The 111,473-nt window shown below is 49.4% G+C and overlaps 1 protein-coding gene across 3 annotated transcripts; it reads right to left on the minus strand.

Annotated features, from left to right (window-relative positions):
• Window positions 1–3,380: 3,380 nt before the first annotated feature.
• Window positions 3,381–92,802, minus strand: Rcan1 (regulator of calcineurin 1). Of its 3 annotated transcripts, none has more exons than XM_075960453.1 (4): window positions 92,403–92,802; window positions 9,232–9,405; window positions 7,649–7,808; window positions 3,381–5,014 (listed from the first exon to the last, which is right to left on the minus strand). In XM_075960453.1, the coding sequence occupies exons 1-4, from the start codon at window positions 92,643–92,645 to the stop codon at window positions 4,842–4,844; spliced, it is 750 nt and encodes a 249-aa protein (XP_075816568.1). In that variant the 5' UTR covers window positions 92,646–92,802; the 3' UTR covers window positions 3,381–4,841. The 3 variants fall into 3 exon arrangements, with proteins under 3 accessions (XP_075816568.1, XP_075816585.1, XP_075816577.1); XM_075960470.1 differs by lacking the exon at window positions 92,403–92,802 and adding an exon at window positions 62,689–62,767; XM_075960462.1 differs by lacking the exon at window positions 92,403–92,802 and adding an exon at window positions 12,405–12,719.
• Window positions 92,803–111,473: the final 18,671 nt, after the last annotated feature.

A 111,473-nucleotide genomic window follows, 5' to 3' on the forward strand; every position in this document is an offset into this window, starting at 1 on the left:
TGAAGCCAATCTCTTTCTTAGAGGAAACAATTTTGAACAAGCTCTTCTGCTCAGTGACTCCCCAGCACCAGCGTGCCTGCTAATCCCTGCCTTTAATTTTCTGCTGCATCGGCAGCTGCCTGGCAATTTGCTGGATTAAAGGTGTGAGCTGCTTACGGGCTGGGCTGGCTGACCAGAGAGGCAGGAACAGGCCTCATTGTTTTTCCACTCTCTCTGTCAGCAGCAGCTCAGTTTTCATTCTTCAAAACCTCCATTATCATCTATCTACCCAGCCACTCATCATCCATCCGTCAATCCACCAACCCCCATCCCTACCCCAAACACCCAAGCACCCCATCCAGTTTACCTGTTCAACCACATATCTGTTCCCATCCATCCATTCACCCCCTGCTCATCCTCCACCAACTGATCTATCATCCATTGATTCACTGATCCACCGTTCTATTCAATTTAGTTTTCATCAAGTATGTTTGGTGTCTACTATAACCTTTAGCTAGGTACCCCAAATCTACTTTCCAACCATTTTATGTTGGAATAAGGAAGGCAAACAATTATGTGGAAAAGAAGATACATACTACAAGGAAGAATGGGGCAGAATGAGAGACCCCAGCAAGGGTAGCTAGCACTGATACTCTAGGGAAGAGGCATTAATGACGGAGATTTGTAGGACAATATTGAGTAGACTAATTATTCATTAGTATTTGTAGAGAACTGTGGGCCAGGCGCTGTGCTAACTGTCCATGTCTGGGCACAGAGGGGCAGGACAGACACAGGGCTGTTCTCACGGGGCAGACAACAATGCCGGGTTGGGACACTGGGTGGTATTCTAAATGAAGAGCATGTGGGGCATGGTGCAGATATTAAAGCATGGTTGAAAGCCAGCAGTGTCGGGCCAGAGGCTCAACATCTGCCTGGCATTCCCTTCCCATGAAGAACAGTGGTCAAAGCCCCGTGAGAATCTCGAGAGGGAAAGGAAATGCCAACTGTGGGCACTACAACCCCATCACTTGCTGACAATCTCCCTGTCTTTTATACACACGGCCACGATGAAATGACCTTTCACGAACAGCAGGGAAGGCCTCCTGGAGAAAATGGGGCATGTGGGAAGAAAATCTGCCTACCCAATGGCCACGGGACTCTGATGAGTCAGAGAGCATTTGCAGTGCGGATTGCCGATTGTCTACAGAATACTGCAAAGAAAATCTTCCATGTCCTCTTTCAGAGCAGAAGCCCAGAGACAGGGGAAGGGAGAGCATCTGAAGCTCAGAGGGTCTTCTTCCTAAGTAACTCTGAGGTAGACTGTGTAGCTCCCACCTGAGCTGCTGGCTTTCCATGACTGTTGCCGACACACACCTATAAAATGGAGGCAAGCCTTCTGCAAGAGGTGGGATGTATCCCTGCTGCCTGTTCAGTTTTGCCCACAACTGTTGCATTTAATTCTTTGTAATTTAGCATTTTATAAATCCTATTTACCTCCTGGAGAGTTCTGTTGCTTTACTTAGACATGAAAGCACTCTGCACACCCAGATTTCCTGTGGGCACTAATCCCAGGACGTTCTGTGAATGTCTTCTCTACATGCGGCGATTGCTGACTGCAGATGCTGTCTGCAACCCTGACCTTACCAGCGTCGAGAACAACCACATTCTGCTCACCGTCTGCCACCACTGTCCGGTTGGTTTAGCATTCACGTCAAGGAGCTTTGTGTCCTGGATGATCCCAAATCACTCACCATCATGTTGGTAAGACAGCCATGAAACCTCTAGTTTAAATACCAGACGTTTTCTACACGCCAAGTGTTGAAGGCTTTGTCCTCTCCACATCGCCTCAGTTAGTGGCGCTATGTTGGGAGGTATAACCAGGGGAGCGGGTCACAGGCTGGGGGCTGCAGTGTGTGTGTGTGTGCTTGTGCGTACCTCTGAACTAATACTTGGTTCCTAGCCCCTTCCCCTTTCTCTGCCTCCTGGCAGCGAGGAGGTGAGTAATCTTGCCTCACCATGCTCTTGCACCAGGAACAACAGAGTCAGCCAGCACGGGATGAACCTCGGAACCACGGGCTAAATCTTCCTCCTCGAAACTGTTGCAGTGGTGCCAGGCACGCACTGTTCAGGAACAACATTCAACCGACAGCAAAGTCCGTCACGACCTGGCCACTGGGCCCCTGCCTTTCTCACTTTACGGAGCCCCTCTCAGACAGAGGCACCTTGTCATTTGGAGGCCTGCAGACCCAGGTGATTTTTTCAAACTTTGAGCTGGGACCACCGCTCACGTTCGCCATGGAACTACTCACAAGGGGTCTCCCACAGGGGCGTTAGATGACCTTCTATTCTAGGGTCAGTGTCCTCAGCAGCGACAGTGCCACCTTCCACACCAGCTGTGTGGGGACTGCTCCCAGTCAGGTACCGAGCAGCACCACAGCCCTCGTCTAGGGCTATTTATGAACTACCCGGGGCCGGAATACCCTCAGTCTCAGAGCCACCCAGAACAGTGAAGGGGAACGCCGTGCTGTATTCCTGCCTGGAAAAGCATCTCGCCTACCGCCAGTCAGTGAAGCTGTTCATTACTTAGCTCTGAGCACCTGGATTAAAATGTGGACCTCCCGGTAGGCTTCAATCTTGACCATACATGGCTTTAAAAAAAGAGTAGCATGTAAGTTCCCATGGAGGAATATTTTATGTTAATCTCAACCAAGATTATTTCCCTATATCAGCAAATAAATATTTATTGAGGCCTTTGCAGGCTGGCCAGTAGCTTCACAACTCCCTTTCCAGGGAAGAGGTGACCAGAGGTTCAGGTCTTCTGAACAGGCTGGCCTTTAGGTGGCTTAGCAGGTACAAGTTCTTGCGGCCAAGGCTCGTGGAACTGAGGTCCGTCCCCAGGAACACATGGTGCAGGGAAGGCCAGACTACCGCCAGCCAACTACCGCCAGCCGTCGTCTGACCTTCGCACATGCCGCGCGGGGCCCGACCACACACATACATCTCTACAAAGGTAACATTTAAAAAACAGCTTGACTTCTGTGGATATTCCTTTTAGTAGAGAACCCCTCAAATTAACACGCATCACTAGAGTGGGGTTGGGGGTGACTCAGGGGTAAAAGTGTCTGCTTGGCAAGTATGAGGCCTCGGGTCTAATTCCCAGCTCCACGCAGGAATCACAGGGATGCACGTGTGAACGTGCCGTGCCGGGCAGCAGGGCTGACGTCACAATGCCTTTCGCCCACCTCCACAGAGGAGGTGTTCAGAGCTTGAATTTGTCTGTTTGGCCCTTTCCCGAGTGGCGTGTGCTTGACATTCTGTATGTGGCATGGCAGCAGGCGGTGACAAATGAACGCATGTCCCCGTGACTCGTCCCAGAAAGAAAGTGACAAGCAACGCTTCCAGAAGAGCAGACTGTGCTGATTTATTACAGAACGCAGTTAAAAAAAATATCTTTGAGGTTAGCCTCTCTGGCTCAAAAGCACTGAACTAGAAACACTGGGCAGCGATGCGACGGTCTCTCCCTTGCTGGCTTCCTACCCCGAGCACTGTGGACAGGGCTTGGAGAACATTCGATCCATGTCTCGTCGTAGACTGATGGAGACTGAATGCCAGCAATCTGCTCCCCAGAGGAGACCGCTTTCTGAACTCCCAAAGCATGCATTGTTAAATGGCATTAGGTTATTTCAGAGTGACAAACTTGGTAATGGTATTGTAAGACCAAAACAGAACACCTATTTACCAGACACACACACACGGCAACTAGAAAAGAGAAAGTCCCAAATGTTCACCGAGTGTCACGGCCCATCTGGAAGGAAAGGGGAAAGGCACTGTGTCCCTCTAGCAACACACGGCTACGACTTCACATGCTCCAAATTCAGCCCGTTAGACATGACATTGATTTCTACCACACACAAGTCACAGGGAGCTTGGGACCCCTCTGCCCTCTATCCTCACCCAGGTACGCGACAGGAATTCAGAAATGCTCTCTGCTTTATTTACAAGTTTGTCTTCCTGTTTCAGTGGGGTGAAAAACCGTCTCGACCAACAGTTCCCAAAGGGGTTTTCGGCTGAAATTCACGCACAAACCACTTACATAAAAGAAACAATGAGAATCAATGTCTGAACCCGAAAGCCACACCTAAACTTCCCACCCACCGGCAGCTGGCAGTGAAGCTGCTCTTCTCTCCACTCCCGCTAAATTCTACACAGGAACTTAGGGTCACCCTCTTCTGTGAGAAAGCACAAGCGACTGGGTGACCCCTCCAGGTGTGACCCCATGTGTGGGTGCTGCTGCAGAGAGAGCCGGGGCCAGGAGAGGCCACAGGTTTCCGTCTCCCCGGCGGAACTCAACACGAACAAAGGTTAGTCTTGGAACCCAGTAGTACACATGCACGGACATCAGAACATGGCGGCAGGAAGGAGGAGCCTTTCTGCACTGGACACGCGGTGACTTGTGGGGGCCTCTGCCTGCCAGTGGGGTTGGACCCTGAACGCTGGCTGGAAACAGAAATCTCACCTTGGGCCACCAGTCAACCTGTCCTTGGCAAAAACAGAACCTAGAAAAGAGCGAGGACAAGACACCACCATTATCAGTTTCTCGAGATGTCCCCAGATTTCCTTGTGCGATTACCACAGACTCAATGAATGGCCCAAGACATTCCCGGGTGCCACGGACATGGACTGAGGTGCGATATCAGAACAAGGAGACAAAGCCTTGATTCTCTTCTGAGCAACATGAACTGGAATTTCTGCCACAGTGGTCATGGCTGTCACCTCCAAAGCTATGACCAGCCACCTGCACAGTAAAAGACTCTTCCCCATGAGCAGGGTTCAGAACGTGTCGTCGCGGTCTGTGAGCCGGTTCAGCTGAGGTGAATAGGCGTGTATTCTGGCCTCCTTGTCTGGATGATTTTTGGCTTGGGTCTCTTCATCCTCTCCATCTCCTCCTCCTCTTGGTTCTCTTGGTCACTCTCACACACGTGGACCACCACGCTGGGAGTGGTGTCTGTTGCTGCGTGGAGCTCATACTTCTCGCCTAGGGAAGGAAAGCACCACATGGTAACAGGGCAAGTCCTTGAGCATGACATGTAGGTACCGGGACTGGCACCAGGGCAGGGAGGGAGAGCAGGAGGAACGGAATGTGTGTTGTTAGCTAACCCTTCCCAGGTCTACCCAGAGCATAATCCAGGGGAGGTGTGGGAAGCTGACTCAGTTCAGAGAAAGGACGGGCAAAAACCACTCTGTGAACAAATGTCCTGAGTCTGTTGTAAGGCTTTCAGCTGGGGTCCAGAGCACAGCAGGGAGGAGGTGTGGAGAGGCCCTATGTGTACACACACACACACACACACACACACACACACACACACACACACACACACACGCCTACCTTGTATCTGTCCAACTGTCTCATCCTTCCCTTAGTTTGGAAGCAGGTTTGACAGAGTACAGGCTGGCCTCAGTTCCCTAAGTAGCTGAGGCGGACCTTAACTTCTATCCCTCTTCCTCTACCTTCTAGACGCAGAGGCCTCACACCACTGTGCTCGTTTATGAGGCACTGGGGGCCAAACCCAGGGGTTCATACATGCTAAGCAGGTACTCCACCACCTGAGCGACATCCTCAGCCACAGCACCAATGATTCGTTCGTTCGTTCGTTCGTTCATTCATTCATTCATTCTTGTGCCAGCTATTAGCTGGAGCGGAGTGCTCCCTCGTTGCTGTTCTGGGCTAGCCTAGGCTTGCCCAGACTCCATCACGTTCACACCACTCTGCTGCAGCAAGGTCAGGGAGCCTTCTGTTATTGACACACTGTGGCTGGAAAGCAGGGGTCTGGGACACCCCTTGAGGGAGTCAGCATGGCAGAGTGGCTGTCGTATGGACGAGAGTGCCAGCACTAGGACCTGGACACAGTGGGCATGCAGGCCACTTCATTCCTCTGTGCCCTTTGCCCCTTCTCTAAAATGGGGCAACCAAGGCGGCGATGAGGCCAGTTCCACCAGAGAGCATTCAAGACACCCAGCAGCAGGCTCACGACACGCTGCCTTGACCAATGCCACCCAGCTCTATGTTTTAAAAAAGTAGGGTGCTGGGACGTGATCAAACATGGGGTACTTGCCAGCAGATGCAAGGTCCCAGGTCTGAACCCCACTGCTGAACTGGTCGAGTTCTGAGGGCCGCCAGCTCTCTAGTGTGCACCTCAGATGTGGAGGCACGGCACCAGGACCAAACATGGCACATGGCCTGGCCTCTGCCCCACCAGTGAGGCTAAAATGTTGCCCTAACTGTCTGCTAATGTGAAGGAGCCTCAGCTCTCCCAGTGCTGAGGGTTGCTGGGAAAGATGAAAATGGAGGCTTTCCACAGAAGTATCTACCATCGTCCCAAGTAAGAAGGCTCGGGACTCGAGGCTGTATTGTGAGACCTCTGTAGTCCAAGGCACAGTTGAAACAAAAAATAAAATACACACACACACACACACACACACACACAAAACCAAGCAAAATCCATTAACTTCACTGCTAAATAGATGAAGGGCAAACCGCTCTGAGAAAGTCCCTTTTGTAAGAACCTTCTCGTCAGTCCTGAAGGTGTATTCGACTCTGGGGCGTGAGAATTCCCTCGGGGCCCTGGGGGGCACTCTGCTACTCCAGTATACAGTGCAGACTTCCCAAAGGGATGCTTCGGCCCATTCATCCCCGGTCTGGGTTCTCAGAGACGGAAGGCTCGTCTCACTTCCTGCCCTGGGACAGTTTGGCTCCTTGCCTCAGATGGAGATGCCCTCTGCTTCCATGTGTGACACCCTGATGCCAGACCCTCGGCTTCACTAATGATGCTAGCTAGCAACTGCCATGGCCAGCCATCTACTTGCTCACACAGGTCATTTCCAGTCTTGACCTTCAGGCCCCAATTAGCACTAGTAACGTGATTCTTGCTTTGTTCCGCAGGAGGAATTTCCGCTTAGGCTGTGTTCTCAGAAGTGTAATCTTTCAGCATGAAACTGCTGATGGGCCATGAAAATAAAACCCTTCCCCAAAGGAACATCAGGTAGCTGCTCAAGGAGAAACAAGAAGCTGATGGACAGTCATTGCCGTGTGGTGGGCAGGAGTGACCCTCACATCTCTGCACCCTAACGAGCCCTGGTACACTACTCCTAAAAACCACATCCCGAGCACTGAGCTGCCCACGGCCAGGCACCATGCACAGTGATGATTTTCTCGATGGCTCACAGTTCCACGAGTGACATCCATTCTGGGCTCTGTCCTCACCAGGACCTGGGACTCTCCTCCCACCCACTAGGAAAGCCAGGTAGGGACAGTGACTGCAGAGGCACTAACTCCTGAGAAGGGTGGTCTGTTTGCCCTTTCCAAAACAAAAGCCAGCTGCTCACCCCACCTGGAACAACTTGTTCTGTGGCCGGGGAGTGTGCCACACAGGCATGCCTGATGGGGCTACAGATTTAGGGGACACTTCGGGGATGGTGGTGTAGAAACCCACAGGCTGCTATAGTCTCTCCTGCAACCCTTCCAGGGGGCACACTCTGAGCACCAGTGGCAGCAATGGGGAAGAATGCAGGGTTCACACAACACATTTGCATGGGGTCATGGGGGGCGTCTTGTGTCAGGACACCCTCCCCTCCCCTCCCAGCCCCTTGACCACATGAGGGCGCTGCTTACCTGGCCCCAGCTTGGAGATAGCATATAAAAGGTCGTAATTTATGACTGGGGTAGCGTCTTCCACCTGTTTCCAACCGACGGGCGGAGAGGCGGGAGGGGAGATGAGAAACTGCTTGTCTGGATTAGGCGGAGCCAGGTGTGAACTTCCTATGTGTAACGTCTACGGAGAGAAAGCAGCTCATCAGTGCGCTGAGAGAGAAGAGCAGCGGTAAACGGTTCACAGAGGTTCCCGGACGCCTGTGGGAGGCAAGCACAGCCAGCAGCACCCCAACGGCCAGGGAGGGCACCCGCTCCTATTCCAAGAGCTGTGAAGATGTCTGTACGGAGGTGAAAGGAGGTGTCTGGTGAGGCAAACTTTTCTAGTGGCTATGACAACACTGGATGAAAACAGCAGAAGGGAGACAGGGCTTGTCCTGGCCCACAGTTTGAGAGGGTGTAGTCAGCATGGTGGGGGCATGACGGAGTTCACAGTGAAGTCACCGTGGCGGGGACATGGCAGAGCTTGCAGTGGCTAGGACCTGTAGGAGCACGTGGCCTCTTGTTACACGGTGCTAACCAGGAAGCAAAGAGGGCTTCAACAGGAAGGGGGGGCTGGGCTCTAACCCCTCAATGTCCACCCCTGAAGGATCCCATTCCTTTAGCTAGGTCATCACCTCTTAAAGGTTCAGTAACTCTCCAGAGTGGCATCACCGAGGACCCAAGTATTCAAACACATGAGCCCACGAGGGGCATTTCATATTCAAACCCTAACAGCGCCAGTACGGTGGGAGCCCCCCAGGGCTGCTAGCCTCACACTGCACTGATTGTGCCTGCCCTAAATGACAGTGACGAACACAGACGATTTTAGAATAAATGAAGCCACTGTTGCTGAGGGCAGAGGGATCTCAGAATCAATTTCTGGGAGACCCAAAGGCTAAGTAACAATTCTGGGGGTGGAGGTGGGGTGAGGAAAAGGCTCAGGACCTGACAAGGACTGACTTTACATTGGGAGTAGCGTTCTAGAACCTCTTTTCTCTTTCCTTGGCAATCTACCAGTTCCTGTTACAATATCACAGAAGTGGGAGCTGCCTTGAAGGTTCACCTGGTGTTGGCAGGACAAAGGGCAAACCTACCCATAGTTCCCCACCTCTGCCCCTCAGCTGAGAGAGGTCTCAACCATGTGGTAAGCATTCTCCCACCTCGAGATTGGCAACGCTGTACTGATCTGCATTCAGGTTCCTCACAAAGCCAGGGTGCTGCTGTAAGCGCAGAGAACCCGCACCAGATCCCTGAGAAACCTCGCACAGACCCAGTGTACCCGAGTAGCCTGCAGTGACACCCCTGCAAGCTGCCTGTGTGAACCACGAGGGCTTCTTTCCCTCATTCCCCATCCAGCCTAGGAAGCTACAGGGTAACCATCTCTGAGGTGGTTCTCACGCTCACCTGCTTCCTTCTCAGATCAGGTGAGACTCAGAATTCAGGGTAGGGCTCCTCTTCTCTTGGGATGCGCACTAGTTTTCCAGTGTCTCTCATAGCCAGCACATGGGGCGCTTTGCTGGGACGTGATGGGAGGGAGGACCCTGCTTCGCAACAGACACACTTACCTGAGCAAAATATAACTTCATTTCCTTCCCCAGAAACTCAGTCTTATGCAGCTGCAGCCTGGCGTCGGCGGCAGATAAGGGGTTGCTGAAGTTTATTCGGACGCGTTTGAAGCTCTTAAAATACTGGAAGGTGATGTCCTTGTCATACGTCCTGAAGAGGGATTCAAATTTGGCCTGAAAAACAATACCAATAAAAGAGTTTAAAATTCACCTGTTTAGCCGGGCGGTGCTTTAATCCCAGGACTCGGGAGGCAGAGGCAGGCGGATCTCTGTGAGTTCGAGACCAGCCTGATCTACAGAGCTAGTTCCAGGACAGGCTCTAAAGCCACAGAGAAACCCTGTCTCGAAAAAACCAAAAAAAAAAAAAATTCACCTGCTTGAGGGAGCCCTACTCATTACCTTCCTTGGTGAAGAAATGAGTATCAGCTATTTCCAGGACTCCAAGTGTGTGTGTGTGTGTGTGTGTGTGAGAGAGAGAGAGAGAGAGAGAGAGAGAGACTAAGCACACGCGCCACCATTAGACTAACTCAGGTGATCCTCTAAGAAGGGAAGTAGACAGAGTTTATTATGCCAAATTCATTTAACCAGCAGAACAATTAGCATTCCTTTTAAAAGTGGGATAAGCATTTTCTAGGGAGGTAGCGTCAGGTCGCTCCTTATCCCAGCCTGATACTCCCATGACCCTCTGCTGTCTAGCCAGCTCATCCAGAGTAGACTTTGTGTTCTTCAAATATTTCTTTAGGGCTCAAGGTCCTGCAAGCAAATCTGAAGGGGTGAGGGGAGAACCTTTCTGAAAACTGAAGAACAAAGGCACAATGACCTTAAAAAGAAAGTCTGATCATTCCTTAAAGGAAGCTCTTTGTGAACTCCCACTGTGGTTTATCTCTGTCTGTTACTTTTTAACTTTTTAAAGGCTTAAAATTGAATGTGGCGCAAGCCACTGGCGGGTGGGTGGGCGATGCTTTCCTGCAGGTACACGCCTTGCCCTGCTGTTGTAAGGGCTGCTGAGAATTAGGAAACAGTGAGAGCTGTGAGCGTGGAAAGCCCAGATTCTGGGATTACTAACTTGGCTCTTGGCTTCTGGAAAAAGCTCATCAGTCTCCTGGGAAAGGCTGGGGGCCCCACCCTCTCCTGCAGCAGGATGCGGGATGGGGAATGCACCTCCTAGGGACTCCAGAAGATTCTAGGGGCTTTTTAGATGCCAGGTGTTTTTGGACTTCCTTCCTTCCTTCCTTCCTTCCTTCCTTCCTTCCTTCCTTCCTTCCTTCCTTCCTTCCTTCCTTTCTCTTTCTTTTCCTTCCTTCTTTCTTTTTTTATTCTTTTTGTTTGTTTGTTTTTCAAGACAAGGTTTCTCTGTAGCTTTAGGAGTCTGCTCACTCCGTTGTAGACCAGGCTGGCCTTGGACTCACAGAGAACCACCTGTTCTACCTCCTGAGAGTTGGGATTAAAAGTGTGCACCACCACCGCCCAGCTTTTTGAGTTCTTTTCTACAGGCTAAAACACACAGAACAAGCTGGGCAGTGGTGGTGGACACCTTTAATCCCAGCAGAGGCAGGCGGATCTCCATGAGTTCAAGGCCAGCAGAGTGTATAGAGCGAGTTCCAGGATTGGCTCCATAGCTGTTGGGAAACCCTGTCTGGAACAATCAATCAACCAACCAACCAAACCCAAAACAAACAAACAAACAACAAAAACCAAGAACACTCAGGCCAGTTTGCAGGGACTTCTGGGGGTGGGTGGTGAGAGGCAGCTGGATCCTGGATCCTGAGCCGTGGTCTCACTCCTGCACAGGTGGACAACTGAGGCAGAAACTTACAAACCTATCCTGGAAACACTGAGGGAAGTGTAGATAGGGCAGGGAATTCTGAGTCAGCCATCTCTGGGACTAAAAACCTAGAGGCTCTGCGCCTGCTCCAGGTGGAGCGCAGCACAACCACGTGCGCATGCATGCGGGCTCTTCTCTGAGGCAGGTGGCTGGGGAGCCCAGATACAGGTGTGGAGCAGAGCAGAGCTGACCTCTGACCTGGATGTCACCAGCTGGGCAGCTGGGCGATCCTCTCCTGCAGCTGTGAGGGGCTGGGCAGGTTTCTGGCAGAAGAGTGTCTTGGTAAGGCTGGGATTTCACATGATCTCATCAATAGGCACTGTGACTAACTAGAGTTTTGAAGTTATGATTCAGAAATTGGGAGAGATGACTTGGTGAATATTTTTAGAATGTAAGATAGGGCTCAGAAGCAGAGCACCAGAGAACACACATTATTCCTAAGTGCGCACACTTAGGAAATAATCTTATTTGTTCTAATAGTAGATACCCAGTTACACTTGTTGTATAGGATCTCTACTTAATAAGAAACAGTTGAATGAGTTCACTTATTGGGCTAATATTCAGCACATCAAGTTTGTAGCCTGTCTGTGAATAGACTGTGTTTACAATCAAGTTAAAAAGCTACTGTCCAGTCTCTCAAACGTTATAACATTTAGCTATGACTAAACTCTTTACACATCCCAATGGGCTTGAATAGAAAGCATTCCAAACACCATCCCCACAAACGGGACATATTCAATATCCTTTCATATGATTCTTAGTAAAGATCAATTAGTTACTATTACTATTAATGCTTGATAGTAACTGATGGGAAAAACCTCTTAATGCTTTTCCCAAATGGAGAAGAAAAGCAAAGTGATAAAGACAACTAATTATCTCTGTGATGGCTGCTATCTCATCCCACGCTGAGTTTTAATATTTGCTATGCCTGCATTTTTCTCTAGTTGGAAGGATCTGGAAGCTGAAGGCAGACACTTGCCAGCACTGCAAACACACAGTCTTCTCACAGTATTTCCCACGAGGAAATCGGGTCATTTGGAACTCCAGGGGCAAGAGCTGGCAGCAGCCTCCCTCCAGAGTTCACAGGAGCCAAGTGTGGCCACACACAATGTCCGCACCTCCCGCGCACACAGGGAACCCGGAGCGTTCAAAGCAGCAGCTCTACCCAATTCCCATCCCAATTAATTCTTCAGGCAACAGCGTCTGATTTTCAAGACTCTAACTACTTTGGGGGTTACTTGATAAACCCCACAAGACAGCCACCCGCCTCTGAGATTTTGGCTAACTGTCCCAATTAGCGGCGTTCTTGGAAAATGCTCTGAGATCACGGGACGCCAGAAAACCTTACCCTGGTTTCGCTTTCGCTGAAGACATCACGGTTTGCCACACAAGCAATCAGGGAGCTAAAATTGTAGTTAAAGTCCCTAAAATGCATTCTGCTTTCCTACGGGTCAGACGCTAACGACTCAGGCAGGCAAGCACCAAGCTGGAGCGGTTCCTTGGCAAGACAGATACCACGGGTCCTTTCTCCAGCCGGGTTTATAAAGCTCCTCTGAGGGCCAGCCCCCTGGGGGTGGGGAGGGCTCGGCTTCCAGAGCATCCTGTTTGGACAGCAAATTCCTGAGTCAAGTCCGGCGTGCTTGCAGGCGGACAGGGACAAAGTGTAAGTTTCTACTGGAAAGAGGTGACGTCAACACCTTAGTCATTTTCCCTATGCTAATTATCTCTGCTCAGAGGGTGGAAAGGCCGCTGAGGTTTGCTGAGCTTCGAAGCTTCACCACCCCTCTTGCGGCATAGTTCCCACTGGTAGTAATTCCACTCGGCCGCCCAGACAACACGCTTCTGGGGCTGAACGGGGCGGGCCCTGCTTAAGATGGAAAATGTTACAGAATGAGAAGGGACGAAGGTCTGCGGGGTAAACAGCAATTATTCTCCAGGGAGTCTTTAGGCTTTGAAAGACCTAGAAATCCAAGTCGTGGGGAGTTGCTAGCCCTGACAAACCTCAATGTTTCTTGCTGGGCATCAGAGAAACATTTTGCAATCGGTCTTGGTCAGTGAGTTTTGTTTTTTAAGAAAAAAGTAGGGTTTGTTGTGAAATGCAGTGTTTTTACCCCCTCCCCAATTGTACTTTACTAGGCAAAGGTCCCACTTCCCAGTGGGATGGTGGGAAGGGCACTCAGGATTCTCCTTTGGAAAATCTCCTGAGTTGGAGGGTCAGGATGGGCAACATACGCATGTTTCCTGGAGGCTCAAAGAATTCAAGCGAAGACTGTCCCAGCGGAATGAGGTTGGCAGAATCACGCCATCAAGGTGATGCCCGTGTCACAGAAACAACAGTGGGACAGGGAAGCGGGCTCTGTCCAACAACCACACTTTCTCTTTTTATCAAAAATGGGGGCAGATGTGGAAAGACTCAGGTTCTACAGACAAGCATGTCTCACCAGCCTCTGTGCCCGCACGGTGTGGGGTGCTTGCTGCAGACCGCGGGTCTCCAGAGGACCCTAGTTCCTACTTCCAACTACCAGTCTCGGACAATCTGTCCTTCCCGCTTTTCCCAACCTCATTAAAGCATTCACAGTATCGACACCTTCCTAAGGTGATGCAGAGTGAGCCTCCAAACGTCTAGAAGTCAAGCCATACCTCCACACTGAAAACTTTATTCAAGGCACCATTAGAGTCGCCCAGGAATCACAAAGAACACATGCAAGTGGAACAAACAGCGCATTTATCCCTACACACACACACACACACACACACACACACACACACACATGCACGCACACACACACGCGCGCGCACACACACGCACACATACACACACACGCACACACACACACTCACACACACACACACATACACACACACACAAAGGCAAGGCTCCTGAGATGAGTGAGTGTTGCTTAATTTCAAAGCCTGGCGCCTTGCTGCCAACTCTGGGGTTATGTAAGAAACCAGTTATGGTGTTTGCTTTGCCAAATCACCCAGGGCTGCCAGCCCCAAAAGACTTAAATGCATTTATTCTAAAAATGTTTTGAACACTGAGCGGTAGGTGTGCGTCAAACAAAGCAGCCTTTCCTTAGGTGATGATGTCTCTTATGGTCGTTACTGGTTTCCAGCCTATACTCACTGTTAGCTGACTGTGAGGAGGGGATTCACCAGTTGTAAAATTCCTATTTGCTCTTCAAAGCCCATCACAATGGTCTCTTCTGACCAACTAAATGTTCTCTCTCTGCTTTACCCTCGCCACTTCCTGGGACTGGAGTTACAGACTGTTGTGAGCCGCCATGTGGGTGCTGGGAGTCAAACCTGGGACTTCTGCAAGAGCAGCCAGTGCTTAACCATCCAGCCACCTCCTCAGCCCCTTGGGTCAGTTTTGGGAGCAATCAGAGAACGGGGCGCAGTTATGACATGTGGACTCAGGATTCATTGTTCACATGTGGTCTCACTGGTAAAAATGTGCTTGGTCAAAGGGAAGACACTGTTCTGCATTGGGGCTGATATAGGAATTCTAACGACTGTTTATGCCAGCGCCAAGAGTGACGGCTGCGGCTGCGCTGTGTCCATCCTGTCAAGGGGAAGTGCTAAGCACCGGCTTTAGTGGAGGGAAGTTTATGGACAATCCAAGCTGAAAGTGAACATGAGAATTCTAACCAGAAGAAAATTCTAACGAGGAGAAGGAAGAGGAGGGAGAAGAAAGAAAGGGAGGAAGGGAGGGGGGAGAAGGCAAGGGAGGAAGGGGGGAGAAAGAGGAAGGAGAAGATGGCAGGGAAGATGAAGGGGAGGAGGGGGAGGAGGAGAGATCGCCAGTCTCAACCCTCAAGCGTGGAGAAAGACCACACTTTTCTTCCTAAAGTGGAATCTGATTAGCGTCTGTTTCCTTATTACCACGATCTTTCCCGGGCACATAAAGATCACCTTCCTTCTATTACTTCTCGGAAAAGCACAGTCTGCAAAGTTTAAGATGAAGAAACAGCCTCGGGCAAATCAGAGCGGCCCTAACCACCTGGCCACCATCACCCAGGACCAAGGGAGGCAGCATTGATTTAGGGATTGCAAGGCCGGAGCTGCTGCCATTACTCATTCCGGCTTGGCTCTTTTTGGTCTGTTCTTCCTGGATCACTTGCTTTAACGACCACTTTTAACTTCAGCTCTGATGTAGTCCTCACCCAGAGACGTACGCTGGCACTTCCTGCAAAACCTGGGCTGCTGCCTGTGGGGTCTGGCCACGCCCCGCCCCCCATCACTTAGCTTTGCTGTCTTCCTCCAGGTGCCAAACAGCTTTCACAAAGCTCTGCTCAATCTTTCCAACAAGTCTGTCCCTTCACCTCTGAAGCAAGATCCCCACTTTCTGGGGTGCCACTCCTGAGAGCCCTGTCTTTCCCAGGCAGACACTCATCCCCCTCCTCATTAGGGCTGAGCAAACCTTCTCAGTTTTCTCCAGGGAGCTGGCAGACATGGCTCTGTGGCCTAGTGAGGAAGGCCACTCAGAGGGGGACAAGGGGAGCTGCTCCTAGAGAGGGAGAAGGCAAGGTTGGAGTCTGTGACTCTCCAGCATCGGATGGAAAGGCCAGCTCCACGGATGGGGTGCAGCTCAGCTGGTAAAATGTTTGCCTCCTGTGCAGGAAGCTCTGGGATTGGTCCTCAGTACTACATATGCCAGCACGACGCATGCCTGTAATCCCAGCACTCGGGATTTGGAGGCTGAGGGATAGGAAATTCAAGGTAAGGCTGAAGAGATGGCTCAGCGTTTAAGAGCACTGGCTGCTCTTCCAGAGGACCGGGACTCAATTCCCAGCACCCACATGGCAGCTCACGACTGTCTATAACTCTGATTCCGGGGGATCGAGAACCCTCACACGGACCAACATGTAGGCAAAACACCAATGCACATTTTTTTAAACAAGTTTGGCGGTGTGTAAATGGTAGCATATGACAAAGACCCCACTAAAACTTGGGGTTCCTTAGGAAATTCAGGGGGCTCCCATTGAGTTACAGGGGGAAGTTAATCTTCATGTGCCAGAGAATTGGGCTCACACCCTTGTGCTAGAATGTGGAAGACCCAAAACATCCTCTTTTCCCCAAGACAATGGCCTGGTTAGTTGCCCTGAGAATGGTAGTCACCCCACAACATGAAGAAAACAGCTGCCAACCTTTATAGACTGGGAGTTCTCTTACAGAAGCTGAACTTCCGATTTCTCTGGGGGGTGGGAGAAGACGCACGGCCATGAGCCCTGTGTGCTTTGGACACTGATATTCTCCAATGTCCCAGTGTCATTGCCACTGTCTCACTAAAGCCCCTTCACCGAGGATCAACCCCAAAGGCACATGAAGTTACAGCATCTGATTTAACTTAGAGAGTCATCTGCTAGAGCCAGGCGCTGGGTGGGGTGCTGGGGGCCTCGCCGAGGCTTTCGCTGTGGTGTCTGCACAGTGCGTGCCCCCCCCCCCCCGCCTCCGACAGCACTTCCTCAAATGTATTGATTTTCCATAGGCTACTCACAGGCTGCCACTCTCTGAGGTGACTTGCCGGCACTTGGATAATGTTCTCTCGCTCCTGAAATCTGTCAGCTCGTGGGAATTATGAGACTGATATAGTTATGGGATGGCCTCGACCACACGCTGGTGCACAGAAACCACTGTTGCTTTCAACAAAGAAATTATTTTGCCATTTGAAGGTGAAATGTCCCCCACAGGCTCATGTGTGGCACTGTTCTGGGGGGCTAAAAACCATTAGGAGGTGAGATGAACCCTTTGGGGCTTATAGACCCTCTTTCTCCTTCAGGTCTAGCTCTCTGCTTCCTATGACACAGAATGAGCCTGTTGTCCACCCACCATGCTTTCTCTGACACAATGGACTTTGTTCTCTAATCCCCAAGCCCCACCTCCTGCCCTCATCCTTCCTGTTGTTTCTGTCAGGCATTCCATTCAGCAGTGAGAAAAGGCGTGAACAATGGCCATAACGGGGGGGGGGGGGGGGGGGGGCTCTGGCTGAGAGTCAGAACCTCAGCACTCACAGCCCCTTCAGAATTAGCTTGTGATAAACGGAACATCTGGGGGAGGGCTGGAGGTGGTTCTAGGATGAGATTTTTTTAAAGATTTTAAGTGGATGACTCTTTTATCTCTGAACACTCCACTACATATGTGCCCAGTGTTCACGGCGGCCGGAGAAGGCATCCCCGGGAAGTGGAGTACTGTGGAACCTGGATCCTCTCTAAGAGCAAGTGCTCTTCGCTGCTGAGCCACCTCTCCAATCCAATCCCCAAGGATTTTTAAAGATACTTAAAAAAAAAAAAGATGATCTTGGGAAGACAGCATTTTAAACTGTTTATGTGAAGATGTAGGACTTACTTGATCAATCATCTTATGTTGAAAAAACTATAAAAACCATTCAACCTGGTTTTATCTTTTAAGAAACATCCCTTAGGACCAGCCAAACTTCTGAGAAGCAGTTGTGGAGGCTCCTCGCCCACGATGAGGGGAACCCATAGTGATCAACTTAGCTCAACCAACCAGTTGTCTGGACACCTGATTTCCCCACAGAAGAGGCTCTGTGTAAAGGGCTATGGGCAAGCGGTGTGGGGAGCAGGCCAAGGTGGATGGAGAGAGCTGCGCTGTCCTGGTCCCCGTGGACACCTTTCTGAACCTGCAGGAGGGGTGGGCCTTGCTACCCCATGTTGTTCAGAAGGGAGTCCAGGGGTTCCCCTCCACACGAGTGATCCCCAGAGAGGACAAGCAGCCGGGGGTCGATCTCCATTCCTGAAGGGTCTATGTCCCTGGTCCCAAGCAACCAAACAAGGCACGAGCTCAAGGAGACAAGAGAGTTCCATCAGGAATCACCTGGAAGTCGTGACACTTAACTTCAAGACAGCAGCCAGTATTCAGGGACATTAGCTCATCTACTTAGGTGAATAACTTGATCGGAAGTGGATGAAGGAGGTCTGAACTTAGAGGAGTGTTTACTGAAACCCTCGGATAACAACCCACTCCTGGGAACTCAGTAAAGAAATCATTCATGGCAGAGGACGGAGATAGAAATGTGCCCTTTGGGGCCATTGAATATCCAACTAATGACCAGACAATAAAAATAAAAAAATGTTAAAATATATTAAAAATTAAAGATCCTAAATCCACTGAATAGAGAATAAAGATACTTAAGAAGTGAAAATGTTTACTATAAAAGGATGCTATTTGCTGTAAAGTCATTAGTGTTGGCAATAATGAGCAATAGTGCAATGGTGACAATTCGGGTGAAGAAGAGTGACACAGTAAACAGAATAGCAGGGAAGACTGCTGTGTTTCTCTCTGGGCTCACGCTGGCCACAAAATTTCCACAATGCACTGGTTGCTTTTTGAATAAAATAAAGCCCCCTTGCCCCCCCCCTTGCCACGCTATATCTTGATGGTCAAGGTTAACAGATACGCTACATAAAATTCACGGTTAGAAGACTGATTTGGGCTGGGCGGTGATGGCACACAGCTTTAACCCCAGCACAGGAGAAAGAGGCAGGTGGAACTCTGAGTTCGAGGCCAGCCTGGTCTACAGAGTGAGTTCTTGGACAGCCAGGACTGTTTCACAGAGAAACCCTGTCTCGGAAAATCAAACACACACACACACACACACACACACACTCAACTAAAAAAAACCCACCTCCCAAAACAAACAAAGAAAAAAACCAACCCCCGCCCCCCCAAAAAAGAAGACTGATTTAAAATATAAAATAATTTATATTTTATTTTTTAGTCAAATTCCTCAGCTTGGTGATTTTTTCGTTCTTGTATGTGTGCACATGGTGCACATGTGTGTACATGCATGTGCAGGTCAGAAAATAATCCCAGCTGGGTTAGTTCCTCAGGAGTGTTTTCTACCATGTTTTCAGGAGCAAGGTCTCTCTCACTGACCTGTGGTTTACTTGGCGCTGGCCAGAGTGCCCAGGAATCCACCTGTCTCCGCCCGCCCAGTGCTAGGATTGCAAGCACACACCTCCATGCCCAGCTTTCTATATGTGTTTTCCGGGAGGGTGTGTGTCCAACTCAGGTCCTCAGGCTTGCAAGGCAAGTACTCCACTGACTGAACTATGACCCCAGCCCGAGCCTGGTGTTTTCAGTATATTGATAGCATGTACTGTCAGTCAGTGACTTTTTTTAAACCCCTTTTTTAAAACCAAAATTTTACCAGAACTACTTATTTGACTTAAAAAAAAAACACCAAAAAACAAAACCAAAAACTGTTCTGCAAACCATCTTTAGTGAAATACCCCAGTATTTCACTAAATTGAGCTGTGTTGGACGAGGTGTTTACAGTTTAATCAGAGGCATCATGTGTGAGGGAACAGTCATTTGATTGTCTGTGATGTGCTGCGGGAGGCTGGGCCAACCTCTGCGTTGGTACAATCAGACCTCAGAGTACAGAGCATTCTGCCAACTGGACTGCAGTGTGAGGCTGGCAGGGAGAACCCAACACCCACTGGAGGTCTACTGTGCGGACTCCTCGCTTGAATTCTTGCTCACCTGTTCCCACCTCCCTAGCGCTCTGTGATCACGCAGGCACGCCCCGCCCACAATGGCCCCTTCCTTGGAATCAGCCTTCTAACAAGACTGGAATGTTACTCAACAAACTTTCCCCATTACAGCACTAGAGATAACAGGTGTTTAATGTGCAAGGCCTTCTAAGAGAATTGGTATTTAATCAGCAAATTCTCGAGATCAAAGTCTCAACTCCAGTGGAATGTATTGCTAGAGGGAAAATTCCAGGCAAGCACTCAGTTACAGGGGAAAACTCCCAGGACCTACACCAGTCAGGCTTCCAAGTCTCAAGACAAATGATGAGTTTGTCCATCCAGCCATCACTTATTATAGACTTGTTGTGTGTTCTAGTTTATTTTTTTGTTGCTGAGATAAATACCACAACCAAAAGCAACTTGGGGAGGAAAGGGTTTATTCCAGCTCAAAATCCATCACTGAGGGTGGTTAAGACAGGAACTCAGGCAGAAACCGAGGCAGAAATCATGGAGGAGTGTTGCTGGCCAGCTCCCGCTCAGCTAGGTAGCTTATGAAGCCCAGGCTCACTTCCACAGGGATGGTGCCGCGCCCACAGTGGGCTGAGCTCCCCCATCAACTATTAATCAAGGCAGTCTTCAGCAGGTATGACTACAGGCCAAGCTCGTTGATACAGTCCCTCAGTGAGGGTCCCTCTTCCCAGGTGACTCTGGGTTGTGTTAAGTTAATACTAAAACCTAGGGTGCACACCATGCTTGGGCCAAAGGACCCCATCAAACACCTTGTAAAGGAACCCCGGATTCTTAGCTCTCACCATCAGGACTGTTTTCCTCCACTAAACTAAGGGCAGACCAAATTACATATCCCAAAACACGAAAACTCCTTCGTAAGCATTTGCTCAAGGGCACATAGCACCTAGCACATGGAGATTCCTGTGAGAGGTAGGCAGTTGCTCCTCCCAAAATCTCCTTGCCAAATCAGTCAAAAAACAAAAACAAAAGCCAAAACAAAACTCAGCCACAAAACTCAGTACAGTACTGGGAAATACCTCACTTAGGTCCTGGATATGTTAGGACATCCATCCTGTCTCTGCATACTTCATTTTCAAAAAGAATCCACACATGTAGCCACATTTAAAAATACTTTGGTAAGAACATTAACACAAATAAATGAGTTTATTAGATAAAATCTTTCACTGGGCCTGGAGAGCAGTGTATGGGAGATGGGGTGGGCATAGAGCTGCAGGCCGCTGCGATAAAGATTATCTCTGCAAACAGTTTTCAAAGACGGCTACGGCACCATCCCTCATCCACACGGTCCTGTGGACCATGAGGTAGGGTGTCCCCTGCCCTAGAATGGGGAGGGCTTGTGTGCGTGCTTCAGTGGACACCGCATGGGCTCTGGAAAGTTTAGCCACATGCACCTACCTGAGCCTCACGACCTTTCCTCTTAGGCTTGCTGTGTGCAGCATCTTGAATGGAGGCTCTGGGCCAAGCAAGGCTGAGCAGACTCCACAGACAGACAGATGCCTCCGCAGAAATGGAAGCTCAGGACCAACAGTCAGTGCTTCCTCTTGAAGCTGTGAAGTTTCACCATTCTGCAGCAACAGTGAAGGGAACATGTCCCAGATGTGCTCAGGGCAAGACTTGCAGCTAGTCAGACAGGAAAGCGAGCATCCAGGGCCAGTCGTCAACTGCTTTCCACAGGAGCGCGTGCAAGAGCAGGCTTTGCCACAGTTGATGTGTGAGCGGCTCCTCAAGAACCCCTTAAAAGCTTGGTCCCAGACTGGAGCTACCGGAAGGCAGTGAAACCTTTAGGGGCTGCGCCCCTAGGGAGAGCCTAAGGTCAGGTGACTGTAGGATTCTGCCACTTCCTCTCTGTTTCTTTAAGTTTCACTGTCTATATTCAGTGCATACGGCAATGTGTTAGTAAGGGTATTCTCCTGCAGGGCGTTCAGTGCTCAGTGCGCCCCAGCCCTGCTTCTCCTCACCGCCCCGCTGCCCATCCCTTATTCCCTGGACAGTGTGGCATCTACACACACACACACATGCACACACACACACATGCACACACACATGCACACACACACACATGCACGCACACACATACACACACATGCACACACACATACACACGCACATGCACACACACATACACACACACATACACACACACACACTGCTACCCTTCACCATCTGCCCCCACTCCCCCATCCCTTATTCCCTGGACAGTTTGGCACCTACACACATACACACACAGAGACATAAACAGACAGACAGACAGACACACACACACACACACACCTGATACTGTGTATTATGTGAAATCTAGGATCCACACATAAGAGAAAGCATACAAGACTTTTCATTCTGAGACTGGCTTAATTCACTCAGTACCATTATTTATAGTATCAATTTTCTTAAAAATGATAAAACTTGATTTCTCTTTATGGTTGAAAACAAGTTTCACTGTACATATCAATCACTGCATATGTCAATCACTGCATATGTCAATCACTGAATATGCTATCATTGCATATGTCTATTACTGCATATGCCAATCACTGCATATGCCAATCACTGCGTATGCCAATCACTGTATATGTCAATCACTGTATATGTCAATCACTGCATATGTCAATCACTGCATATGTCTATCACCGCATATGCCAACCACTGCATGTCCATCACTGCATATGCCAATCACTGCATATGTCTATCACCGCATATGCCAACCACTGCATGTCCATCACTGCATATGCCAATCACTGCATGTCCATCACTGCATATGCCAATCACTGCATGTCCATCACTGCATATGCCAATCACTGCATATGTCCATCACTGCATATGCCAATCACTGCATATGCCAATCTTTGCATATGCTAATCACTATATATGTCAATCACTGCATATACCAATCACTGTATATGTCTATCACTGCATATGCCAATCTTTGCATATGTCAATCACTGTATATGTCTATCACTGCATATGCCAATCACTGTATATATCAATAACTTTTTCTTCCAGGCACTGACACCTTGCTTTCCCATGTACTTCCACGAAGTGCCACATCACCTTCCTATCTTCACGGGATGAAACCTCCAAAACTGTGAGTCAAAATAACTTTTGCTTTTTGTTTTTAAAGAATTAAATGACCTTAGGCATTTTGTTACTTTCAGAAATGTGATGAGCACAGGATCATGAATGGGAACAAGGTGGGGTATAACGTCTTTATACAACAGAGAGCATCTTACCATGTATACACAGGGGTGGCAGGGCTGTGTGAGGTACACAACAGAGTGGTCATGGCAAGGACCTCAAGGACACAGCAGGGCAGGAACCTTGACAGGCGCCGTGGAACCTTACCTACTGTATGGTTACTATATAGTTATATAACAGTGGCTGTTAGCATGCACATCAGTGTGTCCTCTGATCCCAGAACTGTGAGCATCCTATGGGGCAAGGAGAACTATGCACGCAGGGCCAGTACACTGAGTTTGAGACTGAGAGATGGTGGATTACCAGGGTGGGCACAATAGAATCACAGCATCTTATGACCGGAGATCAGAGGGCAGAGGCAAAGGGTGCGGTGATGGGGAAACAGGAACTAGGATGGCCTGCTTCTACTCTGTGATTAGATTAAGTCACTCAGGGAGACTGAGCAGGGGAGCCCCTCAAAGGGACTGGACTCTTCCTGAGATCAGAGACTCAATGTGAGTGAGGCCTTTTAGCCAAGTATGGTGGCATGGACCTGTAATCCCAACCACTCTGGAGACCGAGATCGGGAGTTCCGAGTTCGAGACAAGCTTGGGCTACATAGTGAGTTCAAGGTCAGCCTGGGCAACTAAGTGAGTCTGTGTCTAAAAGAAGACGTGAAGCAGTCTCTGATGCTGACTCTGAAGATGGAGGAGTCAGGGGTAAGGAATGCAGGTGCCATAGGGGGGTGGCGGGAAGCCCTTCATAAGGAGGATTTGACCATGCTGGGAGGCAGAGTCCGCTCCACAAATTCTGACAGAAGTGCAGGCCATCCACAACCCTGCCTCTAGCCTCTAGAACAGAGTGCAGACAGCCACAACCCCGCCTCTAGCTCTCAGAACCAGTGCCCCATGAGCATGCCTGGTCCCTACCTCCAGTCCTGCCAGACACCTGTGGTGCAAAACGCGTCTCTGTTGTCATTTGTTCCACAGCAACAGAAAACAGACACACACACATTTACTGACTGGGAGTCTGTTTAACAACCTGCCATCTGACTAGGATTGTGCAAGCCTGAACACCACTGGTGTGAATAATGGGCCCACCTGGAGTAGTTCTGGCCCAACCGGATTGGTTTGCTCACATAGACACCCTGAAAACAGCAGACTAGCCTCTCTGAACCATCCCAAACATCGTGAGAAGTGACGGCCTAGCGATGCTTTCCATGTGCGTTCAGGAGAAAACCCAGTCTCTGGACTGTGAGTCACTCCAGTTCCTCTCAGCTCGAGTCCTGTCTCACCTGTGTCCAGTTCCACTCTGTCCTGGATCACAAGGCTCCCCAAGGCTGGCTCCATGTCTGGCGCCCTGAATCCAAAGCTCCTCCCTTGTCTTTTCCTGGCTCATCCTACTTTAATAGAAAGTAAACAGCTCAACTCTTCTTGGAAAGCCTGCCCCAGTGTCTCATGGGTTGGCCCTCTTTCTTCCAGCCTCAGAAGAAAATGATAATGGGTCCAGGTTTATCTTTTAAACAACCCAGGCTGTCCATGAGACTGCCCAAGGACTGGAAAACAAACACCCACGCTTCACACCTCGTCCAGTTTGGGAGGCCAGGAGATGGCTCACTGACTATTTGTTGACAGAATACCTGGATGGATGATCAGTCCAGGTAGCTGTAAACTAAATACTGACCTAAAAAGAAGAACTGGGTTTTAAAAGACAATTGGTACCATACAACTAAACACACTGGAAATGGCTAAGATAGAAAACGTTGCATTATATATCCTTCACCACATTTTTGAAGTTAAAAGGGCAATCCCTGACTTTTTTTTTTTTGACTGTAGTGGGTTCTGATGCTAGTATATAAGTTTCTTCCATCTGTGTTTTTGAGTCTCTTCCTTGTGGGAGGGGCCTGCTGACGCCGAGAGGGCAGTAAGGGAAAGTGAGGCACCCACTTCAGCTGGAGTTGCAGTCTACATGGGGAGCCACCCCTTAAGTCGATGAGGACAGTAAGCAGCTGGAGTGGTGGGGAAAAGGTGTCAAAAGTAGGCAGAAGAGGGGAGCGCCCTGGATGGCCCACAGGGGATATGAACATAAGGTCTGTCCTGAAGACCAGGAAGTTGGTCAGTGAGGACTTTTGTTGTGTGACATTTGAGTCTTTCGTGACACCCTTGGGTGCAGGCTGGATAGGTGATGTGGGAGGTCCTTCTGAATATGTGTTGCTCTTATTGGTTAATGAATAAAGCTGGTTTGACCTATGGCAGGACAGAATATAGTCAGACTGAAAGAGATATATACAGAGAGTAGGTGGAGTCAAGGAGATACCACGTTGCTGTGGAAGGAGAAAGATGCCACAGACACCTTCCTGGTAGGCCACATCCTCGTGGTGATACATAGATTAATAGAAATGGCTTAATTTAAGGTGTAAGAGTTAGTTAATAAGAAGCCTGAGCTAATAGGCCAAACAGTGTTGTAGTTTTTTTAAAAAATATTTATTTATTTATTTATTATGTATACAACTGTCTGTGTGTATGCCTGCAGGCCAGAAGAGGGCACCAGACAGATGGTTGTGAGCCACCATGTGGTTGCTGGGAACTCAGGACCTTTGGAAGAGCAGGCAATGCTCTTAACCTCTGAGCCATCTCTTCTGCCCCAGTGTTGTAGTTAATATAGTTTCTGTGTTATTATTAGAGTCTGGGTGTCTGGGAAATGAAGGAGCATCTCCATTGACAAATGGCACCCACCTTCTGGGGCACGGATCCACATAAGACCTAAAAAAGCTTAAGAAGAAAAAAGGCTTCTAGATCCACATAAATGGAAGCCAAATACAGCTGCTTGGTAGCTATATTGTTTTTAGATAGGCTGTTTGCTGGTGGCAAGTAGAGGTGCAGCTCCTGTAAGAGAAGGCTTCCTGACTCAGCGTTAGCCGCAAAAACTGTGTGGCTTCATTGAGAGATATCTTCCTGGTTTGTGCTGGCAGCACAAACTCTGGCTCTTTCAGAGGTCCCACACTTAAATGGGGTTTGTAAGCAGTGTGATACTAATTGCTTAATGGTGACACAGACTTGATGAGTTCCTGGAGTTGGGGCAGTGAGCATGGCTTGCAGAGGCGGTGAACATACCTCTACCATGTTGGACGGGGTGGAGCCAACAGGCAGGGCTGTGGAGTTGGTCCTAGCCATGCCCACTTAGCATAAAAAAAGGCACTTTGGGTCAGAAAATGATTACAAATATGCAATAAAGACAGATTCAGATAAAAATAAACCTCTCAACAGGTCACAGTATGTTTAAAAAATGTACATAGGCTTGGGAGAAAGAGGAAAAAGAGTATAGACTGTTATAAAAAGAAGTAAATAGTTTTAAATAAAAAAATACATAGGTTAAAGGAGTAACAATAATATGAAAAAGTAATAGGAAAAAAGTCATGTAAAGATGAAAAATACACAAAGAGTCTGGATTATGTATACTATTGTGTTTTCTTTAAATTTTTGACTGTGAATGAGCCAACTACAGAGAGACATTTCATTGTACAGACTGCTAACCAACACATATATTTTAAACGTATCTTGACTTCAAATTTGAGTCTAAGGATAATGTTACACTGGAAAGGAGGTTTTGCTTTTGTTTCCACAGAAGATGAGGACCTGAGGATTCCTTCCAGACTAATGTGATTTAATGGAATAAGAATCCCTGAAAGTTCTCCATGAACCCTAAAAATACTTCACCCAACAAACAGCAGGAAGCAGTTTAGAGAAAACAATACCCCAATTCCCAAAATGATTGTTTATAAGTGTTCATTTTCATTTAAAGGGAAATATGATACAGAGATGAATACTTTTCATTGGCATGAATCTTGGTCTACTGATACAAATTTAAGGTCGATTTTGTTACACTGTGTATATATATTTCTGATTGTTTAAGGTACTGTGTTTGTGCAGTTCATTTAAAAATGTAATATATACTTAAGAAATACAGATTAATAGAGAGTCATCTATAATAGTCAAACTTGTGGTCATGTTAGTTAGGTTTTCTAGATGAACAGAAATATATTTCAGATAAACAGGTATTCTTCAAATCTTTCAAAGACCTATAGAATATGGCATTTAAAATGTTTTAAGAACCTAGACTTTTCTTGACAGTGAAACATGTCTGCTTCTGGCAGCACCAATTACTTCAGAGAGGATAATGGGCATTGAAGAAACTCATTATGGAATTTGCCTTCAATGTAATGAGGTTAGCCATTTGAGCAAGTAACTGCTCTTGCCTGTACTTCTTGATGGTATGCTGTATAAACTGGACATACAGGACTCACAGAAAAATGAACTTGCCTAAAGAAGGTGAGACAGTCCTTCAGTGTTCCTGCTTCATGAAAGAGTCTGCCAGACATTCTGCAGGACACAGAAGAAAGTTACTGACAAACAGCCAATATAGGCAAAACAGTCTTTCAAATTTCCTGCTTCGTGGAAAAGTCTGCCAGATACTATGGGCCTGTAGGCTGGAGATTGGATGCCCCAATGTTACAGAAAAACTTTGGGTGACTGTCCAGGCAGCAAGACATCTCTATCAATTTTAGAGTTTTGGGAGTTGCTTACAATGCACTTCCTGTTAACTTAGGTAATATTATATACTTCTGGGGTCTTTGAAGAGTTTAAGACAGATAGTTATAGTTTTCCTTAGTTATGATAAAAGATAAATTAGATATAAAACTTTAGACTCACAAAGATAAGATAGATGATAGGGTATTTTTCTTAACTTACCAAATGTAAATGGACCAAATATTGTAACTATACTTCTTCTTGACGACTGTTTGTTACATGCAATTTTACTATGTTATTTAGACTACTAAATAAATTTTACTATACTATTTGTACTATATTTATTTAGACAGAAAAGGGGAGATGATGTGGGATTCCCCTCTGTATGCTGTGAATATGTTTTATTACCAATGGTTAATAAAGAAGTTGCTTTGGCCTATAGTAGGGCAGACTAAAGCCAGGCAGGAAATCCGAACAGAGATATAGAGAAAGAGTAGGTAGAGTCAAGGAGACACCATATAGCTGCCAAAGGAGAAGGACCTGGAACCTTTCTGGTAAGCCATAGCTTTGTGGCAATACACAGATGAATAGAAATGGGTTAGTTCAAGATGTAAGAACTAGCTAGAAACAGGCCTAACACATTGGCAGAACAGTGTTGTAATTAATATAGTTTCTGTGTGATTATTTGGGTCTGGGCGGCCAGGAAATGAATGAGCAATCTCTGTTTACAGATAGGCATTCTATACAGTTCAGCACCACACAGGCTTCCAGTGGGTGCATCCCCATGGCAAACTAAAGCAAAGTGCAAAATCAAGGCCAAGTCACAAAGCCTGGGGCAGGCTCCCTTCCCCACTCCCAGAGTTAGTACCACCTCATGTTTGTTTCTCGCTCTAGTGGGGGGATCAGGGCTGAGCTGAGCGGTCTGTTCTGGAGGGTCTGGCACGTTGTTTCTCACAGCTCAGTCAGAGGACACCCTGAAAACCTAACATCCTTCTGGACAGTGGTGGTGCACGCCTTTAATCCCAGCATTTGGGAGGCAAAGGCAGGTGGGTCTCTGTGAGTTTGAGGCCAGCCTGGTCTACAGAGTGAGTTCCAGGACAGCCAGGGATAAACAGTGAAACCGTCTCGACCTCTCCTCCCTCAATGCCCCAGACAAAAACCCAAGGTCTGCTGATGTAAGGTAGACTGGCCCCGTACTAAGAAGGCCACTTCAGAGAGTGGACAGTGTATGAAGGGTTCTGCCCTGGAAGGGGCGGGTAGCGAGCATACGTGGTGTGTGTGCTTGAGGAGGAGAGAGCTCATGGGGTAGGAAGGCCCAGTGTCCTAATATTCTGAACCCCGTTTTCGCTCAGCGTTTTTCAACAGAGACACCTGAGTTGAAACAATCTCTCCTGTGGCCCTGTCACTTGCCTTCTAGCGCCGTCTCCCCGCACCCCTGCACACCCCCCCCCCCGTCCCTTCTTCTGATTGTCCTGTAGGCCAGTCGCTGTCCTCTATTTGTTCCTGCAACTGTGAAGCCTCCCAGAGACTGCCAGATGTCCCTGGGAGGGCAGCCTAGAGAATAATAGCGCTGGGATCTAAAATTAAGCAGGTTGTCCTAACATGCCAAGAATAGCCCCAGCACACCAAACACACTCATTTAATTTCTTATTCAGCAGGAAAGAATGACCTCTTTTAATATAGAACACCTTTGAAATGTGTCGTTTCATACACGGCCCAGGCAGAGCCTCATATTGTACACAACTCAAAAGTGGGGTGACGCATGCAGCAGACATGCTGAAAGGCGCGGTTGCTCCCCAGTGAATCGCCCCACACATGCAGCACGCTCTCTGGCCAAGTGAGGGATTTACGAAGTAAAAAGGAGCCAGAGAAAACATTTTAGTGATTCAGAAAATGATCCAAGGGCTGGGGATGGCCTGGCAGGAGGGCCAGCTCAAGGCCAACCTCAGCTACAAAGGGGTTCAAGGCTAGCCTAGGATAGTAAGGCCCTGTCTCAAAAACAAACAAAACAACGTAAGATTTAAAACTGACTCAGGCCAAATGGGTTTTGCTGTTGTTGTCTCCCTCATTAAATAAAACTCCACTTCACAACATCTTTCTGCTCCTGCCCATTCCTAAGCCAAAAACCCGTTACACACAGGCTCTAAGAGGAAATGACGTTTAAAAGTTGATCTGTGGTATGATGATAGTTTGTTTCTTCCTTATTTAAAAAAAAATAAGGAAGTTAAAAAAACCCGTAGAAACTTTGTTTCAAACTAAATAGGCTCTGACATTTACTGCTATAATAAATTACTTGAAAAAAAACCCCCAAACGCTAGAGTATCAACATTCTAGAACTCAATGGAAAAATCAAGAGCTACCAAGAAGACCTTCTGCAATTCAAAAGTCAACCACCCTTATCTTTGCAGCCTGCTAACAAATGCAGCCTTCTCTGGTACCATTACGTACACAGTTAACTGCAGTTCAGAGTGTGGAAGCTGGAAGCCACAGAACGGCCTGCAGACCAGGAACTCAATAGGAGGAAGCAGGTTTAGAATAGCAATGACCCCCCCCCCCACCGTCCCGATATATATTTCACAAGAAATGTTTGATTTCCATTTCAGATGTGGAAAGAGAACATGTTTTCCCCACCAAGACGGGAAACAGGAAAGGTCAGGGGTCCTGACCTATTACCATGCTCTGTCTATAGAACAGAAAACTGAAGCCGTGAAAAGTCACGAAGGCACGATGTAGGCTGAGCAATGGGGACGTACCCGATGAGGAAACACAGCTCGAATACTACTTGGGGGTCTATATGTAGGAAAGAGTCACACAGTCTACAAGACAGGGCTTTTGTAGGGCTGCTTCCCCTCAAAGCGAGCCAGGGAGCTCCCACCCAGCAGCTGCCACCACCAGCAGGGCCATGAAACTGAGGAACTGGTTGGGAACTCCTACCACACAGGCTTTGACGGGGACCTCTTCTCCCAGAACAAGGGTCTCCCCCAGAGCCAGATCCTCCCTTTGGCCTCGCTCCTCTCACCTGCTGTCTAGGACTACACCGTAGAGTCAGCCTATGGTGTAGAGGGTAGGAAACTAAGACACATTAGTTTCCCCACTGCGGTGGCCTGAACTCTGTCATTATGGCCTCTGGGGGAAGGCTTGAGGAAGGGACTGGGTCAGATGAGGTCCTGGGATGGGAATGGCTCCTCATATGAAGAGACCAGAGAACCTGCCCGCCTGCTCTCCCTCCCTCCCTCCCTCTCTCCCTCCCTCCTTCCTTCTCTCCCTCCCTTCTTACCTCTCTCCCTCCCCCCTCTCTCTGCCATCTGAGTACCAAGCAAAAAGACTGCTGTCTGCAGACCAGGGCAAGGCCCTCCCCAGGAACCAGCTGTGCCACTGGCCAGTCTCCCAGAGTGACAGGAAATGCAAGTCCTCTGTGTTAAGCCACTCAGTCCATGGTAGTTAGTGATAGCCTGAGCTAAGATGCCCTTACCAATCTGTAGCAGTTCATGATAGTCTGAGCTAAGATGCCCTCACCAGTCTGTGGCAGTCATGATAACCTGAGCTAAGATGCCCTCACCACTCAGCTTTAGAACCAGGTTTGAACAGTCTATGGGTTCCAAGTCCAGGTTCTTGACTTACTGAGAGACAATGAATTAAGACAGTCAATGTTGTCTTTTGATTACAGAACACATTTTGCTTTCAAGGCAACATATGAATCTGACTTGCAAAGCTGGCTACATCCTGGGTGAGGGAGGATCTTGTTCCCCTAGTCAAACGAATCCTCTTCCACATCTTTCTCACCTGAGAGTGCTAAGGGACTTCTTGTTTCTCCCCTCGGGGAGAACAGCGTGAAGGCAGCTGTGAACAGGATAAAAGGTTTCTAAAATACAAGCATGGTATTCTTAACAGCTTTCCTGAGTTAAAACACATATGATGTTATAGTACAGTCAACATCTTCATCCACCGAATACAACTGACCTATTGCTTGAGATCATAAAAAAGTTTTTATAGTTGTTGTTTTTGCGTGGTATGTGTGTGTGTGGTGTAGTGTGGATTCACACCTGTGCACACACATATGAGGCCAGAGAACAACATGTGTCATTTCCCACCGTATTCCCTTGAGACAGCGTATCTCAATGAGCGGGAAGCTAAAGCTGTTTTGCTTGGCTGCCAGGGGGCTCCAGGATCCATCTGCAGCCACAGCACAATGTTGGGGTCACAGCATCGGCAGCCATGCCCAGCATTTTCCTTAGGGCAAGGGTTCTAACCCACAGCTCCACCTCCCCAGCCCAGAAGCATTTTTTAATTAAAACAATATTATTCATGAAAAATGTAAAGGCTGTTAACTCCCAGCTACCCACAAATTTCCTTAAATTCCATCTAAAACAGGTCAGAAACATGTTAAATTCTCCAAAGGTGCCAACTAAAGGAAACCTTGTTTTTTTCAGGCTGAAGAGCACTCGCTGCTCTTGCAGAGGAGCTGGTGTTCAGTTCCCAGCACCCAAATGCATAACCCCAGTTCCAGAGGACCCAGTACCCTCTTCTGGCCTTGTATGGCCCTGCACACACGGTGCACATAAGTTCACACAGGCACACACATTTACACATAATAAATATATACATATATAAAACCTTATGCTTCCAAGTTCTCCCTGTAAACACAGGCAGAGGACTGTTGTGAGAACATGAAGCAATGGCAAAGCGATGCATGTGTTTCCTCCGTGTGCTTGCTTTGCGCATGCCCTGCTCATCTGCGCAGGTTTGATGGTCATGCTGTTTTGTTATATGTAATTTTACTATGTTAAAGTTAAAGCCTTTCTTTTTTGTTTAAACAGAAAAAGGGGAAATGATGTGGGAGTGTTCTTTCTATCTGTTGCTTTCATTGGTTAATTAATAAAGAAAACTGCTTTGCCTAATAGGGCAGATTTTAGATAGGTGGAGTAGACAGAACAGAATGCTGGGGAGAAGGGAAGTGAGCCAGACACCATAGCTCTCCTCTCTGAGATGGATGCAAGTTAAGAATCTTCCTCGTAAGCCACCATCTCGTGGTGCTATACACATTAATAGAAACGGGTTAATCAAGATATGAGAGTTAGCCAGTAAGAGGCTAGAGCTAATGGGCCAAGCAGTGTTTAAAAGAATACAGTTACCGTGTAATTATTTCAGGGCATAAGCTAGCCAGGCAGCCAGGAGCCGGGCAGCAGGAACGCAGCCCACTGCTCCTTCTACAAGCTGGCTTGTGGTCAAACTCCAGGAAAGAAGTGCATTGGCTTCAGCCGCTAGGTGCTGGGCTATGAACAAAGCCTCTCGCCACCCCTGTCCTGTGGAGGTCAGCCTTTGGCCCATGACTAAGGTGCTGTGCCCGCACATGCTTGGCCTGAGTGCTGGTGGCTCTCTGAGGGCGAAAGGGGATTCAGACAGTAAGAACCACACTTTGGTCAGCATGAGGTCAAAGATGTGAACTCCTCATGGGGGCGCCGTCCAGGACTTAACCTATGATTTGATCTAAATATTGTTTTTATATCTTTACTAATTGTCCACTTCCTAACCTGGTGGTAAGGTGATGGTCTATCATAATCTGGGGTTTAAAAACACATCTGCCAACTGATTCACTGTGGTTGCTCAAAGCTAGTATTAGTGGTGAGAACTCAAGACCCCAAGATGACAAATCACGGAGGACAACTTAGAAGATGGATGCTCACAGCCAGGGTAACCCTGCTGACCCTCCAACCCCGGTTCAAACAGGGCTGCAGGGTGCCTGACTTATTTCTAATACGTAACACAAAGGAGGGCTTAGCTCTACTGGTAACACACAGTAGAGACCCTTACAAGGATGAAAAAGCAGAAGTCATCAACCTAGACCAGACGTTCTCCCATGGCTGCCTTCCTTGTTCTGCAGGGCTCCAGCAGTGGGGTGGGAGTGATCTCCCAGACTACCTGTTCTTTCAGTTGCTCACTGAACCATCCGCTTGTTCACCAAACACCAGCCATGGTTGGGGCGATGACTAGGCCAAATCTTGGGGTCCAGATACAACTATATCATCATTCCTTGAGCTGATGGTTCCATGGGGCACATGTGACCACCCCAAAAGACTGTGGGGGTCACTGAGGGTAGGCCAAGTGTGATCTTGAGGCTCCACCCAGTATTATTGGTGGTTTTGTGGCTTTAAAGCAGCCCAAGGAGGTAAGGATGAGAATCGCCACCCAGGCCTGGTTTTGATCAGAGTTATCTGGAATTGAATGCAGGGTCTCACAATAGGCAAGAGCTCTAGCACCCAGCGGTATCACTAACCCCTTTTTACTTTGTATTTTGAGTCAAAGGCTCACTAAGTTGCTCAGACTGGCCTTGAACTCATTCTGCAACCCAGGCAGGTTTTGAATTTGTGATCCTCCCGCCTCAGGCCCCTGAGTAGCTGGGATTAGAGGCCTGTGTCACAGGTCCAGCTATGACTCACACAAGTCAGTGGCCCAGGTCCACGCATGGATTCTCAAGAAATCTTCTTATGGAGTCAGGGCTTCCCCGGTGGCCTGGAGTATGATTTGCGGAGGATGGCAGTTCTCACTGGGGGCGGAGGATGGCAGTGTTCACTGGGGTGGAGGATGGCAGTTCTCACTGGGGGTGGAGGATGGCAGTTCTCACTGGGGGTGGAGGATGGCAGTGTTCACTGGGGGTGGAGGATGGCAGTTCTCACTGGGGGCGGAGGATGGCAGTTCTCACTGGGGTGGAGGATGGCAGTGTTCACTGGGGTGGAGGATGGCAGTGTTCACTGGGGTGGAGGATGGCAGTGTTCACTGGGGCGGAGGATGGCAGTGTTCACTGGGGGTGGAGGATGGCAGTGTTCACTGGGGTGGAGGATGGCAGTGTTCACTGGGGCGGAGGATGGCAGTGTTCACTGGGGTGGAGGATGGCAGTGTTCACTGGGGTGGAGGATGGCAGTTCTCACTGGGGTGGAGGATGGCAGTGTTCACTGGGGGTGGAGGATGGCAGTGTTCACTGGGGTGGAGGATGGCAGTGTTCACTGGGGTGGAGGATGGCAGTTCTCACTGGGGTGGAGGATGGCAGTGTTCACTGGGGGTGGAGGATGGCAGTGTTCACTGGGGTGGAGGATGGCAGTTCTCACTGGGGTGGAGGATGGCAGTGTTCACTGGGGGTGGAGGATGGCAGTGTTCACTGGGGGTGGAGGATGGCAGTGTTCACTGGGGTGGAGGATGGCAGTGTTCACTGGGGTGGAGGATGGCAGTGTTCACTCGGGGCGGAGGATGGCAGTGTTCACTGGGGGTGGAGGATGGCAGTGTTCACTGGGGTGGAGGATGGCAGTGTTCACTGGGGGTGGAGGATGGCAGTGTTCACTGGGGGTGGAGGATGGCAGTGTTCACTGGGGGTGGAGGATGGCAGTTCTCACTGGGGTGGAGGATGGCAGTTCTCACTGGGGTGGAGGATGGCAGTGTTCACTGGGGTGGAGGATGGCAGTTCTCACTGGGGTGGAGGATGGCAGTTCTCACTGGGGTGGAGGATGGCAGTGTTCACTGGGGTGGAGGATGGCAGTTCTCACTGGGGGTGGAGGATGGCAGTGTTCACTGGGGGTGGAGGATGGCAGTGTTCACTGGGGTGGAGGATGGCAGTGTTCACTGGGGGTGGAGGATGGCAGTGTTCACTGGGGGTGGAGGATGGCAGTGTTCACTGGGGTGGAGGATGGCAGTGTTCACTGGGGCGGAGGATGGCAGTGTTCACTGGGGTGGAGGATGGCAGTTCTCACTGGGGGTGGAGGATGGCAGTGTTCACTGGAGGTGGAGGATGGCAGTGTTCACTGGGGTGGAGGATGGCAGTTCTCACTGGGGGTGGAGGATGGCAGTTCTCACTGGGGTGGAGGATGGCAGTGTTCACTGGGGTGGAGGATGGCAGTTCTCACTGGGGTGGAGGATGGCAGTGTTCACTGGGGTGGAGGATGGCAGTGTTCACTGGGGTGGAGGATGGCAGTTCTCACTGGGGTGGAGGATGGCAGTTCTCACTGGGGTGGAGGATGGCAGTGTTCACTGGGGTGGAGGATGGCAGTTCTCACTGGGGGTGGAGGATGGCAGTTCTCACTGGGGGTGGAGGATGGCAGTGTTCACTGGGGGTGGAGGATGGCAGTTCTCACTGGGGGCGGAGGATGGCAGTGTTCACTGGGGTGGAGGATGGCAGTGTTCACTGGGGTGGAGGATGGCAGTGTTCACTGGGGTGGAGGATGGCAGTTCTCACTGGGGTGGAGGATGGCAGTGTTCACTGGGGTGGAGGATGGCAGTGTTCACTGGGGGTGGAGGATGGCAGTTCTCACTGGGGTGGAGGATGGCAGTGTTCACTGGGGTGGAGGATGGCAGTTCTCACTGGGGGTGGAGGATGGCAGTTCTCACTGGGGTGGAGGATGGCAGTGTTCACTGGGGGTGGAGGATGGCAGTGTTCACTGGGGTGGAGGATGGCAGTGTTCACTGGGGGTGGAGGATGGCAGTGTTCACTGGGGTGGAGGATGGCAGTGTTCACTCGGGGTGGAGGATGGCAGTGTTCACTGGGGGTGGAGGATGGCAGTGTTCACTGGAGGTGGAGGATGGCAGTTCTCACTGGGGGCGGAGGATGGCAGTGTTCACTGGGGTGGAGGATGGCAGTGTTCACTGGGGCGGAGGATGGCAGTTCTCACTGGGGGTGGAGGATGGCAGTGTTCACTGGAGGTGGAGGATGGCAGTGTTCACTGGGGGCGGAGGATGGCAGTGTTCACTGGGGGCGGAGGATGGCAGTTCTCACTGGGGCGGAGGATGGCAGTTCTCACTTGGGGTGCGATTCCAGCCTGCCACATGCCCACTAAGACAGAGGCAGAACAACCTCAAGAAGGAAGCACCAGGTAACCCAACTCAAGGAAGAACTCTGTGATTCACCATGGAGTCCAGGACCTTTGCTATGGGCCGAATGGCACCCCCAAACACACACACCAAGAGTCTACTATCCAGCACTTTCCACATGACTGCACCTAAAGGGAGGACTTTTCAAATTTGGTTATGGTAAAGAGGCCAGCCATTAGCGTGAGCACTAATTCAGCTGCCTAGTGTGATTATGTCAGACTCGGAGCTGCAAAGGCCGTGAGACAGAGGAACCTTCTAAGGAGACAGACAGTTCCATCCCCACCCACGTGGTGATCTTGAACTTCTGGCCTTCAGGACTGGAGGGGGAACGCAGCTGTTTTCGAACACTCAGTCTGTGACCTGTGTTGGGCACTGCTAATAAACTGTATAATCGCAGCGTCCGAGGTGGCGACAGTATAACGTACACCCACCTTGAAGAACATCTGTGCCCCACACAAAAGCTCCTACCTACAGCTTCTGTTTCCAAGGGGAAACAGCGAATGTGCTGATGGCTGCAGGGCACTAGCTACCTTCAGGCCTGGTTAGAGGGGTACGTGACTCTATTGTGGAGCTGAGGGCAGTCAAACTCTGCCATCCAACACAGGCTGCAATTCACTCACAAGTGAGAGCCCAGAGAATCGCCAAGGAGATACAGGGGGACAGGCAACTCTTTGAGTCATGAAGCTCCTTCCCAAACCACCTTCCTGGCAGTCCCCTCCCCTAATGAACTCAAGGGGAGTGGCACCAAGGCTTTGAAAGGCTCCCACCACGCCAAGAGAAACAGAGTGGGTCCGTGCCAGTGGTGGCTATCTCCCCCAGCACTGTTCCTGTCCAAGGTCAGGAGGAAGGTCTGCTGGCGGGCTCCAAGGTGGAAACTCATACAGCAATGTATCCTTGTAGAAAATAGCTGTAATTACTTCTCCCCTGGAAAAACAGATGACAAAGCCTGAATCACATTGTCCTGGACTTTAAAATGATGCTGACTTGCCGCTTTCCACCGGAGCAGTCGAGGGGAACTCAGAGGGACCTCTTTCCATCTGGTCACAAGCTCGCATTCTGACAACGGGCAAGCGCGGCACTGTTGGCTGAGATCTGCTGCAATGTTCCCCGATGGACACTCTTTCTGCCCTGTTCCCTTCGGTCAGTGTTACAACACTGGAGGGCCTCCTGCACCTTTCCTTACAGGACGCTGGCATCTCCCTCCTGCTCCTGGGCAGCGCTGGAGCTCCCTGACCCTGTAGCTCAGCAGCAAGACCCCTGGAGGGCATCTTGGCCTGACACTGGCACAGAGCCTTAAAAAATACCATGGAAAGAAGCCGTAGATCTCAGCTCACAGGTTGTATGAGAAAGCCAGAATGGCCAAGGTTCTAGGAACACTCTACTAAGCCAAAGTAGGGGGTGACAGCCCCTCACTGTCTGAGGTCTGAGACAGCCGAGTGCTCAGTTAGGATGCAGGCTTGGGATACAGGCAGGAAGCTCTGCCGGGCTTCCTGAAGTTAACACTCACACTGCGTCTCTACTGGACACATTGTGCACGGGCAGGTCCTGTGAGGGAAAGTCTACCATTGTGACATGATCTATGTATCAGATGTGATCCTGTTTGCAGCTCAGGTTTTTGGTGGTGCTACAGACACACTTACTATACAGTCTGGGCCCTCAAGGGATCCTGAGTCTGCAACAGGCTTAGGCAGCAGCCATGCCATGACTGAAAACACAGAATCCTGGGCCCCCAGGTCCCCAGAGGACTCCTCCACATGCTGAGGTATGAGGAGCACGACCCCGTGGAGAGGGACGTGACAACATATGGTAAGAACGTGAAAACGTCAACGTTAACTTCTCTACAAGAACTTGCCAGACTCACAAAGTCCAATGCGGCTTTCAGGACTGCCCAGGGAAAATGTTTAGCACTTGGTCCGTGGTATTAGGATCACCTGGGCTGGGAATGTGGCTGAGGCGCAGAGGCAGGAGGAGGAGAAGTGCAAGGTTATCCTTCAATGCATCATGAGTTCAAGGTCAGCTTGGGGCATGTGAGACCCTGGCTCAACCAGAAAATGAGCACTCAACTCAACCACTTACACACACCCTTCATTCTCAACTGAATCATTCTATTTGATGTGCTGGTTAAAATGTGTGACACGTGCCAACCTGAGATCACGGGGGGGAGGGGGATGCTGTGTGTACCGTCCATAAAGATGGGGATGGGGCTGTCTGCACTGTGCCAACCTGAGATCACGGGGGGGGGCGCTATGTGTACCATCCATAAAGATGGGGATGGGGCTGTCTGCACTGTGCCAACCTGAGATCACGGGGGGGGACGCTGTGTGTACCGTCCATAAAGATGGGGATGGGGCTGTCTGCACTGTGCCAACCTGAGATCACGGGGGGGGACGCTGTGTGTACCATTCATAAAGATGGGGATGGGGCTGTCTGCACTGTGCCAACCTGAGATCACGGGGGGGGGGTGCTGTGTGTACCATTCATAAAGATGGGGATGGGGCTGTCTGCACTGTGCCAACCTGAGATCACGGGGGGGGGGGAACGCTGTGTGTACCGTCCATAAAGATGGGGATGGGGCTGTCTGCACTGTGCCAACCTGAGATCACGGGGGGGGGGACGCTGTGTGTACCGTCCATAAAGATGGGGATGGGGCTGTCTGCACTGTGCCAACCTGAGATCACGGGGGGGGGGGAACGCTGTGTGTACCATTCATAAAGATGGGGATGGGGCTGTCTGCACTGTGCCAACCTGAGATCACGGGGGGGGGGTGCTGTGTGTACCATTCATAAAGATGGGGATGGGGCTGTCTGCACTGTGCCAACCTGAGATCACGGGGGGGGGACGCTGTGTGTACCATCCATAAAGATGGGGATGGGGCTGTCTGCACTGTGCCAACCTGAGATCACGGGGGGGGGTGCTGTGTGTACCATTCATAAAGATGGGGATGGGGCTGTCTGCACTGTGCCAACCTGAGATCACGGGGGGGGGCGCTGTGTGTACCATTCATAAAGATGGGGCTGGGGCTGTCTGCACTGTGCCAACCTGAGATCACGGGGGGGGGGTGCTGTGTGTACCATTCATAAAGATGGGGATGGGGCTGTCTGCACTGTGCCAACCTGAGATCACGGGAGGGGGATGCTGTGTGTACCATTCATAAAGATGGGGATGGGGCTGTCTGCACTGTGCCAACCTGAGATCACGGGGGGGGGGGACGCTGTGTGTACCATTCATAAAGATGGGGATGGGGCTGTCTGCACTGTGCCAACCTGAGATCACGGGGGGGGGACGCTGTGTGTACCGTCCATAAAGATGGGGATGGGGCTGTCTGCACTGTGCCAACCTGAGATCACGGGGGGGGGGAACGCTGTGTGTACCATTCATAAAGATGGGGATGGGGCTGTCTGCACTGTGCCAACCTGAGATCACGGGGGGGGGACGCTGTGTGTACCGTCCATAAAGATGGGGATGGGGCTGTCTGCACTGTGCCAACCTGAGATCACGGGGGGGGGGGTGCTGTGTGTACCATCCATAAAGATGGGGATGGGGCTGTCTGCACTGTGCCAACCTGAGCTCATGGGAAGCTGTGGTACTGTCTATAAAGATGGAGAAGTGTCTGGACTTGATTTTAATTGACTTACATAACCAATAAAACAATAAACGTCTTTCCCTCCATGACCAATTTTAGTGGTTGCCTGTATTTCCAACATTCTCCTCTAGAGACCAATTTTATAGAATTTACATGACTCAAACTTTTAATCTGCCTCATTCCCACAAGTTTTTCTTTTCTTAATGGGATGAGGGAAGACTGGAGTATAATGGCCAGAATATAATATAATTCTGAATTTCAAGCTGCCTGAGACACAACACACGGAACTCTTTTCTAGACCACAGGTGTGACAGCATTAAGGTCCAGGGCTGTGGGAAAGGGGTCAGGCCCAAAAGTTCTGGGACAGCAGCTCTATTCGCTAGCTGCTTCTCAGACGTGACCCAGCAGCCTCCCCTGGGCTCCAGACAGACAGCCTTCCACAGCTGGGGCAGCAGGGCAGAGACCTTTCCCAGTGGGACGGACTCACTGGGCCCAGAAGTCATCGGCAGCCTTTGCTCAACCAGCACCTGCCAATTTTCTCCCCAAATTTAGGATTTTCCAAAAGGAACAGAAAGCCCAGCCAGGTGCCTGGAGCATGCTGCCACATGACTTCCAGGGCACGAGACCATGGAAAGTCACACCACTTCCTGATAGCACACAGCCCGCCACCAGACACTCCTGACTAATTCACTCCCTGCTGCCGTTTCCACACTGACTCACAGCCTTTTCTGCTCCAGAGTGATTCTGTTGAGGAGGATTCCACATTTAAAAAGTCGGGTATATAGAAAACCCGGAAACCCAGGTACATTGGAACTCCTGAGTCTAAGCCCCAAGTAAGGGTTTGGTCAGAAAATCCCAAGACTTTCAGTGTTTTGGGCCCTGGGGCCACATCTTCTCCAGGGGAAGAGGCCTGGGGGTCACATCTGCTCCAGGGGAAGAGGCCTGGGGGCCACATCTACCCCAGGGGAAAGGGCCCGGGGGTCACATCTACCCCAGGGGAAGAGGCCCAGGGGTCACATCTACCCCAGGGGAAGAGGTCCGGGGGTCACATCTACCCCAGGGGAAGAGGTCCGGGGGTCACATCTACCCCAGGGGAAGAGGTCCGGGGGTCACATCTACCCCAGGGGAAGAGGTCCGGGGGTCACATCTACCCCAGGGGAAGAGGCTGGGGGGGGTCACATCTACCCCAGGGGAAAAGGCCCGGGGTTCACATCTACCTCAGGGGAAGAGGCCCGGGGGTCACATCTACCCCAGGGGAAGAGACCCAAGGGGGTCACATCTGCTCCAGGGGAAGAGCTTTTGGCACAGCACAGCCAGCATTTCAGACTCAAACTCCGGGTTCAGCCCCACAATCAGAGCTACTGCCAGAGAGACAAAAGAGCAGAAGGCAGCAGGGAAGCCTGGACTCCAGAGTAGTTAAGATGCAAATGAGCTAAGCCACAACGTGCAGTCCTGCTCGGGCCAAGACAGGCGTTATTAAAGGCCATTTGAATATGTTATCATGTTTTTATTACCAAAATGAACACTCTGCATTAGCTTGCTTGGGCTTGAAGGAGGAGAAGGGATTTAAAATCCCTTCTTTCTAGAACACTGCACATATTTTCAATGGGCAAACCACTCTACCAATCACTTCTGTACTCGCCTTCCTTTGCATCTGCTTCTGTTCTCTTTTGGACACTGTTGGGGATCACTTCCAGGTTCCCAAGGATGCTGTACTCCACCCTTGAGCCCCAACACCTGACTCTGATTTTTATGTTTCTAGCCATCGTCCCTAAAAGCGTCCTTACAGAAAGATGCCACGATGTTGTGAATTACACAATCACTGGGACCTAAAGAGCATTGCTTCAGAAGAATCACTCGGTGTTTAAACACCTATAATTAAATGAATTATTATTTTTAAAAGCAAACTTTCAAATTGATTTAGACACCGGGTGAAGGCGAGGTGCTGGGTTGCTGATGCCTTAGCACTGACAAATTGCAGGGTAGGGGTCAGCAGTGGGCTGCCCAGCCCAGGTCCGGGCTGGCGTGCGATCAAACCAGATACTCAGTCACCGAGCTTTCACCCGTTACTCTGGGAATGAGGACACGTGCTCAGTGCTGCTAACCGGGTGCAACTGCTCTTTCCTTCCATCAGACAAATGAGACCATGCCTTCAAATGCGAATGACTAGGGGTGGAGCCCTGATATTAGGGCACAGAGTAGACAGATCAGCCACACAGAAGGGGCACTGATTTAGATTTGGATTCAAATATGCAAATTTTTAAAAAGGCATTATGAAGCCAATTGGGAAATCTGAGAACAAAGTGGGTATTTGATGATTATATCAAAGTTACTTTATTTTTTATTAAAACAGAATTCTTAGTGGCACACACCTTTAATCCCAGCGCTCGGGAGGCTGGGGCAGTTGGATTTCTGTGAGTTCAAGGCCAGCCTAGTCTACGAAGTGAGTTCCAGGACAGCCAGAGGTACACAGTGAGACCATGTCTCTAAACAAACAAACAAACCCCCAAAACAAACAAAAATACCCAAAGAAAGCCAGAATTCTTATATTTTAGAGTTGTGTAGAATGGAACATGCTGGCAAATGGAGAATCCACGCTGTCCAGTACTGAGGCTGGGATTTCAGGTGTGCGACAGGCTACATCAGAACGCTCTCCTGCCTCTGTATGAGGTTAGAAATCTGCACACTAAAATGTTACTTCAAAATTTTAAAGGAAGTGAAAGAAAGAAGACTTGATAAGAGAGTCAGAACAAGGCTGGTGCTGCCCACACTACCCCGGGCTGAGCCGCCCACACTACCCAGGGCTGAGCCGCCCACACTACCCCGGGCTGAGCCGCCCACACTACCCCGGGCTGAGCCGCCCACACTACCCCGGGCTGAGCCGCCCACACTACCCCGGGCTGAGCCGCCCACACTACCCCGGGCTGGCGCTAACTGGACGTGTGTCTAAGAGTAGAGAGATGGAGGCAGAGTTGAAGAGCGCCATTCGAGTTTTAAGTTTTTTCCAGAGAGTACGCTCTGTTAGGAACAGCTTCTTCGTAAGTCACTATAATCAGTGGCAAAGATGTTCAGATTATATTTTACGATCACTGTACTGCTGTCAGTAAGGGGAAATACTGAGAACAGCGGAAGGCTGGGCACTCAGTGAGCCTTTCAGTGGGGGACAAGAATCAAGGACACAGCTGCTCCTTCCTGTGTCACCGGGGTCTAGCCGACGGCACCATCAGAGAAGTCACTTTTACTGTTCTCTGGTGGACACACCTGGCCTTTCAAAGTGACGAAGATCGAGCCAGAGCCACCAGGTACAGTGAAGTCACCCAGCCAGTTACACCGCCTCTCACTCACGAGGCTCATTCCAGCCACCTGCTTCAGAAAACACTAATTCCCAGCTCCCGTGGCAATCCGACAGAGGTGGATGCTCCATCTGGGAGACAGGCAGGGCAGGAGTCACCGGCCAAAAAGCACCTAGCTTGTGCTACCGGTCCCCTGTAGGCAGCTTTATGACCAGAGAATTGCTGCCGAGCCTGGAGAAATGATAAACTGAATGACACACTCAGATTCATATTAACACGCACCATGAGGTAAGTTTTAAAAACAGTAAACATGGAAACAAATCCCATATGCAAAATACTTGAAAGACGAGCAAGACAGTGCCCACTGCTCACAGAGGATGACCTTGGGGATTCAGCAGCACTAGCGATGACGGGGATACTGGGATAACTGGTACCCACCTCATAAGGGACAGCTGACCACACCTGCCAGGTACCGCAGTGGGCCCCCACTAAGGAAGGGACAACTGACCGCACCTGCCAGGTACCGCAGTGGGCACCCACTAAGGAAGGGACAACTGACCGCACCTGCCAGGTACCGCAGTGGGCACCCACTAAGGGACAGCTGACTGCATCTGCCAGGTACTGTGGTGGGCACCCACTAAGGGACAGCTGACCGCATCTGCCAGGTACCGCAGTATTTCACTTTTCATTCATTCCCGCACCATTCTGAGACAGGCGTGGTTATTTATAGACGGAAGAGACACTGCACGTGGTGCTTAGGTCTCTTGGAGATCTGACTGTAATCAGGATTTAAAGCAACTTAACAATGAAACTGTACCCAGCTTGACACAGATTCTTCAAATAGTGAGGAACGATCCATCAGCCCCGTGACAAACCACGCTGACAAGTTCAAGCTGCCAAGATGGTGCCCGTGGTCCCAGGCACTGCTGCTGCTGGAAAAAGCCCATCATTCTCAACCCTGCAGTGCCCACCCCACAGCTGGCTGCTGGCAGAGGGTGACCTACAGGCGAGGGAGCTCCTATGGAGAAGGCTGCTTCAGACTCTCCTGGATCTCTACAGACAGGCACCGTGCTGCCCTGCAGAGGAGCCCTGCACTCACTACTGGTGTGTGGGAAAGCCGGGGACTTAGCCTAATGGCTAGAACACTTGCTGGCCATGCACAAGGCCCTGGGATTGATTCCTAGCCCTGCAAGAAACAAAAGCCACAGGAATAATAGTTTTCTGAGAACAATCCCAGCACTCCAGAAGCTAGGTCAGGAAGGATAAAAATTTGAGGGTACAGAGTAGAACCCACACTCACACAGTAAAATAAATGCAAGTAAAAGAACAGGATAGGAAGGTTTTCCAGCTCTGTCCCCTTCCCCAGAAAGACAGGCCTTGAACCCAGGAAGTGGGTTCCTGACAGCCCCAACTCTACCTGTGACTGAAACTTGTGAGCGATGGGCAAATAAGACCTTAATAATATTGCCAAGAAAGCGGATAGATGACTGGGCTATCAAGATGGCTCAAGTGACAAGCTTGATGACCTGAGTTCGACCCCAGAGACCGCCTGGCAGACGAGAGTCAGCTCCCACAGGCTGTCCTCTGAGCTCCACATAAGTGGGCCTTCTCCCCCAAAGAATAAATGCAATAATTTCCTTTTTTAAAAAAAGGACAAAATTTCGAGCTACACACAAGAACACAGGGTAGGAGTGTACATGTCCTAGGCCAGTGGTTCTCGACCTTCCTAATGCTGAGACCCTTTAATACAGGTCCTCATGCTGTGCTGACCCCAACCATAAACTATTTTCTCTGCTTCTTCAGAACTGTAGTTTTGCTACTGTTTTGAATTGTGATGTAAATATCTGATTTGCAGATGGTATTAGGTGACCTCTGTGACCCCAAAGGGGTCTCGATCCACAGGCTGACAACTGCTGTCCTACATGGAGCCCAGATGGTCAAACCTGCAGTAATCCACACCCATCCACGGGTGGCGATCTTCAGCTCTACAGCAAAACCAACTGTCCAAAATGACGATTCTTTCTCAAGGAGTTCAGATGGGAGCAGAGTTTGATCCTGCAGAACCATGGTGTCACCTTGGGAGCCCAGAGTTCTGGTTATGGCAGGCTATGTATGTGTTTGTGGGGGCCTGACCCTCTGCGCCCTGCACCGCAGTCTGGTCTATCGCTAAGCTGACGACTGGGACTCCTTTAGCCCTGATCTCAGAGCCCAGGACTCCATAGGGATGCAGTGGAAAGCCGGCACCCTGTTAGGTCAGCTCTGCTAACGGGACCTAGTGTGGGAAAGAAAACGCTAGTAGAGAGCTGTAAAGATGTTTCACCCGAATACCAAAAATAGGCTCCATGTAATCCTAACGGTAATAAAGCCGTAACATTCTGTCAGTTTGGCTGCCCAGAATTCCCATTAGGGTCGCTGGAAACTGTGAGATGGCAAAGGTGGATAAGGCAGTCAGCTCATTCCAGGAAGAGTTGGAAAAGCACAGCAAAGCTGAGTTAGGGGAATAAACAGACAAAAACATGCTTGAGCCATTGGATGGTATCAGGAAGTAATACAGTGTGTTTGATTCCCAGCATGGGATACCTGTAGGAAGAGCCCTGGTCAAACTCCAGACTATCTTGGGCACTGGTATGAATACTGAAGGATTCTTCAGTGTGCCCCAGAGAGGCATCTCAGTAGACACCACTACAGGGTCTCTTTAGTTTTCATAGGCAGGGATGAAGGTAAAAGATAAAGAACGCGGCTCTAAGAGACAAAAGTGCCCCTGATGGCAACAGTCTGGTAAGACTGTGCAGACTGCACTCTGAAACATCTCTTTGTTCAAGTGTGTTAAGTCAGCCGAAATGTCTGGAGCCGGTCCCACAGAAGGGCCTGGCATTCTTCTGGATGTAGCTCACACTTTCCAGTCTATGAGGCAGACTGAGACTGACAACATGTCCAAGTGACACTCAGCTTACACTTTGCCGCTGGCAACAGCCTTTCCCCTGTATTAACACACTCACTGAGAAGCTCTGACATCTGTAGGGAAGTGGATGGAACCGGGGATCATGTCATTCAGCCAAGTGAGCCAGACAAAGATTACATACTCTTTCCTGTATGCAAAATCTACATTTGGGACGTCTATATGTGCGTGCATAGCACACACATGTACAGGTATATGACATGGACGGAGGAGGAGGAGGTTCCACCTTGGGCAGGTGGCCCTGGGTGAGCCATGGGGAACAAGCCTGTAAGCAGCGCTCCTCTGTGGCCTCCCCTTCGGTTTCTGCCTCTGCTGCCTGCCTTCAGTTCCTGTCTTAGTTTCCCTGGATGGTGGGCTGTAACATGTAACCTAAATAAACCCCTTCCTCCCCAAGCTGCTTTTGGCCGTGGGGTTTATCAGATCAACAGAGAGCAAACTAGAACCCTGACAGGTCCTCAGAATGCCCAAAATTACTCCGTGAGAGCAGTGACTGCCCAAGGCCTGAGAAAGGTTCCCACACTAACCCACTAAATGCTGCTCAGGATGGAGGGCACACATCTGAATTCCCTACTGCACACCCGGGACGCCCACAGCTGGGCGGGTCGGTCTAGTGCCAGTGCACACCTGGGGCTATAATGATATATTTGAGACTTGGCAATTTATAAGTAAGTTGATTTAACTCAGGGCTACAAGGGCCTAGAGCCATTGAGAACCTCCTGTTCCTTCAACTCAAGACAACGGATGGGGCCAGCAGGTGTGTGCAGAAGAGTTACAGCACACAAGCGGCCGTGCAGTGATAGTCTGTCCCTTGAGAATTAGCCCAGGCCTTTGAACAGGGCCTTAACGGTTCTGCACACCCCAGTCACCCTACAGTTCCCCCACCTCTCAACACTTTCCCCAGGTAAATCTCTCTCTCTCTCTGTGTTTGGACTTCCCGCCTAGCTTTACACTGCTAAGCCATTGGCTGAAACAACTTTATTCATCAAGCAATAAAAGCAACATACATACAAAAGGACATTCCACATCAGAAAGTGGGACCATCCTTTTCCTTTCTCCAGCTTTTACCCAGAGAACATGGAGGCAGTAGAAAAATGGGAATTAAAATTGAGGAATAAGAGGAGGCACAAAGACTTTTTGTATAGATGTCTTCCTTGGGGCTGTGGGCTTTGGTGGGAAACCACTTCCTGAAAACATCTTTACAAAGATAGCTGTAAATGAGAAAAGCAGGATTTTATAATGGAAACTATTTTGCAATTCTTTAATACTTTTAATGCTTAATAGAATAATCTAGAATGTTCCAGAAGAAATTTTGGTTGAAGTAACAACAAAAAAGAGGACTGTTAGAAGTCAGTGATACTGACATGGCTTCAGAGAGGCACCGCAAGGGCCACTCTGCTGCTGAGGAAGCCGCTGGTGCCTGGGGCGGGGGCAGTGAAGACAATGAGTGGTCAATCAAGAAACAAAAAGTGCCACATCCAGTAAGCCATCTAACTGTGCTGTGAGCCACACTGTGCTGTGAGCCATCTGACTGTGCTGTGAGCCATCTGACTGTGCTGTGCGCCATCTGACTGTGCTGTGAGCCATCTGACTGTGCTGTGCGCCATCTGACTGTGCTGTGAGCCATCTGACTGTGCTGTGAGCCATCTGACTGTGCTGTGAGCCATCTGACTGTGCTGTGAGCCATCTGACTGTGCTGTGAGCCATCTGACTGTGCTGTGAGCCATCTGACTGTGCTGTGAGCCATCTGACTGTGCTGTGCGCCATCTGACTGTGCTGTGTGCCATCTGACTGTGCTGTGAGCCATCTGACTGTGCTGTGAGCCACACTGTGCTGTGAGCCATCTGACTGTGCTGTGAGCCATCTGACTGTGCTGTGAGCCATCTGACTGTGCTGTGAGCCACACTGTGCTGTGAGCCATCTGACTGTGCTGTGAGCCATCTGACTGTGCTGTGAGCCACACTGTGCTGTGAGCCACACTGTGCTGAACTCATGACAGCACAGACAGGGGGAACGGCCCCATCCATGACTACATAGACAGGGGGAACGGCCCCATCCATGACTATATAGACAGAGGGAACGGCCCTATCCATGACTACATAGACAGGGGGAACGGCCCCATCCATGACTACACAGACAGAGGGAACGGCCCCATCCATGACTATATAGACAGAGGGAACGGCCCTATCCATGACTACATAGACAGGGGGAACGGCCCCATCCATGACTACACAGACAGAGGGAACGGCCCCATCCATGACTATATAGACAGAGGGAACGGCCCTATCCATGACTACATAGACAGGGGGAACGGCCCCATCCATGACTACATAGACAGGGGAAACGGCCCCATCTATGACAGCACAGACAGGGGGAACGGCCCCATCCATGACTACACAGACAGAGGGAACAGCCCCATCCATGACTACATAGACAGAGGGAACGGCCCCATCCATGACTACATAGACAGGGGGAACGGCCCCATCCATGACAGCACAGACAGGGGGAACGGCCCCATCCATGACAGCACAGACAGAGGGAACGGCCCCATCTATGACTACATAGACAGAGGGAACGGCCCCATCCATGACTACATAGACAGGAGGAACGGCCCCATCCATGACTACATAGACAGGGGGAACGGCCCCATCCATGACAGCACAGACTGGGGGAACGGCCCCATCCATGACAGCACAGACAGAGGGAACGGCCCCATCTATGACTACATAGACAGAGGGAACGGCCCCATCCATGACTACATAGACAGGGGGAACGGCCCCATCCATGACTACATAGACAGGGGGAACGGCCCCATCCATGACAGCACAGACAGAGGAAACGGCCCCATCCATGACTACATAGACAGAGGGAACGGCCCCATCCATGACTACATAGACAGAGGGAACGGCCCCATCCATGACTACATAGACAGGGGGAACGGCCCCATCCATGACTACATAGACAGAGGGAACGGCCCCATCCATGACAGCACAGACAGAGGGAACAGTTCCAATACTCTTTTCTATGGCACTAGGTTTTTTGTTTTGTTTTGTGTTTGTGGCAAGTGGTTGCTTTAAAACTTTTATTTGTAGTGCCATGAAAAATGATCTCTAAAGTACATTTGTAAGCCATGGTGGGACTATTTCTGAATCCAGAAACAGTGACCTGCCTGCACACCCTGTCTCTATTCAAGTCTATTCTAACACTCTGTGTATGAACACAAAAGCACTCAGAATAGTTAGTTACATCTTCTTACAAGGGATAAAAATATTGAGTAAGTTCTATGTGGCTCAAATACTTTATTTTATTTTTTTAAATTTTGCATGTTTTACCTGCATGCATGTAAATGCACTGGTGTGTACCTGGTCCTTCAGAGGCAAGGACAGGGCGTCAGATGCTCTGGACCTGGAGTTACAGATGTCTGTGAGCCACCAAGTGGGTGCTGGGAACAACTGAGCCTAAGGGCCTCCAGCCCTGTTAAAGCAGAGTTGTAGAAACTGGCAATTTCTGGGAAGTGTTGCTTCTTTCTGGGTTATTATAGGTAAAATCTACCCCAGACATCTGTTTATGAAAAGCAGTCAAACATGAATCCAGAAACAGTTATGAGGAAGTAAACTCCCAACTTTTAGGGCTAGTGTGGTGACTTATGCCTTGGGAGGCTGAGACAGGAGGATTGCTCAATTCCCGGTGAATTTGGGCTGTGCAGTGAATTCTAAGCCAGTCTGGGCTATAGAGTGAGACCTCATTTCAAACAAAACAACAACAACAACAAAAGGCTTAAATTTTAACTTAACTTTACAACATTGGCTCCACATAAACAGACATTAGTCTCGATGTTAGAAACGCTGTGGATTCGGAGCTGGCGACCGCAGACTGCATTCTTCCATAGGCAAAGGACTCGGGGATTTGGTTCCATAAAAGGCTCATAGTCTTACCCATCCAATTCAGGCAGTGACCCAGAAATTCCAGGTCATTTATCATTCTCGTGCCACACTCAACTACATTCTCCTGCATGGAGCTGCATCAGCTTGGGTGCGGCTCTCCCCCATCTGCCCCACAGTTTCTGTGAGTTCATGAAGAGCAAAGCCTCTCAAGTGGGGCCCACTGAGGGCTCCGTGATTTCCAAAACGAGGGTTTGGACCGCAGTTGCTATGTGCCACTCTCTCTAGGACAAACCTTTAAGGCAGAGCTTGGATAAATGTCAGTAAAGTGACATCGATAGCGACATCATTGCTATGTCTTTACACTCCTGGAAATCAAAGTATAGCTGAGCATCTGTGTCCATGGGTACGGCCACATGAATCACAGAGTGCACAGAACAAATTAAGAAAGGACGCTGTGTCTCCATGCACAGACTTCTTATTCCCTTAGCAATACAGTGCGGTGACTGCACAGTGTCTACACTGTACCAGTTACTGTATGCATCCTAGCGATACTTTAGAGCATGCAGGGCGACGTGCTCGGGCTATGTGCAGCTATCCTCTGCATGCATTCCGCTCTCCCCTCGAAGCACTCTGCTTCCTGCAGGCACCAATGCATGGGTGACTACTACATGCCAAATATGCCTCTATTTCCCAGGGCAGCCCAGCATATAGGAGGCGCCCAAGGAAGCCCAGCAACCAATGCTTCTGGGGATGGAGAGGTCCAGAGAGCAGCAGGGTTCTCCCACGTGCTCTGTATTCCAGATAGCACTGTAGACACTGACAAGATGCTTGGGGTAGAGGGGCTTGGTGGTGGAAAACAGCTGTGGCTGGACAGATGTCCCTTGATGACTTCTTTCAGCCCTGCCTGTGTGTGGATTGCAGTGTAAGAGTTATTATCCCAGTGGTCAGAAAGCATGGCTAGCATAAGACGGGGTGGGCATGCCATCCAAGAGACCTAGAATCTCTTAGGGCTCAAAGCCTTTTCTTATACTGCCATTCAGAAAGTCAGCATGAATCCAGTGACCCTCCTGCATGCTCTGCGTAATTTGCAACCTGAAACAAATAAATACCTGGGACTAGTGTCCTAGTCACCGCCAACTGTCAATCTGACCCGGACGAGAATCGAGTGGTCTGAGGACATGCCTATGAGGACTGACTGTTATTGATGCAGGAGGGCCCTAGCCACTGTGGGCGGCACCATCTCCAAACAAGGGTCCTGAACTGTATAAGGAACTGAGATGAGCATGAGCCTGAACAGGCCAGAAAGAGAGCCAGAGAGTTGGTCAGCAAGCAGCATTCTCCCACGGCTCCTGCCTCTGGGTGTCTGCCTTGAGCTCCTGCCTGACTTCCTTCAGCAATAGATTGTGACTTGGGAATTCTGAGGTAAAACTAGGTTGTTTGCTCAGAGTTGCTTTTTATCACAGCAACACAAGGAACTAGAGCCACTGGGGCACACAGATGGTATAGACAGACATGCGCTTCTCTGGATGTGAGGACACAGACCTGTAATCCCATCCACGGGGGAGGAAAAGGCAGGAGGATTATAAGGTCAAGGCCAGCCTTGTCTACAAGCACAGTGGATCTATCTCAAAGCAAAACCAAAAAAGCAAACTAAATAGAAACACAACAAGAGGTGATACTTGATTACTGTGCTTCTGGAGTCTCTTCACTGATGACTGTGTATGCATTGATGGAGCTCCACAGAGGTGGGCACCTCTGTGAGACAGCTCCACCCTGTGTGTGCGCGTGTGAGTGTGTGTACGTCCTGTACGCAGCACTGAATGGGAGACAATGCTAACAGAATGCCCTCTTGATGGAAGGGCACAGGACAGCAATGGCCTTTCTCTCTCCCGACTCTTGCACAGCGAAAGCCGCTCATCACATTGGTCACAGTACTGGAATGTGCTACACAACCTCAGAGGAAAAGGAGGTGATGTGTGCAGGCTGTATGTTTTATTACCATTGGTTAGTAAAGAAGCTCCTTTGGCCTACGGCAGGGCAGAACAGAGCTAGGCAGGAAAGCCAAACTGAATGCAGGGAGAAAGAAGGTGGAGCTGAGTGAGAGGCCAGCATTAGCTGGAGAAGCAAGATGTGAGGTAACAAGACACGAGCCTCGTAGTGAAATATAAACTAATAGAAATGGATTAATTTAGACATAAAGCAAAAATACCAGCCTACAATTCATAATCCCAGAGAACCTAGACAACAAAGAGGTCCCTAAGAGAGACATATATGGATCTAATGTACATGGGAAGTAGAAAAAGTCAAGATCTCCTGAGTAAATTGGGAGCATGGGGATCATGGGAGAGGGTGGAAGGGGAGGGGAGAGGAAGGGAGAGGAGTGGATAAAAATATATAGCTCAATAAAAACAATTTAAAAAAGAGCATTAAAAGAAACGGATTAATTTAAGTTATAAGAGCTGGTTAATAATAAGCCTGAACTAATAGGCCAAACAGTCTGTAATTATTATCAAGCCTCTGAGTAGTTACAGAGGTATTTCTGGCTGAGGGCACAGGAGCACTATTTGAGGACCACATAAAGATGAGAGGGCTGCCTGGGAACTGAAGAGGCTCTTCTGTCATAGCACAGGTATAGGACCAGAGCCAAATGGCTTATGTGTAAGGGGCTCTTGAAGTATATTCCCCGTTCCAGTCTACAGTCTCCCAGTTCCCTTTCCGCTCTCTTCTCAGCACATAAATGTGTGGTGTTTGTATATGTAGTGTGTATGCATGTGTATGTGTGATATGAAAATGTGTGTTTAGTGTGTATGTTGTGTATGTGTCCTGTATATGCATGTGTATATGTGTACAGTGTAAATTTGTGTGAATATATTGTGTGCATGTATATGGTATGTATATGTATATATATGTATGACTATGTTATGTGGTATGTGTAAATACAGAAAGATCGCTAGAAATACTGATAACTCACAAAAATAAAATGTATATATTATTGAAAACCGCAGCTCTGAGGGGCATTCTCTGATACACGGTAACCATAATTATTCAGGGTGATCTCAAGTCAGTTTGGAAGGTTTGAACATCGTCTTTGTGACTGACTGGGAAAACACTCTGCCAGACTTCCCTAAAATTAATTACAGCAGAAGAAAGCCCTACCTATATGGGCTTTGTGATAATCCCTTCTGCCGCCGTTGCTGACATCACGAAACAGTAGCAGACGACTGGGGGGGTGGCGGCAGCCTTAAGATGACTGTTTATATCTTGTTCATTCACGGCTCTATGCTGGAGTAGATCAAATCTTTCCCCGATCTTTCCTGCAGTTGGTCAGGATTCAGCTCTGGAAATGTGGAGGGAACAGACACACCAGGGTGACGGTATACTTCTAGCAGTTTCTATTGGAGTCTTCCTTAAAGGCCATCCCACCAGGAGGAAGGTCAACAGGTTTTCTTGAAAGCAGGCCTCCTGCTGGCTCCAGGGCCCCTTCTCATTAGCCCCCTGCCACCAGAGCTCAGCTGGGAAGGTCAGCCTTCTCTGTGTCTCTGACAGAAGGGAAACTAAAGGTGTTCAGTCTGGGTACAATGCTCGCCTAGCCCAGTGTCTGCCAAAGGGCTTTGCTGTATAATTAGATGAGCCATTAGAACTTGTGTTTTAAGGTTTCAGTTACCTTTGAAAGTTGCACAGCCTGGGGCCTGGAGCCAGGCTGTGCGGCCCCCTGCAGTCTCCTGGCATCTGCCATGGAACTACTGAGGTTTAGATGGAGAAGTGTGTGAAGTCCATGTTCAGTGGTCTCTGCAGAAAGGAGCCTTGTTCCCGAGAGGAAGCATGCTCACAGATGACCGACAGGACCGTCGGCACTGGCGGCAGCTGCCTTTCTGGTACGGAAAAGCGGCCAGAGTACCTACGCCCTGTCACTTCTTCAGGGCTCCCTTCCATTAGCACTTCCCCGTGGGGTTCCAGATAGGCACTAGATCACATCTAGTTGCACTGCTGGCCGCACAGGCGTCTGTGGGAAAGACCTTCCTAACACCAAGCAGGGGCTCTCGGAGTTCTGAAATAATATTTCTGAGCAGGGGGCTCTTGGGGTTCTAGAATAATATTTCTGAGCAGGGGGCTCTCGGGGTTCTGGAATAATATTTCTGAGCAGGGGGCTCTCGGGGTTCTGGAATAATATTTCTGAGCAGGGGGCTCTCGGGGTTCTGGAATAATATTTCTGAGCAGGCGGCTCTCGGGAATTCTTATTATTATTCTGGAATAATATTTCTGACATGGAGGAATGGCTGTGGAGGAGCCATTGTAAGGCCTCGGCAGCTGCTCCATGACCCTTTGCCCAACATGACTGAATACAGTTGAGAGATTGATGGAGGAAGGTCATTGGCTAATAAAGGAACTGCCTTGGCCCATTTTATTGGTTAGAACATAGGTAGGTGGAGTAAAAAGAACGGAGTGCTGGGAGGAAGAGGAAGTGAGCTCAGACTCCACAGCTCTCCTCTCTGGAGCAGATGCCTCAGAGAGACGCCATGCCCCAGCTCCGACCCAGGGTGGACTTAGGCTAGACTCTTCCCGGTAAGACTGGTGCTCACAGATTATTAGAGATGGGTTGATCGGGATATCAGAATTAGTCAGTAAGGGCTAGAGCTAAAGGGCCAAACAGTGATTAAAAGAATACAGTGTCCGTGTAATTATTTCGGGGCATAAGCTAGCCGAGCAGGTGGCTGGGGTGTTGGGGACGCAGCCCCGCCGCTGCCCATATTACTACAAGAGATGGCTCAGTGGGTAACAGCACTTGTTCTTGGAGAGGAACTAGGTCTGGTTCCCAGCGCCCATATAGTGGCTTATCCGTCTGTAACTCCAGTTGCGGGGAACCCAGTGCCCTCTTTTGGCATAGAAATGCATGGAGGCAAACACCCTTACAAATAATAATAATAACAACAACACTGACAATTTGACACCATACCACACTCCTGGTGGCCTCAGACTCTGAAGTGACACAGTGCACACTACCATGCCCTCATGGTCAGCAGGAAGAGGAAGGGGGCTCAGGTGGGAAGCAGCAGAGGCCTCGGTCTGCCCCACACTGAGGATGGTTCTGCCCAGACACTGCTGAGAACATCTGGATGGAATAGGTGTGGGTGGGGATGGAAGGAAGGAAAAGGAGGAAGACTCTAGCAGTTGAGGGGCAGGTGTGCCGCACTGTACCAGGCATTCATGCATACACGTAGACTCTCATCTTGGCTGTGAGGTAGGTGTGGATTCCTGTCTGAGAGAGGAAACCACCTCAAAGAGGCTCTGCCTAGGCCTGGCGTGAATTCCTGCAGATGCGGTCTTTGAACACAAACTGGGACAAGATCTGTCCTATGGGACCTCTGTGGGACTCAGTGAGGGTGAAGAGGATAGAAGGGAAAGATGATGAAGTCAAGTGGGGTCTCCATCACTTATCCTAGAAGCCTGCAGTAGACTGGCCTGGAGAGCAGAATTTTCAGTAAGTACAGCACCACAAAAATGTTTTAAATAGATGTCTTTACATAGTTTTAGTTGTGTATGTGTGCCTGTGCGTGTGTGCGCGCACACACATGAGGGTGCTCACTGAGGCCAGAAAAGGGTGTTGGCACTGAAGCTGGAGTAACAGAGTTGTGAGCCACCCAAAGCAGGTCTTGGGAACCAAGTTCAGGTTCTATACAAGAGCAGTGCCTGCTTCTAACCATGGAGACATCTCTCCAACTCCCTAATGGACCTCAAACAGGGGGAATGTCCTTTCCTTCCTAAATGCGTACATAGACTAAAAAAATGTCACAGGGAAAATATGAGCTAAAGAAAATAAAAGAGAGTCAGGAAAGCAGGGCAGACAGCAAAAGGAAGCCTTCCCTGGCTCCACGAGTCACCCCAGAGGAAGCGTTCTCCTGTACGTCCTCAGCGCCAACCGCAATGCCTGGAGAGAAAGCCTTGCCCTCTACCAGAGCCCGGCACAGCACCGGAACTCAGCCACCTCACTCACAGGCCTTCTGTGGACACAGCTTTCTCTGTCTAGTCTACAACCCTAGCGTCTCAGGAAGGAGAAATGTTTATAAACTCTTTCTGATTACGCGGCTAATATACAGAATTAGGGTTTGACTATTCATAGATGTGTTAAGTGACTCACGCTATACTTGAAGAGCGCCCATTGCTTTGGGTACTGGAGGGGCAGAGGTCCACTAAGTAGGAACGGGTTTTGTATGACATCGCGGCAATCTGAGTTAGACTTAAAGCATCCCGCCCTCCCGAATAAGTTTGCCAACTAAAAGAGGGAGGCAGCCCCTCCCCCTTTTTGGATGAACATTTGAATAAAAACATGATCTATGCAGTCCATGATGAACCCAGCAACATAATTTTGAACTAAAAATAGAAAGTGGCCATCGCCATCTCTGATTCTCACGCACTACTCGGGAAACAGACTTTTAACATAACTGAAGAGGTGTGCCGCCTGCTTTCAGCAGAGAACTTTGCTTAGGACAACGCACACAATGCTGGACTGAGGATTTCTTTTTCTTCCTCTTTTTTCCTCTCCCCGATCACAGATTGCTAGCTGCACACTTCAGCCAAGACCCACAGACACGGGGCAGGGGAGAGCGGGCGAGGAGCTGAGGGCAGCTGCTGGGGCGGCTGCTTTAGAAACACACGGGCTCGCCCAATGTACCACACTGCTATTAGTTTCCTGATGGGGCTGTTAAATTATCCTGAAAACAGAAACAAAAACCAAAAATAACTACTTAAAAACTGGTGAAATATATCCTGTAAAAATCAATGTATCTGTTTAAAAAAGCAGTGCTGTTAGAATATGGAAGTACTGTAAAGAAATTAAATTTCCTTAATATTACCAATTAATTAAATTAGAACTACATAGAGAATACAAATAAGTCTTTAAAAAACACATCAAGTTAATTTACTTAATTTGGTAAATTACAGCAAACTGCTTTTACTTCCTGCCTACCCAAGCCCTAATTTAATAATCACTGACGATAATTTGGAATCAAGAAGAGCTGCTGATCCGTCAAGCGTGAGAAAGCCCTCTTCTGTCCCTGTAGAGGGACGGCTGTCTGTGGCGGGTTAGTTCAGGCCCCCAGACCCTCACACGAAGTAGAGTATTTGTGCAGACTCCACACACACCCTTCTGTGGCTGTCATGCCATCTCTGAGCTACTCAGAATATCTAACAGGCAACTGTGATGCAGATTGTTAGTAAATTGCATTGTTTAGGAAATAATGACCTAGGAAGACGGCTGTGCGCTGAGCTTTCATTTGCTCTCTCTGTGCTATAGCCGGATGACTCCGCAGGGTGAGAACTATGAGCACAGAAGCTGGCCGCACTGGCTCTTCTGAGGTGGTCGCTGTCATTCAGGGCAATAGACTGGAACACAGGCAGAGTTCACCTACATGTTAACTGAGGGACATGGGAAAGGCCGTGAGACAAGAACATGGCTACTAACTCCTCTATGACCAGGAGACGCCACACAACCCCAAAGTAACAAAGCCCTGAACTAAACTCTTGTCCTGAAATTATTCCTCTTGCCTCAACGAGGAGTCGGAATGTCAGACGTCTGAATTCTTGTTGTCCTGGGAGCTGCTGCTTCTTGGGAAAGAACATGGAGGCCAGGTGCAATTCCAACCCCTCTTCCTGGCTTGACTTTCTCAACCAGAAAATAAAGAGACTTTCCAGGCAGCGGAAAGATTCAGTGGGTACGGGAGAGCATTGTAGGGCTCCAAGGTCGACTCTCTACTTCATAGCAGGACAGTTCTGCATTTATGTGTAAGGAGTTGGTAAAATATTTGGAAAACTGTTTCATTTTGAGCAACATCAAAAAATTTAAAGTGAACCTTTCATAATCACTGAGACAGCTGATCAATCTCTAATGCTTCCTCCAGCTTGGTCAATCCCAACACACATGGAAGTGTGTGAGATTGCTCACCTGCTCCCCATACCCAGCAAACATCAGCAGACATTCTGAAGGCAAGACGAATTACTTTCGTGGATGGGGATTTGGTTTTACATCTGAGATCCAAAGATGCTGTCTGAGCTCTGTTTGCTGTTTGGGTGGATACTGACAGATGCTGTCTGAGTGGACACGTATAGATGCCGTCTGAGCGCAGAGTGGACACATATAGATGAGTCTGAGTGGACACGTATAGATGCCGTCTGAGCACTGTCTGAGTGGACACGTATAGATGCCGTCTGAGCGCTGTCTGAGTGGACACGTATAGATGCTGTCTGAACGCTGTCTGAGTGGACACATATAGATGCTGTCTGAATGCTGTCTGAGTGGACACGTATAGATGCCGTCTGAGTGGACACGTATAGATGCTGTCTGAACGCTGTCTGAGTGAACACATATAGATGCTGTCTGAACGCTGTCTGAGTGGACACGTATAGATGCTGTCTGAATGCTGTCTGAGTGGACACGTATAGATGCCGTCTGAGTGGACACGTATAGATGCTGTCTGAATGCTGTCTGAGTGGACACGTATAGATGCCGTCTGAGTGGACACGTATAGATGCTGTCTGAACGCTGTCTGAGTGGACACATATAGATGCTGTCTGAATGCTGTCTGAGTGGACACGTATAGATGCCGTCTGAGTGGACACGTATAGATGCCGTCTGAGTGCTGTTTGCTGTTGGCATGGACATGGAAAGAAGCTGCATGACCACTGTTCCTATGGAGGAGGAAGACACGTGTCTGTGTACTTTGTGCTGTCTGTTTGGGCATGGAAAGATGCCGTGTATTGTGTGGACGGACACTTGTGGCACCAAAGTTTCCAGGTTCCATTTGCTCTTGTTTCTTCTTCGGACAAGCACTGGCATGGAAATGGTGATTCAGAGCAGAGGGAGAACTCAGATGAAGTCACACATTTGGACACAGTTCCGATCCCTTAGCTAGTCTCTGTTGGTAACCCTGAGTGATGGAAACTGCGCCCCATGGAATCCCCTCATCACATTCCATCATCATGATGATTGTGCCAAATTTCAATCCAGCTCTTGGTCATGGGTCTTACACCAGTGCTAGGAACCAGGCTGACTGGTCCTGTGGCAAACACATCCTATGTAACTCCGGATGGGTCTGGGTCAGCATCAGCCAAGGAGATGAGCTCCCTGCATCACAACTCCCAAGGCAACCCTTATACTACACAGCAGTTTTGTCTTGATCTGAGCTTGCTTCTCTTTAGTACATAAGAAGCAACCATTTGTCCCCCCCACCCCCAAAGAGAGAGAAGCCTCCTTTTGTTCCTGCTATCCCTCCTGTCTGCTTCCTCCTCCCTTTGCTCTCCTGTCTCAGGGCCCTGCTCCTCCAAGGTCGTCCTTCAGCCTGCAGTCACTCCCACTTGTACCCTCTGCTGTGGCTGTGGCTGGTACAACCTGTGCGGCTGGCACAGCACACGCTGCTTTCCCAACCGCTAGAAAATGGCTCAAATTACCAGGGTGGCAAAAGCACGCAGAGAGAAAACACGTGTCAGAGATGGGGAGCATTTCTTCAGGAGGCCCAGCATCTCCAGAATCCCACCGAAGAAATAAGGAAGAACATAGGAACACCTGAAGAAGTTCCCCATGGCTGAAGGAGCTAGACACAAGGTGGAGAGATGCCTTAGGCGCAGACCTGCCAGGGACTGGACCTCAGGCTCTGTCAGTCAAACAAAGCAGAAACAAGTAAGCACCTCCAGTCCCACCCCCACCCCCGGAAATCAGTATCCATCAGCAAATAGACAGCTGCCTTAAAGACTGCAAGGGGAACACATACATGCACTTTAAGATGTTTTCAAGAGGAGGTGTGTGGTGGTTTACCCCCATAATCCCAGCATGCAGGCTGAGGCAGGAGGATCATAGGATGTTTGAGGCCAGCCTGGACTACACAGTGAAATACAGCAACAAAATAAAGAAAAACAACCAAGGAAACACATTATTGAGAAACTACATAATTTACTTTCCGTTCTTTCCTGTTTTGGTGTGTGTGTGCGTGCATGTGTGTGTGTGTGTGTGTGCATGTGTGTGTGTGTGTGTGTGCATGTGTGTGTGTGCATGCGTGCATGTGTGTGTGTCTGTGTGTGTGTGTGTGCGTGCATGCATGTGTGTGTGTGTCTGTGTGTGTGTGTATGTGTGCAAGCCCACAACAGAGGAAGAAGACATGTGGTTCAGATGTCAGTTCAGGAGGCTGAGAGGACGCTGTGCTGAGGGCAGTTTGGCCTCAGATCTTCGCACGAGCCAACGCAGAATGTACAACGTGAAGGACAGAGCCCCAGGAGATGCCCACACTCAGGACTGTGGGAACACACATAACGCACACAGAAAGACTTACAGAAATGTCACTCAAGAAAGGCAGGTCCTACAGCAGGCAAAGCAGGATGTGACATAGTTTAAGTCAGTGGTTCTCAACCTTCCTAATGCTGGGACCCTTTAATACAGTTCCTCATGTTATGGTGATCCCCGAACATGAAATTATTTCATTGCTACTTTATAGCTCTGATTTTGTTGTTAAGAATTGTAATACAAGGCAGGTGGTGGTGGCGCACGCCTTTAATCCCAGCACTTGGGAGGCAGAGGCAGGCGGATCTCTGTAAATTCGAGGCCAGCCTGGTCTATAGAATGGGTTCTAGGACAACCAGGATTAAACAGAGAAACCTGTCTCAGAAAACAAAAACAAACAAGAAACAAAAAATTGTAACACAAATATCTGATATGTAGGCTGACAGCCCGCTGCTGTGGAAGGGTTGGTTGTTCAATCCCCCAAAGGGGTTGTGACCCACAGGTTGGTTTAAGTGGTGACTGACGTGTGAAACAGGCACACCCTCATGGTCCTTCCTGCTCAGAGCCATGGCTGCCCCAGTCCCGTAGAGTGTTTGTGTATTTGTTTAGCTACACACACGTAAGCCCTACTCGCTGACTCACAGGTTTCAGTTAACTTAGGAATTAAAATAGGATGGGGCTGGTGCTCTCTGTCAGGAAAGTGCAGTAGCCAGGCCTAGAGCCAGGCTCACCCCTATACCACCCCACGCTGGGGCTGCCCCTTCCCTGAGCTGCTCCTTCCAGCAGCGCTGTGTTGGGGACTGTGGCTCCGGGCAGCCTCCAGAGGCAACTGAAGTACCTGAGAAATGTCCAAGATACGAAAGCCTGCTAGGGGACAGCAAGGACAGCAGGCCTGGAGCCCCACAGAGAGCCACACGAGTCCCCAAGTGACACGACAGGGGTGAGGAAACACGGGTGTCAGGGGCAGAGTCGGGCGACAGCCAGAAAGCATGCCGAGACCTGAGAGCCTGAGACAAGTGCTGTGGAAACGTAAACCTTGCACCACTCTGACCTCGAGCTGCCAGGACACCCCCCCATGCTGCCCAACATGTACCCGAAACATATCATTTGAATAAGTAAATGAAATCATACTGGACTTTGTGGGAACTGCAAAGTGGGGTTGGGCACGATCTGGAAACCACATTCCACTATCTGGTTGAGCAGTGAGCTCAATGTTCAGTCAGAACCTTCAGGAAGAGTTGGGACAGGAGACAGACATTAGCTTGTTCTGGATGTCAGCTTGTCATGTGGGCTGTGTAAGAGGAAATCAAGAATGGCCGTAGACCACAGGCCAGTCAGTCTCTCACTGAGCAGCCATCAGCCAGGTACCCCAGGGAGAGCAAATGACGTCTCCTCTCCTAGGCATGCAGTCACCACAGGCAGCGGATGGAGGGCGAGGTTCTAACCTAAGGTTGAGTGTTGGCATCGACTCTGGCCTCACAGGTACCCTTCTGTGGAGAAGGCTTCAGGGGGCCCCACAGAGAACCCATCCTAAGGTGGTAGTGGGGTACCCTTAACCTCTGCACCTTCATCTGAGAAGAAATGCCTCCTTGGGCTGCACGAGCTCTGCGAGGACTCCAAGTCGGTTACAAAGAGTTAGCAGAAGTGCTGCTTCCTCATCGAGTAACAAGTAATTAGTGGATTTAAAAATAATTATATTTAGTGATGGGTCCCTGAAGGGATTTTTGGCCTGTTGTTTTGGCCCCACATGGAGAGTCTGTTAAAAAAGCAATGGCTGGGGTCAAAAGATTGTTTAGTTAATAAAATGCTTGCCTTGAAAGTATGAGTTTGGTCCTCAGAGTCCATGTCTAAAAAACAAACTAAAATACCACTGGGTGGTGGTGGTGCATGCCTTTAATCCCAGCACTCGGGAGGCAGATCTCTGAGTTCGAGGCTAGCCTGGTTTACAGAGTGAATTCCAGGACAGCCAAGGCTACACTGAGAAACGCTGGCTGGCCAGCCTTGTGATTTACAAGTGAGAGACACCATCTTAAAACCAGAAAAAGTGTATGGCATCTATAGAATGACGCCTAAGGTTGACCTCTGCCCTCCACACGTACACACACAAGTGCACACAAAAGCACACACATAATCTCCCTCTCACTCACGCACGCACACATTCACACTGTGATGAAAGACATAGACTCCACAGGTTTGACAGCATCTGAATTTTGCATGAGCTCTTTATGTGATTCTGACACACAGCCAGACTCTGAGACCACTGGGTAAACTGCCCAGAGTCCATCCCAGTTCTCACGGCACCGGATTCCATGCGTACATTTACCAAGCCCTCAGCACCAACTCTGCCATGATGCCTTACAATCGAACCAGAGGCTGACAGGACCATGATGCACTGGCTTCGTCCACTGAGGCTGCTGGTTGTCGTGAGCCTGAACACTGGAACTGTCATTTCAGAAAGGAGCACACGGCATCGGCTGTCATTCTGACAATCACCACACCACCAGGGCGTCAGGGTTTGAGGGGACGATGTCACACCAGCTCTGACAGACCCCAAATGTCTACAACCACAATTACCTTTGCATCTTAAAAGATAGTGGCCGAGGACTGCCAAGGAGAAAGGAGTGGCTGGCGTTGTGCTCTTGTGGAGAAGGAGAGTCAAGCCGTCTTATCTGTCATCAAGTGTACAGAGGCGAGGCTGCTCGGCAGGGTCAACAGTTGTGACTTCCTGTAGCTAGCTCTGCTGGCACGCAGGCCTGACAGCAAGCAGGGTCAGCATGAATGGAAAGAATGACAGTGTGTCCTTCTACCTTCCTGAGGCCGGGCTGATATGGAAACTGGCTGGCCGGGGGACGATGGAAAGTATGAACACATTCTTGCTTAGGGTTGAGTGACTGGATGAATAAGCAGCCTGGGGCCCGTGCTAAAATATCACTGCAGCTCACTCTGCTGGCTAGGATCCAGTCATGTCCTTGCTGGGGCCCATGGGACAGGATCCCTGGAACTGGAGTCGGGAGCAGTGGGTGTGGCGGCTGCGGGTGTAAATGCCCACAAAGCACCCAGCGGGCAGCATGTACTGTTTCTCCTGCTCCCCACCTTGGTGCCGGTCTCTGGATTGTCAGGGCTCTGCAACTTTGATCCCACTCTAGGGACGAGAGAATGGCTGGCTCAAGACTGCATAAAGCAGGGACGACTCCAGAACCTGCCTAGCTATGGCCTGCAACCGCCCCTGTCAGGCACACACTGGAGAGCCAGCAAAGCACTGGGAGGCAAACACTGCAGGGAAAGCCTGTGAACGGGGCTGGGGAGAGTGGTGGTAGATAAAGCCAGGAGAGCCAGGGAAAACTAGACCTAACGACTGGAAGACACAAGCCAGGCTTGTGTCTCCACAAGGCAAATATCCCTCAGCTGAAGGAAGGACTGACAGCCGAGGGGATGGCAGAAGAGAGAAGAGAGCCCCATTCCCTAAGCTCCTAACTCCTGTCCACTTAGGAAACCAGTTAGAAACAGCAAACAAACCACAAAGATAGGTAGCTGTCACTGCCAGACATCAATGCCATTAACTCTAAGAAAAACAAAAAAACATAAAAAGACAAACAAACAATCAAACAAGAAAACCAAAACACTGACAAGGAAATGTTTGAGTCACAAGGAGAATAGAAGCAGGCATTTAGGGGAAGTTGGGAAAGTGGGAGATAATGGTGGGGAGGAGGTGGGGCCTAGAACTGACAGTGACCCTCCAGCTAGGAATCTCTTATCAAACTGCAGGGCTGACCAGACACTTGGCTTAGCAGGCGCTTCTTCCCAGCTGTGTCCTGAGTAAGAAGCAAGGACTGCAGGCTTTCCCCAGCTCAGGGCTCAGCTGAGCCTCGGGAGAGGGTTCTGTGCTCTCGGCCGTTGACACCTTGGGCTCACTGTCCACAGGAGGACATTTATCATCAGTGAGGCATCTATTCAAGACCCAGGTGCTGTCCTAGGTGCTGGGTGCTGACACTTCAACAAAAGCTCGTGATGGTGTCTTAAGGGGTGACCCGTGCCACAGGACTGCTAAGCTCAAAGTGGAGGACGGTGTGCTGCTGGTGAGGGCTATGAAGGCCTGCCTGAGAACCCATTCGGGACTCAGCAGCAGTGTGTGGGGAGGAAGAATAGTCTAGGAACCCAGACGGCACCCACCGCAGTGGAGCAATAGCAAGAGGGCAGAATGGCCCTGCCATGCCAGAAGCGGAGCTGAGGAGGCTCTGGAGGCAGAGCAGCAGGTCAGAGACACTCGCGGGCGTTCTGTGGCATGTAGGCCATGTCCTGATGTGCTGGAGAAGCCCCAGTGTGACCATCCAGATGTGGCTGGTTCCAAGGGGGACAGCACTTCAGGGACAGGAGAGGGGACAATAGGAGGCTGTGGCTGAGAGGCAGAGAGGAGCTGGAGAGATGGCTCAGAGGATAAGAGAGCTTGCTTTTGCAGAGGATCTAGGTTCAATTCCAGACCCACTGCAGCTCACAACTGCCTACAACTCCAGTTTTGGGGAATCTGATGACCTCTTTTGGCTTCCCTAGGCACACACCATATGCACACACACACACACACACACACACAAGCACACATATATACGTGTAGGCAAAACATTTACACACATAAATAAAAGAAATATATATTTTTAAAAAGATGCTGAGGCTGTTGGGGGCTGGAGAAACAGCTCAGAGGTTCAAGGCACGTGCTGCTCTTACTGAGCACGGGAGCTCCCAGCCCTCACATGGAGCAGATAACAGCTCCACAACAACAGCTCTAGGGGATCTGATGCCCTCTTCTGGCTTCTGTGGGCAACTGCACTCACATGTACTGCCCCGCCCCCCAACACACACACACCATAAGCACATACACGCACTTGCACTTGCTATTTATTCCGGAACTAATACTGTTTCCTAATAAAGTCCTGCAGGTATTCTGACTTGGCCCTTGGAGAGCTCAGGTCACTATCATGGTTGAGCTGAATCCTTGTCCCTCTGTCCCCAAGTGCAGTTTGCCTCGTGCAAGGTCATCCGCAGGCCTCATGTTTGAACACCTGGTCCCCAGCTGCCAGCACTGTTTGGGGACAGGTGGTTTTCTTTGCGAGAACCTGTGCATCCCTGGGGGTGGGCCTTGGAGGCTATAGCCATTTCTTATTCTAGCCAGAGCTTTCTGCTCTCTGACCTGAGACCTGAGAAGCCACTGCCACGTTTCTGCCACCACAGACGAGCCCACTTCTGCTGCCACTCCTCACTTGTCATGTGGATTGTGTCCCCTGAAGCCATGAGCCAGAATGAATCCTCGTTCCCTAAGCTGTGGCTACTGTGTATCTTGTTGGAGCAATTATACGCACGGCTCGTACACAGTTTCCGATCCGGCACTGAAGCCCCCACCACGAGGGCTGCAGCCTGAGTGTCTGCTGCCTTAGAAAAGGGGGGGATTGAAACAGGGTCACTAAGTGGGTCTGGATTCAACCTGATATCTCCACAAGACAGAAAATGCTAGGGCACACAAAGGTCACTAGATGGACGGTCTGAGGATACGGGGAACAGAAAGCAGCCTGTTACACAGCCACCAGAGAGGCCTCACGAGGAACTAACCTGCTGGTGCCTTCACCTCAGACTTCCAACTTCCAAATAAAGAGAAGGTTCTGTTGCTTAAGCTGCCAGAGTCTGGCATTCTGTTCTGTCTATAGGTTGATCTATAACTTAGAGCCCACATGGTCAGAGCAGCTACTGCAGAGCCCCGACGTCTATCCATTAACATATCCATCCTGCTTCATTCATGCACGCACACGCACATGCACACATGTGATGTGGGCAGCAGTCTCCTTCTACACGCATGCACACATGAATTTATACAGAAGCAAGGTTCATGGGTCCCAGCAATCATAATAACAAAGCCTAACCAAGAGCTTTGGCTTCGGGGTACACCTCCAAATCCTTCTAAACTGCAGCTCTGGGGGTGAATACTGTCTCCATGTCCTAACCAAGAACTTTGGTTTCAGGGTACACCTCCAAACCTTCTAAACGGCATCTCTGGGGGTGAATGCTGTCTCCATGTCCCATCCCAGCATGCAGCAGCACTGGCACCTTCCCTGGCTCTGGCCCCAGGCCACTGAGCTTTGCCCATTGAGTCCCATTGGAGCCTGGCCTGTGGCTGGTCAGTTACATCCTTGATGCCCCTGAGTGCCAGGCACTGTGAAGGGCGTTACAGGAGGACTAGAAGATGCCTGCCCTGTGCAATCGTCCCTCAGTATCTGTAAGGAAATGGTTCCAGAATCTAAACCCTCTGGCTCCCAGGTACCTTATGTAGACTGTGGTAGCATCTGAAAGTAACCTATGCACATCCTCCTAAACGTTCTAAGTGCCCATGCTGGCACACAGCTTTCCAGTCGGGCACAGTGGCACAATTAGTCCCTGACAGTGGTAGCCAGCCACATGCCCCTTGGCTCTGCCATCATCTTTGGATGATGCTAAAAATAAAATAAAATAAGACTTGGTAAGTCCTAGGATCAGTTCTGGATTGCTGTTCTGAACACAACATTGGTGGCTGGTTCAGGCAGAGGGGGCAAAGTCCCTCTTTCCAGTTCAAGGCAGAGATGGAAGTCAATACTAAAATGGGGCAATGTGTACCATCACACCCGGGCCCAACTCCTGGCCTCCGCTCCACTAGAGCCACTGTCCTGGGTCTGGAAACATCCCTGCCACTATCCCTTGTCAAGACCCAAGTCTTGTCATAAGTAAGGACTCATTTATTACCAAACCACAGGCTCAACCATCTGTACCTGTGTTCTCCAATTCCAGGGGGAAATAAAAACACACTTCCTGGCTGAGGTCGTCTCAGCTCTGCCCAGGTTTTCCGATGTAATGTCCCTAGCATGTTCTAGTGACTGACTCTGAGGCATCAATCTGCAATTATAGGAAAACCTTGTGGCTTGACTTAATTAGCACGCGGGAGGCCATGGGATGGGGCCTTGGCGCTAGGTCCACGGGAAGAGAACACGGGCAGGAACTGTTCTGCTCACCAATGTCCACTGCACTGAAAAAGATGCTTGCACACTCCTCCCTGAGACAAGCTCAACCCTCCCCTGCTGTATGTCTACAAAACCTGCCCGACTTTCCATAACTGATGGTCTCTACCTTGCTAGGTCCCAAAAGCTCGATTACACGACGATCTCTAAGAAACCTCATCAGACACACTCACATTTCAGCGAAAATACTGGGTATCGGTGAGTTCAAGTGTTTCAGCCTAATACTAGATGGCCCTCACCCAACTGCCTGTTACCCATCGCCAGTGCCTGTAAGTGCCAGGTCAGGGTGGCCCTGTATGATCAACACACCGGCTGGGCCATCCTGAGTCTCAGTCTTCCATGTGGGAGTTAGGAAGCATGGATAGGCAAGGCGAACACATCTGTCACTTCCCTGCCATTAACAGTGCACTCAGCAGCCTGCACTGGCTGAGCCTACTTCCTGGAGCAGGGGACCATCTGCAGGAGACAGGAGGGTGGCTCTACCATCAGGCCCACTGCTGCAGGAAGTCCAGAGGGAACCAGGCTTAGTAAACAGATGGAAGCTGTCCAGAATGCTGAGCCAGATCCCATCTGCCCTCAAGGGATCAGCCAGAGGAATGCTTTATGCCCCAGGGTGACCAATGCCCCAGACAGACCCAGAATCCTACAGTAAATAGGAAGGCAGGCTAGTGTTCACTCAGTCTGAATCTGGAATTAGAGGGGAGGGGATGGGTAAAGTGTGCTCGTACATATTTGTTCAGTGACATGGGCAAGCGACTATATTCTGAGGTGTTACAAACAGACAGGGAACATAAACGTCCCCTACAGACTTTAGAGGGTGTCTATCCTGGCCCTGGAGTCAGATGCAGATCTCCTAGAATAAACAAACAGAAGCTGAACAGATGAAGACTCTGAACTGCCACCCAGAGGAGGAAACAAAGAAAACACATGGACAAGAAAAATCTTGCTGTCGGAGAAAAATAGCATTCTGTGGCAGCAAAGGGGAACGGCCACCCTTTAGGGAGCCCGTGGCCATGAAGTGTAATATGGGAGTATCTCAGTGATGTGGGAGTGTTCCAGTGATGTGGGAGTATCTCAGTGATGTGGGAGTATCTCAGTGAAGTGGGACTATCCCAGTGATGTGAGAGTGTCCCAGTAATGTGGGAGTATCTCAGTGATGTGGGAGTATCTCAGTGATGTGGGAGTGTTCCAGTGATGTGGAAGTATCTCAGTGATGTGGGAGTATCTCAGTGATGTGGGAGTATCTCAGTGATGTGGGAGTATATTATTGACGTGGAGGTGTTGCAGTGATGTGAGAGTATCCCAGTGATATGGGAGTGTCCCAGGGATGTGGGAGTATCTCAGTGATGTGGGAGTATCTCAGTGATGTGGGAATATATTAGTGATGTGGGAGTATCTCAGTGATGTGGGAGTGTCTCATGATGTGGGAGTATATCAGTGATGTGGGAGTTTCCTAGGGATGTGGGAGTATCCCAGTGATGTAGGAGTGTTCCAGTTATGTGGGAATATCTCAGTAATGTGGGAGTATCCCCGTGATGTGGGAGTATCCCAGTGATGTGGGAGTGTTCCACTGATATGGGGGTGTTCCAGTGATGTGGGAGTATCTCAGTGATGTGGGAGTGTCCCAGTGATGTGGGAGTATCTCACTGATGTGGGAGTATATCAGGTATGTGGGAGTATCTCAGTGAAGTGGGAGTTTCCCAGTGATGAGAGATTGTTTCAGTGATGTGGAAGTGTCCCAATGATGTGGGAGTATCCCAGTGATGTGGGAGTATCCCAGTGATGTGAAAGTATCCCAGTGATTTGGGAGTATTTCAGTGATGTAGGAGTATCTCAGTGATGTGGGAGTATCTCAGTGATGTGGGAGTATCCCAGTGATGTGGAAGTATCATAGTGATGTGGAAGTATCTCACTGATGTGGGAGTGTCCCTGTGATGTGGGAGCGTTCCAGTGATGTGTGAGTATCACAGTGATGTTGGAGTATCTCACTGATGTGGGAGTATCTCAGTGATGTTGGAGTATCCCAGTGTTATGGGAGTATCCCAGGGATGTGGGAGTATTTCTGTGATGTGGGAGTATCCAAGTGATGTGGGAGTATCCTAGTGATATGGGAATATCCCAGTGATGTGGGAGTATGTCAGTGAAGTGGGAGTATCTTAGTGATGTGGGAGTGTTGCAGTGATGTGAGAGTGTCCCAGTGATATGGGAGTGTCCCAGGGATGTGGGAGTATCTCAGTGATGTAGGAGTATCCCAGTGATGTAGGAGTATCTCAGTGATGTGGGAGTATCTCAGTGATGTGGGAATATATTAGTGATGTGGGACTATCTCAGTGATGTGGGAGTATTTTAGTGATGTGGAAGTATCTACGTGATGTGGGAGTGTCCCAGTGATGTGGGAGTATCCCAGTGATATGGGAGTATCCTACTGATATGTGAGTATCCCAGTGATGTATAAGTATGTCAGTGATGTGAGAGTATCTTACTGATGTGGGAGTATCCCAGTGATATGGGACTGTCCAAGTAATGTGGGAGTGTTCCAGTGATGTGGGAGTGTTCCAGTGATGTGGGAGTATCCCAGTGATGTGGGAGTGTTCCACTGATATGGGGGTGTTCCAGTGATGTGGGAGTATCCCAGTGATGTTGGAGTATCCTACTGATGTGGGAGTATGTCAGTGATGTGAGAGTATCTTAGTTATGTGGGATTGTTCCAGTGATGTGGGAGTATCCCAGTGATATGGGAGTATCCTACTGATATGTGAGTATCCCAGTGATGTATAAGTATGTCAGTGATGTGAGAGTATCTTACTGATGTGGGAGTATCCCAGTGATATGGGACTGTCCAAGTAATGTGGGAGTGTTCCAGTGATGTGGGAGTGTTCCAGTGATGTGGGAGTATCCCAGTGATGTGGGAGTGTTCCACTGATATGGGGGTGTTCCAGTGATGTGGGAGTATCCCAGTGATGTTGGAGTATCCTACTGATGTGGGAGTATGTCAGTGATGTGAGAGTATCTTAGTTATGTGGGATTGTTCCAGTGATGTGGGAGTATCCCAGCGATATGGGACTGTCCAAGTAATGTGGAGTGTCCCAGTGATGTGGGAGTGTCCCAGTGATGTGGGAGTATCCCAGTGATGTGGGAGTGTTCCACTGATATGGGGGTGTTCCAGTGTTGTGGGAGTGTTCCAGTTATGTGGGAGTATCTCAGGAATGTGGGAGCATCTCACTGATGTGGGAACATCTCAGTGATGTGAGAGTGTTCCAGTGATGTGTGAGTATCTCAGTGATGTTGGAGTATCCCAGTGATGTGGGAGTATCTAAGTGATGTCGGAGTTACCAGTGATGTGGGTTGTCCCAGTGATGTGTGATTATCCCAGTGATGTGGGAGTGTTCTAGAGATGTGGGAGTATGTTAGTGATGTGGGAGTATCCTACTGATGTGGGAGTATCTCAGTGATGTGGGAGTATGTCAGTGATGTGAGAGTATCTTAGTGATATGGGACTGTCCAAGTAATGTGGGAGTGTCCCAGTGATGTGGTAGCGTCCCAGTGAAGTGGAAGTATCTCACTGATGTGGAAGTATCTCAGTGATGTGGGAGTAGCTCAGTGATGTGGGAGTATCCCATTGATATGAGATTTATTCAGTGATGTTGGAGTGTTTTAATGATGTGTGATTATCCCAGTGAAGTGGGAGTTTTCCATATATGTGGGAGTGTTCCAGTGATGTGAGAGTATGTCAGTGATGTGGGAGTATCTTAGTGATGTGGGAGTGTTCCAGTAATGTGGGAGTATCCCAGTGATATGGGAGTGTCCAAGTAATGTGGGAGTGTCCTAGTGATATGCGAGTGTCCCAGTGATGTGGGGGTGTCCCAGTGATGAGGGAATATGTTAGTGATGTGCGCGTATCTCAGTGAATTAGGTGTGCCCAACTGAAGTGGGAGTGTTTCAGTGATGTGAGAGTGTTCCAGTGATGTGTCAGTGTCCCAGTGATGTGGGAGTGTGTCAATGATGTGGGAGTATCCCAGTGATGTGGGAGTATCTCAGTGATGTGATAGTATCCGTTTGATGTGGGAGTATCTCAGTTATGTGGGAGTATCCCAGTGGTGTGAGATTGTTCCAGTCATGTGGGAGTTTTCCAGTGATGTTGGAGTATCTCAGTGATGTGGGAGTATCCTAGTGATGTGGGAGTGTTCCAGTGAAGTTGGATTGTGCTAGTGATGTGGGAGTATCTCAGTGGTGTGGTAGTCTCTCAGTGATGTTGGAGTATCCTAATGATGTGGGAGTGTCCCAGTGATAGGGGAGTGTTTCAGTGATGTGGGAATGTTCCAGAAATGTGGGAGTATCTCAGTGATGTGGGAGTGTCCCAGTGATGTGGGAGTGTCCCAGTGATGTGGGAGTGTCCCAGTGATGTGGGAGTGTCCCAGTGATGTGTGAGTAGCTTAGTGATGTGGGAGTATCTCAGTGATGTAGGAGTATTTCACTAACGTGGGAGTATCCCAGTAATGTGGGAGTGTTGCACTGATGTGGGAGTGTCCCAGTGATGAGGGAGGGTTCCAGTGATGTGAAAGTATCTCAGTGATATGCGAGTATCCCAGTGATGTGGGAGTATCCCAGTGATGTGGGAGTATGTCAGTGATGTGGGAGTATTCCAGTTATGTGGGAGTGTTCCAGTGATGTTTGAATATCTCAGTGATGTCGGAGTATCCCCGTGATATGGGAGTATCCCAGTGATGTGGAAGTATCCCAGTGATGTGTGATTATCCCAGTGATGTGGGAGTGTTCCAGAGATGTGGGAGTGTTGCAGTGACGTGGGAGTGTTCCAGTGATGTGGGAGTATCTTAGTGATGTACGAGTATCTCAGTGATGTGGGAGTGTTCAAATGATGTGGGAGTGTCGCAGTGATGTGGGACTATGTTAGTTAAATGGGAGTATCTAGTGATGTGGGAGTGTTGCAGTGATATGAGAGTGTCCCGGGGATGTGGGAGTATCTCAGTGATGTGGGAGTATCCCAGTGATGTGGGAGTATCTAAGTGATGTGGCAGTATCTCAGTAATGTGGGAATATATTAGTGATGTGGGAGTAGCTCAGTGATGTGGGACTATCTCAGTGAAGTGGGAGTATTGCAGTGATGGGAGATTGTTCAAGTGATATGGCAGTGTCAATGTGATGTGGGAGTATATCAGTGATGTGGCAGTATCCCAGGGATGTAGGAGTATCCCAGTGATTTAGGAGTGTTCCAGTGATGTGGGAGTATTCCAGTTATGTGGGAGTGTTCCAGTGATGTGGGAGTATTCCAGTTATGTGGGAGTGTTCCAGTGATGTTTGAATATCTCGGTGATGTCGGAGTATCCCCGTGATATGGGAGTATCCCAGTGATGTGGAAGTATCCCAGTGATGTGGGAGTTTTCCAGTGATGTGGGAGTGTTCTACTGATATGGGGGTGTTCTAGTGATGTGGGAGTATCTCAGTGATGTGTGAGTGTCCCTGTGATGTGGGAGTATCTCACTGATGTGGGAGTATCTCAGTGATGTAGGAGTATCTCAGTGATGTGTGAGTGTCCCAGTGATGTGAGATTGTTTCAGTGATGTGGGAGTGTCCGAATGATGTGGGAGTATCTCAGTGATGTGGGAGTATCCCAGTGATGTGTAATTATCTTAGTGATGGGAAAGTATCCCACTGATTTGGGAGTATTTCAGTGATGTGGGAGTATCTCAGTGATGTGGGAGTATCTCAGTGATGTGTGAGTGTCCCAGTGATGTGGGAGTGTTCTAGTGATGAGGGAGTATCCCAGTAATGTGGGAGTATCCCAGTGATGTTGAGTATCTTAGTTATGTGGTAGTGGCCCAGTGATGCGGGAGTGTTCCAGTGATGTGGGAGTATCTCAGTGAAGTGGGAGTATACCAGTGATGTGGGAGTATCCCAGTGATGTGGGAGTATACCAGTGATGTGGGAGTGACCCAGTGATGTGGGAGTGTTCCAGTGATGTGTGAGTATCTTAATGATGTCGGAGTATCTCACTGATGTGGGAGTATCTCAGTGATGTTGGAATATCCCAGTGATGTGTGAGTAGCTTAGTGATGTGGGAGTATCCCAGTTATGTGGGAGTGTCCCAGTGATGTGGGAGTGTTCCAGTGATGTGGGAATATCTCAATGATGTGTGAGTATCCCAGTGATATGGAAGTATCTCAGTGATGTGGCAGTATTTTAGTGATGTGGAAGTATCTAAGTGATGTGGGAGTGTCCCAGTGATGTGGGAGTGTTCCAGTGAAGTGGGAGTATCCCAGTGATATTGGAGTTCCCAGCGATGTGGGAGTATCTCAGTGATGTGGGAGTGTTCCAGTGAAGTGGGAGTATCCCAGTGATATTGGAGTTCCCAGCGATGTGGGAGTATCTCAGCGATGTGGGAGTATTCCAGTGATGTGGGAGTTTTCCAGTGATGTGGGAGTGTCCCAGTTGTGTGGGAGTGTCCCAGTGATGTGGGAGTATCCCATTCATATGGACGTTTCTCAGTGATGTGGGATTATTTCAGTGATGTGGAAGCATCTTATTGATGTGGGAGTGTCCTTGTGATGTGGGAGTTCCCAGTGATGTGGGAGTGTTCCAGTGATGGGGGAATGTCTCAGTGATGCGGGAGTATTTCAGTGATGTGGGAGTATCTCAGTGATGTGGGAGTATCTCAGAGATGTGGGAATATCTCAGTGATGCGGGAGTATCTCAGTGATGTGGGAGTGTTCCAGTGATGTTGGAGGGTCCCATTAATGTGGGAGTATCCCAATGATGTGGGACTGTTCCAGTCATGTGAGAGTTTCCTAGGGATGTGGGAGTGTCCCAGTGATATAGGAGCGTCCCAGTGATGTAAAGTATACCAGTGATGTGGGAGGGTTCCAAGAAGTGGGAGTGTCCCAGTGATAAGGGAGTGTTCCAGTGATGTGGGAGTATCCCAGTGATGTTGGAGTGTTCCAGTGATTTGGGAGTGTCCCAGTGTTGTGGGAAATTTCCAGTGATGTGTGAGGATTTCAGTTATGTGTGAGTATCCCAGTTATTTGGGAGTGTCCCAGTGATGTGATAGTATCCCAGTGATGTGGGAGTGTTCCAGTGATGTTGGAGGGTCCCATTAATGTGGGAGTATCCCAATGATGTGGGACTGTTCCAGTCATGTGAGAGTTTCCTAGGGATGTGGGAGTGTCCCAGTGATATAGGAGCGTCCCAGTGATGTAAAGTATACCAGTGATGTGGGAGGGTTCCAAGAAGTGGGAGTGTCCCAGTGATAAGGGAGTGTTCCAGTGATGTGGGAGTATCCCAGTGATGTTGGAGTGTTCCAGTGATTTGGGAGTGTCCCAGTGTTGTGGGAAATTTCCAGTGATGTGTGAGGATTTCAGTTATGTGTGAGTATCCCAGTTATTTGGGAGTGTCCCAGTGATGTGATAGTATCCCAGTGATGTGGGAGTGTTCCAGTAATTTTGAAGTATCTCAGTGATGTGGGAGTGTCCCAGTGATGTGTAAGTATCTCAGTGATGTGCAAGTATCTCAGTGATGTGGGAGTATCCCAGTGATGTGGGAGTATCTCAGTGATGTGTGAGTATCCCAGTGATGTGGAAGTATCTTAGTGATGTGTGAGTGTCCCAGTGATATGGGAGTATCTCAGTTTCTCTTTCTGTGATCAATCACAGACTAGAGCAATATAAGGGAGAATGGGTTTGTTATGGGCCACAGTTCACGGTTTAGTTCAACATGGTGGGGTAGTCAAGGCGATGGTAGTTTGAAACAGCTGCTCACATCATGTCCACAGCTGGAGGCAGGAAAGGATGCACAGGAGCAGCTGCTCAGCTCCCTTTCTCCAGCTGCACAGTGAAGGAACCGCCCAGTGAAATGGCACCACCCAGAGTGGGCGGGACTTTCCACCTCAGTTAATGCAATCACAGCCAAGCTCAGAGAACCCTCCCGCAGGTGACTCTAGATTCCAGAAGGTGACAGTTAACACTAACTGGCACAGGAGGCATGGAGCAGGACACAGTGCAAGGGACTGGAAGTGGACAATGACAGAGGCAGCCAAATGCTTGAGAAAAAATGGTGCAGGTTCTAGTCTTTGGGCATGTCCCCCAGGCTTTAGCGTCCTCATTGGGAAATAGGAGGGATCAGAACAAACCAGGTAGACTGGATGCAAGGGGTGGTAAGAATTTGAACTCTGAAATAAGACAATGGAGTTCCATATCTGCCCCCCTCCTTCTTGGCTGTGCTATACCATCCAGTGACCCTCCCTCCAGAGGCCCAGAGTCCTCCAGCCACAGAACTGGGACAGCTCAGAGGACGTGCTGGGAGGGAACCAGAAGGGTCATCTTAGAGGAAGGGAAAAGATGACTGCTGCAGCTCCCCGCCTCAAGGCTTCTCTCTGCTCAATGGAGCAACAGCTGCTGAAGGACAGACTCCAGCTGCCTGAGACCTTCCATCAAACCAGTTCTGCCACATGTGCCACAGCTCGCTTTGTGGGAAGTGAGGCTCAGAGCTGGGCACTGCAGGTGGCTGCTGCCGAGAAAGAGAGACTGGGTTCCTGTCACACCCAAGGATCTGGCTTCTTAGCTGGCCACAAGACTCTGCCGCCTTCTGGGAGGAATGGTGTGTTAGCCTGCTTCCATCACGGGGGTGGGGGAGTGAGGGAGTCAGGGGGAGATCTGAGAATGCCAACTTAAAAAGCAAGAGAGGTCAATTTGGGCCACGGGCTCAGAGGTTCATGGTGCATGGTGGGGAAGGGCACAGTGGAGGACTCTCACCTTATAAAAGCCAGGAAGGGGAGGAAGGGAGAGGTGGGAGGAGGAAGGGGAGGAAGGAATGGAGGAAGAGAAGTGGAAGGGACGAGTGAATATGTGTGTACACCAGGAGACAGGGGCAGAGTTCAAGGCACACCCTCACTGAACTATTTCCTTCTGTTAGGAATATTTCTTAGGACGAGCCTCTCCGCCGATGCAAATAATTCAAATCAGACCAAATTAGACCAAATAAAGGTGCTCATGTTTAATGCAATGCTCCCGGGTGGCCCGGGAAAGCATGGCAAGGGGAAGAGAGAGAAGGGGACACCATGCAAAACCTGGAGGCCATGTGTTCATTCTCTGAGCGGCAGCCTAAATAGCCTCTGGGAGTGGTCCTGACCTCCCTGGGGAGGGGTCATCACTTGGTGGGCTTTCTTGACACTCCCTGTGTTGAAGGAGGCCACTTGTTGGTTCCTGGATGCTCAACCCTGAAATAATCACACAGAAACTAAATTATTTAAAACACTGACAGCCCCTCACCCAAAGCCTTTGGAATGCTAACATAGCACAAGGGAAGCTTCAACACCAGAGTGAAGGGCTGACACAGAAACATGAATGCAATAAAAATACTCTAGAAAGCCAGCCTTGGGCCATGTGTGTGATAACGTCCACAAAGCCTGAATGACTCCTGTTTAGACTGGAATCCTGCCCACGAGATATCTCTGTATGTGTGGGAATATGCCAAAGTCTGAAAAAACACAAAAGTCAAAGCAGGGTGTCCCAACACTCAAGGGACTCGGCCAGTGAGGAGCAGCAGGAGGCTTTGGTATGAGGGCTGGGTTACAGAGTCAAGATGGGGCAGACACTTCCCTTATGGGAAAGCAAAATACGGAACAGTGAGTTCTCACTTTTTATTACATTTATTTAGTTAGTGTGTATGTGTCTATGCGTGTGCGCCCATGACAAAGGTGTGTGTGAGTGTGTTGTAGTCAGTGTGTATGTGTATATGCGTGTGCACACATGACAAAGGTGTATGTGAGTGAGTGTGTTGTAGTCAGTGTGTATGTGTCTATGCGTGTGCACACATGACAAAGGTGTATGTGTGTGAGTGTGTTGTAGTCAGTGTGTATGTGTATATGCGTGTGCACACATGACAAAGGTGTGTGTGAGTGTGTTGTAGTCAGTGTGTATGTGTCTATGCATGTGCACACATGACAAAGGTGTATGTGTGTGAGTGTGTTGTAGTCAGTGTGTATGTGTATATGCGTGTGCACACATGACAAAGGTGTGTGTGAGTGTGTTGTAGTCAGTGTGTATGTGTCTATGCGTGTGCACACATGACAAAGGTGTGTGTGAGTGTGTTGTTGTCAGTGTGTATGTGTCTATGCGTGTGCACACATGACAAAGGTGTGTGTGAGTGTATTGTAGTCAGTGTGTATGTGTATATGCGTGTGCACACATGACAAAGGTGTGTGTGAGTGTGTTGTAGTCAGTGTGTATGTGTCTATGCGTGTGCACACATGACAAAGGTGTGTGTGAGTGTGTTGTAGTCAGTGTGTATGTGTATATGCGTGTGCACACATGACAAAGGTGTGTGTGAGTGTGTTGTAGTCAGTGTGTATGTGTATATGCGTGTGCACACATGACAAAGGTGTGTGTGAGTGTGTTGTAGTCAGTGTGTATGTGTCTATGCGTGTGCACACATGACAAAGGTGTGTGTGAGTGTGTTGTAGTCAGTGTGTATGTGTATATGCGTGTGCACACATGACAAAGGTGTGTGTGAGTGTGTTGTAGTCAGTGTGTATGTGTATATGCGTGTGCACACATGACAAAGGTGTATGTGTGTGAGTGTGTTGTAGTCAGTGTGTATGTGTATATGCGTGTGCACACATGACAAAGGTGTGTGTGAGTGTGTTGTAGTCAGTGTGTATGTGTCTATGCGTGTGCACACATGACAAAGGTGTATGTGTGAGTGTGTTGTAGTCAGTGTGTATGTGTATATGCGTGTGCACACATGACAAAGGTGTGTGTGAGTGTGTTGTAGTCAGTGTGTATGTGTATATGCGTGTGCACACATGACAAAGGTGTATGTGTGTGAGTGTGTTGTAGTCAGTGTGTATGTGTATATGCGTGTGCACACATGACAAAGGTGTATGTGAGTGAGTGTGTTGTAGTCAGTGTGTATGTGTCTATGCGTGTGCACACATGACAAAGGTGTGTGTGAGTGTATTGTAGTCAGTGTGTATGTGTCTATGCATGTGCACACATGACAAAGGTGTGTGTGAGTGTGTTGTAGTCAGTGTGTATGTGTCTATGCGTGTGCACACATGACAAAGGTGTGTGTGAGTGTGTTGTAGTCAGTGTGTATGTGTATATGCGTGTGCACACATGACAAAGGTGTGTGTGAGTGAGTGTGTTGTAGTCAGTGTGTATGTGTATATGCGTGTGCGCCCATGACAAAGGTGTGTGTGAGTGTTTTGTAGTCAGTGTGCTTGTGTCTATGCGTGTGCACACATGACAAAGGTGTGTGTGAGTGAGTGTGTTGTAGTCAGTCTGTATGTGTCTATGCGTGTGCACACATGACAAAGGTGTGTGTGAGTGTATTGTAGTCAGTGTGTATGTGTCTATGCATGTGCACACATGACAAAGGTGTGTGTGAGTGTGTTGTAGTCAGTGTGTATGTGTCTATGCGTGTGCACACATGACAAAGGTGTGTGTGAGTGTGTTGTAGTCAGTGTGTATGTGTATATGCGTGTGCACACATGACAAAGGTGTGTGTGAGTGTATTGTAGTCAGTGTGTATGTGTCTATGCATGTGCACACATGACAAAGGTGTATGTGTGTGAGTGTGTTGTAGTCAGTGTGTATGTGTATATGCGTGTGCACACATGACAAAGGTGTGTGTGAGTGTGTTGTAGTCAGTGTGTATGTGTCTATGCGTGTGCACACATGACAAAGGTGTGTGTGAGTGAGTGTGTTGTAGTCAGTGTGTATGTGTCTATGCGTGTGCACACATGACAAAGGTGTGTGTGAGTGTGTTGTAGTCAGTGTGTATGTGTCTATGCGTGTGCACACATGACAAAGGTGTGTGTGAGTGTGTTGTAGTCAGTGTGTATGTGTCTATGCGTGTGCACACATGACAAAGGTGTGTGTGAGTGTGTTGTAGTCAGTGTGTATGTGTCTATGCGTGTGCACACATGACAAAGGTGTGTGTGAGTGTGTTGTAGTCAGTGTGTATGTGTCTATGCGTGTGCACACATGACAAAGGTGTATGTGTGAGTGTGTTGTAGTCAGTGTGCATGTGTATATGCGTGTGCACACATGACAAAGGTGTATGTGTGAGTGTGTTGTAGTCAGTGTGTATGTGTATATGCGTGTGCACACATGACAAAGGTATGTGTGAGTGAGTGTGTTGTAGTCAGTGTGCATGTGTATATGCGTGTGCACACATGACAAAGGTGTGTGTGAGAGAGTGTATTGTGTGGAGGTGAGAGAACAGTGTGCAGGGTCAGTTCTGTCCTTCCACCATGTGGGCCCTGGGCATGGGCCTCAAGTGGCTTGGTGGTCAGCACTGGGACCCGCTGAGCATCTCACTGGCTCAGCTCTATCTGAACACATTTTAAGTCTACGTAGGTGACAGAAGGAAGGACAAGTGACAAAGAGAGAGTCGGCCTACTAATATCCTAGCCACAGTCACAAAATCAGGACAAAGCTGGTTCAGACGTGGACCATGACATTAACAGGGGTTCTGATACATGCATATAAACACCATTTAGGCTGCATTTCCATTGTTCAAGGGGAAGTGTTAGTAGGCAGAGCAGGAACAAGTCATGGCGAACATACAAACAACCCCCTTCCTGCAGCAAACAGAAAAGCCGACAGTAAGAACACAAAGCACTGCCAGGTGGTGGTGGCGGCGGCGGCAGCGCATGCCTTTAATCCCAGCACACAGGGAGGCAGAGGCAGGCGGATCTCTGTGAGTTCGAGGCCAGCCTGGTCTACAGAGTGAGTTCCAGAACAGCCAAGGCCACACAGAGAAACCCTGTCTCGAGAAACAAAAAAAAAGAAAGAAAAAAAAAGAAGAAAAAAATGAACAATAATGCAAAGCACTCAAAGAAACACTCTCCGCCTCCCCACCTCCCTGCATGCACGCAATGGAGACAGCAGTGTTGCATCTGAACCACAAAGGAAAAGAAGAAAAGGGTTCTGTGGGGCTGTCATCGCCAGGGAGTCAGAGGGTCAGTTGTAAATAATAAATAAACAGATAAATAAATGAATTAATTAATAGCCCTCTTAACAAATTCTTAGCCTCAGGCCAGAAGCTCACCAGAAAAACAGTGAACATAAGCAATTGGCAGAGACAAAGCACCAAATGACCAAGAAGCCTGTTAAGATGGCCGGCCCTGTTCCCTGTTAAGGACAGGCTACTTAAAGCAAGGAGGGATTCTTTCCCATCTGTCAAAGACCCAAAATGGTAAAAGACAGGATTCCACAGGGCTGGTGGCAATGTAAACACAGCCATACGGTAGTACGATGGAGAGAAACTGGCAGAGGCTCCTGCCTCAGGAACGTATGCACACACATAAACAGACATGTCTGACGGGATGCTGGGCACAACACTGTGTGTGGCAGGAAGGCGCTCCCCAAGGACAGGGCAGGTCTAAGATGGTTGTCACAGCGCCTACCTGGGTTCTCTCTGCCTCCGCCTCCTTTCTCCCTGCAGTCAGTTTAGTTCCTCCCCAGCCCGCCTACCTGGGTTCTGCCCTATCAACAGGCCAAGGTGGTTTCTTTATTCACAGAGGGGACTCACACATCACCTGGCCCAGCAGCGTCACGGCAGGACACACGTCCCCTGCGGTCATCCTCTGCACTAAGTACAGAACTCCTTGCTGACACACGGCTCTATCACAGCCCGCTTTACTCCACAACACTCACAAAGCTCCGTCCTGGATTTACCTAGACTAGGAAACTGCACGCCTTCTCACACGGGCCCAATCACCTTCCAGCCACCTGCAGGAGTGCAGGGCAGCCCTGTGATGGATTCTGGCTGGGGCCTGCTTTTAGGAGCTGCCAAGGTTTACAGAGCACTGGCAATGCCTACCTGAAAACCACAGGTTAGGAAGCAGGAAGGAAGCTGAACCCACCCCTGCGTCCCAGAATCTCAGTCCCAGTCCAGGCAGATGTCACAGGGTTCTCTCCCATGCGAGTGAGCAGGTCTAAGCACGGAGCTCTGGCGAACCACCTGGGACACAAGCTTTCCCTTTGAGAGTACTCACGTTAGCGACCTGACACAGGACGCTGCTCACAATGCCCTGGCGTTTCTGAACTAGTGGACATTTTCACGAGTGAGTTCTCTGATATTTTATTGTGGGGGTCATGGTGCTGGCATGGAACCCGAGGCCTTGCCCATGTCAGGCAAGCGCCCTACCAGGGAGCTACATCAAGTCATAATTATTTATTCTGATTACTTATTCATATGATTTTTTTTAAAAAGTCAAGTTTTTGGAAAGAAATTTCCTAAACTGTGTCAGTGAACAATTGGTACAGGAGGATGACTCCATTAGGAGGGTTCCCCTCAGGCAAACTCTACTCTCCTGCCTCAGCATCCAATCCTAGCAGGGAAGGCAGCAGCAGAAGGGGCTTCCTGCTGGCCTGCTTTCTGCTAGGAGATAGGATGGTGTCTCTCCCCTTTGAAGCTGAAATTACAAATCTGTCTTTGCAGTTCTGGGCATGACTGCTCCCAGCTTCCTCAAGGGAAAGGCAGGCCTGAACAGTCTTAAGTCAACAAGGGATCCAAGGAGAACCCAGAGGAAGTTACTCCCTCTGGTAGTGACCACTGAACAGCACAGGTACAAATCTCACAGGCAGGGCACCTTGCTCTTTTAACAGTGGCCTGGAGACAGCCTGAGCTCCTTTATGTAGAATAAGAGAGAAGTCTCTACTGGACCCAGAAATGATGGAGCTGCCCACCCTAGGAGGCTCCAGGTCTGCCCACATCTGGTGAGTCACCTGGGTCTCTGTTTTCCCAGACAAATGCAAGGTGAGGGTCACAGGATGCTTCTTCCCATGGGCTCTGCAGGAACTGTGAGATTTAGTGATGCTTGCTGTTTTATAAAGAGAAGTCACCTTTGTCTAGAAGATGAGCAGATAACAGCATCTCCCCTAGAAGGTCATAAGAAAGATCGGAAAGGGTGACACTCATACAGAGTTGACACAAGTCACAAAATGCTAAATTGATGTACTCAGAGTTAGTTTTGGAATTGCTAATTCTATAGTTTGCCACCCAAACTGGGAAGGCGTGCACTGAGAATACCCTCACCCAGAGTAGTGGCAGCCACCTGGAGTCTTTAGAAGGCTGAAGCCAGAGGGTTGTCTGAGTTGGGAGCTGGAGGGCAGCCTGGCCAACACAGTGAGACTTTCACACATACACAGACACACACACACACACACGGAGGAAGAAGAACTAATTTCCCCAGGCAATAAGCATAAACAAGGTGGACAGACAGCCATCCTCTCAATAAGGTAAACCTGCCCTGACATTTGGAAAACTCTCTGCTGTCAGACTTTAAACAAATGTCATTCTAGTGTTTTGGCAAATCTTCAGACAGCAGCAGGACCACTTAATGACCAGGGCTGGGATCACTTAAATCCTCACTGGTGCAAGATCATCAGATTAATTTTACATGAATTTCCAAAATCAATTAAAGGCACAAAGTTTAAGTGTCTAGATTCACCATACTTTAGCCACGCCACAAACTAACAATACAAGACACGGGGAGGAGGAATGGGGGGGGAGTAGATGGAAGGCTTGGGGAGGGGATGGAGAAGGCTGGGGGGAGGAATGGATGGAAGGCTGGGGGAGGGGATGGAGGGCTGGGGGGATGGATGGATGGGGAGGGGATGGAAGGTAGGTGACCTGGATAGAGGACAGACAGAATGTACTGAACACACCGCATCTTGAGCAGATTCTAACTGGGGAAAGTCTGACTGATCCTGTGGGTTTGGGGAGCAGGGAGCAAGAGAGCTATGGCACCCACAGGGAGAACAGTGCACTGTGATTCTGGAGCTAGAGATGACCTCAGAGACTCTAATCTGCTCAAATGGAGGCACACAAGGTTTGCACAAGAAAGTAATTCACCCAACAAACACAGTTCATCATTTGCATGGCATGAACAATATCCAAAATTAACTTTCACGTCCTCCCTATGCCCTGAGGTTTGAAGGGAGACAATGACTGTCTGGAGCAGTAGGCCCTCTTACACGAGCTTTCCCAGACTTTAGGTAGAGAGCACAGTGGTCTTTGTGCAATCAAGGAGGAGGATGGGAGTTGTCTGGGCTCCCACGGCGAGTTTTGAGCCGTGCAATGCTCAGAATGTGAGGGGACCCGATACACACTTGTTGATGAATGTCCGCACAAATGGGTGGGAATGAAATGCTGGACCCAGGTCTGCCTGGCTGCAACGTCCAGGCACTACGGGGCTTGAGCACATGCACATGCCTAGCATGAGGGCTGCCACTGTACTGACTGACCCATCAGGATCACCAGCAGCATCCCTGCAAGGGAAAGGCACAGTGAAAGGAGTGACGGAGCTGCACGTGTCAACCCAAGAGTGACATGGCTGTACTGTGTCAATCTAGGAGTGGACGGAGCTGCACAGTGTCAATCTAGGAGTGGACGGAGCTGCACCGTGTCAATCTAGGGGTGATGGAGCTGTACCGTGTCAGTCTAGGGGTGATGGAGCTGTACCATGTCAGTCTAGGGGTGATGGAGCTGTACCATGTCAGTCTAGGGGTGACAGAGTTGTACTGTGTCAATCTAGGGGTGACAGAGCTGTACCGTGTCGATCTAGGGGTGACAGAGCTGTACCGTGTCAGTCTAGGGGTGATGGAGCTGTACCCTGTCAATCTAGGGGTGACAGAGTTGTACTGTGTCAATCTAGGAGTCACGGAGCTGCACCATGTCAGTCTAGGGGTGACAGAGCTGTACCGTGTCGATCTAGGGGTGATGGAGCTGTACCGTGTCGATCTAGGGGTGACAGAGCTGTACCGTGTCGATCTAGGGGTGACAGAGCTGTACCGTGTCGATCTAGGGGTGACAGAGCTGAACTGTGTGAGAGGGTGAGCCTCAAGGCCTTCTGAGTGCATGGAAGCCGGGCAGGAGCGGGACCAGTGCCATGTGACCTGAGTCACTGAACACCACCTGAGCAATGGGACGATTTCACAAGGCTCTCGGAAGGGAAAACAAAGCGTACTACACGAATGGGCATAACGCACTTGTCTTAGAGATTAACCAGAAACGCAAAGGTGGGTGGTTAGGCCTGTTTGGGTCCTTTCCTCCCTATCAAATCCACATGCTGAAGCCCTAACACAGGCTGGACTGGGAGATGAGGTCTCTAAGAAAGTAATTAATCCAGGGTCCAAGGCCGGGGCCCTTATGTCGTTACAAGTTCTCAGAAAAGACCCCAGACGCTCCCTGTCCCCACAAACCAGGAAAGACCCTCCGAGGATACAGTGAGAGGGCGCCATCTGTAGGCCACACAGAGAAACTCCACCCTGACACCAGCCGCGGAGCCTCTGAGCTGTGAGAAAATGGAAGTCTGTCAGAGGCATTTGGGAAGGCACACTAATGCCATGATAAAGTAAGGAAAGCTGCTGTTTCTTATCATGAGTGGAAAAAACTCCAAAATTAGCTCTCTAAATTAAATAACATTTTTGTCTTCTAATTCTAAATCCAGGCCAACCTCAAATACCTCTCTACTGGGTTAATTACGACTGCGGTGGGAATTTCATGCCTCGCCAGTCAAGATGCGCAACAGAGGAAAAGTACTGGGCCTTCCCGAGCTGCTCAGAGTCCAGTTTCTCCCTCCGAGTTAACCAGGTCTGCCTGCCCATCCTCTGAGATGAGCCAGGGCGCTGTGGTCGCCGACGGGCTCAGTCTCCCTGCTCCTTTCAGAAACTCGGTGACAGGTATCAAATCTCCGGAGCTCCACAGCCGCCAACGAGGCAGTTTATGTAAACCGCAGAGGTATTCTTTTATGAAGGTGAACTTCAAAAGAAAACCAAACAAGAATGCCTTAATAAACACCTGTTTTCTGTGCTGGGGCTTGATCTTGGGGCCTTGAGCACAGCAAGTGAGAGTTCTACATTCTGAGCTCTATCTCAAGCCTGTTTTAGCAAACATTTCTAAACATCAGTAGCTCCACAGAGGCCTGGGGGTGGGTAGTGGGAAAAACAAATCAAATCAAAACCAACAACCTAATGGGTATGGTGGTGGGCACCTGTGATTATAGCATTTGGGAGGTGGAGGTAGGAAAATCAGGAATTCAAGGTCATTCTCAGCTACCTAGGGAGTTGGAGGCCAGTGAGCAGCTTCCTGAGGATTGTCTGAAATAAAGTAAGCAGGACAGCAAAGGTCCTCACCGTGGTGCTGCCAGGTGGCCTGTCTCTGGTCCCCGGGACCCATCTCCCAGCACTGTGGCCTTGCATTATGACATTAGTAAGCATCACCTTTATTTAAGAGCCAGAAATTCTACAATTAGGAGAATAGTGGGCAAATTCTAAATCAAACCTGCATCCGTACCTCACTCCTAGAACAGTGCGACAACGGCTCTCACTCTGAGCTGCCGTTAGGAGGCATGGTGGGCTCCATCCACCCTCATGTTCTCTTGCTCTGAGGGAAGCCAGCAGCCACACTGAGCTGTTGTGGAGAGACCCAAGAACACAGCCATCTTTAACCATCAAAGGACTGAGGCTCCCAGTGACAGTCCACACGAAATCTGCCTTTGCCGGTCTCCATGTGAAACACAGATGACGCCTGAATGCAGATCTGTGCCAGGCTCAGCCACTGCTGGATCCCACGACCATGGCCTGTTAGTTCACCAACCATCCGTGTGAGTTGTCACACTGGGCTTGAAAGTGATACAGTAACACACACGTTCATTACACAGCGTTGAGAACTGATACAGGAACTCACACTGAACCTTTGCTAGATCCAAGTCACCCACTCTTCTTCCCACTCCCCCCAAACTACTATTAGCATCCCCAATTCACAGGAAGAAGAACTAGAACACAGGCTGGGTGAATGTGGCCTGCTGGAGAAAAACCTATGCTCCTACCCACTACACCACACTGCCTCCTTGTGGACAGGCCACGCCAGGACTTCTAGAGACTGAATTTCATACAGCAGGAAACCAACCAAGCCTTGTGGTACTGATGTTCCTGGTGCTGCTATTCTTCAGGTCCTATATTCTGACATATTTGGTTTCCCCCAGAGACACGGTGGCAGCTAATCTTGGTTGTCAACTTGACTATATCTGGAATTAACTCAACCCCAGCAGTTGGGCATACCCGTGAGGAATTTTCTTGGTTGGAGTATCTGAGGTGGGAGACTCACCCTCAATCTGGATCATCTGAGGTGAAAAGGCCCACGCTAAATCTAGGCCACACCTCCTGGTGGCAGCCTTCTTGAAGGGATGTGGGAGAAGGAAGCTTGTGCTTCCTGCCAGCTTGCCTCACCCTCACGGGCAGCCTCATCTATCTTGACCCATTCACTGTGCACGGGGGTTAGAGACCACGCTTTTGTAATGTCAATGAGGAGTGAAAACCAGCACCTTTCTAGGACTTCCCTGGGACTCTGGCACCAGAATGGTGTAAAGACATCCAGTCTTAGCCACTGCATCCTTGGCCTTTCTGTCAGGAGACTACTTGGACCACAGCCTGTAGGCCACTCTAATAATCCTGTGTGTGTGTTTGTTTGTGTGTGTGTTCATTCTATGAGTTCTACTCCTTAGAGAATCCTGGCCAATACAGATACACAGGACACGTTTTTACCATCTACTGCTATGGGAAACCTGCTACTGCTTCCAGACACAGCAGAATCACTCCTGGTCTCATTACCTCAGTATCTGCTGGTTCTGATAGTCATTAGTATTTACAAAGGGAACCCCCCACAGCTCTGAAAATGGGTCCTAATGACTGTGCACGACTCATGCATCACCAAGGGGTCTATTCACACACACACACACACACACACACACACACACACACACACACACACACACACACTGCACAGGAGCAATGCATTCACAGAAGCAAACCAGCCCTTTGCTGATTGGCACTGAAGACGAGATTGTGTTTTCTCGCCACCATTTTTGAGGGAGCCAAACAAAGAGACAAAGGGCGCAGCCTGAGATGCAAACCCCGAGTCAATAGCAGTCAGTCTCCTGCTCTATCACGAAGCCTTTTTCTGTCACCTTATGTAAGTGTCCCCAGGATTGAAGAGCTTGGAGCTGTAGGCACAGGAACAGTTATAGCTTCTGCTATGAAGATTGCTGCAAGATTTGGTGGTGGACTGACTTGTGGGGTGGAAACAGCGTGGCTAGGGAGTGTCCTGTTTGTGAACAGTCGGAAATTTTAAAGTCGAGGAAATAGTGCGTAAATGCTACACCAAGCCTTGCACCTAGCGAATGTGGACTTTTACAGATTATCATAGCGTTCCAAATGTGTCCAGATAAACTGAACCCACCACACCAGAGCCCAAACAACAGAAGAGGAAACTTCACCCAAGATGTATGCCTGAGAGAACAAGGCTTTGCCCCCAGAATTGGCTGAAAAGTGAAAATGGCCTGACACTACCTGGATTCCTAAGTCCCTCCCCCCATCCCGCCCCCAGGATGTCATATTTCCAGTATGTTACCCAGACTGATGTGGGATGGAAACAGGCAGAAACATGGCTGATGTTCAACCTTGGAGTGGAAGCTGTGGACACCGGCGGTGCCATTCCAGTTCCCCAAAACATTTCAACCATCAAATCACCATGGAATGTGGACTTGCCTACAAGTCTACCCTTGGGGACTGCATGTAAGGGCAAAAGGGAAGAGGATGGTCCTTCCTTAGAATAAACTTCCTGAAGACATGGACACTCCTGTTGATAGTCATTCTGCTTAGGCTTCAAAGTCACACAAACTGTCAAGGAAAGGGAGCCTCGGGGCAGAGAACCTGACCTCCATTACGGACTGGAAGAAATCCAGGAGCAGGCAGGCTGGATATCTGCTTAGTCGGGACCCAGTGGCCAATTACTCGGTGTCTCTTTAAATTATGCATTGCCTCTTTCTCCCAGGCACATTTCCCTCCCACAGGGTTTCACACTGTAGCCCAAGCTGGACCACAGCTCACTGCATAGCCCTGGTCTCCTCAAACAAAAGACAATCCTCCTGCTTCAGCTCCTTCGTACAAGCCTGGGCTACCATACCTGACCGAGACCAAACCCCTTCTAGCCCAGGAGGCACTGCTTCAGACTTGGCTAAGAAAGTCACCCACTGGTCATTCCCGGCTCCTCGCCTCAGAATGGAATTGGTTTGGAGTGTAGGACAGGGGACTTCTCAAACCTCCCTTGAGATTCCAAGGGCGGGGGGGGGGGTGGCAAGGTGGCTGGGCAGGAACAAACCTGGTGGTGTGAGCTGAGCCCCAGCACCTGGGTGAGAAACTAGAGGTGGCTCACATCTAACCCTGGGGCTCCTGCAGTGAGGTGGGAGGTGGGAAGAGACAGGAGAGCACACAGTTTGCAGGCCAGTGGCAGGGCCTAAAGTCTGCAGAAACATGGGAGACTCTGCTTCAAAAGCAAGATGGAGGGAATGAAGGGGTTTCCAAAAGTTGTCCTGACCTCACAAACATATCCTCCCCTTCACACACACACACACACACACACACACACACACACACGCACATACACACACACATACACACACACACACACACACACACTTTTTTAAAACAGATTGCAAGGGGCAGGTACAGTTGGAATCTCCTTGCTTGGCGGTGGGGCATGTATATAAAGAATTTAGGGCCCTTGAGTAAGCTCCTTTTATGCTGATCAGAGTATATGTTATTAAAATAAAATTATCTATCATAAATCATAATCATTTTTTAAAGAAATATGTGTTCAGTAGAAACAAGTAGATTCTGTGCGATTTCCAGACATAGCCTTCAGACAAAGCTCTGTCCATCAGATGCACATTTGTGTCTGAGACAATCAAGGCAAGCACATGTTTCTCCACTGTCTGGAGCCCTGCCCCATGGAAGCCAATTGGGAACACTGAAACTGCCCGTTAGCTTGGTGACGGCTAGCAAAGGGAACCAACTAACCAGTCAACAGCCCAAAGCACAGGTAATTGCTTGTTGAAGGCACAGCTTTGCCTTCTAAGTAGAACCTATTTGTAGAAGGAGCAGCTAGTGCAACGGAGTATGCCTGGCAAACATTTGCCCAGGCAGAAAGTAGCCTTATTTTAATAAAGGTCTCCACCTCCTGTAATGGTATGAGTCTCTCTAGCGAGACTACTTTACATGAACAAGGATACAGTTTCTTATGCAGACATTTAACTGAGTCTACTAAAAGCAAATCTCCCATATCCAACTCACATACTAGCAGTTCTAAAAGTTTCAGAAATTCTCAACATGTGAGTAGTTCAGTTTCTTATTTCCTTTAAGACGTCAGGACTAGAAAGGGGGTGCCAGCTCCAGGGCCTGGGGTCAGCTCTGCTGTCAGTAACCTACCTAGACCAGAGTAGACATGGCCAACCTGAAGCAAGCACGTTTTCAATCTACCATCCCAAAGTGACCCACAGACAGCAAGTTAAAAGCCCTGCTAGACTTTCTCGCTAGCTAACGGGTAAAAACCCACCAGCGGCCTGCTATGAAGGCCGTTTTGTCAGGCGGTCTTCCTGTACAGAGCTATTCACACAGCGGGTGGGCGCCCTGCGCCCAGTGGCTAATGATGTTTGCATCACTCCGGACCCATGAACCAGCAGCCCATCAGTGGGTAACACTCCCCCACCATTCATCCCGAAGCTCCAGACCTCAAGGTGGAGAGAAAGGGGAGGCTCAGCCAGGCTGGGTCCTTCTCCTTCAATGCTACGCCTCTGCATTAAGCAGTGTCGGTCTCAGCAACCCTGACAATGAGCACAGCCTATCCCTGCCTGGCCTGCCTCCCCGCTTCCTCTCCTGTCCACCCACTTTCCTTCCCTATAGGACAGTTTCCACCCAACTTTAAAGTCAGAGCAACATCTGAGTCCCGCTCTCTGGGGACCCTCTCCTGGTTGCTCTTCAGACCTCCCCACCATGAAGGAAGACCTGCCCTTCAACGCTCTCTGTTTTCCCGCTCTGGTCTTTCCCGCTCGCCTACCCTGGCACCCACACACCAGCTTTGCTATTCCTTTCGCATGGATCCCAGATAGAAAAGTCCCCTCAGGAGCTTCTGTCAGCCCTCTCAGCCTGTGCAGGGGCCATCCTGGGCTACTTGACCTAACTCCTCAGTGGGTATCTCTGCATCCACACTGTCCCGAGGGCCCTTTTCTGGACCCTGGAAGGCAGACCCTATCACTGGATGATCTGGGTGCCACAGCTGGGCTCCTTCCCTGCGAGTTTCGGCCCCTCCACTCCACACCTTCAGATCTAGAGCTCCTGCTAGGCAGCTCCTCACGGGGCAGGGAGGGGATGTGAGGGGAGCTCCAGTCATGCTGCTTCCTCTCCTTGATGTGGCTTCTAGCTGCTGCGATGACTGACGGACTGGATGCCTCTTGTGAGGCTCCCGAGGCTAGCCCAATTAGCCAGCTCTTTGGTTCAATATCCTAGCGATATGCAACCCTGTAAAGACCTGGCTGCCACTCGGTCTGCTACCTGTCACTCCTACCTGTTTCTGTTTCACATTCTGCCATGGACCACCATTTCTGCCAGCTTTCTGTACCCAAAGGTTCCTCGTGTTCAGAGCTGGGCAATCTGGAATCAACTTTTTTTTTTTCTTCATAAAAACTGCACCAGCTAGAACAGCCACAGAACTTCCCTTCTTGCCATTATTTTTTTTTAAAAAAAGTGTAACAACTATTTATATGGCACTTACAACCTATGATAAATTTATACAGCATTTACAACCCATTGGAATCATCCATCACCTGAAGCCGAGCTAAAGCCCGTGGGATGATAGCATAGGCTATGTGCAAGCATCATGCTATTTTACATTGCCGTGCACGGACAGATTTTAGTATGGGGGTGTGTGTCCCAGAACCAAGGATCTGCCATGGATACAAAGAATGGCTATGCTTTAAAATATCCCATTCCCTTGCTTCTTTCCTATGGTCCGTTCCTCTCCACACTCTCCAGAATCCAAGCCCCATGAAAGCAACAAGCTTGGCAGGTTCCCGGTCACCCACCCTGGAAGCCAGCCTCGGGAATTAGCAAGAGCCACCTTATCATTCCAGAGGTGTTGCTGCTCCTTTGAGGTGAGGCAGCCAACTTCTTCCTTCCTCAGACCTCTAGTCCCTGAGCCCTCCTCCTCCCTACAGCACGGTCACCTTCTGCTTCATCTGCTACTTGCCTGTTCTGTTTCCCCCAGTCAAACATGTCAGCAAAGCTCCCAGCCTGGCGCTGGGTCCATATGTCAATGAACTGCAGCTGAAGGTCGCTGCCAAGAGAAACACCACTGTGTCTTGGTTATTTATAATTTATACGCCCATTTACTTTCAGAAAGGATTTACAATGACCATGTAAGCGTCCGGACATTGTGCTCTGAGCAACAATTGTCACAGGTCAGGAGCTCCATCTGCAGGCTTAGCTCTGGCCAGCACTTCAGACCTTTAGGGACCCCAGGCTCTCTCTTTCCTGCATGCAAGATCAGTTCACTGTGAGACTGTACTTACTTGCTTGGGTGCCTGGTAATTCATACATTTTGTGGCAAGATCCTGAAACAGCATTGTCTAAGGATCTGCCCACTTGGCCAGCTACTAATTTCAACATTTATTAAAATTTCGTTGTGGGACTGTTATAGATCTGAGGATACAGCAGAGAATAAAATTTCAATTTTGCCTTCAAGGCTAACAAGCAAGTGTGAGCTGGACCTCAGAATGAATTATCATCTGAAGTGGCCAGGGGAGCTATACGTTGTCCCTGGGGGTTCAGCCCCTGCCCTGTATTTACTCGGTAGAGGAGGGGTTCACATCGTTCACTGGGAGGAAGGAGAAAACAGACGTGACTCACTGTTCATAAATAGGACTACGGCTCTGCATTCTCAATCCGCACTACTGGAAGAAAAGCCGGTGTTTGGGTGAGGATCCTGGTTGCTCATTATCTTGCGATTGATTGGCCAGTTTTGGTAGAATGGTGTTAGGGGGAAGGGGACCCTTTCCTAAGCCTTTAGGATATTTAGTTCCTTATAGGGGTGACATGCCACCACCGGGGCATCCAGTATACTGGGAGTCGTTCCTTCCCCTCCCTAATCCACACAATTTTGACACTCTGGGAAGGAGGAGAGGGGACAGGTAAGAGTAACCAACCATGGCAGTGGGAAGGAGGAATTGATTTCAAATCTTCAGTGATCCAGTAGAACACGATCTGGACCATGTAGGCGGTGCAGAAGGAAGCCCGCCTTCAGAGCCGGCGACCCCGGGAGCAGGGCTGCGGCCCGTCCCCGCCCTGGCCGCGCCCCGCAACAAGTGTCCACCCTCCGCCCCGACGGCCGCACGGTCCTCACCCGGCACAGGCCGTCCACGAACACGCGCGGGTCCAGGTGGCAGGCGATGGTGGCGCTGGGCAGGTCCTGCAGATCCACCTCCTCCATCTCGCAGTCGATGAAGCTCCAGTCGCCGCCGCCCTCGTCGGCTTCGGCAGCCGCAGAGAAGGGCGCGAAGGGCCTCAGAGTCACCCCGGGGGGCGCCCGCGCCTCGACTGCCTCTGCCGCCTCCCTGAGCGGCGGCCCCGCCACGCCGTCCTCCATTCCCGGCGCGCGCTCCCTCGCTCGGCTCGGCTGCGCTCGGCTCTGCGCCGCGGCCGCCGGCTCCCGCTTCGCCCTCGCGGGGTCACCGCGGCGCCGGGACGCCGGCTTCTAGCGCCCGCCCCGCCGGCCTCCGCCCCACGTGGGAGGGGCAGCCAGCCTGCGCCCGCCGGCCTCGAGCTGCAGAACCTGCGGGAGCACAGGAGCGGTCCCTTTAAGGTCGGCTTGCTCGGGTCATTAAGTCCCGCCCTATTCATATACATGACCAATAACGAAGCAGGATTTTGACACGTGAGGCCCATCCCACCGCCCAAAGCGTGAAGCCTCAGGGCGGCCATATTTGTTGCGGGCAGAGGCCTCTTGCTGGTTCTCTTTTCTGACAGCTGGCGGTGCCTGTTGAAGGACACCATCCCAGTCCTTGCCAGGAGGCAGCGAGCCTGCGGTTCCCGCGCGGCCACGTCAGGAGGACTTGAACGAAATATAGCTAGAAGCTTGTTCAGTGGTCATCAGCAGCCTTTGGATACTTAGTGTGGATGACCACGGAATCACAAATAAGGTTTGAATCACGCCGTGATAACATGCCTTGCGTCTGTATGTCAACTTATTAATCATTATACCACTGTCCAATTTTAAACAGTTAGAAATACAAATTAGCATACAAAATAACAGGTTTCAATAGTATATTTTCATATATATGTCGTGTATAGGTATGTATACACAGATACTGTATTTTGCTCTCATCTCCCTCCCATTGCCCTCCCTTCTGCCCTTTGCCCCATCCTGCTGGCCTCCTTTCTTCCCTCTAAGTACTTATCTTTCTGCTTTAATGTCTTTTTTTATTGCCGTGCATATCAGTTAATTTTATGTTACGGTGATAAAATACCAAGACCAAGGGAACTTATGGAAGCGTTTATTAGAGTCAGGCTCCAGAACGATAAGGGTCCATTTTGGTGGGAAGACCACGGCAGTAACAGGCATGAGAGATGACGTCCCAAACACTAGTGAGAAGCAGGGTCAGAGGACTAGAAATAGGGGGAGACTATCTCTGCCAAAGCCCATGCCCAGTGGGCACTTCCTCCAGTGAAGCCATACTTCGTAAACCTCCCCAAACCCTGCCACCAAGTGGGGACCAAGTATTCAAATGCCTGAGCCCACAGGGGATACTTCTCATTCAAGCCACCCTATACAGCAGGATCGTGGTTCTTATCCTGGGAGTCAATCATTACACGGAGGTCACATGTCATATATCCTGCAGTTCCGGTATGTACATTATGATTCATAACAGTACCAGAATTACAGTTGTGAAGTAGCAAGGGAATAGTTTTATGGTTGGGCATTACCACAACGTGAGGAACTATACCGAAGGGTCAGAGCCTTAGGAAGGCTCAGAACTGCGGCAGTAGGAAATGAGGCAAGACACTGGCCTTGGTTTGGGGAAATTTGTTATGGGGAACACGGCGACCTCAAGGGAGCACTGTGCAAGGACATCAAGGCAGAGGGGAATCTTGAGTGTGAGTTTCATCCTTCTCTTGATTACTTGGAGAGTAATCTGGAGCCTGGTGTCCCTTCTAATTAAATGAGGTCACACGGGACAGAATCCAGGATGTGCTCAGTAAATGGTACCCTCTGCTAGTGCCGCTAGGCTCTTAGGGGGGTGTTGGGTTAGCACCATGTACTCTCCTAAGATAGGCACCCCAACTAGTCAGGAAGTGGAGCTATTGTCATAAAATATACACCCAACTTCCTGGCACTCGGGAGGCAGAGGCAGGTGGATCTCTGTGAGTTCGAGGCCAGCCTGGTATACAAGAGCTAGTTCCAGGACAGGCTCCAAACAAGAGAGAAACTTTGTCCAAAAACAAAACAAAACAAAACAAAACAACAACAACAAAATTATACCAAACTGAGTGTATGGCCATTGTGATGCCCTCAAGAATCCAAGAGAAGAAAGACGGCTCATGCAGAAATAATTCATAGAAGCCCAGAGGATGTGAATAGGAAGAAACATGAAGCCTCGGGCCTGCAGGTGGATCTGTGAGGTGACGCATCACTTTGCTAGATAGTTTGGTAATTCCCTGGAAAAGAAAAATTTCAAGTTACCATCACGTGACCCAGAAGTTTTTTCCTTAGGTATAAACCCAAGAAAAATAAAATCATACAAGAACCTGCATCTGACAATTTATGGTATCGCTGCTCTTGGCATCTTTATTCATGGGAAGAACCTAGGTGTCCTGTGGATGGAGGCACCAGGGCATAGCCACACAATGAAAACATATTTGGCTTACAAAGGAAAGAAGTATTAATATTGTCACCCTCCCATGATGGACATTGGAGACATTATGCTAATGAAAAGTCACTCACAAAATGTCATATATCCCACTTATATAAAATGTCCACATTAGGCAAATACACGGAGACAAAGAATAATAGGCCAGAGGTTGCCAGGGACTGATGGGAGGGAGCAGGGAGTGACTGCCGTGAGTCACGTTTCTCTGAGCAGCGATGAACAGCTAAAACTGCCCAACTCCTTGTGTACTGGAAAAATCACTTTGTGGTGCTTTAAGGGGCAGATTTTATGACACACAATTGTCCCCACATAGCAGGCATCTTCAAAATAGAGTATGATAAAGGCCACGTGGGATTAGATGAATTTCATCAGAGAGAATGACATCATGGAGTCAAAAACCCTCTATGGACCCCAGCCAGATATTCTGAAGAGGATGGCAAGGGGTGCGGGGCCCCAGTGTTGGAAAAACAACACCCAGCCAACCAGTTGCTGGGTGGGTCTGTTGTTTTCATCCTTGGGACAGGGCACTGTTTCATGGCTGGCTTACCCTAAGCTGTTTGTGGCACAGAGAGTGGGCCCGATGGGCAGAGAGTGAGAGGAAAGAACACACCATGGGGATAGAAACCCAAGATGCTGTCAGGCATAGATCACAGCTGGCTCTCTGTTGCAGCTTCGGGGCAGGAGAATGGGGGACAACCTCAGGCAAGTGTCAAGGACAAGGTGACCCATAATTAATGTCAGAGTGCTGCTGGTCACTACTAAAGCTCTGAGTGGAGAACATCTCTGCCTGGTCTTCCCCAGGCAGCAGAGAGGATAGAGCTGGTTCTTAGTCTCATGACCTAAGATGTGGTTGATACCAAGTCAGTTTCTGCAACAGTAACACGGGTACTTTTAAATTTTATTCTCCCCCCACCTCTATCCCCGTGCCTTCCCTCCCTGCTTCGCCCTCTCTCTCCCTCCCTCCCCCCACCTCTTTCCCTTCCTCCTTCTCTCTCCCCTTCCGTCCCTCCCTCTGTCCTCCCCCCCCCCCCCCGCCCACCTCTCCTGGAGCTGGAGTTACAGATGGTTGGGTTGTGAGCCTCGTGGTGAAGCTGCTGGGAATTGATTCAGGTACTCTGACAAAGCAGCAAGAAATCTTACCTCTGAGCCATCTCTTCAGCTCCAAACGGGTGGTCTTCTTCTTCTTCTTCTTCTTCTTCTTCTTCTTCTTCTTCTTCTTCTTCTTCTTCTTCTTCTTCTTCTTCTTCCTCTTCCTCTTCCTCTTCCTCTTCCTCTTCTTCTTCTCCTTCTTCTCATGCTATCTTCATTCTACAGCCAAATAAATATGAGAAAGGTCCAATGAAACCTAGCATAAAAGATAGAGAAGGAGAAATGTAAGGGAAAGAAAAGAAGGGGGAAAAGGTGGGGAGCCTGAGGGCAGAGGGTAAGTAATGTCTGGAGCTGAACGAGGGAGCAGGGGTAACCATCCTATGAGAGATCAGCCTCTCTCCACACAGGATGCAGTGCACACGCACACCCTGACACAGCTGAGCTAGCTCCGGCAGGATGCACACAAGACAGCACTCTTAAAATTGCCAGGTCAAAACGCTATGTACAAATAGGATTAGCACCATGCCTTCCATACCTGGGTAGCCAGAATTCTTGCTTCCCACAGGCAACGCGTTTAATAAGAAAATGTCCCATTTCTCTTTGCTGTGGAATATAGCATTCTGTAGCCCTGGAACCCTCAGCGCGCCTCTTAAATTCAGGTTGATGAAGCTGTGCCTTGTGCTTTCGGTGACACCGTCAGTATCAGCAGTCGGTGGCTGTTGCCAAAGAGGATAAAAATGAGAATGGAAGCTGTCAGCAGCGAAGGCAGAAACGAACCGTGACACAGCCCCGGAGTAAACAGAACCATAGCCATTTCCAAAGGGAAATAACTGAACTTGGGGACAACCTTTCTAAAGAGCATGCCGCCATAAAACATGGATGACCCCCCTCCCCCGGCACCCTTCGAGTCTCATTCCCTGAAGCCCCTTTACTGGCGGCAGCAAGGGAACCCGAATCTAGAACCCCAAACCCAAATCTACCTAGGGTCTGACTAGAGAACCTTCCTTTCTCCTTGGCACCAGACCCGCTGCTTGCAGGTGATTTGATCCAGATGCAAGAAGAACCAGAAGAGGCCAAGAGCTACTCAGGTTTTTTCAAACGGGGTGAGACTGTTTGAGTTAGGATATTGCCCCTCCCTCCCACTCATTCTCCCTCTGCTGCTCTATGTTGGCCGTGACAGTTACCCAACATAAAAGGAAACGAGGCTCAGGATGCCAGGCTTGGTTATTTTTGCTCCCTGTACCTACCTCTTCCTTCGCCCCTCCTCCATTATGCAGCCGTGCCCACGAGGGGCGAGCCAGCCTATCTGTCCGCCAGGTGAGAAACTTCCTCCTGCCCTACCCTCAGTTGCTTTCTAGTCTCCTGTCCTGAAGATGGAGGCGGCGCATGCAGCAGGCATCTGATGAATGTTTACTAAACGGACCAAAGGCATTCCTGCAGAGTCTGAAAAATTACAGACATTTACAAATCCTACTTAAAGTGGAAGGTAAATTGCTGACTTTTTGAGGGTTCCCAAGATTGCGCAAGCAATCAGACTGACTTAGAATTAGAATTTCCTGCTTTTTTACTCCACGCAAACAAACCAGAATATCAAGCAATTTTGTGTGTATGTGTGTTTTGCTTTGCTTTGACTTGTTATTTATTTATTTATCTATCTATTTATTTATTTTCTTCCACTTGTGTGTGTGTGCTTGTGTGATGTGTATGTGTGTGTGAAAGTTGGATGTGTGTAGCTGCACATTCGTGTGCATCTACATGCACGTGGATGTGCATACATGGCCGTCAGATACTGACGTTAGGAACCAGTCATTCCTACACCCTATTCATTGAGGCGGGGTCTCTCAGTCAAGCCCAGAGCTTGCAAAGATGGCTAGTCTTGATTGCCAGCTAGCTTGTTCTGGGGGTGAGCTGCTGCCTCTCCAAAGCTGGAATAGCCACCACACCCACACAACACTTATGTGGATTCTGGAGACCTCAAAATCTGGCCCAGATTCTTACAATGCAAGCACTTTAAGCACTTTTCCAAGTCCCAAGTCTCTAGCTTTGCTTTACAGAAAGAAACATTTTTCTAACTACGGTTCATTCTTAAAACTCATTTCTTAAAAGCTCAGGTAGTTTTGATGCTCTCCTAAGGTTAGAAAAGCATCATCTAGTTACCACAGGAGAAAGTCATCTGTTCAGTTTGGGGGAATTATGGAAATGCAGTTCGCATTCCTCTCTGCTGGCACTCAGTGCAGGTTCCACATGAGTTAGGGTTCTTCCAGCTGTGAGAATAGGAATCTCTGAAGGTGGTTCATCAGTTACTTTTCTCATTGCTATGGCCAAATACCTGCTGAGAAGCAAAGTGAGGGAGGAAGGACTTCTCTTGGCTCTCAGTTTGAAGGCATGCAGTCTGTTCAGGCAGATGCAGCTGGCAGTGGGCAGCTCTGTGCACATGCAGTCTGTTCAGGCAGATGCAGCAGGCATTGGGCAGCTCTGTGCACATGCAGTCTGTTCAGGCAGATGCAGCAGGCAGTGGGCAGCTCTGTGCACATGCAGTCTGTTCAGGCAGATGCAGCAGGCAGTGGGCAGCTCTGTGCACATGCAGTCTGTTCAGGCAGATGCAGCAGGCAGTGGGCAGCTCTGTGCACATGCAGTCTGTTCAGGCAGATACAGCAGGCAGTGGGCAGCTCTGTGCAGCAGAAGTGTCCTACGGCTGTTTCCTTGCATCTCAGCTGACCAGGAAACAAAGGAACCACGAAGCAGGCCAGGCTGTAAGGCTCGAGATACAACCCCTCCAGCATCCCAGTTGTTCCAGCTGGCCCCGTGTCTTGATGATTCTGGGATTTCCCAAACAGCACCATCAAGTTGGGGCATAACTATCCAAATACATGAACCCAAGGTGTAGTAATATGGAGCGGCAGCGGGGCTACATCCCCAAAACCCCAGCCGCCTGCCCGGCTAGCTTTACCCGAAATAATTACACAGACACTGTATTCATTTAAACACTGCTTTGGCCCATTCCTATCTAGCCTCTTCTAGGCTAATTCTCACATATTAATTTAGCACATTTCTAATCATCTGTGTAGCGCCCTTAGGTGCGCTTACCGGGAAGATTCTAGCCTAAGTCCATCCTGGGTCGGAGCTTCATAGCGTGCGTCTTCCCTGGAGCAGGTAGCATGGCGTCTCTCTGAAGTGTCTGCTCCGGAGAGGAGAGCTGCGGAGTCTGACCTCACTTCCTCTTCCTCCCAGTGTTCTGTTCTGTTTACTCCTCCCACCTATCTTCTAACCAATGAGGGAGGACCAAGCAGTTTCTTTTTATTTAACCAATGACCTTCCTCCATCACCAAGGGGGGCAGTTTACATCTAAACCACAAACCATAATGGCCAGTTTAAACAGGAAAGGGCTTTTTAGGAAGCAGTCTAATAGGCTTAGACTTAAACACAGGAGAGAGTGGGGTACGGGGTGGTGATGCACATCCGTGCTGGTCTGAAAGAATGGATTCCAAAGGGAGTGGCACTGCTAGGAGGTGTGGCCTCGTTGGAGTAGGTGTGGCCTTGTTGGAGTAGGTGTGGTCTTGTTGGAGTAGGTGTGGTCTTGTTGGAGTAGGTGTGGCCTTGTTGGAGGAAGTATGTCACTGTCGAGGCAGGCTTTGAGGTCTCACATATGCTAAAGATACCACCCAGTGTCATAGTCTACTTCCTGTTATTTGCATATCAACAGTCTGCCTGCATGCCACCATGCTCCACACCATGATGATAATGGACTAAATCTCTGAACTGTAAGCCACCACCTCAATTAAATGTTTTTCTTCGTAAGAGTTGCCATGGGGGGAGGCTGGAGAGATGGCTCAGAGGTTAAGAGCACTTGCTGGTCTTCTAAAGGTCTTGAGTTAGATTCCCAGCAACCACATGGTGACTCACAACCATCTATAATGAGATCTGGTACTCTATCCTACCATGTAGGCATATATGCAGGCAGAACACTATACATAAATAAATAAATAAATAAATATTTAAAAAATGATCATGGTCATGGTGTCTTTTCACAGCAAGAGAAACCCTAAGACACCATCCAAAGGTAGGTGTATACTTTTTGAGCGATTCACCACAGGAAATGGTTTAAATAAAGGATGAAGAGCATCTCACAGGAGGCAAAGGCAAGAATACAACCAACCTGGTCTTGGACTACCCAAAAGTAGGGCTGTCTGTGGGGGTCGTTTTGAGCCTGTCTCTGGAAAGTCGGTAACCTGGCATGTTCAGTGAATGAATGCATTGTTCATAATGTCCCTTGATTCTGAGCTAAGATAGTCATCCCGCCTCAGAGTCACACGTACCCGTGCATCTGGGAAAGCCAGACAGACTTTGTGTGAGCTTTGTCTCTCACTGTGGCTGGGAGGAAATCCCCCAAGCTCTCTGACATAAGTAGCTTCCTTCTGAGATGCTGTGGGAGCTTGACACAATGTCCAATCAGTGCCTGAGAAGGAGACTTAGGATGGAAGGGATTCTTACACTTGCTCTTCTGTTCAGAGACTACTTTCCTTCTGTAGAATGGTCTTTTGATAATGTGAGAAGCTCTTGCCCTCTGGCTGGCTTCTAGGGAGGGAGTACCATCGTGCAGTCTGGGGCCAGGTCAGTTCTTTCCTTTCTCAGCTTGGAGTTCTCCACGTTGTGACTCGATGCACCCACAGTGACTCAGCCCATCTTCTTCTCCTCAGGCAGCTGACCTGCACTAGCTAATCAAAATACCTGGTATTTTGATAAGGAGTGGACTTGAAGGAGGAAGGACTTGTCTTGGCTTTCAGTTTTAGGGTACGTGGTCCAACCTGGTGGGGAAGTTACTACAGGAGGCGTGTGAGGCAGCGGGTCACATTGCATCAGCAGGAGAAAGAGAGAGAGGTAGAGAGAGAGAGAGAGAGAGAGAGAGAGAGAGAGAGAGAGAGAGAGAGAGATGGAAGGAGGGAAGGATGCTGAAGCTTCGACCCCTTTCTCTTTTTTAGGAAATTGGGGACCCTGGAATGGTGCTACTTACAATTAGGGTGGGCCTTTTGGTCTCAGATAACCTAATCTATACAACCTCTCACGGATTCACCAAGAGCTCTGTTCCCATGGTGATTTTAAATCCCATCAACTTGAGAATTCAGATTAGCCATCCTGTTTTGCATTCTTGGAAGCTCCGTGTGTGCTGGCCTTGCCTGGCCTGGGATTACACCCATGCATTGACCTGGAGAGATGGTGGTGTATGCCCTGTATTGCTCCCAGAACAAGGGTTAGAGAGTAGTGTGGTGTGAGAGCGGGGCAGAGTTTTGGGGTTGGGGAAATTCTTTGTGTTTGCTTCAATCTTAGAGGAATAGGAAGTGAGAGTAGGGTATGGGGTTTTGAGTATTTAAAGTGAGAGAGAAAATGGTGAAGTAGTTCATCTTCTCAGAACCCAAGCTAGTGAATGGAGGGAGTGTTTCCACACACACAAATGTGGTGTCGTTGTGTATAGCAGAAAACACACATGTCTAACATATGATAGGTAACTATATGCATAAAACTAAAATGTTTGCATATACAGTAATAGGAGTGATACATAATATTTAATACTATATAGATAATATTTAAAATATATAGCAACACAGTTATAGCTGCAGGACCTGAATATACTATATGCAGTGTGACGTATGAAAATATGTTCACACATTATACAGGAATATGGAAATATGATAGTAACCTATAATAATATTATTATTATGTTGTATACCCTAAAAATGCAAAAATTTTAAACATATGTATTATTAATGATATCTGTTTTCTCCACTTTATTGGTAAGCTTCATGCCTGGTATAAAACATGCATTATGGTAGTAGTGACAGTATAAGGAAGAAAATGACCACAGATGTAAATATCTCTTGTATGTTCTCTGCCCTCTAGCAGGAAAGCTTGATGAAGACACAATGCTTATCTAAATTATGATTTGCATAGCCTAGAATGTTCTGAACACGTATAGGGTCCCAGTAACATTTGCTAAATGAATTAATGAAATGATGTGTCTTACTTACTGTGATGTCGTTGTCACCCTCGGCACGAAGCAGAGTCACCTGGGAAGAGAGTGGCAGTGAGGGTTACCCAGCTCAGGTAGGCCTGAGGGGGTGTCTGAAGGGGGTTGTCATGGAAACCTCAGCCTGAAAGTGGACCATAAGGTTCTGTGGGTTCATCAAGGGGTAGAGGAGAAGCAGCAAGCTGCACAGTGGGCAGGCCACGTCTGCTCTCTCCTCCCCACTGCATGTGATTTGCTGCTGCAGGTTCATGCCATGGCTTCCCTTCAGAAATGCGCTGGAGCCTGGACCTGGAACCCAAACAAACACTTTCTCCTTAAGTTGTCTTAGCTGGGGTGTTTTATCCCAGCGACAGGGATGAAACTCGACACTTACCAAGTCTAACACAGTTTAGAATGCAAAAAAAAAAAGACAGTTTAGCTGGGTGTGGTATGGGCGTGGGTGTGGTGTGGGCATGGGTATGGTGTGGGTGTGGGCATGGCGTGGGTGTGGCGTGGTGTGGTGTGGGCTTGGAGTGGTGTGCTCGGGGTGTGGCGCACCTGTGTCCCAAATGCTCAGGAGAGAGGTTGAGTTAGGAGCTCACATGCCTGGGCTCAGGCTGGGCTTCAGAGAATCCACTCTGGGAGTAAAATAAAATAAGAAATTATTTTGCCTTCTCAAAACCCTTGTGTTCCTTTGGTTGCTCATCGACAATCATTCATGTGACTTTGTACAAGCGTATTTCGTCTTTGAGGCATGGCACCATTGAGCCCCATGCTTATTAATCTACAGTATCCATAGTTTCAACCCCATCTACATACAGACAGAAGAATATTGTTCCTACCTTATGCAGTTGGAGCATTTCCACATCCCTTGGTGTCAGTGAGTTGCTCTTGGAAATCAATTGCAATTGCTTATTTTTATGAACTTCGCAAATGGGTGAAAATTGCCTGCAAGTTTTAAAGTGTGAGATAGGAGAACTTTAACAGATACCATACCTTGATTTTTGGCACCAAAATTGCTTAATGACAGAAATCTTTCCAGATTTCTGTGACTAAAATGTTCTACGATGTTACAGTTTTCTGCAGGTGTTAGATGTGCCCTGGACCTCGGGTGGGCAGGTGAACTACACTCGATGCTGTTGCTCAGTCCCACTAACCACGGCCAGTAGTTGTTTATACCTGGAGCAGGAGCATGCCAGTCTTTTCTGTCCATCTTACTTGATTGATAGAATTGGTTCATTGTGCTTCTTAGCTCCTCTGTAAGAGCTTGTTTCTTCAGAGAGGATTAGCCTGGGTATAAACAAGATAGCTTACCTACAAATCCTCCCCACAAGGCTTCAGGATCTGCAATGGCAGCGAAACTCTGGAAGCAGAGCAGGGGCAGAGCCATGTTAGCCTACACTGTGTGAGCTCCACGTGTCCCGTTAGTAGGGTAGCTGCATCCTCGGCTTGGCTGGCTCCTGCCGGGAGAACGACCCTGGACTGGCCTGGGTTCTCTGCAGGTTCTGTCACATCTATGCGCCCGCGTCTCTAGCTTCTGCGCCAAACTCACTTCACAAACAGTAAAACGTAATGTCTATTTTTATTTTGAAAAAAAAAAACCAAAATAAAAAAAAACCCAAAACAAAAATCCAAATATTTTCCCTGATTCCAGTGAGTGGAAGCTATCACTGTCTACCATGGAGTCCTGATCCAGAGTCAAAAACAAAATGGAAGGAGTCTACTATTGACAACTGTCTCCATAGCAACTGTCTTGCTGTCTGCTCCCGGGTGGGACTACCAGCTGTGGGACTTACTGTGCCCATGTCAGAAACCCAGACCAAACCCCCAAACTACCTCCAGTTCAGGAGGCCAAGAAGCAAGCCATCTTGCCTCCTGTCAAGACGACCACTGCTCTGCTCTAGCCCACACCTCCCCCTTTCTCCGTCTCTGGGGAAGAAACCCGGGTCCCATCATCACCAGAGACATGGGCTTCAGGTCCTGACCGTTCTGCCTGGTGAATCACCGTGCATATCAATGAAGTTAACGGCTCTCCTCTCTTCCTGCCTGGGGCTGGCTAGCTCGACCATTTCTCATGTGGCTCATCTCAGATGACTCACTGAGACCTTGCTCCAGGTCTCTTCGGCCAGCCCCACCACTTCCCATCCCTCCGACTCCCAGGCTACCACTGATAGCGATCCTCATTGATATATCGAGTTATTTTAGTCTCCTCCTCGCTTCTTCTGGTCTTTCCTTTTCAGCTGCTTTCCTTTCTGAGGATGCCGAGCCTCGATGGGCTTCAGAAAAGGACCCGGTCCCTAGCGCACATTTCCTTGCTATTAGATAAGACTCCTCCCCCGCATAAGTGATTGGCAGCGCTGTGCCCACGGAGGGCGATGCTGAGTGAGGTAACAGTTGGCTGTTACAGGGTGCGAGCTAGCTGCCAATCTTTGGGTCCCAACATGCTGGAGGGGAAAGGGCGGTCTACTTTGCATGGCATTGTGACAAGAGCGCAGGTTCTCCCGAGTCTGTGCCCTCTGTGGGGAGAGTCACGAGTATTTTTGCTGTATCCTGTATGTTGTATGCAGGCACACACACGTGTGTACATGAATATATGTATAATGTGTGCAGGACACTCAACACCAAGAATGAACTTTATTGTCAGTTGTGAATTTAGTCAATAATTGTGTACCAACATCGACTTATTGGTTTTAATAACTGAACCACCCAACTGCAAGGTGTTAGTAACTGGAAAACAAGGGGAGAAGAGATAAGCGAGCCATTTGTAAAACTCAGTGTACCTTCCAGTCAGGTTTTCCGTAACCCCGAACTGCTCCAAAACATAGCCTGCAGCTTTAAAGGCAGTGGCATGCTCACAAAATCAATACAGGAAAGTGAGACAGATGAGTTGCGATCGTACCTCTTCAGGATCGCACAGACTAGCATCAGAAGAATGATTTTACTCTTACAGCCACGAAATGATGCCCTTTCTCTTTTTTTTACATATGTATAGAATAGAATTCCTTCCTCAGGAGTCCTTCACAGCAAACACCAAGGTTCAGATGAGCTGCCTGTACAAACACTCCCCCTAGTGGTTATAGACTTTCAAAACCGTGGTTTAGCACTCTGTCAGGCTCATTTACAGGGACCAAACCTTCAACATTGGGCACAGCACACACGCACCTACCTTTAGAAAATCTGGGAGAAGGGAGGGAGAGAGGAGAGGTGAATGAGAAGAGGGAGGGTTTGGATGCAGAGAGGAAGTCAGGGAGACCACGGAGGAGTCTGGAGAGCTACTGGCTTGACTGCGTGGTTCTGTCTACACACCCTGCTGTGTAACACAGACGTGAATATACAGGATGCCTTGTCAGGTGAGTATATGGCAGGTTCTATTCTGACCAGGCATGCCTGTTGGCAGCTCAGATAGATTTTCAAAAACTATCTTGATTAATTTATCAGCTGACTCCTAGTGTGTGCATGTGTACATGTGTGTGCATGCGTGTGCATGCTTTGGCACACGTGGAGATCAGAAGACAGCTTGAAGGAGCTGTTTCTCTCTTTTTACCATGTGGGTACAGGGGCTTGAAGTCCCATCATCAGCTTGGCAGCAAGAACTTTGTCTGCTCCGCCGTCTTGCTGGTCCTCAGAATGGAATGTTTCCAATGGCATCTGGAAATACATCAGCATTTCAACGCCTTTCTGTGTGGGAGAGACATGTCATTTCGGACTCTGTCTGGTATGTTGGGTGGGGACCTTGGAGGGCAACTCTGGAATCAGGGATTGGGGCCTGGAGCTCCTGGCTAGGAGACTACATTTAGAGGATGTTGTGGTTTGAACAGTTTGCCTGTGAGATGTCACCTACAGGCTTCATGCATTGGACATCCGAAGCCTGGCTCATGTCACTGTGTTTTGAAGTCTGGGGGAGCATCCGGGGGCTTAGCTAGGGGAGGCGAGCCTCTAGGGGCTGGGCTTCTAGCCTGTGGTTTCTGTTGTAACAAGTCACGTCGAAAGCTCCTGGGTGGAACCCATGCCCTCCTCACCATGCTGGGCCATCTCATCTTTAACTACAAGCTGGAACTTTCGCCCTTAATAACTTTCGCCCTTAATAACTTCCGTCCATTACTCTGCCCCAGTGAGGTGAAAGTGACTAACACAGGTGCCGCCACCAAGAAGATGGGCAGCACACTGGACAAGAAATAGAGGTGACAAAAATAAAAAGCCAACTTCAGATCAGCCATGGACAGCAACTCCTCCGCCTCTAGTGAAATATGGCAGCTGGGCAGGCAGTGGCTGGTCCATGTCACTTTGCCTCTGCAGAGGAAGCTGCCTACCTTAAAGGGACTCTGGGAGAGCATCTGCTCTGAGGTGACCACACAGCTAACTCTCAATATGGGTTTCCTGAGGTTACAGCGGGCACAGTACTACCAGCTGAGGGTACTCCAGCTCTGGGGACCACAGTCTTAAGTCAGACACCAGCAGGACTAGCTGTGGTCTAAGGCAAATTGCTTCCTGCCTCTTCCAGCTCGGGGTAGGCCCTGGTTTTCATTGGCTTGCAGTATTGTTCTGATCTCTGTCTCAACATGACTTTCTCCTCTATGTGGCTTGGTTTCCAAGCCCCCTCTCTTTACAAGGAGTCCAGGTTCTAGATTTAGGGTCTCCTCTCATCCCGTAGGACCTCGATTTAAGTTGATGGCATCACAAAGACTCTACCTCCAAACACGGCCAGAGTCACAGGTATCAAGAGTTGGTGTTTCTTTCAACATTTAACCCTCAGTGCCCTCTGGACGGTGTTTATGAGACAGTCCAGCAGAGCGGCCTCCTCTGCTCGTCCCACAGCCACCCCTGGCTTCCCCAGTTTCTAAAAGCTGTCTGCATTCTCTGGCTTACGACCCCAAATCGGAGAGATCCTGCATGTGCCACTTGTCTCTTCCTCTTTCGCCTCTTCTTTCATAGTTTAAGGACATTTAGGGTCATTACATTAGCCCTGCCAGGAGAGTCCAGATCGTCGTAAAGTCAGCTGACTCGCATGGGTCATCTTATCTTCAACTTTAGCTTCTCTTTGCCGTGAGCTCTTTATAGGTATGGGGAACCTAGGCATGACCATGCTGAGGGCTTCCTACCCTCCCCCAAAAATATGTTACAAAATTCACAAAGGTGCGGCTGCTTCTTTATTTTCTTCTTTTTCTAGTTTTGAATTTATTTGTTTATTCATGTGTGTGTGTCTGTGAGTGCATGTGTGTCTGTGTATGTCTGATTGTGTGTGTCTGTGTATGTCTGTGTGTATGTCTGTGTATGTCTCTGTGTGTGTGTCTGTGCCTGTGTGTGTCTGTGCCTGTATGTGTGTCTGTGTATGTTTGTGCCTGTGTGTGTGTCTGTGTATGTCTGCGCCTGTGTGTGTGTCTGTGTATGTCTGTGTGTGTGTCTGTGTATGTCTGCGTGTGTGTGTCTGTGTGTATGTCTGTGTATGTCTCTGTGTGTGTGTCTGTGCCTGTGTGTGTCTGTGCCTGTGTGTGTGTCTGTGTATGTCTGTGCCTGTGTGTGTGTCTGTGTATGTCTGTGTTGTGTATGCATCTTGCCCACAGGGCTGCTGAGGCCACTGCTACTCCAGACTTCTGTTATGATCCATGATAAATGTCTTTCTATGCTCTGAACTCGTGTTTACCAAGCCTCCTGCTGGTTACAAATCTGTTTCCCAGGCACTTGGATGGCAGGAAAACAGCATCTTGGAGAGCAGCCTGGGGCGCCCCAGAGTCGCTACAAAAGCCTATGGATGAGACACTTTCAGTGGCAAGAAGGCCCCTAAGGGGCTCAATGGAGGGAGGAAGTCTCACCCCAAAGCCTGGTCCTGGCACACTGTAGTAGACGGATACAAACTCTTCAGTCACGAGACTGCTCAGCCTCCGCATCGAGGTGGTCACTGCCCTGGCCATCTAGAAAGTGTGGAGAGGAGTGGACAACACGGGGAGAGTGGAAGGAAGAAGCAAGTCCTCCCTGGGTCTTTGTTCCTCTCGATACACGCAGAGAGACCCAAGCGTGTGGTGTAGTGGGTTTGCCAGTGGGTCAGGGAAAGGTGAGGGTGCAGTATGTCGTGCCTGCCTGTAGGGGTCAGCTGAGAAGAATCCATGGTGAGACAGAGAGCACGAGTCTTCAGGTATCAAGGACACACAGATAGTGTCCCTATAATGGGGTGTGTTCAGCTTTGCATCCCAGAAGCCCCAACTTGGAAAGGCTCTAACAAGCGGCTGATTTATTAACCCATCCAACTGTAAATCTGCAGGAAACTCAAACTTCAGGGCTGACCAAACCCATTGGGGGCTCCAGCGTTATGTAGTCGGTGACACCCTCCGCACAGACTTTCCACGCGATGGATACAGTGTTCTAGGTTTCACTGCTAGACGCAGCAACATCCCAAGCACCAAGATGCATTTTTTTTGTGGTTTTCTCTGAACCAGTCTTCCACGCCTCCTGGCTGTGCTGTTTGGAGAGACACGGCGACCACAGAAGTTACTGCGGTGTCAGTGAAAGCACTGGACATGTCTCCAGAAGAGGATCGGGGGTTCAACTAAAGTTATAACAATGGCTGAGGATGTAGCTCAGTTAGGAGAGCGCTCCCCTGGCATGCAGGAAGTCCTGGTCACCCTTTGGCTGCGTGGGGAGTTCGAGGCCAGCCTGGCCCCCTGAGAATCCATGTCAAAGTTGTAATGACTGGGTTTGTCCTCGCTTACTTGAAGTGCCTTCCCCTGGCCACGTCGGAGCCTGTGAAATGACTCAAGCAAATGCAACTGTTAACAGTTGACATCCGTTCCTCTGACGAGCCTGCAACAACACTTGAAGAAAAGCATGGCATCTCCATGGCATAATAACTGCATGATAGTCTTCAGGGCTACACCTCAGTCATGGTGCTCAGAATAGGGGACCTCCGGGGAAACTGTGGGGAACAGGGTAGGAAAAGGGAGTTTCCGAGAACTTCAGAACTCTGTCTCGAGGGACCTCCACGGCTGCTTTCTCCGCACCTGCTAGAGACCAAAACCCTTTATAACACAAATGCCAAAATGGTCTCAGATGGTCAGAAAGAGAGGAAAAGTCCTTTCTAAGCCTTAGATATTTTTGTGACAGGTTAAGTTGCCAGCAAACATCATCCCAGGAAATGAGTCAGCCAATGGGAACAACTTCACGGAATCTGATGGTACTCTCTTAGTTTCTTACCCTTGCCGTATAAAATACTGTGGCAAAAGCTATTTGAAGGAGGAAGGACTTGTAATTCACAGCTCAAGGTCCTCTCCATCACGACAGGGAAGTCAAGGCACCGGGAAGTTAAAGCTCATCCTTTGGATGTCGTTACATCACATCCAAAATAGGAACCAGGTGAATTCAGGCTGCTGCTTAACTCCCTTGCCGTTTATGAAGTCCAGGATCCAAGCATGGGGATGGTGCCACCCACAGTGGGCATTCATTCCCAACTCGGCTAATATAACCAAGGATGCCCCCACCGCAGGCATGCCTAATGGCCCATCTCCTGGGTGATTCTAGGTTGTCGAGCTGACAATGAACAAAACCACCAAACTAATAACTTCCCATTAGCAAATAACTTTCCAATGCTTGAGAAATACTAAGTTAGCCAGCTTGCCTCTTGATGGACACATTCCACAGACTTGCAAATCTTGCTACGCCAGTGTTTTCTGAGCAGTGTCCAAGTGCTGAAACCAACCTCAGGACTGCCTTTGTCCTTGGAGGGATGCTCTTTTTGTTTTTGTAGGTCTTTGGTCCTGCTTCACCAGGTGGGGCCCTCACCTGGGTTTTACCTGACACCTGACCCTTTGTTTTTGCTATCTGTGAGATAAAAACCGTCTTCTTGTTTCCATTTTATTTATCATTCTTGGTTTACACCTCTCTTTGTCTGTATGTTCCAAATACTGTGTGTGGAGGTATGTGTGCGTGTGTGGGGGGTATGTGTGTGTGTGTGGTGTGTGTGGGTGTGTGCGTGTGTGTGTAGGGTATATGTGTGTGTGTGCATATGTGAGGGGTGTGTGTGGTGTGGGTGTGTGCGCACGTGTGAGGGTGTGTGTAGGGTGTATGTGTGTGCGTGCATGTGTGTGGGTGTGTATGGGGTGTGTGTGTGGGTGTGTGTATGGGTGTGTGTGGGGTGTGTGTGTGGGTATGTGTGTGGGTGTGTGGGGTGTGTGTGTAGGGTGTATGTGTGTGCGTGAATGTGTGTGGGGTGTGTGTGTGGGTGTGTGTATGGGTGTATGTGGGGTGTGTGTGTGGGTATGTGTGTGGGGTGTGGGGGGGTTGTGTGTGGGTGTGTGCGCGTGTGGGGGGTGTCCCCTCGCCACCCCCTTCGTCCTTTTTTTTTAGCTCTTTTCCCCTTACTCCTGTATCCTGTAAGTCATTCCACAGCATCTCCCAGAACAGGTCTTCCTTCACCCTTGCCCCCATAGTTTCTTTACCCAGCTTCCTGTGATGGGCACCTATCTACAGCCCCACCCAATGGTGATAAAATACTTCTGGCTAGTCTTGTGCATACATCTCCTTTTTATTTTTTCAATAGCATTTAGGGCAGATTCCACCACGCAGGTTTGCTGGGTCAAAGGACAAATGGTTAAATGAGTTTTCTGAATCATACACAGTTTGGTATACAGTTTTTGTGCTTCTCAGCCAGAACGCGTATCTTTTTTGTTCTTTTCTTTTCTTTTTTCTCTTTCTTTCCCCCCAATACAGGGTTTCTGTGTAGTTTTGGAGCCTGTCCTGGAACTAGCTCTTGTAGACCAGGCTGGCCTCGAACTCACAGAGATCCGCCTGCCTCTGCCTCCCAAGTGCTGGGATTAAAGGTGTGCGCCTCCACCGCCCAGCCAGAAAACTTACCTTTAACCTTTTGGCAAAGGTCTCTGTCAGGAAAGATTTATGTTCGCATGTAAAGACAGATCTCATTACAGATTTTATTCATTGTATCCTTGACGTGAAGCATGTATTACCACACAGGAACAAACCAGTCGGACTACCTAGTTACTTCCAGGAACTCCATTATGCCATGTTTCGATCAATCACAGTTGGCTATTTCAGTCTCAACAAAACTTTGCAGACAATGGGCTGGGGAGATAGTCCAGTCATTAAAGTGTTTGCCATGCAATCACACAGGCCTGAGGTTGACCTCCCCTTTCCCAGTCCATGTGAAAAAGCCAGGCCTAGCTTGGGATCTCAGCACTGGGGAGGTGCAGGGAGGGACAGCCCTGGAGCTTTCTGGCCACAGCCAGTCTAACTGAGAGAGTTCCAGAGCCGTGTGAGAGCCTGTCTGAAAACAAAACATGACAAGCAGCAGCAGCAGCAGCAGCAGCAGCAGCAGCAGCAGCAGCAGCAGCAGCAGCAGCAGCAGCAGCAACACAGCCCAGATAGACAGTACTTAACACCTGGCTTCCATAAATGCACACATTAACACAAGCTTCTGGACATGAATACCCACGCACACAGGAACACCCACCCC

This window comes from Microtus pennsylvanicus, chromosome 1, assembly GCF_037038515.1.
Source record: "Microtus pennsylvanicus isolate mMicPen1 chromosome 1, mMicPen1.hap1, whole genome shotgun sequence".
In the NCBI taxonomy this organism is placed as follows: Eukaryota; Metazoa; Chordata; class Mammalia; order Rodentia; family Cricetidae; genus Microtus; species Microtus pennsylvanicus.

Excerpts from the sequence above, each read along its gene's own strand:
- Rcan1 (XM_075960453.1), bottom strand. The coding sequence starts at position 92,645 with ATGGAGGACGGCGTGGCGGGGCCGCCGCTCAGGGAGGCGGCAGAGGCA. Across the intron at positions 7,809-9,231 it reads TGAAGTTATATTTTGCTCAG|ACGTTACACATAGGAAGTTC; the intron begins GTAAGTGTGTCT and ends TTCTCTCCGTAG. Across the intron at positions 5,015-7,648 it reads TATCTCCAAGCTGGGGCCAG|GCGAGAAGTATGAGCTCCAC; the intron begins GTAAGCAGCGCC and ends TTCCTTCCCTAG.